Source organism: Buteo buteo, chromosome Z (assembly GCF_964188355.1).
Source record: "Buteo buteo chromosome Z, bButBut1.hap1.1, whole genome shotgun sequence".
Classification (NCBI taxonomy): domain Eukaryota; kingdom Metazoa; phylum Chordata; class Aves; order Accipitriformes; family Accipitridae; genus Buteo; species Buteo buteo.
In genome coordinates this window covers 35184265-35328443 of record NC_134204.1, presented here as the reverse complement: position 1 = coordinate 35328443, position 144179 = coordinate 35184265, and the positions used below count along the sequence as shown (strand labels likewise).

The 144179-nt window shown below is 38.9% G+C and overlaps 2 protein-coding genes across 4 annotated transcripts; both read right to left on the bottom strand.

Moving 5' to 3' along the window:
* Nucleotides 1–54588: 54588 nt before the first annotated feature.
* Nucleotides 54589–79316, bottom strand: LURAP1L (leucine rich adaptor protein 1 like). Its single transcript, XM_075019579.1, has 2 exons — nt 78670–79316; nt 54589–56569 (listed from the first exon to the last, which is right to left on the bottom strand). Exons 1-2 carry the CDS (start codon nt 78889–78891, stop codon nt 56195–56197), a joined length of 597 nt encoding a protein of 198 aa, XP_074875680.1. The 5' UTR covers nt 78892–79316; the 3' UTR covers nt 54589–56194.
* A 26013-nt stretch (nt 79317–105329) lies between these two features.
* TYRP1 (tyrosinase related protein 1) lies at nt 105330–116041 on the bottom strand. 3 transcript variants are annotated; one of them, XM_075019695.1, is made up of 8 exons: nt 115927–116041; nt 114813–115283; nt 112113–112435; nt 110543–110747; nt 109404–109571; nt 107681–107860; nt 106161–106307; nt 105330–105594 (listed from the first exon to the last, which is right to left on the bottom strand). In XM_075019695.1, exons 2-8 carry the CDS (start codon nt 115192–115194, stop codon nt 105389–105391), a joined length of 1611 nt encoding a protein of 536 aa, XP_074875796.1. In that variant the 5' UTR covers nt 115195–115283; nt 115927–116041; the 3' UTR covers nt 105330–105388. The 3 variants fall into 3 exon arrangements, with proteins under 3 accessions (XP_074875796.1, XP_074875797.1, XP_074875798.1); XM_075019696.1 differs by having other exon boundaries at nt 115768–115990; XM_075019697.1 differs by having other exon boundaries at nt 115888–115953.
* Nucleotides 116042–144179: the final 28138 nt, after the last annotated feature.

Sequence of the window (144179 nt, the reverse complement as noted above, 5' to 3'; positions counted from 1 at the left end):
TTGTAAATTTTTGGCTGCAGACCGGCATAATGGAACACAGTGAACTTTCATTGAAAATAATTGAATATTTTCCTGACATTAAAAATATATATATACATATATATTTGCCAAAAAAAAAGATAAAAAGAAGCTTTGTATGGGAGAGAAAAGGAGAATGGAGGAATGTGCTTGGATTTGCATCTCAGGTCTGCTGTCTTTATCTCAGACACAACATTCTTAGAGACATCTCTTACCAGGAATTACAAAATGATCAGGTTTTAAAATATTTTTAAGCAGAGCAAATAGCTAGTGTTCAAATTATCCCTTTTCGGAAATAGCAGATTGGGTTTGCAGAAATGATATTTTACTGTTAACAAGTTAAGAAATTACTCACTAGCCAGTGTCCCATGCGCCATGTGGGGGAGTTGTGGTGGTATTATTCTTGCTGATTTATAAAATCTCTTTTACTGCAGATCTATGGAAAATGTGAACCCCATTATGCTAGAGTCCCTGCCCTGTATGAAAGCCTGGATGATAGAAAACCAAAAAAACCTCTAGCTACTGTACTGAGCACATTGGTTTACACATAAAAATACAAACAAGTTACTGAAACTGAACACATTAATTTACATATAAAAATACAAACAAGTTACTGACATACACTGAAAGAAGAATGGGCATTTAAGTGCTAGGCTGCATACTGTAGGATCAAAGCAAAAGGAAAATTGGGTAGATGAACTAAACCAAACTAACAACTTCAAAGCTTTTTGCACAATGCAGTTAAAAACTTTGTATGTGAAATAAACACTTAAAATCAATACAAATTTCATGCTGCAAGGATGAAAGTGCTATGGGGGCATCTAATTTCTTCTGGCCTTCCCTAACAATGCTCTGCTGTGTGGGTGAAGAGCTACTAGAGAAAAGAGCATGTGCTCCAGCTGGAAGTGAGGGGGCTGCATAAAGAGCAAGGCTGTTGTACTACTGGTATTTCAGTTGCATTATTTTATGAAGTACAATGCTGCTTTGCACAGGGAGATATAGTGACAGGCTCAGAAATTACCACCACGTAAGTCTGAATCAGGTTCTCTTCTAATATGTGCATGCTGATTTCTGCAATAGACAACAGTAACCCCTTATTTTCTTTCTTTGTATATGCATGCAACTTGTATGGTGATGGAGATGATATAGCCAGGATATGTTACATCAGTTTTTAGTGTATCAGCACAGCAGTATTGAAACAGATCTGCAATTTCATATGAAAACCATACAAATAAGCAAACCATAGTCAGTAGCCTCTGGCTGTGAAAGGTTTGGCTTGTATATTAGAAGCAATTTCACTGCTGTTAAACATAGAGTACATGCCACACATTAGCTAATTTACTTTATTATTTAATTCCTATAAAAGAGCCAAGCCACTAAAAACATACTGATGGCCTTGCATATTAAAAAGAAGCAATTCAAGTGGCTAGTATCTGCTGCTGCTGCAGTACTGCTGTGGGAAGACCTCGTCTCTGTGCTTTAAGTTAATACATCTGTAATTCAAGTTTTGTTAACAGGCTAACTACGGTGTTAATGCCAATGTGTTCTGGTTAAATCTGGAGCTGTTGTTAGTTCTGTATTTCACACTTTATTGTAGCATCTATTCCACAAAAAGATAACTAGAGTAACACTGAACATTGTGTGCAGTCTTGTGACTTTATGGTAATTTTTTTACATGTTTTTGTGCAACTGTTAGGCACAATCCTTTCATGGTCAGTCTGGCTTCATGAACTACTTAAAAAACAAAGCTAGGGTTTTGACGTAGTTAACAACAGGTCTACCAAGTGGGCTGTGAAGTACAGCTGACCTGTTCCAGCAAACCTCTTGACATAGATAGAAGAGCAGCATAACCTGTGCTGAGCTTACCTCTGGGTTCAGAACATCATGAACATGCTGTAAGCACCATACCAGAACATACCCATGGGAATATCTTCCTAGCCTCCAGAGGAAAAGAGGACAAAAAGCAGCTCCAGAGTTTGGAGTGGGTTAATGCCATGCATGTTAGATAGTTGAGTGCTCTGCAAAGGGACAATGTAGGAATGCTGTGGTGAAACAGACTGAACCCATGGTGGCTGCTGCATTTCAGGTTAAAGATATTTCTTGAGGGAAAGCTTGCCAAGGTTTAGTTCCCACTGGTGAATATGGGAAATCTGTATGAAAAGGGGTGAAACTCTTCCTATGCATGAGACTAATTTCCATGCCAAATGAAGGCAGAATTGCTGGCATGTGGTTAATAGCTCTTCTCTTTATAAATGTTAATGCTGATTTACTGGGAGAAGCAGAATGGCAGAAGAGCATCTTTTCTCTTGTTTTTCCCTTCAATTTCCCCTGAGTAAAACCTGGTATTTAATAAAAATGCAATGTATTTTCCAGAATGATTAGACTGTGCAGTGAAGTAAGAACTTTTCAAATTTTTTCAATGTTATTTCTTTATAACCTTTATCTCCCTTTGTGAGGGCAGCAGGGACCTCTTTTAAAAAATAATAGAAATGAAGTTTGAAAATAATGATACTTCACAGCCATGTGGAGTAACCTTTGAATGAAGAGGCATTTGAGAAGGGTTTGGACTGGTATTCACTACAGGTTGCAGAAGGAGTAAGAAATTTCGACAGGCCCAAAGGCATGGTTTAAAGCCCCCCTGAATAGTAAAAACATAATGTAATATAAAAGTGTATCTATTTTCTGCAACTGTCAGCTGGACTTAGGAGCTAGACTTGGGATCATCCTCTTACATCTGTGAGCAGACTCTGTGTCCTGTTTTCTGTGTGATGAACTACAGAATTGGGGGTTATGAAGTACACTCAGCTTTTTGGCATAATGAAATAGGAACTTTAAGACTTCATTCTTAGTGTTTCAGATTTCCATCTTATTGTTTTGGGCTGGTAGCCAATGTAGTGACAACATTTATACATTGTGTAGCTTGTTCTGTGAAGTACTAAGTTGTACCCTCTCTCTCTTTTTTTAATATCTCACAATCTCTGAGCAAGGCACAAACTGTTCCATAACACCTCCTAAACAAAGAGGAGAAATACACAGCAATTCTCTTCAGTGACTGAAAAACATTGAGTCAAAGTGAATAATTCATTCACCACTGAGTACAAGGTAGGATAAACACCTGTACATCACACATACCAAAACCAGCTTGATAGAAACCTCCCTTCTGTGACTTGGACTCTTACCAGGATGACAGCAGCACAGACTGTGGTGAAATATACTCCGTCAATATTTTCCCTTCCCAACCTTCCTTCTACATCTAAGTCATGACAAAAGACAGCAAACACAAGGATCTTCTTTTCATCGATTGCTATTGAAGAAATAAACTTATTTTCCTGACAGTGGCTGGGCTGCCTGCTTGACCTGCCAAGATGCTGCAGAGATTCCTAATGGTAGCTGTCTCCCTGCTGATGGTGTAGGAGTCTATCAGATGAGGAAAGTTTTCAGTAAAGGTGGGAAAATTATTTTAGGCTATTGGCTGTGCTGTGCTATTACTAAACCTGTGTGATTGGTGGACCTGCAGGTGACAGCACTCATTACTGGCAGCAGCAGGAGGAGGTTGAGGAGGACTGGAGCCCTGAATTCAGCCCAGGGTATGAAATGCAGGTTCTCATCTGAGAACTGGCACATTCTTCTTGTCCTCATCCTCTTTAGCTGCTAATGCTTTCCACAGATAACAATTTGTTCAGATGCTTGCCCTCACCCAGCTATCTTGCTCCTTGGAACTTTGTTAAAGCTGCTGTTTCTTGCTCTTCTTGGATCCCTGTATGTTAATGGGGGACACAGTAACAACACAGATAATTTTAACGAGTGATTTAATGCAGTGGAACTGATTAGTGGCTCCACTTTCAGCTGTCAAAATTGGCCTATGTATATACTGAAGTTTCAAGTGCTCTGTCCTCTAACCTAGAAAGTAGTGACATTACTCAGATTCCAAGCATTACCAGATGAAGATGACCATATTTTGCTAACATATGAGAAAGCATCCACCATCTGTGAGGAATTTTAATTTTCAGTTCCTCCAGACATAAGAACATGGCTGACTTGAGTAAAGAAGGTGGTTTGTTAGCAATAGGGATATTTTTTGCTCTGTCATCAGCATTTTGTTACTATACCATTGTTTTGGAGGGATATTTCCCTTTGGGGTAGGAACAGACAAGCCATCAGAACTACTGCAAAAGGGAACGGAAAGTTGCAACTGCTAGCTGAGAAGTTGCACAGAAGTTATGCTGTGGCTGCAGTATAGATCTGCAAAGCAGAACTAGCTTTACCCAAGAAGAGCTTTATCCTGTCAGTAGTCACAAACCCATTAGTGTTACTACTTTAAACTCCATTTAAAGCTGGTTTGTGCATTTCTAAATTACACAGGAATTTTCATGGGCCATCAAAATGTGAATTTTGGTCTTGCCAGTAAGACATCACTACAAATTCTTCAAAGATGGCAAGTCAGTGTGTTCCTGGACACGGAGGGAGAAAAGCTGGGGGGAAAAGAAGAGGGATGTGGGGGCCCATGTGGCCACTTCACAAGGTGCTAAGAATTGGGAAGGGTCAGTAAGAATTTTGTGGGTTGTGGGGGGGAAGGGTTTAGGAACTCTCCTGGGATAGGAAAAAGGATGTGTGGTGGGTTAACCCTGGCTGGACATCAGGTGCCCACCAAAGCCACTCTATCACTCCCCTCCTCAGCTGAACAGGGGAGAGAAAATATGATGGAAGTCTTGTGGATTGAGATAAGGACAGGGAGATCACTCAGCAATTACTCTCATGGACAAAACAGACTTGACTTGGGGAAGTTAGTTTAATTTATTAGCAATCAAAATCAGCGTAGGATAATGAGAAATAAAAACTAGAACTTAAAACACCTTCTCCCCCACCCCTGCCTCCTTCCTGGGCTCAACTGCAATCCTGGTTCTCTCTCCCTCCTCCCCTGCAGCAGCGCAGGGGGATGGGGAATGGGGATTGGGGTCAGTTCATCACACCTTGTCTCTGGCGCTCCTTCCTCCTCAGGGGGAGGAGGACTCCGCGCTCGGCCCCTGCTCCAGTGTGGGGTCCCTCTCACAGGAGACAGTCCTCCATGAACTTCTCCAATATAAGTCCTTCCCACGGGTTACAGTTCTTCATGAACTGCTCCAGCGTGGGTCCCTTCCATGGGGTGCAGTCCTTCAGGAATGGACCGCTTCAGCGTGGGTCCCTCACAGGATCACAAGTCCTGCCAGAAAACCTGCTCAGCATGAGGTCCTCTCTCTCCATGGGTACACAGGTCCTGCCAGGAGCCTGCTCCAGCATGGGCTTCCCATGGGATCAGAGCATCCTTTGGGAGCATTCATCTGCTCCAGCGTGGGGTCCTCCCTGGACTGCAGGTGGATATCTGCTCCACCGTGGACCTCCATGGGTTGCAGGGGGACAACCTGCCTCACCATGGTCTTCACCACGGGCTGCAGGGGAATCTCTGCTCCGGCACCTGGACCATGTCCTCCCCCTCCTTCTTCACTGACCTGGGGGTCTGCAGGGTTGTTTCTCTGACATATTCTTATCCTCTCTTCCACTGCAGTTTCTGTTGTACAGGTTTTTTTCTCCCCCCCTTCTTAAATCTGTTCTCCCAGAGGCGCTACCACTGTCACTGATGGGCTTGCAATGGTCAGCAATGGGTCTGTCTTGGAGCCGGCTGGCACTGGCTCTGTCAGACATAGGGGAAGCTTCTAGCAGGTTCTCACAGAAGCCACTCCTCTAGCCCCCCTGCTACCAAAACCTTGCCCTGCAAACCTGATACAGGATGATAGCTTCCTCTTTCTTCAACCACCCCAGTAGGTCCTAGTTGGCTATCTATCTGTCACACGGGTGGGGAGGGAAAGGGGAGGCTGCTGCTGCTTACAGGGAGTCAGAAGAAGAGACCAAGCCCAGGCAGGATCGTTGAGCTGCAGAGGACCTGCACCAACCCCTAGACTTGCTGCTTCTACCAACGGTGGAGAGATGGAGACTTCTGCCAGGCGGCAGAGCCCTCTGTCTCCCACCCTGCTGCCAGTCTCCACTGCAGGCAGCCAGGCTGGGTCAGGAGGGTGAGGTCAACCATTTGGGCAGCTGGGATTTCTCAACTGGTGGCTTGCTCTCTCTGTCCCCAGTGCCTGTCTCTGGTCCAAGACAGGCAACAGCAGGGCCAATGCCAGCTCTCTTCTCTCACCAATTTGTCACCAAGATGAATTATCCAGCTTTTTAATAATCAAAGCCTTGCCTGAGCAGCCTTTGAGCTTTTTCTTGGTCTAGATGACTACTATGCAACAGTTAGGGATGTAGGGGATGTTTGACTTTAGATACAGTCCTGTGGCTGACCCTGCTGACCAAATGAGGTCAGTATGCGACGTGTTCTGGAGCACCTGCTCTGCTGATCGTGACTCCCTAAGAAGCTACTTAGGTTTGTATTTGACCTGAAATGCTGGCTCTCTATTTGGCGTATGTGGCCTTCCATAACAAGATGAAGAAACTCTGCAAGGAACCAGGACTGTTCACAAGGCTCAGGTATGAGGACTGGGTTGCAAGCCACAGGGTGAAGAGTGTCTGAAGTCAAACGCAGTGACAGCCACAACATGCTGCTCACCAGCAGCTTCTGGTACTGGTTCATTCAGAAGAGTCTCACTGAAAGAGCAGTGCTATTGACTTCGTAAGACTTCCGATGAAGAGGAAGGCTTGTGTTTGACCTCAGCTCACTCTTCCATCTTCTGGTAGTTAATTAGATTTAATTAATGACATTAGATGCACAGTTCAAATGTCTGAGTTGCCTTCAAGTGATTACCTTCAGATTACCCCTGAGCACATGACTGAGTTTGCAGTTGTCCTGAAGTGGTCCTGAGTTGGGAACTGGGGGTCTGCTTTGCAGATGATCCCTTTGCAAGGAATTATGACTTTGGTCACACTCTTTTAAATACTGTGCAGTAAACTGTGCCTGTGTATGGTGCCACAGATCTTTGGACAGCAAAGCTGGAATGAGGTTGTTGCTCAGATAACCCCCTTTGGTGAAGACTAAAAGAGCTGTAATATGTTTTTCAGAAGAGGAGGGTGCTTTCTTCCTACTACTTTTACCCTGTAACAGCTATGTCCTGCTATTCCTGACTCCAGATGAATCCTCTGAGTGCATGCCCTCCAAGTATAGGAAAAATAACAGAGTTTCACTCCACTAAACAGGAAGCTGATCATGGCTTTTACCTTATATGAACCGACTTCTGTAAATTTTGACTGTATGACTTTTCTTCACTAGTAAATAGCTACCTGCTGTTGTTTTTGAGCTCAAATCCCAGAGAGCATATTTACTTAATAATAGATGACCTATGCAGCAACATATGGGCAGGTCATTAAAAGGGGTTCCCGCTGTCTAATTAGGACTAGTTCTCTGTTTGCGTTTACGCACAGAGAATTAAGGCTTGGCTTGCAGCTCTGCTTCTCAGGTCCCCTGGAAGCTTCAGTTCAAATCTGGGCTAAAACTTTAACTGACTCAAGATGGCCCATTTCCAGCAAATTCTGCCTCTCAGCCCTCAGGCGACTGCCCCTTCCCAAGCAGCCTTGAACCTCGTTCGACTGCCTCAGGAGCACTAAGGGTCCGTTTCCCCTCTGTGGGTCCTCCAGAGCATCCTGCTGGTTGTCTATTTGACCACGAACAAACCCGCTGGCTACAGAGGCAGGGAGGGAGGGAGGGAAGGAAGGGAGGACACAGCAGGTAGCTGCTCCCAGAAGCATGAAACGCTGCCCTGTGGTGTTGATATGCACCATATCAAGCAGTACTTGCTTTCTGCAAAACGTTCTGTAAAGTGTTTCTTCCAGGTGGTCTTGGTGGCATTGTCCCAGACAAACATGCTTCAAAAACTTCTCATTGTGCTACTGCCAGACAGTGTTTTGATTTTGTTTTGCACAGATTGTCAGTCTTCCAAAGCAGGGCAAGCAGCTAGAACAGGGTGAAAATGTGGGTACCGTACAATTTTAAATGTGGACCAAAAGCAAATGAAATCTAGAATTATGCTGATAAAGGATTCAGACCTAAAATTAAAAGCTCTTTCTAACATTCATGCTTTTTTACTTGCTTTTTGAAAAGCCTGTCTTAAGCTTTTAATTTTTTATAGCCTTCAATTTATTATGCTTTGTTTGAGTACCTGTTATACAGGACGGTAGTCTTATAATTTAAAACTTGGAAATACTGGTTTTATGTCTGTATCCAAGAGAACTGAATAGGACCAAACCTACAGTAACTAAAGCCTAATCATTCAAGAGAATAAAGTTTATACTACAGGACTACTATAAGTAAAACTCCCTTTCATGCCTTAGTCATGGAAAATTTGCGTAAAGTTTTCCTTATAGTTAGACTGCAGATCTCATCTAGAAAAATGAGGAACTCAGACCTCTAAAGCTTTAAAATATTTTTCCAGAATATCCTGCTAATGTTACTTAAAGAATTAAAAAAAAAAAACAAACCAAGATTTCTTTTTTCTTTTTTTCCCAAACACCAAATTAAAATAATGTCATCTGCCTTATAAATGATGAATTGATATTCCTCCTGGTTTTTGAAGAAAATATAAAAAGCTGTATAAAATTCTTGGCAATTTCTCACAGTTAAAGCATCTATTTGCTCTCTGTTTCTCGATATGGAGGTGCTTCTTTTCAATGGTATATATAATGCCTATACTTTGTTAAATCTAAGGGTAGTCTTTTGTCTTTTTTGAACAATCAAGAAACAGATTGTTGCAAGATCCTTAGATTTATTTTCACTGCCACAAGTGAGCAGTTATTTAACTCCATAAGCACATAATAGACTCAGGCATCTCGCAGTGATGGGAAACAGCAACGTGCAGTATAGAGAACATGATCATGTGGGGTTTTGTGAACATACTTTATACATTAATTGTCAGGTATTAAATTTGGATACAGTTCTCTCCACTGTATTTAAGCAACCACAGAGAAGCAAGTCATTTGAGCTTGGTGCTTATATCCAGGGATGGTACCATGATGGTCCCCCAGGAAGAGAATTACTAGGTGGAACAATGATGAAAGCATTCCCCAAAACAGTTGGCATCTGGGTTTGGAGGCTTCAGTAGTGTGCCTTGCTCTTGTTTCTCAATGCCTTGGACACCTGATAGCTCCCAGACCTAACCTGGGCCAAAAGGTTTCTTTCAACATTCTCAGAAACAGTTGATTGGTCATCTGCGTAATTATGAGGTTTTTCAGCTCACCAGCCGCCACCATCTCTCTCTCTCATCTTACATTTAAATGAGTGTGGCATTTTTTTTTGTTTTGCTTACACTGAAGACAGCACTGCCCTTCTTTGTCCTAACTACTGAAGAGTAGCTGAAATCCATACTGGGTCTGGCTGGGATGGTGTTAACCCTCTTCATAGCAGACTGTATGTATGGTGCTATGTTTTTGATCTGTGACTAAAACGATGTTGATAATACACCAGTGTTTTGGCTGTGGCTGACCAGTGCTTGCACAACATTGGGGCTTTCTCTTTCTCCCACTCTGCCCTGTCAGCAAGTAGGCTGGGAGAGGACACAGCTGGAAGAGCTGACCCACATTGGCCAAAGGGATATCCCATACCATATGATGTCATGCTCAGCAATAGAAGCTGGTGGAAACAGAAGGAAGGGGGGACATTCATGGCTATGACATTTGTCTTCCCAAGTAACTGTCATGTGATGAAGCCCTGGTTTCCTGGAGATGGCTGAACATCTGCCTGCCACTGGGAAGTAGTGAATTAATTCCTTATTTTACTTTGCTTGCATGCATAGCTTTTTCTTCATCTATTTAATTGTCTTTATCTGGATTCACGAGTCTTCTTGCCTTCTTTCTATGAGCTGCTGTGTGTGTACTTGGCCATTGATGAGGGTCAACCCACAATAAAATCATACACTTACATTTTTCATAGATTAGTGGCAGGGGCAAAGATTTCTCTATATGACTGCTTTGTGGCTTACTGCTCCAAAGGAGGACCATGCTGCCATCAATCCTAGTGATTGGTATTGCCTAGTGATTAAACATCACTAGACAAGGAGCAAGGAAAAGACCAACATTACACTGTCCTGGTAAAGTAAAAGTTCAGTAACTTATTCTCCTACCTAAAAACAGAGTTACAAGAGAACAGCACATGTAGTTTCTGCATATAATAGTTTCTGAATAGCATGTTATGGTTCAGAACTTGCTTCCCATTGTATTTTCTTAATGCAGATGATGCGGGACAGTTCCTTTCCCTTACAGAGCACCATACTCCTATGAGGAGGTTCCTAGGCTATGACTGATACACTATCATTGTTAGTATATAGTCTAAATATGGCATACGGTTAGGTGAATCGGGGTAAAAGAGCTCAGAATATGGTATACAGATGGCAAGCTGGTTATCTTTTGGGATGGTGTCTTAATTCAGGCTGATTGATAGGCTCCAATAAACTCCTCATGTATTGCTGGCCTCTATTTTATCTCCTAAGTCATACTGAAACAATGCTGTAAAAGCACTGTCTTCAGAATTACTCTTCTAGGTTACTCTTTCAAGTCTAAGTTAAACCTGTGTTTCAGAGATGTCATTTCTAGAAAGTGATTTTTTATTTTATCTTTTTAACATGTTTCGGGGTGGATAAGCAAGAGCCTTCTCATTGACAAAACTTGTTTCCAACACATTTTCTAATAGCATCATAGTGTGCTATGGTATGTAAATACATTGTAAAAACATACCAAGGATTCATGCTTAAACTTGTTCAGTAGACGTGTGAATCCTGAAAAGTTGTTCTCCTACAGTCTGTGGACAAGTTGGTACGGCTTTACTCAAAACACATTGCAACTTGCTCATTACTGTGTCTCAGTTCCTCAAAGCAGTAGCTTCTGGAAGTTTGAACAGCACTGGCAATGAAGACTGATTCATAGAACAATCACAGACCACCTAAACAGTTCCAGGTTACCTGTGCATGCATGGACTCTTGCAGGTTTGGGCAGAATCCCTTTGGTAGTTGACCCAGCCAATTGTGAAAAGATCTGTTGTCCATCAGAGAATCTGTGACACTTTCTCCATGTCCTCTAGGGCAGAAGAAATGCTAGGCATGCTTCTAGGACTGGGCATAGCTGAGACAACCCCAGAGAATCCACAAGAAAACTCCAAAGGGCAGATGTATGAGAGTTTTGCTCTAAAGAGCCCCCTTTGGTTGCTCAGTGGCTTTGAGTTACATAAGGGAAGTGCTATGCATGTATCCTGGAGCTATTTAATTTGAATACATACATATTTCAAAAATGAAACAAATACAACCCATTGGGACACTAATATTTAGCTTGAACTGACTTGAAATAATTTTTATGTTTTTAATGCACTTTTTCCATGTCTAGAATGCTAAGATGTCAGGAGACTTATTAAACTACAAACCCAGATGTTTCTTCTGGGTTTGTGGTGGGTGGGATAATTAGACTTGGAGATCAAACAAAGAGACAGACATTTAAATATAAACTTTTCATATATTGCCTTGTACCAGTGAGTGTCTCCACTAATGGTCATATGTCTTTTTCATTCTGCACACAGCAGAATTTTTTTTTTTTAGGTTAATCAAACTAACTTTATAATTTAGGTAGAGTTAAGGTGGTATGCATATTCCTTTAGCTAGCATATGATAAAAGATGACTAACATATGCTGGAGGTAATCCAACAAGGCATTAAATATGCAAGTAGTTCTACTTGTTTCAGTGAGGTTAGTTATGTGCTGAAAAAGAGAAGCTGATGTGAATATATCACTGGCCTAGGGTTAATGTTAACACACACCTGAGACTGCAGGAAATGCATAATGTGTATTTTCAGGTTGAGAATTTTCATCTTCCAGTGTTTATGATGACATGGAACTTTTTAAATATAACTGGGATGGGATAAAGGTTAGGAGCAAAAAGAGAGCTAAGTTTGCCCGATATTTATATTTCTTCTTTTGTATCTCCATTTTCTCCATTCATTCCCAAGTGTGAGCATCTTATTGTTCACTTGCTCTGATGAGATTGAAAAATGTCTCACTGAACTACAAACAGGGACTAACACAACAAATATTGAAAATATATGGTTTGTTCAGATTTCTTCCAAATCCATTCATCATCCTACTTTATGGAATAGGGATTCTAATTCTTCCTTTTAAGCAGAGGAGATAAATGAGATTGTACTAGTCAGCATATGGGTCAATGAAGAAAGCAGTATTTTTCAAGATGTTTTACTGTATACATCTAGTCTTTGAAAAAAGGGATCAAAAAGGAATATTGTGTGAACCACTCCAGGGTGTGGAACAATATGGGGAAAACAGAGGAAAGAATAGTTTGACATTCCAAATTTTTCTGCTCCGTTACTTAAGGATTCCTGGAATGTAAAAACAGTCAGACAAATGCTGAATTTAGACTTCTGCCACAAAGTTCCCATGAAACATTATCATGACAATGTTCTGATACTGAAAACCTTTTGAAAAGAAGTATTTAATTGCTGTAAATCAAATGGTCACTTAATCATGAGTCAAAATCTTATTTCAGCTTACTTTTCTTTTACAGATATTAGTAATTGAGTTTTTACAGCAAATGTTGCTGAGAAAATCACAACAGCATGAATGAATGTAACCAAAGGCCTTAGGCATCATGTTTTTACTTATGAAAAACAGAAGTCCTCGGTTGTGAAAATTGTGAAGTAGATTTAGTTCTGTCATTGGGACTTAATAGGCCCTGTTTAAGATGAGTTTATTTTCTTCTTTGTGTGTTTAAGAATGAAACACCCAAGTTCAAAACTGATCTCTGTCTCTGGATCCTGCAAGCTAATTGTGGAAAGTAGGTTAAAGAACCATCTGTAGGAGAGGCAGTAAACTAAGTTCACAATCTATCTCTAGTAGAGAGAGCTGTACAAGGAACAACTGCGCTTCTGTTTTCCAAACTAGCCAGAGCATTCTTTAATTTTTCATTCCTGGTTCCTATAGGAAAACAGCTGAACACCAGACACCCTATGGTAAACTGTAATGAGAAAAAACACCCTGAATTTCAAATAGCTTAAGGCTGGGAAACATGGCAATTCTTTAAACTATCCAAGGTACTTCAGGTTCTTAAGTAGTAATTGATATTTAAATACTCACTAGCTTTTACAAACTTACTTCAATGACTTTAGTAGCAATAACATACCTACCACATACTTGTTAGTTTGGTATTTCTTACGTTGAAATGAAGACATTCCTTCTTAGAAAAGTATCTTGCTGTTCTTGGACACTGCCCTAAAGTAAAAAAGAAACAGAAGGAAACAAAAAGTCATAAGTGACTTGTAGGATATTTCAGCACTACGTTTATTGCCTTCTGGCAGGATTGGCTGCAGGACACCAAAGGAAGATCCAGCTCAATATGGTGGTATGTTTGGTAGGGGGAGAAGCACCGGTACAAAGGAAGATGGCACAACCATGACATAGGTTGGCAGCTTTTATGGATGCATTTTTTGTTCAAGGTACTTATACCTACTAATGTCACTACTGGTATTTGATTATATGGATTGATGGATTTAATGATGCAGTGGAGAAAATCTTGGTTTAAAACCCCCAAAGAGAGACAGAAATGCATTAAGCTGTTTTCCAAGAAACCTGGTTGCAGCTAATGCCAGTAACCTTAGCTAGGTTATTGCTGAGGAAATAATAGACTCATATTTTACACATAAATCCCTTATGTGTTCCCTTCTTGCAAAAGTAGGCGAAAAGCAGAAGGTACAGTAAGCCCTGAACTTACTGTATTTTCTTGAAATATTCTCTAGGCAGATGAATTGCTTTCCCTAGCCTTTTTTTCTGAGCTGAAATCAAATTTCTAGGTTAAAAAGGTTATTACTTCTGGAGTTGAGTTAATTTTATAGTGGCACAGAAAAGATATAATAGCTGCTTTTACATGGAAGTCACTATGATGAATTGATGTATTTGGGGAGGAATGTGTTTTGCCATTGGAAGCCAAATTTCAGGATATGAGGCTTTACTCCAAATTGGATGCAAACCCAAGTTATTGGCCAGTATAACCATTTAAGAAGTCATCTCTTCCACATGCTTTATTTATATTCTTGACAGGCTTTATATGGGACTTTGCCAGTCAGATCACACCTAGTGAAGGATTTGGGGAGACAGCCAGAATTCAGATACCAAACAAGTCTGTTCAGCCAGGTAAACTTCACCTTCAGTTATAATTGTGTGAATTTGTATTAACTGCACTAATATGGGTTTAGGTTAAATTTACATTAGTATACCCATAACAGAACTTGGGTCCAAATGCCCAACGTGAATAAACAAAGTGATTGCATTTAGTTGAGAAGGCTTTGTCCCATTTTACCATAAGAAATCAGTGAATATTATACTGCCTTATATCAGTTGCTTGTCCCTTTTTTGGGTGCTTATTGTCAGCATAGGAGTTACTTAATTATTTAAATACCTTTAACTTCCGTGGAACTTCCAGTGACTGTACCGCCTATTGCAGAAGGGACTTTGAAATCTATTGCTGGCTATGAGGACAGAGAATATCTTAAAGTTTGAGACTGTTTTGAGTTTTCATGAGACATATCTGAGGCCTAGAACAAGAAAAACTTGAGAGTTCTAATTCTGTTCCACACTAGAGGCTTAATTCATGTCATGATGACATCAGTAATGGCATAGGTCAGTCCTGTTTACACCTGTGGGGACATAAGCAGAACCAAAGGTATATATATAAAAACTTTGGACACTACTTACCCTTAGGTTTGTGAGCAGGTATCTCACTGTGGTTTACTTCTCTATAAAACAAGCATGATACATATTTCTTACAGGAAAAATCAAAATGTGTGCAAAACCTAAAAGGCTGAAATCCATTTCTTGTTAGTGGCCTTTATGATAGGGATAGGTATACTTAGGCTGCAATCTTCAACTGCTCATGACTGTGATCATCCTTTTATTTTCAGTAAGCTTAACTGAACTTTGGTTGTTTCAGACTAAATCTTCCTTTGGGCTCAGGTGATGACTTTTCTTCCCTCTTTTTAGAAAACCGCAAGGACAGAAATATTCTGTCTGTAGATAGTCAGTTGAATTCTAAATGTGAATAAATTTGTTCCATTTTTTTTACTCTAGTCTTGTCTGTGCCTTACACTACATAATTAGCTTTACAAATTATAAATGACATTTTTCCTTTCCTTTATTGAGGTGCACTAGCCTGAGCCGTGTTTGTCCAACTCCCACTTTTTACCCAAGTTTAGATTTGCAAAATGAAGTTCTCAGGAGAACAAAGCAATAGTAAACCATCTGTGTATAAGGCCAAGCAAGGCTCAAGATTTTTATTTTTTTAAACAGGATTCATATGCTACAGTAGTTGTTTGTGAACAGTTTTTGAAGATACTATAAATGCAGCGAAAGAAAAAAATCTGTCTGAAAAAAGTTGCTGTGACAGTTTCTGATCTTTCCAACAGGGGAAAATACAGTTGTCTTCCTACATTTACCCTTGGACATCCTGAGTCTGCTTTCTAAGACAACATCTACAAAATCAACTTCAGACTCCTTCTTTATGCTGTAGAGTTTGATAGCTAGGTGTTTATATTCCTGAGTGTGGCACCCTTTCCCTGCCATCACCAGTATGTTAGTGCCTTGCGTGGCACCAAAAGCAACAGTCTCGGTTCTGCTTTTACTGGATGAGAGGCTATGCTATGATGTACATAGTGAAAATCTGTCTTCCATATACACAGTGCATGAGGGAAACTGCATTTGGAGGCTTTTCATCTGACTGCTTGTATTGATCTGTGAACAGTGGACATTTGGATTCTAGGAAAGCATCAGAGGGGTAAATTTATAAAATGAAAAATTGTTTATAATGTTTAATACTTTCTTTTGTTTCTCTCTAGAAACCACTGTGTGTTTGATATTTGAAGTCCATTTTTCTCTCCCTCTTCTCTGGCCCAACTCAAGTTTTTTTAAGGGGTGATGGTAAAGAAAGGACTCTTACCTGCTCAAGCGTACTAAACAAAGAAATTCATGCTGATACAATCAGTACCTAGTTATACTAGACACAAAAAGAAAAGTATGAGTTTTACTCATTATTTATTCCACATGTGTCCTTCAGACTCATCTTTCAGAATAAGCTTTGTTTTCTATAGTTACAATGAATGTGAGTAAAAATTATGTGACGAAAAAGTTTCTGTCTAGAAAAGCACGAATTCCTCTTCTCCCTGCCCTCTCTAGCCATCCTCACCTCCTTGCCGTATGGTGTATTCAAGAAGTAAATTAATGCTGATTAATAGCCACTCATGACTAAAATAATGGAAGTAAATAGCATCATAACCCTTTTGTGCAGGAATGAACATACATGTCTTCACTCTATACATACACTTTGAAAGGTATATGTTTAACCAGTTTTCCACAGATTAGAACCCTTTCTTCCTCGCCACATTACCAAAATTTGAAGGGGGGAGGGGAGATATTTCCTCTATCACCTACTGCTCTATTATTATAAGAGGTATCCACTGTAACGATTCTGAGTGAATGACTTAGATTCATTTAGTCTTAAAACTGCTGAGGAGTAAGTTCAGCTAAAGCATCTGACCCCTACCAAACTGCACATTTGTGCTTCGAAACCAAGGCCCTAAATATGTGTTTTATGTAAACGTATTCTCTATTGATAGATAAACAACAGATAAATGGGCAGACAGACAGTCTGAGACACAGGTATGGTATCTGTCTAATGCCACAGATGCCATACACACATAAGTTTATGTGTATGTGTGTATGTAGGTATGTATCTATACAGGCATAGATAAAGAAATAGATAGATAGGTAGGTAGTGACATAAATATATAGGGCCAAATCATAAATCAGGTCAGCTAGCTCATTTTTCCTCACAAACTCTCAGAAATAGAAGATACATTTTCACTAATGTAGATTTTCACACAAACTATCAGGGAAGCAGGGAAAGTTTTATCCTTCCCATTTATCAAAATAAGCCTATGATGTCAAGGCTGATGCTGCCTTGGAAGTCCAGCATATGCTTTGCCTTTAGGTTGCTCTGTCAACTCACAAGTTATATCCTGAGAATCAGATACCATTAATGTTAGCAGTCCAGCCACAGATCAGCCTTAGATTGAGTCAGTTAACCAAGAGTGTAGCCATAATGCCTGACAAATATGGACAATGACTCATTTTAGGTTGAATGAAAATTATGTACTCTGCAATAAAGAAGTTCTTTACATAGTTTCAGATCAGAGCATCAATAAACACTGCAAAGCCTCCTGTCTTCCAAAAAGCTAACCTTTTTGAGCTATGTAGATGCGCCTTGCTGGCTTTCAAGGTCTCAAACACACAGCCCTGAAAGAAAAGGAGAGTTGTCATTAAGATTTAGTATAAATTTTACCACAGAGGTATTCAGTCACTTTGAAGTCTTAAAAAAAGGTTTTATATTTTGAAGGTCAGAGAACTATCAAGAACCATCCTCCAGTGACTTTTATATCTTTTTTTACAGTGCAATTTGAGAAATAAAATGAAGTGTCTTGTTCTCTGTTTGTTCTTGTAAGGCTTTCTGTGTGATAGCTTGTCTTTGGTGCACATTCTCCATTCTCAGTAATACAGTGCTGACACATTAAGCTTCTGAAGGGAGGGAAGGAAGTCATCAGGTGGTTCTGGAGGGAAGATATTGATTACACCCTGATAATGACACAAATGATTCAGAGGTCTGAAGTAATGAGAACCTGAGGGTTGATGCTAAGAAAGTATGTGGGGGAAACCCTCAAGTAAAGCTTGTGTTTCCTGACTTCCTCACCCACTAATAAAGTAAGCTGAATACCTCTTTTAGCCCAGTAAAGTGTCCCTCCCACTTCGTCAACCTAGAGTTTGCTGTAGCTCCAAAGAATGCCACAGAGCAGTTTTATTTTTAGGGCCAAAAAAAGGCAGATCTCAATCTAGAGACTGTTGGTAACCTCTTTCAAAAAAATGACCTTTGAAGTGACCTGGTTCTCAAGTAATATATCTCAATAAGCTACAGGGAAGAAAATCAAATAGAGCTTGACCATTACTTCTGTGGGGTATGATAATTCTGTTGCTGCAACTTGTCTTCTATCTTAGTCAATGGGTTATAGTAAGAGTTATGAGGAAGATGGTTATTGAAGAGGACCATCAATCAATTTTTCATGACCTTTGAAAAGTTACATATTAGGAATTTTCAGACCTTGATTCCTAAAAATGTTTTCTGGATTACAATATTGGAGATTAAAGAGTTACTGGAATGTCTGTCTTACAGGAGTGTCAGGATGGATCTTAGTACCTCTCCAGTGCACCCATTCATTTTGGCATTTTCATGCTTATTCTAAGCACAAAATACCTGAAGATGAAAGGAATATTATCAGATTGTCGTGAAAGATAATTCAAATTATGCAGATAGTGTTCTGGATAACAATTCATGAGTGACTGAAATTACTCCAGTAAATAAAACTATACTCATTGTAGAAAAGTGGTTAATGGGAGGGAATACTTCTTGGGTAAAAAATTTTATATTCCTCCCCCAGCCCCACTATGCAGGTTTACCTTTTGAAGTAAATCTTGGTAAAATCTAAAGAAAAACACATACACATGACAGCAGAGATTGGACCAGTTGTGACACAGGATCGTTTACAAGTGAGTTGGTAGAATGGAAGAAGGGACATTCCAGCAAGATTACAAATGCGGCTGATTATCAGACGATTCATTTTTATCTGAAATGTTCATTATTACAGTTGGCTTCTGGTATATCCTATGGTTTTTCTTTTCCAATAGCTTGGTCTGTACTACATTAGCTATCAGTATCAAAGGAAAAGTCAGCTAAGAGGGTCATTTATGTTACAGAAGTTCTTGCAAGAGGGAGTGACCTCCTGCCTGCTGATCTCATGGCCAGCATTTGTTTTCTAAAGCACTTCCAATGGCAAAAGAGCTCAACAGTAAATACCAAGAAGCAGCTTACTAAAAGTATGTATTCCTAAATAAATCGGAATATTGGGAAACACTGACATGTGGTGCCCTAGTCGTGTTAGCATTTTTGTTGTGTGTTCAAGGCTGATGCTTTTGGCTGTTTATCTCAGTGCTCAAGAAATTTCATCTGAACACACCAGCATCATGTCTTCCACCATGATTATGGCTTTCCAATATTTTTAGTGTATGGCTTTTTAAGGCAGCCATGAAAAGATACTCATGACATTCAGTAAACTGAAATACCATTTCTTAAGCACCTGTGTGCAAACTAATGTATTCAAGTCTTGATCTATGAGTAACCATTTTCCTAATTTTTTTCCATTAAGTGTTAGAAGACATTGGTGTTAGAAGACATTGACTTAAAACATTGAACCTTTCCAGGACTCAGGGAGTTTTGACAGTGATGTTTAGCTGGAATGACATAGGTCCATAGTCAACATTGTGAGAGCATAAGCCCAGATAAGCAAACCATTGTTCTTTTTACTAAGTCAAACAAAGGGCCTCATTTCTGCATATTTTATGACTAGCAGCTACTTATAATTTGTGTTTATTGCTTTGCTTCTTGTATTCCAAAGTCCATATGTAAGACTTCAATTGTTGACACGTTTTCTTTGTCTGCAGCTGAAATATCCTCAGTGTATTTGTTTATATTTTCCTTTTAATGGAACATAAACATAAACAAATATGTTTGCTAATCTAAAAATGTTTTAGCTGCCAATTGTCACTAGCCTTTTTAAATAAAATCTTATAAAAATGTAATAATTTTTTTAAAAAATTCCACTACATCATGCTGAAAGCATTTATATTCTTATGTTAATACAGCTCTTCTATATACTGACAGAAAAAGAGGATCTCCCACTCAGTCTGATCTCTGCCTGTAAATACAATTTCATAAATCAACTGGAGGTGTTCTGCCTTGTGTTGGGAATAGTATATGAAACCTTTGCCTTTCATTGGATCTTTGCCACTTTGTTTTATTTCTTGACACCAAACAATCACTCTTGTTATGGAAATGAGATCATAACTGGGCAAAACTTATTTCACACTCATCCAAAGTTCAGAGGAAAAAAATGTAAGCCCCTATGTTTAGGTGTTTTTAACTGCTGAAAAACTGGAAGTTGAATGTTACTTAATCTATCATAGGTTACTTTAAGGATAGGTGCATCAGGAGGAGAAACTGTCAGACACAGACCTTCTGATGGAGCACAGCTTCTGTGCATTGAGACCTATGTCTCAAAGCTGATCTGCAAAGGCACTGTATACCTGTGTTTGTTGCTATGCTGGAACATTTCCAGCATGACAAGAAACTCTCAGTGATACCAAACCTTGAGATCTTGTTGTTGTTTGGAGATAATCACTGAGATTAGCACTTCTTGCAACTGATTTATCTCAGGCTGGGATGACTAGGATCCTGAATAAGATGTCTGCCAATGACTAAACTGGGAATCTATCCAGGTAGTTAACTTCCTTTTACACAAGTGAAGTTGGGTGAGATCAACTCCACCCCTAGTGCAAAGTGTTGGATCTAAAAAAATCCAACCTGCTAATGTTCAGGCCCTATAAATCTGAGCCACAGGTAATTGGGATGCCACAGAGGAAAACTCAATACTAACCACTGGGGTATGAGTTGTAAATTATTAGCATGCTTAAGCCCTATATAAATATATGGTTATGTTGCCATATATCCAGTGCTAAGCTAAGGGGAAAACAATATGGTATTAATGCAGAGGAAAGACAGACTGGACAGTGAAAAGTAAGTGCTAAACCAGAAAACAGCTGGCATCCTCCTTCAACACCTCAGTGCCTGCTCTGTCATTTGTCATTGCTGTTATGGACAAACTGAATCTGGAATAGAGAGTGGCAGCAGTGAAGGTGTTGTAGCTCAACATGCAGCCTGCATTCAGCTTTGTGAAAAACACTTTGCTGCAATTTGACAGAAAACTGGGTTTAACCATCCTAAAAGATTGATCAGCATCTTACATGATTCTGAGGCTTTGTCTGTTGCCAGTCTAACTTAAAGAATTATAGGATTTGGTGCTGAATGGATGCAGGCCATGGTATTTGGGTCAACACAAGGGTTTGTTTGACTGTAGCTATGCAGATTCAAAATCTCCATTATTTTCAGTAATAAATGATGGTCTGGTGATGAGCTTATTGTGGGTATCCAAAGGAAAACTTCTTCGTTCATTCTGCTAGATAAGCATGGAGTTAAAGAACTGGTGAGATAATTGGACAGTCATTGTGTCTTAGTTGGGACTGCTTGTCATAAACCATCCAGTGACTGTGGCCTTCACAGGTACAAAATTCAAGAGCTTCTTTTTATTGCTGATAGAAGAAACATTTTTGTTCATAAAGGGTGAAGGCAGGGTGTAGCGTTGACTTCAGGGAATCTGTTTGACCCCACGTTTTTTCTTTGCAAAGGTCATCTGACTCTTGTTATGTTTACAACTGTTGACATCAATCAGCCTTTCACTTGCACAGAAAGGTCAGCCTTAACTGGACTGCATCAAGAGGCATCTCTGCGGCTGTGGCACTTGCTTGCAGGCACAGGTGTGTTGTCAGTCATGCTAGCAGGGACTGTGCTGAAAGGCTTCTGATAGCGCCTGTCCTCCTCTCTGCAGAGGGCTGAACACTTTTCCCACAGTGCAAAGAGCTGTAAGTCAGACTTAAGGGACAGCAGGGCTGCTTACTTTCACAAGCTAGTCCTAATGAAGTTTGTCATCAAAAAATATCAACCCTGGCCACTAGCTAGGTGCAGAGCTGCAAATATCAGACATACTTAAAAGGAAAACTAGTAAATGAGTTGCTTGCTTGCAAATTGTGAGCTACAAGCAACTTCCAGAGAAGCAATTAAGCATAAATTTCCCAAGGACTTTGAGGATATGTCCAAGAGACGATGTCTCAGGGGTGTATACAGCCACTGACAGCAATGCTACTCTGCCTCAGCAAGGCTGATACCTGTTAAAGTTACTATGGGTGTTCCCACACTGAACAGCACAGTTCCCTGCAGAAGTACATCAGAAAGATTCAGCAAGTTGCTTAGTTTCACCTTGCACATTTCATGCTCTAGCTTTTTTGTGTAAAAAGACCATCCCAACATAGTACTAAGTGAGAGGGGCAAGAGAAGGTAGGTAACAGCATGTTTTCAGGCTATAATATGAATTAGGGTTTCTCCTTTACAGCTTTAACTCATTATATGTCATAAATAAATACATATATGAGTATTCCATAGTGTATAGATACATATATATACACTACAGAAAAGGAAAGGGACTTCAAATAAACCTGCTGCTTCCACTGTTCTGGAGACAATACAATTCCAAACATATAAAGAAATTCTTAGTAGAGTCAATGAGACTCTTTAGAAGCATATTGATGAACTAAACATATAGATTCATTTGAACAAGCCAGATGTTGACATATTATATATATCCTACTCATCTAAGGAAAACCAATTTCATTGCAATGTAGGACACTGGCACTAGGAAAAGTCAATCACAGATAATATAACTAACTGAATCTTCTTAACTCCAGGGTTGGACACGCAAAATATGGCCAGACTCTACTCATTTCTTTGAAAGCTGAGGAATTCAGCAAGCACATTAAAGAGGAAGTAAAAGACATGTCTTTTTTTGTAGGCTATGTAAACATACAACTTTAGGCTATGCTAAACAACACTATCAAAACACTGATGACAATTATCACAGATCCAGGTAAACTGCTAGATCACACAGCCCATCCGTCCCTCCTGCCAAATCTATAACATTTTCTTATTTACATTTACAGATTTTTCACTCTTAACTAGTATTCAAGTGTCATGTTCAGCAAGTCTTCCCTTCACATTTAAACCCGGCTTCTTTATAAGATTGTTGTAATATCACAAATTAATGTGAAATTTTAAAATATCTAGTCAAGTAGTATTTTAAATGGTCCCAAGAATGATCTTCAAGGTTTCATAGATAAAGGACTCGAGAATTTTCAGCCCCAGGCTGAAATGCCGTAACTCTTCAGTAAAGAATCACTGCAGATCTGTACGGGCATACTGCAGGATTATGAGACAATTTTCCTACAAAGCTGACTTATAAAGTACTATACATCAAATATCAGGTGGAGACCACCCCAGGTTATTTCATGGGGACAGAACAAATTCAGCTGGAATGGAAAGTCCTTTAATAATAATTACTTTTAAAGACTTGCTAATCATACCTAGAAAGAGTAAATAATTCATGAGGGAGCTATTTAGGAAATATTCACCCTTGGCCATATTTTACAAAGCAGCAGATTCCCAAGAGGGTAGCAGAAAAAGGACTGAAGTTTAGACAACATCACCCTGTGGTGTCCCATCTCCCAGACTGATCAGAAATCCGACCTATGCTGAAGTCAGTCTAAGTTAGGCTTCTGGGTGAGCATGAATAGAGTAATTAAAGACTTCCTCAACTTCCATGAGCAAATTAATTTGGGTACCAGCTGCCACTTCAGCCATAATGTTGAAAGCCATAGAGATGTAAGTGGAAGGAAGAATAAAAGGAATGTAATGGAAAATACAAGTGTTCACACCTAGGGATGTGGACCACTGAACCATGAATCACTGAAAAGATACTTTAAAAGACATCTATTGCTCTAAGGGTCAAAGTTCAATTTTCAGATGAACCAACAATTCAAACCTTTAACAAATTGTCAGCATCAGTTTCTGTGTTAGATCCCTTTAAACTTCTTCCAGCACTGGCTTTGGAGCAAATTTAGCATAAGTCTTCACCTGCATACTGTTTCCTACTGTCAGCCTTTCTGAGGAATGTAGTGGGCAGCTGAGAGGAAAGGAGGCACAAGGATGCAGTCACACTGTACATGTATAAGCATATATATAATCATATGTAATTAATATGTAATATATTATGTACACCTATCTATCTATCTGTTTGTCTGTCTGTCCCTCTATCTATCTACAATGTCCTTAAGAAAAAGGCAAAGAGGAATTTGGCTGCTCCAAATAAAATCAACGCTGAAGGAAGATATAGTTCATTATCTTCTTTTTCTAAGCAGTTCGTTCTGTGCTGAGCTCCATATTTTCAAAGGAACAGAGATACTATTAATCAGGATATTCCACAACAGATCACCTTCAGATGTTAAATGAACTGTTGGGGCGGAAAAAAAAAAGAATATAAACTACTGTTGCTTAAATGTTTATTGATTGTGCACAAACTTTCCACTTTGCCTAGAAGATATCTAATAAATAGAGCTCCAAGACAGCTGAAAAACACTGATAAATGCTAACATTAGCTCTCCTGTTTCACCAAACTGAAATCTATATAAATGAGACCAAACCAGAAAGCAAGGCTGTGTCACTATTGCCAAGGGTTCTAGCATAAGTAACACTGCAGAAGACAGAAATACAGAAGCAGGAGGAATAGAGTAACTCTTCTAAACGTACCCAACTCTTAGTCCTATATGCATTTCTGCAAAAGTTGCATACTCTGGCATTGAACGTGAAAACTATAAGCTAGGTAACATTTGTGACTCTGAGGATCCTAAAACCAGAATTCCTTATAAAGAGTTAAAAGATACAACTGCAAAACTGCAGTGCAATGTAGACATCCACTGCATTTTCTTACTATACCTAGCAAACAAAACTAGCATACATTTGTGTTATGCACATTTAAAGCAGGTTAAATCAAAGGAATGGATTTCGTTTTTTCTCTTTCTCGAACATGGTCAGCACGGCTATTATGCACAGTTAAATGTGGTCATAAATATCTCAATGAACAGCAATGTTAATTTTGGTTCCAGATGCTTCATTATCAAAAAGATGCTAGCAGACCGAATGGCAACAGTGAAGAGGAACACTGGTAAAACTCATTTGAAAGCAAAGGTAGACAATTTTGTTTATATGTATCATACTGAAGTGAAGAATAAAAAGAACACAAAAGTAGTTACAGAACAAAATCTACAGCTGAGACTACTCTTTAATTGCCAGAAAATATAGAACGCTCCCGCCCCCCCCCCCCCCATGGAGCCTTTGCTCCTTCCTCTGCCCATCTTCCTGCAAAATCTGGTCCTTAGAGACAATTACATTCCATGCAGTTATGACTAAAAGGTTCAAAGAAAAGGTAAAAGATTTTAATTTATGGTATTTTCTGCCTCAAAACTACATAAAAAGTCACTTATATTCTGGAGATTTTCTCTGACCAAACTGGACTTTGCACAGCTTTGCTACTCTTCCCTTATACTCTGGCTGGTTTTGGCTGTCAAGGATAGCTATCAATGATAATTTTACATACATCCTGCTAATGCTATGCTCTGGATCTGTATAGGTGTATGTGACAGTGATAAACTGAAACCAGATGAAAGTGTGTCTCAAAATCACAACAATTGTGACCTTGCATTTGTGTGGCCAGAACAAAAACTCATTTAGTTTGCAGTGTTAATCTCTGCAGTCTTACTAGAAAGTACATCAGCCTTTCATAATAAACTGAAAAAAGAAAAGTAAGATTAAAAAGTAATGATGTTAATATGGGCAGAATTTAAAGATATGTCTTTATTCTACTTGTCCAGGATTCTAAATCAGAAATGTATCTAGGTCTTCCATGCCTTTGCATTTAAGAGGCAAAATACAAAGTTTCATGTGTGTTACCCAAAGAGTAGAGCTGCTTCAATAACAGTATAGCCAGATTCAAGCTCTTTCTGGCTTGTTTCAAGTTAACGGTTATAAGAAATGGTATTAGAAAGGGATTTTTTTTTTTTAATTTTTGAAAATAAAATGCCTCCACATTGAAAGTAACAAGATTTTCCTAGCTTTCATGTATTTGATTACTTTTTTTTTTCTTCTTGGATGTCAGAAATATTTTCAAGGTCATTATGAATTTGGCTGGAAACTCTATTAGCAGAACTTCTAAAATGTAATTAAAAACATTTTTCAGTTAAGTCAGGGCCTCAGTAAAAACAAATAGAAATAATGAAGCTGGCGATTCTGATGAATATGTGATCACAGAAGGTCTATTTCTGCAATGAGAAGGGAAGATTATTTCATTAGCCATCTTTGTTAAATGTAAACAACTGAGAAAGCAAAACAAAACTATTTTTAATAGACTCCCTGGGAAAAATTAAATTTTGGTAAGTCTAATAATGACAGCTATAAATATCAGTATAAAAAGTTAGGAACAGCAATTATTGAAGCCCTAAATCTCTTCTAATTCTAATATAAAACAGCTGGTGCTCCAGTATGTCCACCAAGATGCCCAGCTAGCTTCATCTTTCATCACATTTTTAGGGGACTGTTAATTTTCCAAATGTCTGAATGGTTTCAGCCCCAACAGATCCTCCTCTTCCCCCTCCTAACCTCAAAGACAGGACACCTATCCACAAATAAAAAGGACAGGTTGATTTTATCTTATTATGATCTTTCCAGTGTGCTGAGAACTAAAATGCTTTATGTATCAGCAGCTTGTGGGCAAGTTAATAAGGCAGTGCCTAGCTCTCAAAAGTGACTGAAATTTCTTTAAGCAGAGCAAATATTTTTCCCAGATTTGATACTGCCTGCCATCTTCCCCAGTGTCACGTAGATACCTTGGGGACTGGGGCCAACTGAGGAAAACTGCAGGCACTTCATAGCTGCACTGCAGTAAGGTATGCTGTTTTTGTGCAATATAGTGTAGTCATCTACTAAAGAAAAAAATCTCTGCATTAAAAAGGAATGGATCCTGTCAGGCTGAAAGGCTCCCCTATACCACTGCAATTTTCTGGCTAAAAGGATGGCTGTGTAATAAAACATAGTTCTGAATTCTTCACAGTGTATTGGCATAAGCTTGTCTTTTACCTGTGTAGTGCAGATACACATCTGCATGCACAGCATAAATGCAGCTCTCCTATTTAAGAAACTGAAGCAAAACATTAAGCCTGCCCAATTCTGGTGCCCCTACAGTACTTAACACAAGATACCTCCAAAAAACATTTCTTGTTTTGATTATATATTCCACTTAGCTATTTGCTCTGCTGTACATGCTTTCTGCTCTGTTTATAGCTTCAGTGATGCATACTGAACTGTAAAGCATCAACAGTCAAAATACAGAACACATAAAAGGTCAAATATATTGTAGGAGGCCATCAGTGCTTGCAGACTGGTTGTCATGGAAAACTCTGTAATGAGACAAAATGTTAAGAGGAGCTGACAAATAAAGCTCTCAATTTTTCCATTAAAAAAGAACAAGTAGTCATAAGTTTAGGCAAATACTCAAAAAAATTTTTGTGATTATGTGCAGAAATCACTGCAGTACAAAGAATTGAATATAATAGCTAGTATCCCAAGATAAATAATTAAACCAGTATCTATTATCATTTGCTAACTGGGTGGCACCTGATTTCATAAATGGTGGTTTTAGCCTGTAAATATTCTGTAAATATCTCTATATCATAATCTCTTTATGTTCATTCGTTCATTCTTAACAGTAAAATCAGAGGTATCTTAACAAGGTCATGTATTAAGACTTACGGTTTTTAGTGCTAACAACCCTTGTATTAGGCCACGACAGCCTAGGGTGCTAATATTGGGTTAGTGTGCTTGGACTTGGTGGTTCTGTGGATGAGAAAGGACTCCAGATGAATGGAAAATCTTTCACAGAATTTTTTTTTTTTGAATCACAGAAATCTCACTGGTTCACCAGGATCTACAGCCATTTATCCAACATCAATATTTCATTATACAAGAAGAATGCATAATATAAAATGGAGAGAAACATCTATGTTAAGCAGCATTAAAATTAATTGCTTCTGTGAGCAAAGAATCAAGCTTTCTACAAAGATGTTTATTGCAGAGAACTTCAGAGCTTATTCAGACCTTGCCTCTACCCAGACATTTGCTTCTATGTTTGTCCTTTCACTACTGGCTCACATGGAGGTGAAGCATTTAATCCACATCACTGCTCTTTCAGCACAGTAATTGCTGCGTCCTAGATTCTGGTTCTGCTACTTTCAATGAATGCCCCACTTTTTTTTTTTTTTTAAAGAATGTTAGAAGAAAAGCTCTTTCATAACAGATGGAAAACTTTGTCTTTTGCCTTTAGTTTTCCAGCTGTGACAGTTTAATATTCTAATCATTCCAAAGTGGAAAGAGGACTCGGGCACATCATCATTTTATCTGTTTTAAGTCACTTTTATCTTGACCTGGTGATTAGTTTTGTGCCACTGAACAGTGAATGCTATGCAGATGAATTGTATATGTAGCTATAATTTTACTTATAATAATTAAAAGTTCATTTAATGGTGTTTGTATTCCTTAAGCCCAGAATAGGCAAGTACCTAGGAAATGAGTTAGAAAAAACATTTCTGCATGTGAATATTAATAAAAGAATGTTTAGTATTGGACATTACTTGTGGAAATTAGAAAAAATCACACAAGAGGAATGTTGTATTTTCAAACTACTACATGAAGTGTGAGGTCACAAATGCATGGGACTTTATATATTTATTAGAGGATTAGATGCTTCCCACATCTTCACCTGAGTTCACCCTAAAGTCTTTCACTCACCAGCTGTCAGGCAGAAGAGCATGATTATTGTGCCTTTTGCTGCAGCATGGAGAGCCAGACCATCCGTGGCAGCTGCCTGATTTATGTTGCTAGTGCCTCTACTGCTTCATGCTCTCCAATCCTGAATAAACCATTGCACACTTTCCCACAATATCACGGTCACTTATCAGCTCTCTGAAGCCATGGCATTTCAGCTCCTTCTTTCTTGTTTCTTAAATCAAAGGGTATTTTATTGTTTCATGAGCTCCAGACAACTCTTTCAGCTCTGGTTTCAGCTCAGTGCAATAACAAAACACTCCACTGTGTGCAACCAGAGACTAAGCTAATTTTTTTAGACAGACAATGTTGAGTGACAAAAATGAATGTTTCCTTAGCTTACTCCTTTATTTCCTCTTGATGCTTTCCCCTTTCTCAGACACTGGAGACATTCCCTTCACAGATTCAGACTAGCTTCTGAGTTGTCTTGAAAGTTTGCCTCTCTGTTCCAGATTTTCAATAATTAGGGAAAGTAGAGACCTCTGGCAAATGCTACGTTATAAAAAATACTCATAAAATTCAGGCTTTTCTCAAAGTCACAGTGATGGAGAAACCAACTATGTCACATACACATCATTTTCAGACTGCAAAAACTCCTTTCTATGTGGAAAATTTCACATTTTCCTCTCATGTAAACTGAGGAATCTGAAACTTAATCTGCTCAGGAGACATAGATGTGCCAACGAACTGGAAAAGAAAAGGGGAAAAAGTGAAAAGGGAAAAGTTAGAAACCTTTCATGGTATGATTTATTTCACATACATCCCTACTGCTTTGACTGCTGTTCTGAGAAACCTGGCATCGAAATTGTTCTGTTTTCTTTCTATCTGCAAATCTCTCTGACAAACCAGGCAGACAGACACTGTAAAACTCAGGATGGATAAGCTTCTTCAGCAGTGGCATTTCTGGTATTTCAGTGTTTATACAGAGAGGAGTTTCAGTCCATGTGATTCAACAGAAAAGAGTACTGAGGCTGTGTGCTTTTCAGACTTCCAGTTTCCCGCAGTGAACTGTGAGTGTTAGATATCTAAAGGCAGAGTATGAAGAGAGAAACAACACATATATCCTAATGACACAAGTTCTTTTCCTATTACATTGACAAGCTGTGAGGCTGGTGCACCTCCAAACAGCTAAACACAGCGGTGCTTTGAAGGAGTCCTTAAAGACACATTTGGTGAATATTTACCTACGTAGCACTTGCTCAGTCCTTTTGAATATCATTTGCATTACCACATGTTTTATGGAATGGCATGTGGCTGTGGGGCTACTGACAAGGGAGAAAAAGAGAGAAGTAAATTTGCGAGAGGTGCTTGTGGGAGCTCCTTGAAGTCACTGGTTTTGGAACACTTCATGGTGCAGCGATAGGCAGCTGGGCTTCACGGGGCTGCAAAGAGAAGCTACTCAGGCATGGTGCAAAGCTATGTCTTGGAGGAGGGCTTTTTTATCTATTAATTTAAAAGTAGTTTCAAAATGAAAGGCAACTTTGGGTCCTTTACTCTTTGCCTCCAATTATTACTCAGTAACTAAAGGCCATGCCTACCTGTTGCTTAAATACTCAAAGACGTATCTAAGTGAAGAGTGACTTTTTTTTAAAGTGGGCAGCCTAGCTTCAGGAAGATGTTCAAGATTAACTTGATCTTAATGTGGTCCTTAATTTCAATGAAATCTCTCAGAAATGCATACCAAGATGCTTCTCAAACTCTGACTGGGGCCTGAAGGAATCTTCAGATGCCAAATCCATTTTAAACATAAATAAATCTACTTGTCTAAAACTTGTGTTCCTTTATTTCATATTATTAAACGTACCAACCACGTATCAATGTACTAATGTGCCAGCAGTAATCCATCTGTTTTCCCTGCATAATGACGCCAGCATCTTCTAAGAGACCTTACAAACATTAGAATCCCATATCTTTGTCACTGGCTCTTGAAATCAGCTTGGCCAACCCTGAAGAAATCCAGAGAAACATAAAATGTTGAAAAACATTAATATTAATACTAAACAATTTTCATGAAGGTTAAAGACTTAGTTTGAATCATAACATGAAAACTAAAACCTTGTATTTTTATGTACAGATCTACCTCTATAGGTATGGTAATGAGTTCTGAAAGAAATAACTGTTTTAATAGGAGCTTATACGTTTTTTCCCTGATTAAATATTTGATTCTGAAGCAAATATTTCAGTTATTCTTGTCTACAGGCTTCCTGGGTGGGCTAGTATGGGACATTAGCAGTGGCAACAGCAGGAGCCACCTGGAAGTTCACAGGTTACTGAGGAAACAAATAGAATTCTGGAGTATTTTAAAGCTAGATGTTTTGCTGGAGTTTACAGATAAAGGCTACTTTGCATTCCACAAGTATTGTATTTATTAAAAGAGACAAAACACAGTACCTATATAAGGTAATGATGCAGGACTAGAAAGCAGTAAACTGTCTAAAACACAGCTAGTGGTTTATAGCTTTAGTAGTTAGAGCAGTCATCCATTTTCAGTTGCTTTGGTCAGTTTGTTTTCTTCTAGCTCTCCTCCTACCCATTACTTTCAGAATCATGATTACACTCTTTATTCCCACCTCTAGTTCATCAGAGTAAATTTTAGAATACCTAATCCACCAGGTGAGGGCAATGTTACAAACAAGTTCAAGGTGTGCCATACTTTTAAATGAATATGCTCTTGATCAACGATTTCAAAAATTTACTTAATCTGATACTCACTAATCACTAGTGACTGTCCAGATGAGAGAAAACCTGGAAAGTGCTGTACCAAGTTCTGCTACCTCAGAGATGCAGTAACTTACATTACTTGATGTCCTGCAGAAAATGTAGCTAACTGGTAACAAGGTCTCATGGTAAAGGCAGAGACTCTCATGAAAAGCAGCAAAATCACCCTCATGCATACTATTACCCGTTTTAGAAGGAGGAAAAATGGGAGTGTTGTTTGGCAAATACCAGACTTCACTGGCTACAAAAGTGAAAATCAGATAGGAATACAACTTGCTGCTTACAAGAGAGAATTCACAAACCCTGTACAGCTGCAAAAAGAAAATAAACACCTTTTGCAGGAGAAAACAGACCAACAATGTTTCCTGGAGGCTGAAATTACATTTACAGGAAGGAACCCTGTCCTAAACCAGGATTTTTTATCACAGCTGAAATGTAGTCTGTGTTTTCTTCTTTAAACACAGACCATTTGACTCAGAAACATTGCTAAATTACAGGTCAAGGTATTCTTATTCATTCTGTAGAGGAGAACTGTGAGGCCATGTCTTCATACTACCATTGACTCATTTAATTCTGAGTCTAGTGACCCAGGACTCACTATTTAAGAAACTGCAGACAGCAGAAACTGATAAGAAAAAAGGTTATACAAAAGCTTGGTGAACAGGAAAACAATCCCGTCTTGCCTTGAGGTGGCTGAATAACTCTTACCTATTTTAAAGTCTTTCATCATGCTATTACATGATTGTCTTATGAAATGTGATGCATAGAGATATGCATAGGAAGCAGAAGACACCTGTGGCTGTTATCACCTTGAGAATCTTGTTCGTTTTGTAATTTTTTGTATTTCAGGATTTTGACTCAAGGATCTACCATGACTGGAATTTCCAATATTGTAAAATTCTTTGAATAAGTAGCAATATATTATGCTTTAGTTGTTATGCTTATACAATAGACATAACTTTGTACAGCATTAGAAACCTGTATCTGATTTGTAATTTCAGAGGGTTGGACAAATAAACACAATTTTACAGATGATGGATAGGTGACATATGGGCATTCAAATATTCAGCCTTCCAGAGGATGATCAAAATATTTTGAGTTTTAGGAATGAATTATAAAATGTAAAATATAATAAAGGTGCATTCCATGCGCTGTAAAGCCAAAGATAAGTGATAAGAGCAAACCCATTCCTGTTTAACAGTTGCACAGGAAACAACATTATTCAGGTTCAGTATCGCTCTTAGTTCACAAGGATTTTGTGTTACAGTTCATTGGTCTACTCAATCTCTTTTTAATTAAAACTACTTGCTACCCTAGGCTTAGGCTAATCCCTGAGAATTATAGACACAAACAGATATATAAACCTGAAGACAGAAAATAGTTACTGACAGCTACTCATGGAGAACAAATTTGGGCTCTTCAGGTTATCACCCCTGAGTTTCGGAAGTGAGGATTAAGACACAGGTGGGCATCCAAGATTTTGTTTCAACTTGTAATAAAGTAACCTTGAAGCATGAAGGTCTGCAGTTCCTCTCTCATCTTGATTTAAATAGCTACAGCAAATCAACACAAAGAAGTGAGGGGGGCTGAGAGGCAGTGGAGGAAGAAGGAAGAAAGACAAAAAGGAGGGAAAGGAGAGAAGGACACTCACTTAGTAGCATGTTCTGTGTTTGGTATTCTCTCCATTAAACATTCCAAAGCACTCTTCCTCAGAGTATAAACAGGCCTGTTTCTGTTCAGGGCTGCTGTAGTTTGCACTGAGGAGGGTAAATACACAGTCACCATTCTGGTGGTATGTTTCATGGATTTTTAAATGATAATGATTTCAGATTTGTTCTGCTTCTTGCAGATAAATAAAAAAAATGTCGGGTAAAACATCTATCAAGTCTAAATTGCCTTTACTACATAGATGCTGTAAACTGAAATGTGTTTAGATGTCATCTGACTCTGACATGGATCAACAGTAGTCCTTTTAACTAGAGTTATGTCAATTCACAGAGTAATGCTATCTACATTAAAAAGCCTCAAACTCAAATATTGTTTCTAAGAAAGATGCAGAACAAATTTACTTCTACTTTTCTTTATTTCCATCAGGGAAGGTTTCCATTTCCTCAGAAAATGAAGAGCTCATCTTCCAAAATTACTCTTATTTATGGCTCTGCCTTTATTGCAAAGCATTCAGGATTCTTGCAGGATCTTCCTTCCTTTTTCTTATTCTGGTTTGGGGAGGTATGAGATATGCAGCTTTTTATCAGTCTAAGGTTGACTTTAAAATCCTCACGTCACCAAGGTGTGTAGTGTAAGAACATAAGGTAAACTGAAGCACAGATATGAGTGTAATGTTGACCTCATCTAGATGTCTACAGTACTTTCATCCCCAGGGATTCTCATGGTGAGAGTTAACATGCATGAATCATTTCAATGTGGAAAGGAAGGGAAGAAATACCTACATTCATACTATTAAATAACAGGATCATTTATTAAGATGAGGCTTTGTTCTTAGTTTTGAGCTAGTATAAAATGAAACCACCACACATATTTGTAAAGGTCATCTAAAAATTATACCTGTTGCTGCCAGTAGAACATAGATCAGGGAAAAAACTCTTTATGAGAGTATGGCTGCTTCCTTTCTTCTCTTCTAAAGCTATTTTTGAAGAGAGCATTGTAGACAGATAACTGATAAATGGCACAAGATATTGAGTTGCGTTTGCTCCTTTATTACATGGTTATCAAGGAAAAGCTTTTATAGCAGTAAATAACTTTTTATTCTCCACTGAGTTAAGATGAACAGCTTCCATAAGATGTCCTCTAAAAAAATTTCTTTATCTGATCCTAAGTATGTTGATTAAACTTGGAACAAATTGGCAGCAAAATATTCGTTGTTCTTTGCCAATGCGTTGGCAGGAAACAGAAACATTTGTCATGATGGAAGCCAAAGGAGCTGCTAAAATGAAGAATTATTTCTATATTGTTTATGATCTTGCACTGCATAAAACATTTTTTTTTTTTAATACAGAGAAAGACAAAGTAAATGTGACATCAAACCAATTAAAAGAAACAGAGAGAAAAGATAAACCTTGAAACAAGAAACAGAACTGCATTTAGTACCTTTATGTCCACTCCCTGGTCTAAAGTAACCTTGCTTGAAAGCATGACTTTCATAAGGTTGAAAAACTCCTGGCTAGGACCTTGGAATGCAATGCACCTGATTTGTTTATCTCCTTCAACAGCCACTAGGATGCCAACTTTTGATAATTATACTTTATTAATTGGAGGAAAGGTCTTCCTAATGCTCCCTGATAAAGAGCTGCGATAGTAGCCTCATGAGACCACTGTTACCTGTCAGTCCTTCCTTTCTGCTCTCTATGTTCTTGTTTGTAGGTAAAGGTCTGGTCTACTGACTTGAATAATTGTGCCTTCAATTGCATGTATCATCAAAGCAATTTACAAGCAAGCATTCATTAATAACAAATGAAAATGGAATTAAGTATTATAGTTTATTATTTTTTAACATCTTTATTACTGATTTGGAATACTAAGCCAACATCAAGCACATCTAAAGCCACAGTCAAATAGAAATACAGTATTAATTGACTATATATGTTATTAATTTCCTCACTTTCCACCATATAATTAAAATTATCTGTGGATTTAAAACCAACACATTTTAACAGCAATTCAGTAATTCTCACTTGTTTGCAACATTTTACTGTCTTTTAGTCCAAATTGTTACAAAGATAAAATCTTGTATTACAAACATACAAAAAGAGGATTAGGAACACAAACTTATAGATAATAAATACTTTATAAAGGAAGAGATATAATGATTTTTTTTATATATATGCCTTGGCTATGGAATATTGTCTTTCAGAACATTTTTATTTCTCTTTCAATTGAGTAATTTAGAAAGACCATCTGGAAACAGATAAAAAAAAATCTATGTAAAATTGATTTATCAAGATTAGTTGTCTAAATGATCTGTATTTGTACAAAATGTCCATGGCAGCAGTAGCTGAAGAAAGCTATTACAGAGTAGCATCTTAGTCTTCCTTACACTCGAGACATATACTTTATGATCTCTAGGCTCTTTACTGATAAACAGAAAATCTCTAACAGGTGGTGTAGCAGCTATTCTTGTAACAGCAATGGAGGGTTGTTTAATGTCAGAAATGTCTTAACTGTGAAGGAAGGACTGATGATAAATCCTCCCAGAAACCACTCAGGAGCCTAAGGCTGTTCAAAAGGTTAAGACATAACAAGAACCTATCCATTGCTGGGGAAATGAATAGCAGTTTGGAACGGACAAAAACCCTGGGATACAATGCTGCTGCTACTACATAAATGATGTTTTTCAAAGTTTAGAGCAGCTTTTCCACAATTTCACCTCCATTGTCTCTGCTTTGGGGAATACAAGCTTGAATGACTTGAGAGCTAATTCTTAAGGTTGTCTCCAGTTCAAGAAAGCAAAGCTCATAGGATGTCTTGGTACCTATAATAATTTCATATAGCTTGACCAGTCTCTTCTTCTAAAATGAGGATATGCCTACTAGGTAACATGCAAGAAGAAAAGTACCTAGTGTCTATGTTATACCTTTAGTGTTAGCTTGTAGAGATCAGAAACAGCACTTGTGGGGCAAAACCATGTAGGACTTCTGGCCTATGGCATTCTGTCTCCTGAGTTATCTCACAGCAAAAGTAAAGAAATCTCAGCCACAGGCAGTGGAACAGGCTGAGCTCTGAAGTACAATCTGAAACTTTCCCAGTACACGTAGGAGAAATTAAGTTCTGAGTAACTGCATAACACTGGCAGTTTTGCACTAAAACCATCATTTCTGTTTGAATTATACTGTATCTTTTGAAAAGACAGGTTGTATTGATTTAATAGTTTCAGGTGGCACGGAAACCATTCCACTGTTAATACAGTGCTTTATTTTTAGTTTGCATTCACATCCACCAGCTTCCTTCTCTTGATATCTTTATGCTTTTTTCTCTGCTAAAATCCATAAATCTCTCCTATGTAGATACTTTGAAAATGAGATCAAGTCATGGGCTAACCTCCTGTTGGATTATTTGAGGGATTGATACCTTAAATCTTCCACAGTGTAAGGGTCTTAAATCTTACCCTATATAGTCCATTATTCAGACTTCAGACCATCTCAGTAGACCTTTTCCAATTTTATATACTACTTTTAAATATGTCTGTCAGACACAGTAATAACCTCACTGATGCCATAAAGGGTAAGAGCATTTTCTTCTTCCTCCTAATATTCTCTGACTGCTCTGTTGCCCTCATTTCAACTGGGACAGAATTAATTTTCTTTCTAGTAGCTGGTATAGTGTTGTTTTGGATTCAGGATGAGAAGAATGTTGGTAACACACTGATGTTTTCAGTTGTTGTTAAGTAGTGTTTATACTAAGGCAAGGATTTTTCAGCTTCTCATGCCCAGGCAGCAAGAAGGCTGGAGGGGCACAAGAAGTTGGGAGGGAACACAGCTGGGACAGCTGATCCAAACTGGCCAACAGGGTATTCCATAATATGGAATGTCATGTCCAGTATACAAACTGGGAGGAGCTGGCCTAGGGGGATTGCTGCTTGGGAACTAACTGGGCATTGGTCAGCAGGTGGTGAGCAATTGCATTGTGCATCAATTGTTTTGTATATTCCAATCCTTTCATTATTATTATTATTGTCATATTATTGTTATTACTATTTCTATTATTATTATTACTATTACTATCATCATCATCATCATCATCATTATTTTCTTCCTTTCTATCCTATTAAGCTGTCTTTATCTCAACACATGAATTTTACCTTTCTTTTTGATTCTCTTTCCCATCTCACTGGGTGGGTGGTGGTGAATGAGTGGCTGTGTGGTGCCTAGTTGCTGGCTGGAGTTAAACTGTGACATCCATTCTCAGATCATCTTTGAGACATGTTTCTCAAGCCTCTTGTTAAATCAAAGGACACCTTTTCTAAAATAAGTGGACCTTTTAACAAAAACATGCCATCCTTGGATGAAAATTTCCCATTTATCTTTTCAACTGAGTTTGTCCATTCAAGAGAGGCTATACTGACTGTATGGTATGTTTTTAATGTCAGAATATGTGAACTGAGCCAAAAATGTTCTTGGTCTGACTCCCTGTACATTGAAGATATCATCCTACTCTGCAGCACTGTTTTGAGTATTAAAAGATAAGGTCTTAAGTCTATAAAGGACCGCAGTGTTAACTCTGTAGCACTTTCCTCTCAAGAAGGCTATAAATATTTCTGCAACTCCAGACTCAGGTGAGCCACAGAAAGGAAGACGCAATAGTGTTCATATCAGAGCTTTACTGAATACATATGGGTCGCTCCCTCAAGGCAGAAATGAAAACTGTCCAACCAGGCCTCACATTGGTATTCAAACAAACAGGAAAAACAAAACACTTCTCATCAGTAAGCATACCTGGTGCAACCCTCCTCATGCTAAGAGCAACACAGGAGTTGAAAGCACAAAGCACTGGGCCTGAAATTTTATACACTGCAGTATCATAGTTGAAATGCCACAGAAAACAGTTTGCACTTCCCTTTCTTTTGAAACTGAAAACAGAACAAAACAAACCTCATCTTGCCTCATGCGTAGGAAGGGAGGGTAAAAGAATATGACAGCAGTTGTGCTTGCACTGTGATGCTGTGTGGGACTGAGTAAGAGCTTCCTTCCTCTGCCTATCAGACAAAAGCCTCTCATTAAGTCCACTAGTATGTTGCATTCTCCAAGAAGTAGTGCCTCACTGCACACCTAGAACAATGCTGAAACAAGGACAGGTGGTTTTTTGAGGCCAAGAAAAGAAAAAGCAATGAGGAAATCTGTATGAAAATATAACAAAAAGTGCTTTTTGAGTTTTACTTCATAGTGCTTTATAGATACGCACTGTTATACATGGATCACCACACTGAAGTTCTGGAGATGGAACCACTTCTCCAAGATCTGAAAAAACTTAAGGACAGAGCTGGTTACACAAGCATTAAAGCTTCAGGACCTTCCTTTAGGAGCTATCAGCAGGACTATAAATTATTCAGATTTAATTCCTTGGGAAAAAAGACCATTGCATCTAACACATTTTGACAAAAGAATCATTATACTTAGATTCTATATTAAACACTCTAAAATCTATGACATGCAGTACAGCATGCAAACCATTTCTCAAGAACAGTGAAGAACTCAGCAAAATCACATTGAGTGATACAGCTCTGGTTTAGAGAAAAATAGGCACTAATCTTTCACTGCAGATTTCCTGAACCAATGTCCACATCTCTCGAGATTTTCTATATGGTGATTGAACTTCCCTTACTCTGCCTCATTTTAGAATCAAACGCACCAGCATATGTTTTGATGTTATTTATTATTAGGTCTGGCCAAACATTTTGTCTTGAAGAATTCTGTTGGAAAACACTCATATTTTGAAACTCAAATGTTTTGGTTCTGTGAATTCTTGCTGAGCAAACAGCAGAGCTTCATTTACCTGTTTTCTGGAGTACACTACAAAGTCACCTTAACCCCAGCTACATGTCACAGTTGCAGCCCTAACCAGTGTGGTCCAGCAAAGGAGCTAAGCAAGATTCCAGGGACCTGTTGTGATGTTTCTGTGTCTCCATAAGATTTTGCAGAATTGGTGGATTTTCAAATACTCTTCTTCCAGACTGTCTTGGAAATGGAATTCCTGAAGTATCTCTTGAAAAAAGAGAACATGTGAGATGATAGGATAAAATAATATACAGCAATTTGCTGCCCCAAAAGGGACAACTCAGACTTTTCCGCTAAACGTGAAGGTGTGAAATGCCTTCAACAATGTATGTATGTAGTGTGCATGTACTAATGACACACTAACACCTGCCTGTCTATGAGTAATGTCTTTCAAGTAAAGAAGTCTTCACTTTCCTGAAGTCATTTTTGATGTATTATAGGTTTTTGGCAATATCCATGACACCTTGGATCAAATTCTATGGTAGCAGTTAAGGAAAGGTTTCAGAATCAGAGTTTTTAGAGGTACCACTTTAAGTTTCCAAGGCTTTACCTTTTTTTTTTTTTTCCTTAAAGAAAGCAAAACTAAAACCAAAACAACAAACAACAAACCCTCAAACCCCTTATCCAATAAATCTACACTTCAAAAATTTAACTTCAAAGCATCACCCTTTCTTTGTATTTCCTGATGAAAACCATATGGTATGTTCTTTAATAAGCCTCCAAATAATTAAATTAGCCTCTAAAATATTTGGGGGTACATTTCTCCATCCTATGTCTAATAGAGTGTCAAATAAAATATTATTTCCTCTTCAGATCATAGACACCTAACTCATCAGTGGTCCCCCATTAACAGGAAGGTGAAATCCAGACCTGTACTTAATAAAGCTGATGCCTTCCCACATTCCAAGTAAAGCTGTATCAACCATCTCTCATTCCTTAAGTAATAACAAGTCTTTTTACAGTTATTATTAATTTACAAAGTCTTTGCAAGTACTGTTATTAAACTCCTTTTGATGCTTGCTCAGAATAGCTCAGAGTGGTTATTTTGCATTTCCCCACCCTCCTTTTCAACAACGCAGCGATTACAGAGTAAATACTTTGAAGGAAACCTTGGAATTAACATTCCTATGGGAAAATTAAACATTTTTGTAACATTACTGTTCTGTCCACATATGAACACATAGTTTTTGCCTCATTGGGAAAAATTCTCTATAATAGTAATCGAAGCTTCTCCATTCTTCCATTTTCCAGGATATCTTTTTCAACTGTTTCATTATGTTATTTTGATTCAATAATTTTATTCATTCTCTCCAATGATTTAAATTTCTGTGAGAGTTACTTAGGACAAGTACTCCCAGTTTATTAATGTGATGTCGTAGTTAGGGTTTGAGCATGGCAAACCTACATTGCCTGTTAGTCATAGCTTCAATCTTTTGTGCCTTAGTCCTGCATTTGCATTAGGACAGTAATAATGACAAGTTAATTACATTTGAAATTCTCAGGTTCTCATATACAAAAATAATACGTACATATAAATTATCAAGGTAGAGTGCATTGGCACAGTTATGCCTCTAAGTTCCAAAGTAATTTTACTAATCTGAATTCTCATTTTACCAGCTACCACAGGAAAGAATTTGGGCAAGAATAAGATATCTGATAGCACATATTAGGCTTTGCTAGGGCTCATAGTAAAAATGTTAATTAAAAAAATGCTTCAAGTGGTAAAATAGCTGGTAACAGAGAGAGGGTGGTGGACACAGAAGAGATCCACCTTAAATTTTGTTTCATTTAATTTGCTCATTGATGAACTAAAACCAATGAGAAATGGAATGCAAATGAGATTTACATATTATAAGGTCTGGTGTGGTAAAAAAACACTTAGGCCAGAAAAGAAATGAAAAAGGTTAGAAACTTGGGCAGGAAATAAGAAAATGAAGTCAAATCTGGAAAACATGCAGGCTATTGCATCTAGGTAAAAAATAACCTGAAACAGATATTTAGTAGCAGACGGATTCAAAACACCTCAGGGTGACACCAGGTAGCAAATTACAAGGGAGCTTGCAAAGGAATGCAGCAACAAAAAATGGTAGTGTAAATTTAGGCTGTACATGTAGAGGCACAATACTGTGGACTAGGGAGAAGTTAGCTCCAGTCTGTGTAGTATAAAGGAGACCACACCACAATACTGCTTATGGTTACAAGCACCTCTGTGCCAAAAAATTTCAGTAAGCTGGAGGGAGTTCAGACAAAGCAACAGAAATAAACATGTGGTTGTAGGGGTTAATTTATGAGGAAAGCTCAAATGAAATAAATACTTTGGTTTGGCTAAATAGTTACTAGGAGGGGATATGACTACATTCTTCAAACACTTCAGGACTGTTATCATCAAGGAAGAAGATAAATAGGATGCATAGAAGATCTGGCTCTACATCTACTTTCATAATGTCCATATGCTTGAAAAAACTTTCTGTGTTGTCTTCCAGATGACCTCTTTCATCTTACTTCAAATCCCTCTCAGAAATGGATGTGTATTGAGGTCAAACTGGGAAAAAAAAGTTTTAATACAATTTAAACATTTTATCCATCTTGAAATATTATTTTAATTTTACTTCCCTTACAGCTTGGTTTAGAGAAGACATTAGGACAAACGTTAGCTGTTTCACAGAAGAATGCCCTTAGAATGAAGTGAGGAGTTATTCTGTATGAGTTCTTCAATTTCTCCTGATGATTTTGTTCCATTTTGAACAAAATACATATATATTTATTGACAGCAGAACCGAAACTCAGATGTGTCAGTTCCCAGGGGACTGGTTTAACCTATAAATCATGTCACTCAACAGGGAAATATCCAGAGGCAATGGCATTGAAATCAGGGGCAGAATGGATCTGAATAAGGATTTACACATGTGAATGGTAGGCTAAATAATGGGCATCAAGAAGAAAAAGTCTGTGGGAAGAACTTCCTTCTTATTAATTCGGGAGATGGGGTTTTGGACCCCTTTCTAAGGCTGGCTTGGAAACTTGAAACTGTATGTTCCCAAAAAGTCAAAATGAATTTTCTTGAGATCTCCAAAATAATTATTATTTCAGTTCATCCTAAACCATTAACTGAATTAGGGCTGGATTTATAAATACCTTTAATGTGGCAAAGTTGACATTTCCCAGCAAAGATGACTATAAAATAAACCAGGAAACAAAATAGATTTCTACCATAGAACTCATTTAGGCTGTAAATACTTCCTGTGCAGATCTATTTATCCAAGTCATATCCACAGCTTAACTGACATTCATAAAGTCCAAGCCAATTTTGAATTTGATGGAGTTAAATCATTAATGAAGCTGTTCAGTCATGTGCACGGTTAATTGATTAGTATGAAGTTAATGGGCATTCTGAACTTAGCTTCACCACTGGGGACTTAGGGCTGGAAAAATTAATCTTTCTTAGTGGAAAGATCTTCGATCTGAGTGTGAGTCATGCAACTGGCCAGAGTTAATTATGTAGCCGGAGTCATATCAGTAGGACTCCTAATGACCACAATTGAGACAAAATATTCAAGGTAACTGGGAAGAACAGGCATTTTGGCCCACTTTGTAGAATTCAAGGACTTCTCTGTATGCACCTCATTTGTGCACTTGCTACACATTTCCAGACACAGAGAATTTAAGGTGTTAGTACCTTTCTGCTAAGACATTGGCAATACTTTCTGCTAAGTAGAAAGTGTAACTGTGATGAGCATGTAGTTTCACATTGCTGTTCAGTGCTTTGGGAAACTGGACCACTTCCTTGACTTGCTAAATGTGGCTTTATTTGCTGAGTTTTAGACAATACAGTTTTAAGCTGTTGACCTTTATTTTAGGACAACTTATTCAAGTCAAAGGTAAACTCTCACTGAATTCAATAGAAGTAGTTAAACTGTATCTCATAATGTTGGAAAGAACTTCAATATTCATCTATTTCTATTGACAGAAGAGTCAACCAACCATACAAGAGATTTACATTGAAAAATAATTGATTGTAGCTGCATACTCTTTTGAAAGTACTAGGCCACACACATTCTGTAGAGAAAACATAATTATGAACTTCACACATAGAAATATCTCCAAAAAGCAGTACAAAAATCTCAAGAACACTGCTATGCCAGATTTTTTAAAAGAGGAGGGTATGATAGTTCTGTTTTCACTTCTTTGGCCAAGCAAATTGTGTTTTGTCTGTCTACACTGATACAGTTAATGATTGTCCTACACTTCTGTGAGATGTTGGCCAAAATATTTCTGTGTTCTTCCACAACGATCTAGAAGCCTTTCTTGTGTAATCAGGATGGAATCCCCTGGAGCCATTTTACTACACAGCTTTTCAGAGTGTAAATTGATGTTTTTGCCCTAATGTGATTACAGACATTCCAGCTCTTGTCAGACTAGATCAGGGCCTTGTAAACATTTAGACAATCCTGAAAGAATTTATGCCACCCATATTTTTTGCCACAAAGATATTATCATATTTTGACAAGAATAACTGTCGCTGTACTGCTTCTCCTTCTCAGTGAAAGCAACAATCAGGTCAGATAATAATTCAAAGGTTTTTTTTCTATTGTTGGGCTCCAGTGGCCGAACATAACAAAGCTTCAAAAGCTCTAACACTTGCATGTGCTTATATGCTTATACCCTGGGGATGCAATCTACTGTAATAATTCTTTTTTCAACAGCCATTGATTCCTTCTGCACTGGTCAATACTTATTTAATTCCACAGCCTATTATACAGGTTTCTTGGTTCTTGCATTCTATTTGGTATAATCCATTAAATGTGATCCAGCCAACCATTTGTCTGAATGTCCTTGAGTTTCACAGTGAAGCAAATGAGCATTCCCTAAACAATCTTGCATTTCCACTGAAAACAAAATAGATGCAGATTCTGGTAAGCATGAATCACCTTTTTGATTAAAATATTAATTATATTAAAGAAATGAGGAATAAATAGTGGGAACTTTCCTTGCAAGATCGTTTTCCATTAAAATAAAACAATCAATGCATAATAGAAATGGATTTGATCTGTAAGGGTTTGGGTCTCCTTTCTTTTTTGTAAGAAGACTGGCAGCTTCAAGTCTACCAACACCTTCTGGATTTACACTAACTAGGTGCTTATGCTCTCAGATTAAGGTTTGATTACCCCTACCAAGTCTATGATTTTTAGAGGTCACAACACACACACACAAGGAGAAGATAGCATAACAGGTAGAAAACAATAAATTACACTGGTCACGCTTTGTAAGACTAAGCTTTGGTATACTGTGTGCCATTTATTGTCACACACAAATCATTCTATCAAAGTCCCCAGGACTGTTTGGATAAATAAATCTGAGCAAGTGTGTAGCTATTGACAGAAAGAGAGTTAGTCCTCAAGCATTTTGAAGGAGGTAGCTCATGCTAGGTTCTTATTCACGTATTTTCCTTTTAAATGCCAGCTATTTCTATACATTTCTGCTTCCTCATCATTAAAAATACCAAGTCTACCTATTTTCTGCTTATAGGGTCTGTGAGAAAGCATGAATATGATTAGGACACATTTAACTTTTCCTCCTTATTTTCAGAGAAAAAAGGAATTTCCTTTTGTTAATCTATACCCAGCTCCAGGGAGACTGTATGAAAAGTCCAATAACATGTCTAAACTTCTTGATCACAAGAAATGTATAGTCCTCCACAGTGATACTGCTTCTCTTGTACATCCCTAACTAGAAGGATACCTTCTGCTGCATTCCTCTACCTTTGTCTGTGACTGATAGTCTCATGAATTCATAGGCTCTTTAGGTCTTTCTCCCATGGCTCCCTAGGAGACAATAAAAAAGATTTTGTTGTTTGCTTTGTGTAGATAGACATCAATGGAACTCCAGCAGTAAAAGAAGCATTAGCAAAAAAAAAAAAAAAAAAAAAAGCTTTTGTCTACAGTCTGACCTAAGTCACTATCAGTTGACAATTCATGGAATGAGGATATCAGCAAAAATATTATAGGGACCTAGTAACAGTATCCATACAGAGCAGTTAGAGAAATACAAAGAAAGAGATTTATGCTTCCTTCTCCTGCTCTCATTTTTCTGGATTTTAATGACACTTGTAATGTCTTCAGGCACAGCACTACAAAAGGTTAGCACACAATTCACAGGAGTACATGCTAGCAATGTGTAGGACTGTTCTTCGGTGAAAGAACTGAGAAGTGCAGTCTTTACTCAGTATGGTGAAACAGCGTCCCTTATGCTTTCAGAAAAAAAAAAAGAGCCTTTGATAGGTCATTTTTTCATGGGCTAATTTGAAGATATCTGGCAAGCTTACAAAGAAGTTGGAAGTTGTAAACTTCTTAAGCAGGTGCCATGACATAAAGTAGTACCAATTTAGCTATGGCTGAATGATTACCATTTTCCCCTACTCCTGGCTCAATGCATATTTTCCATTTTTTAAGAAAGACAAACTGAAAACTTGGCCTAGATTATCACACCCCTTAAAACAAGTACTGACTCTTAAAAAAGAAAACTAACTCATACTCTGACTAATAACTGCCCTACTTTTTGACTGAACCCTGGTTTGGTCACAATTTCAGTGACAGTGTTATCAGAGAATATTGCTACATGATGATCTCTCCAAAGATTAAGAATAAAACAACTGAAAGTTGAACTATCTTCCAGTAATGATTACAGAGGCATTTCAGAGGCAGTGAAAACAATGCACCACGGATACCAAATGAAGACTGTTTGGCAAAGTTTCATTTGGAAAGATTCAGTGTCTGCATAGAGTTGGCTCTGTGCAGGCTGAAAGGATAACCGGGAAGATTTAGTTCCTGATTCAGCCAGGCATTTAAGGACATGAATAGTCCCATTGAAGTCAACGAGATTACTCACTCACTTGAAGTTAACTGCATACTTAAGTATCTTTCTGAAATGGACGCCTACGCTTGCAGAACGGTAGTAGGAAACTGGTTTGCCAGAGACTGGCTACAAATCAGCTTCGCAATGTTTGCTTGGAAAGTCTGTCAGAACTTTCCCATGAAAAGGTACATTTCTCCACCCCATTGAACTGCCAGGATAGCTAGGGGCAAGTAGGTAAAATAGATAAAATAGTCCTTTGCCTTGTTCTTTAAGAATATTATGCTGGGGCATAGAGTTACCTCTTTCCACTTTGCCTTGTGTGTCAGGAGACCCAACTTTTTTCTGGACTTGATTTTCTTATATTTGAATCTTAATCAGTAAGGTTATTATTGCAGCAAATCCTCCTCCTGGGAAGCACTTCTAAAATGAAATTAAAGAACAAGTGCTGATTGAGTTGCAAGATTTGCAAAATGTTATTCATGTTGGTTGTTTTTCAAAAAGGCCAAAATATCCCAACAGCTTTATTCCAGGAGTTTGAAAGGAAGTCCCCTGTCACTGTCAATGATTAGCATTCTCAGCTGAAAAGAAGTTGAAGCTGAAAGGGAAGATGGTGCTGTTATTCTTATTTAACTTCAATTAGTTAGAGCAACAAAAGAGAGAAACTGGTGTCCATGCTTTAGCATTATGAAAACAAGATGCTCAAAAAAATAGATGAGTCATTAATTTAAAATAATTTTAAACACCAACAGGACAATGAGCCTGTGCACAGAACTAAAACCTGCTTTATTTCCAAAATGAAGCTGGCTTTCCAAGAAATGACTATGACTTGTTTATCTGAAAAAAAAGAAAAAATTAAAATATTACATACATAAAGGATAAAATACTTAGAAAACATGAAGATTTATACAGTACATCACTTTTTTCCCTTAGAGGTTGAAAGTCATAAGCCATGTTAGAAAATGAGATACCTACAGCAGTACTTTGTCAATAGGAAAAGGTAGTCCTTGATAAAGTTATGTGACTTCAGGTACTCTGGACTTTATTCCAAACCATACTTTGAACTTCTCTCATTATCAGGGAAAAGTGACAAACCTTTGTACCTTATTGCTCCATATCAAAACCAGATAGTTCCTTTAAAAAAAAAAAATATTCATGGCAAAGCCTAGTTTTTCTTACCTGCTATTGACATCTTTTGACACAATAAAGCCCTGTTTTGTATACAAGCTGCTGAAACATAAACGGAATATAGATTGTTGCTGAATTAAGGGATTACCAAACCTATAAACTTTGTCCCCTCACCATTACTTTTTGGCTAATAAAGCTCTGTTTACTGTACTGGCTAACACAAATCAGTGGCTGGCAAAGCCTGCAGTGCAATTCTGAGAAGGGAAGGTCGGTTGAGTAGTGTGGCTGGTTCTTTCTCTGCTAGGATTCCTTCTCTGAGAGTTAAAAGGTACAGGTTAAGAATTCTTCTAGGCTCTTCCCAAGGTGAAAAAGGAAATTAGTTTGGGACAAGACATAGAAAAGGCAAGCAAGCTGTAGCATTTTAAGGGGTTCATGAAATTATCCCCTATAAGTGTACAAACAGCCAGTGCAGAGGAATGAGCTTGTAATTGCCCTACAAGCATACATAGCCATGAGGTCTGCAATCATGGAAAGAAAATAGGCTGGACAAATGAGATTGCAATTCTTTTGCTGGTTCCTGTCTTCCATGACTGATAGTGCTTTGTGCTCTTGGTTCTCAATCGCCATCTGGAACCTACACAACACCAGCATCTTTTGTCATTGGCTGTTTTATAATCCTTTTCCCCCTCTCTTCAACTCCTAATCTTTCTTGCTAAACAGTTCTTTTCAATATCATATGCATTCCAACAGCCTCTGAAGATTTGTGTCAAATAAACTGGCACTGATGGAAACGTGTGTTCCTTTTCCAGGCCTGGTTGTGAGAAAATGCAGCAAAGCAAGCTGTGAGTTTATATCTGAGAACATGGCTTCTGTCCAATAACTTGTCAAGTTTGTCAAAAATGTCTGACTGAAGCCCTTTATTATCACACACTGGTGAAATGATTTGCCTGAAGGGGAAACAGAGCGTTAATAAATTGAGTGAATTGCACATTGTTCATGACAGACTGTAACGGTACAGTCTTCTGTATACTGTACATTCCAGATAGAACCCCAGGTCCTCTCTGATTAATATTCAGCTGTATAAAAGCATAAGAGTCAACTTGGGATTGGTAGCACAAATCAGCCATTCCGAGGATGCCTCACTGAAAGCATTTCCCAGGCTAGATCATATGCCACCTAGTTTTAAACCATGGCAATATATCATGATTACATTGTCAATGGCTCATCAGTTTGATGACAGGGCAAAACTGGCAATTCAGGCTTTAAATATTCCTGTCATAATATCAAGATTAACATCCATTTAGAAATGTGGAGTAAACAAAACTTGAACTTTTTATTGCCCTCATTGCCATGGTAAAAGATCTGAGGACATGGGATGTTGCCTTGTAAGTCCTGTACAACTTTTGAACTCAAGAAAAACAGTAAATTTCTCTGTCTTTCTAAATGATTCTTACATCTTTATGAAATAACAGGAGCTTAACAGACTTGCTAGAATTTTATTGGCCCAAATGACAAGGGGAAGGGGAAAAGAGCTCTATAATTTATTTTATTATGGATTTATTGCATTATGGAAAGAAAAGCTACAAAATAAGAGAATACACATTGTGCAGAAATGTAAGGAAACCTTGGTACAAGAATGACTTCTTCAGTAAATCTGCTTCAAGGTGATTTTCTACTGAGGAAATTCAAATATATACTAAATTATTTCATGTATGTTTATTTAAAGGCATGAAATGTCAGCATTTTAACAGAAATTCCAACTACAGTCATGGTGTTACAGATTAGCATTATTCAGTAAATGCCTTATTGGCTTTGATAGCCAAGCACTTGAAAATACAGACAGAAAAGGGGAAGGTATTTGATTTCCTAAACCATAGATTGGCAGGAATGTAAGGTTTTTACCTTACCACTCAGTAAGGAAAAAAAACCAACCAAAAACAACAACAAAAGAACCAAAAAAAACCCCAACCTGAACTCCAAACCCCACAGCCACCAAACCTTTACCCAGAAGGAAATCTCCATAAATACTGTATCAAATTCCCCATCTTTTGTAATGTTCATCTCTGGAAATCCGTTCAGATTTTAATTGGCTTCCAGGACCATTTCTAGTGCATACTTCACTAGGATCAGTGACCTACTCTGTTTATTCAAATTATTGTCTCCATATTCACTCACTCCCTCATCTGTGTGTCCCAGATCACCAAGAAACTGCACTCCCTGGAGAGCTTATGTTCTTTCTCAAAAAAAAAAAAAAAAAAAAAAAAGTAAATATATTGCCCTTCAGCAAATCAAAGTCTATATGCTGGATTTAAATTTATTTCAGAGGAAAAAGTATCATGAAAGTATTTTCATAACAATTTTGGTGGTATCTTTCTCTTTTACTTATGCTTCTGCATAAAGGCTCACCGATAAATCACAGTTTTCCTGTCACAATCTGAAAGTCACCCTTCAGCTTTCTTCAGTCACCAAAGGAATTTAAGCTATAGTATGACAAGTGGACCGATAAGACTGAAATCCCTAGGCTTACATGAATTTTTAAAAAAATATAATTATGATCTAAAAGCCTTTCTCAACTCTACTTTTCCTGATGATGGTGTTCTGAAGAAGCAATCTGTTCTGTGTGAAGTTTAAAACAAGTTGGTAGTGTCCCATACAGCACTATGATTCATTTTGGAAACCTCTGTGCTGATATCAGCATGCTGAATACCAGAAAGAAAGTGACCCAGCAATGACTTTGGGTAGCTTCATGGACTGAAGCAAATATTTACATTACTTCAGGCAACGGGGAGATGGGGTGGCACAATGAAAGCCATATTTGTCCTAAGGATTATGTCACTGTTCCAAACACAGCCTCTCTGTGCAAAAAGCGAGGAGCATTTTAATTATCCTTCTCCTCCCCCATCATCCAAATATTTTTAGGATTACTTGACTGTGCAAAGTGTGTGATAGCCAGTTGTCAGGAAACAAAGGGCACTGTATTCCTGATGGAAAGAGTTGGTCTTCTGAGCAATCAAAATTCTCAGAGATGCACAAAAGTTGAATAGGTTCTTCCTAATTTGATCATTTGTGATATCAACTGGGCAGTTAAAAACTTTGCCTAAAGAATTTGATTGCAAAATATATAAATATCGGGAGAGTCCTCTCATTTTCACAGGGAAGATCTGCCATTTAGAAAAAATGGTACCAACTATGAGTTAGATACAGCTCTCAAAAAATGGATAGGGGAAAAGTAAACATGAAATAGTCCTGTTAAATAGCTTTTTATATTCATGTACTACTTTAAGACAACTGTAGCACTTCGTCTTCAAACATTTGAGCAGTTCCCTGGAAATCAGTGTCTCGTAGGGCTAGAACAAGCAATCTAGGCAGCCAGACTACCAAATGCTGGCTCATAATTTTTTTTTTTTTCCCTTGGTTTAACAAACATTTTTAGGTAGAGTTCAGAAAATGGTTTGCAATGGAGAATGCAGAGGAGGCATTCAGATTTGTTTTCTGTGTGTAAAACATTTAGGTTACTTCCTGCAAGCTTGGTCATATAGTCGTATCTGTCTTTAACATATTGAGATCCACTATCATTTAGATGTACACAGGACTGTCATTGTCTCTCTTTCTTCCCTTCCTAGAGAAATGTTTTTGGTTTGGTTTTTTTTTGTTTGTTTGGTTAGTTTTTTTCCCCCTAAAAAGGCAGCACAATCACTTTCTTACAAGTACTACTTTATGTTGTATTGTTTAATTCTGATTGCCTGGTAAGTCATATGTTATTGTTTAGATGCTCATCTGGTAAGATGACGGGAACATTTCTGACAGTAAAACTTGAACAAAGAGTTAACCAAGTCATTTTCTACAAATACTCTCACATATAGCATTTGTTGTTCTTTTTCTGTAGTGTTGGTTCTTGGAATTTGACTTGGAATGCAAATAAAAAAGTACTTGAGTGTCAAAAGTGGGACTTTTTTTTCTTTAAAATGGAATTTGTAGTGATAGCCATATTGCCTGACAATAAATAGCTAGTTTACAGTTAATATTTCTAAAGCTTAAAATCTATTTTTTAACTTAGTATTTTAGTGCATTCTTTTTAAATAAGGGACTACAACTGTTTGCTTTGGCAATAACTTTGAACAGTTGTGACAAACCCTCACATAATGCCATCTGAAAAAATGTAAACTCCTTTATATTTTCAAGTGGTATAACATTGAAGAGAAACGTCTCCAACAAAAATGAAGAGAAACACAGCCTACTACAAGACAGACCTAACACAGAAGATTTTTAATTTTATTGTATACTTTGTCCTTTGAGTTCATAATTCATAGACCAAAACTTGCACTCTTCTAACAATAACATTTTCCTTGACAAAATCAAAGCAGTAGCCTTTCTAAATTAAAAAGGTTTCAGTGGTCTCACAGGTTTCCAGAAGATGATCAATACAGTGATCATATGAAAGGGTTTTAATGTATTATAATGTTATAGCTGTTAGCTGTAAAATTTTGGATGCAGCAGTGCTGACAAGTTTGCACTGAATATTAGTGTGCTCTACAGTCCACAGGTAACAGCATGATTTCAGACCTCTGGGCTCAGTCTGCTGCTTTCTCTCCATATGGATGTCAGACAAAAATGGGGTAAAAATAAAGAATTACTCAGGAACATCAACACAGTTTCTGCAGCCAGTTTGGGGGGGTGGGGGTGGGAAGTGTTACCAATATTTATTCTCCAACATTTGTATCACATGGTCCCCTAACAGTAACTAAAACAGATATATTTTCAAACATGTTTGTTTTGGGACTGAGCCAACAAAACCAAGCAAGACTATAGGGAAATGTCAGTCCTGAAGCCCAGACATGTTTGCTGGAAAGGCATGCTTTTAAAAAGACTTCATGAAGATTGTTTATCTTATTAGTTCTATGGCATAGTAAAGAAAATTCCATGGCGGGGGGGGGGGGGGGGAGAAATTGTTTTATTTTCACTCTAGATACACTTACTAGGGAAGTTTAATCTCTGACCAATGGAAAGTTCAAGTGCAGGCAGCATTAATCTCTTTTTAATTTATATAAGGGAAACGCTTCTACTTGTTTCAGGGCAGGATACTCTTATACTGTTTCTATAGCATATTCATAGCCATTCTGAGAAAGACAAACTTGCTGTAACAGAGCACATTTAAAGTGAAACAAAGCCTCCTTTGCTGTAAGGTGATGGATGCTTTCTACTGATCTCATGTTTATTGGGAATATGTTAATTCTTTATATCAAAGACACATCTTTTAGGCTTGGTTCAGAAGTGTTGGCAACATGAAAAATACTAGCACAGGTTTTTTAGACAGCTTAGTAACTGCTTAAGACTACAAAATAAAACCCCCACAGTTTCTCAGTGAATTCTATAGAGTTATATGAGATGCAACTACATGGTGTAACCAGACATTATTTCAGACTGCACTTCACCCACCTTGACTAACCAGTTCTCTTTTTCAAAGGGATATGTAGAGAAAGATTTTTCAAACTTCAAACTTTCAAGCATTTTGACAGTACTTCCAGCATTCTTCCACTCCCTTCAAAAGTCAGGGCTCATTTTAACAAGATAGACAAGATTTCTGCCTTTTTTTATCATCCTGTTTGAATTTGCAGGATAGTGGTAATGCACCTTCTAAAGGCAGAGATGCTGTTCTGTTTTCAGTGTCGTAGTACAACATCTCTGGCCTACTGATGGATTCAAGAGCTCCTGCTTGGTTCTTCAACCTCTCATAGCATTTGTGGAGACACAAAGTCACGCAACCTTGAGATCAATACTAAACCTGGCAGTGAGATTTCAAAGCATTTTAATTGCTCTTTTGAAAGTGCAACAAAACTTCACAGCTAGACTGTCTTATCACAACATTTAAAGCACCAGAGTTTTCAGATGTGAAAGTTTGAGCTTTTTTTTTTTTTCTACTTCAATAGTTTATGAACCAGAGCACATCCATTTACTAGCTGGTTCCTATTATTAGCAGGGAATAGTTATTTTAGAACAGAAAGCACACTGAATCTATCTTTTTTTGACTGTCTCTTATTGTCTCTGAATTACACAGCTTACATAATGGAATGCCTTTCAAAGACAAAATTTCAGCAGTATGGAACTAAGAATGGACTGGCTGTTGCTCGTTGTCTGTGATTTCACAGATAGTCTTGAAATTGTTTGTCATGCCTGGAAGCATGCTAAGTGACAGAAGAACCAAGATGATAGAAAATGACAGATAATTTATGAATTCTGTTTGCTATTCTTCCACTTTAAAAAAAAATAAAATTAATTGTTGCTTTTATCCATTTGAAAGAGACATAAAGTGCTTTCAGATACTCTGCCCTATACTACTGAATATTGTTTTTTAGTTCTGTAAATGAGAAAAATATTACAAGGAAACCCAAGAGGAAAAAGAACCCAGCTTTGCAGAATGCTAAAGAAGGCATCCAGATTCCTTTTTACCGGACAAAGATTTTGCAAGATCAAGGTTGACCAAGTCAAGAGGAAGCTGGAAGTAATATGTAAACTGTTTAAAAGCAAAATTAATTACCCAATGGGAATATTTTTTAAGGAGCATTGAACATTTTCCATTGTCTAAATAATGAAGTTGCAGTTCAATTGTAAGTTACTGGATTCATTTTAGTATATAATCAAATTTCATGGTCTGTTTTAAGCATGAAGTCAGAGTAAATTATTATCTTTTGGCTATGAAGTCCTACTAATGCAATTAAGGAATTTAACTCAAATCTAAATCTCTGAAGTTTTTATGCTTCAAAACTAAAACCCAAGGTGTTTGTGTTCCTGGATATGAGAAATACAACACCTGGAAATTCTTGTTTCATTCTAATAGTCTCCTGGCATCTCTATTTTGTCATTTGTACTCTTTCTCCACTTCCAGTCAAGAGACATACAGGAATAACTTCTAGTCACATATAGTTTTTATTTCACCACTTCTAGTAGTAGGCTTTTTTTTCTGCCAGCTTTGATTCCCATTTAAATGAACTTTTTAATCATAATAAGATAAATCTATCACTGATGTTATTACTCTTTATTCAGTATTACAGCTGTGAGTGGGTGGGTGACAGCTACAGACTCTATTTTCCTCAAAGTAATTTCAGCATAACTCTAGGGGATACTTAAGGAGGTATGTTAAGAATATTTTTGAATTTCCTTCATAGTAGAAAAATTTTATGTGCATCTTGGCCTACTGCCCAAGATCTCAGTTGGAGAAGAAAAGGCTGCATATATTGCACATTCATTACATTAGAGGGAGTATACATCCTGATGTTTAGCTTCCACACCAAGCAATAAAGAGAGAAAAACTTTCACGAGAGTCATAGTTTTACACCAGGGAGTTAGTTTTGTTCCCTAGATACAAATAATTTAATGTCAAGTAATAAAACCTATTTTGAATCCACAGTTGATGTTCTATTTAATGGTACACTGAGAAATAATTTTTACAAGATTTTTTTCTTCAAACTTTTTTTTTTTCAAACTATGTCTAGCAGTCATAAGCTGTGGAAGGAATTAAAAAACCTAAAAAAGTTAAGCCGGCACAGCATTGTCATTTGAGGGCTTGCTTCTGATTTCCTACAAGCTATCTGCAATACCCTGGTTGATCTCAGAAGTTGAACTGAGAAACCTCAAACTTGGTAACCACACATTCTTCACTCTCATTCTATTTGAATAAATCATGATGTCTGAAGCAAAATATACATATCTTTGTTTTAATTTTGAGGGACAGAGACATCTACTGTACTGAGATGATTACATCCATTAGGAGTTAACCACAAAGCACAAATTGCCACTTTCAATTTCTTGAGTTTTTACCTTTTCTCCACATTTGATATTGATCAAGCCTGGACAAGACAGATCCATGGAAACATGGCTTGGAAGAGCAGAATATTATTGGACTACTACTTCATCTCAAAATGAACCAAACCAACATATGTTGACTGCTGCATATACTAGCTTTATTCCTTCAGCATGTGTAAAATATATTTTAAATAGGGAGCCTGTGTTATACTTGGCAAACATTAGTTTCTTCAGTGAGGGAATTTCATGCTTTACTGGCAGTAGTAATACAGCCATGGCAAGACAGGATACTTTTAAATGATATGTAAGTATAGACATCTCTTTCATTACCTGTAAGCTGGAAATACACATTCATTAGTCTGTTAAACTGTTCAGTTCAATTCTATTTCTTTTATTCTTATTCTTTCTTTACTCTAGAAGGATAAAATCTTGTTTCTTTATGATTCTGAAGCAATTAAAACAAAAATCTGCCTCCTAATCTTCTGTATGAAAGCATGGGCCAGAGGAGTCTCAAAGCCAGAGACTTTCCAGATAGCAGTTTGTCCCTTTATTTCTTCTCAGATGCTTCCAATAGGAATGACTAGCTGTAGCTCTCAACAGTACCAGTGGGCACAAAAAGCTTAAAGCAAACTCTTATCTGTAAAACAGGAAACGAAAAGACAGAGGGGCAACTCTTCCTCTTAGTAATAAAATTCGGTAAAGACAAAGTAAACTCGTAAAAATGAGGGTCTGCATACAAAAGCAAAACAGGCCGTACCTTCTAGCATATTGTCTCCTGTAAAATATTTCACCAGTGCCCTCTAAATCCCTTGAAATTTCAAGGTAAAAATTGTCAAGACTTTAAATTACTTTTTTAAAATAACTCTGCTGAGGAATTTTGGCTTAGTATCCAAACTATTAGAATTGGATATTTTTAATGTGGGATGCTTCTTTCATTTTTTTACAGATACAGACTGTGCCTATAAAACAGCAGGTTCAATGAAAATGAAAGGTACGAAACACAAAAATGTAATATACTCTTATGCAGAGATTCCAGTATTGGAATGCATCACTGCCAGACAGCAGTGAAGCCCAGGATTTAAAATCATAATTAGACAAGAAGGATGAGAACATTCAAGAAGAAAGAAACCCCACACAGAAAAGTTCAGGATATTTTATATTCCAAGTGAAGACAGTTTAACAGAATCAAATATAATTTCTTACAAAAGGAAAAATATTTTGGAAAGGTATTTTCAAGATTCAGATTTAAGGCTTAATAAAAACAGTGTCTTTGGAAAGGCCAAACTTGGAAGTCAAGAAAATTTACCACAACGTGTATTTATCAGAAGATATTTTATTGCCAACAAATACAAAATTGTTGCTCCCGTTCCCTGATGTCTCATTTTAAAGATAAAGCTCTTAGGAAACTCTTCACCAATTTTAAAGACCTGTAAATACAGCATTGTAAAAAATTAAAACAAAAAAAGAAATATTGCAACAATAAATTAAGGAAAAGAAAATGTCAGGAGAAGGAAAGCCCAATGACCAAGGGAAAAATGTGTTAGAAGCAACAGAAATTTATGAAAAGGAATCAAAGTATCATATTATGTTTTCCTTCAAAGAGAAGTTTGGGAGTTTTGCACATGAAATAAAATAGCAGCAAAGAAAAAGAGTAAGTACAAGTGCATTTGCGTCCTACTGGAACTTGTTTTTTATTAACCAAAACAGTAGTACTCATCAGAATCAATTTTGGGATGCTTATGAAGAGGCTGCGAGTCCTCCATAATAGAAGAATCACTGAACTGGTCCACATCTGAAGGGGTCTGGTGACCAGGGACATCATCCACTAAGGTGTCCAAATAACTCCCCACTGATATTCCATCCAGTCCATCACTACAGTCTTGTAAACTGTTACAGCTGCCGTGGAGGGATGTCTCCTGACTTTCCAGCAGGCTGCACAGGCTGCCACTCAAACTGCTACCTCTGCTGGCAATGGCCTTCTCTTCAATCATCCACTTGATTGATTCAATACTTTCATTGATGATGAGTAGCTGGCGCATAAGCTTCACATCAGTGGCTCGGAGATTAACCTATGAGGCAAAAGTGATTAAAAAAATTACTCATTTTCTTCAAAATCAAATTCTAAATAGCAGGCTGGAAGCAATGAATCAGTTAAAAACACAGAAAAAATCCACCTTTCACATCTAGGACAAATGTATTTAAATAATTAGTTACAAAAAAAAAAGTAGAAGTATTGCTATACTAATACTTTCAATGAAGCTCAAGTGGGAACCTGATCAGGCTACTACATAAGCAGTTCATTAACAGGAACACTAGTCAATGACAAGATTTGTAGACACACTAATACAATGCTATTTAGATGAGAAACACAGCTGCTGTGACAACTTCTGGGGATAGCTTTTCATTATTCAGAGAAGCAAGACTGTCCTGGTTTCAGCTGGGATAGAGTTAATTGTCCTCCTAGTAGCCGGGTACAGTGCAAACCCATTTCCATTTACAATTACTGTGAGCTACTTAGCAGATCCAGGCAGCTAAGCATTCACCCCAAATTATCCTTATTATGGCTCCCTGGGTAACCTAAAATTTTCAGATATGCGTAATTTGGAAAAAGGCTTGTGTACTTTTAACTTTTATTCACACTACACCTGAGTTTATGTTGCAAGCTACTGTATAAATGTCTAAGAGTTGAAGTATTGAACTTACTGAAACTGTAAATTTCAAGTTATTTAAACCGACATTAGATGAAGGTAATGAGTTCACAGTCAACAACTTATTATAGATTAACATAAAGAGCAACAATTTGCAAAAAATATCTAAATAAATTATACACATTAAGCACAAAGTCCTACTTTCAAACTTAGTTGTGGTGGTTGATGCATACACACGGAAGTGTGTATGGTAAAGCACTGGAATATTACAGTGCTGCATTTCACAGATATATTTAGGTTAACAGACTTCATGTTTTCCACAACAAATTAACTTTTCAAGCCACTGTTTTAGTCAAATTTCCACAATGAAATAACACATAAAGGTGAGACCTAAAGGTCTTATGTGTTGATTTGTTGCTCAGTTCTTTTAATCTGAGACACCACAAGTGTTGGCCAAAAAAATCTATGTGACTGTCTATTCACCACATGAAACAAGTAAAAATACTGAAAAGGCAATCTGAAAAACTGAAGATGATTCCAGGTTTGACCATAACATCAAGTGTGGAGAGCCAAAAGCTACTTCCATTCATACTGCAAGAAGATAATGCTAGTTGTGACCTAATCAACTCTCTAGCTTTTTCCAACAGCACCTCAGCACTACCAAATATTTGACATCACAACAGACACACTTCAGTCTCATCACTTCCACAGTAAGACCTCCACCTAGGTGAACTTTTGCCATAGTGCCAACACAGGGCATGCATGCTTAAAACCACTGGAAAAAAAATGCCAGTCATTTTCAATTAACTCATAGGGATACCATGTCTAGCATGTAATTTGTGTCATATTTTATCACATGTTCTTACATCCCTTAATTGTACTAATCAAGCATACTACATGCAGATATGTCACTGCTTTAATACATGCATTTGGAAAATAATTTCCCTTGTATATAATTTGAGTGTACTTCTCTACAGAAATGTGTGTGCCGTAACGTCTGATATATACACATATACTACATGGTTTTCCTTCAGAAGGCACTAACATCTTAGCTTTCAGGTTATTAACTCAAAAAAGAATATACAGTATATTGAAAATTTGAATGTCTTCACTCAATTGAGAAATAAGGAAGAAAACAAGTAAGATCTGTTATGTAAGACAATAGACATTTTATGCTATTCTCCACGTCCACAATCATTATACAGAAATATAGCACCTGTATTGTTCACCCACAATGGACTGGAATGGAATCAGTATTCTCAGGAAGCAAAGACTGTTTGTTTTGCCAAGAGTACAGTCTGGACATGGTTCTTTCCATACTTAGATGCCAACTTCTCAACAGCCTAAATTACACTGACCCGGTACAGTTGTTCAAAAAGTTATTTTAATGTATTTTTATTCTGTTAAGATACTGCAGAAGATTGTACTGGCTCTGGTGAGGGTGCTTCACAGCAGCCAGTATGATGCTGCGTTCTATACCCGTGACTAAGACAGTGCTGAGAGCATACCAGTGTTTCAGCTGTCGCCGAACAGTGATTGGACAGCATGAAGGCCTTTTCTGTTTTTCAGTTTGCACCCTCAGCGAGTAGGCTGGGCCTGGGAAAGATGTTTGGAGAGGACAGAGCTGGGACAGTTGACCAGACCTGACCAAAGGGATATTCCCTGCCATATAATGTGTTTAGCAAAAAAACCTGTGGGTTTGGTCTTTCCAATGTAGCCATTGCTTGCGGACTAGCCGGGCATCGGTCTACTGGTGGGAGATGGTGAGTGACTGACCTTGCATCACTTGGTTTTTTTCTTTCTTTCCTTTACTTATTAAACTGTCTTTATTACAACCCATGAGTTTTTCTCACTTTTTTTCTTCCAGTTCTCTCCTCCTTCCCACTGGCGGGGGAGAGGGAAGTGAGTGAGCAGCTGGTGGGTGCTTAGTTATCCAACACAAAGATATTTCAAGCTTTGCTAGTAACAGATTGTCTATGTAACTCTCAGACGTATTCCCAGAATCCTTCCCCAGTCCCCACAATGACGTCTAAATTATCCTCAATCCAATATCACAAGATTTAACATAGCTAACCTGGTACCGTGCAAAATAGCTTTAACATTCACAGTTTTAACAATACTGCCCATTTATCATTGTTTCAGATGTGAGGTTCTGAAAGCAGATTGACCATTTCGTAGTCCTCCTGCTCAAGCCAGTTCCTCTACTCCTACCCATAAATCACTATAAACCATTTGCTCAGCAACTAGGTTGTCATGAAAGCAGTATATTACCCAACTTCTCAAATGCAACTACAAACTTCAGCAACTTGCTGAATATAAGCAAGCCTGGAGACAGCAAATTTCCCAAAAGGCTGATTAAGGAAATGTTTAACAGAGATAGCACCAATACACCTCTAATAAAACAGCCCCTTTTAGATAAAGTAGACATCTCATATATTTCAGAGTCAGTTCACAGGAAATAATTTTTTGCTCTAAATGCACCCACAGCTTCAGCATTTCCGTGGAACAGCCTTACTGGGAGTAATTCTTTGCATTCCTGCATACTTGAGTCCTCCTCCTCCAAGCTACCATATTGTCCCAAGTCTCCCGTATTAAGAGTGTGCCTTTCCTAAAGCAAAGATTAAAAAGTAGTCAACCAAGTGTCAACTTTCTTTAGTATGGTTTACTTCATCATCTGCTCGATAACACGAAAATGTCACTACGGCATTTCTTGCTTCTTATCTGCTTTAGCCTGGACACAATCACATTAGTCCGTACTCACTTATGTAACTGCAAGCCATGTAACTGTTGGAGTAAAAAAGTCGGTTCCAAGATGGTTCAACTAAAGGGACTAAACACAATAAAATCTCATCATGTTTAACAGCTCCATTTGTTATGCACAGTAACAGGTGCATAGCTAATAAACATATTTCAGAACAGGTTCTACAGCTGCTCTTTGAGTTAAAGGTAGAGCACAGCACTACCATAGGGAAGGTGTGTGTAAGTGTGTATCAGTCCTCACCACAAACTTGTGGTGTTCAGAGGAAACGAATTGTGTCAAAAGAGCAAAAAAGAAATTCTGTTTACAGGCTTTTGTATCTTTTTGCTTAGTTTGTACAATCACAATAGTGCAGACCCCCAGGAAGGATCTTAAATGTTTAACAAACAGCTAGTCATGGCAAGAGAAAACAGTGAAATTAAAGTGACAGCATCCTTCAAGTAATGCAGTCTGGTAGCATAGGTGGACAGAACAGACAAGCATTCACACACAACCAGATCTTCAGTCTGGAACCGATAACTGGGCTAAGCACCTGTCTGTGTCTCCCTTCCTCTCATACCGGTTGTTCTAACAAGATACTTCTTCCTTAAACAACTAGCCTTGCTTATGGTCTTCCATAATAACATGTGCAACATTGTCATAATTTATTCAACAGAATTTGTATATGCAAACATATGGTCATCTGTGTACATATAAGTATACACAGATATATACAAATATGCATCTTATTTTTATATATAAGTGTTTTTAAAAAATGACTTGACTAGGTTATTGGTTTTAGAATAAAACTCTTAATGACCAAGGCTGTTAACAAAGACAATTATTACTTCCTGGCAGTCACCCAAAATAGTGCATTAGCTGTCCCTAACCTGATCACCTTGCTTTTGGATCAAAGTTGCACTTGCATTCAGACTTGTGTTCTCCTGCTCCATGTTCTGCAGACATAGCTTCCAGTTGGCTCCAAACACAGTAGGTCTCCTTCCCCTCCAAAAATGACAAAGCTAAAAATTCTGTTCAATATATCATTTTAATCTGTCAAAGCTGGCTGCAACTCGAGTTCCTTTCTGCAGATTACTTTTAGATTCCTGGGGTCACATGCTGCTGCTGCTGCTTCTTTTAACTACAGGAAGTCTGCAGGGATATTATTGGTAACCATAAACCGTGGTCTGAGGAAAAGATACTCCTAAGTTTATTTAAAAGGTATTAGTTTCATTTTTTTCCTCAACACCTTTATGTTGTGTGCTGTAAAGAGCCCACTAGTAAAAGGAAAAGAAATGAGTTAGCCTGAATAACAAAGTATTTCCTTCAAGACAAATCTTTTAGCCAGAGCACAAGACACAAAATCTTAAACGTAGAAGCTAATGGATTCAGAGAGCTATTTAAGTCACTCAGCTCAGAAGCTCTGCTCTGCACAGGATCTCAAGCAGGACTCAAACACTGATCTAGGGTTGGCTACTATGCAATCTGTGTTTGTGAAGCAGTATAATTTTGGACTGATATTCCACAATAAATGGAAGCTGGACAGAAACAGTAGCAAAATACGGTACCCCACTAAAAGCTGCTCAGCGGTTCAGCATGTGAGCGGTCTTGCAGAAGAGAGTTAGTATGTGAAAAGTTTAGATGAATGAAATGAGCACTGGCGCCAATCCCATCTGTTGTTAAACACTGCCATACCCACCTCTAATGCCCATTTTACAAACAGAATTTCAAAACAGTAGAATCTTTCCATGCCAAACAGGTGTGTGTGACCACCACGGTTTAGGAGCATTAATGCTACTGCTGTTTTCATTTTTCTAGGGTGTGTCAGAGACAGCATTCCACTTTCCCATTCAATTTCTTCTATTTCCTATGTCATTCAGGATAAACAGCTTCATGGTTACCCAGCTATGCACCTCCCCTTTATTTTTTTTAAAGGCAGATTACCTCAGTTTTCCATGGAATAATGAATTCTATTAATTCATCTGAGATGTAACAAAACAAAACAAAATCTAACAATCAATGTCCAAATAATAATGTCTTGAATTCTGAGAAGTCTCTTGATTCACAAAAGCTAACCTTATTCCAATTTCTTCTGGTGTTACTTTTGCTATTACAAACATTGAGTGACAATTTTTAAAGTAACTAAGAAAATTAATTCCCACGGAGAAAAGTTAGAGTGTGAAAAATAAAATAACCATTTGCTGGCAATGTTGAATTATTGAGTCTTGTGAAGATACAAATTTAGTAAGCAGATATAAAAGGATGTAAAACTCATCAGTAAACCCTCATTAACCAATTCTGTGAGAGAATATACATAACAAGCATAAAAGACCACAAGCCACCTATTCAAAGTCCAAAATTCATAATATGTGAATGCAAGCATCATTTATTTGGAGTCAAGTTTACAACAGGGATGAGCATGGTCACACACACAGGCTTTGTTTATTAAGCAACCACCATAAAACATGAAGCATGCCACCTGAAGGTTAGCAAGCTCAGAATGGTATTGCAATAGCTTCTAAACATGACTGAGTGAAAGAAATGCTTTTTTTCCATTTAACATGTTTAAAATAAACCCACAAATGACAGATAGGGGACAAATGTCTGCTCCTTAAACACACAGGATGATTCATAGGCTGTGCATGAGCTCCATCTTACTTTAGTTAGTACATATGCATGTGCATGACTTTAAGCCTCTTGCCTACTTCAAAACTGTCCCAGTGAATCAGGATGTTTGTATTGGTTGCTTCATAGAATTAAGCCACTTTGGGCAATGGTATTTCAGCATCAAGATGAAAAGGCAGAATGCCTAGACTGACTTCTGAATTTGAAAGCAACCTCCAGCATCACCTGTCAAAAAGCCAGCAAGCTTTTATGTGACAGAGTATAAGAACCAGGTTCACTATTCTTAGCTGGAAGGGATCAACTACCCACAGCTGGAACTGTAACTGCTTGTGGGAATGCTCCACATCCACTCTGCCACAAAGTTAACTAGCTTGGATTAATTCAGGCACTACAATAATTCAAGGTAACCCAATCAACCTGATATTGTATGCGAGCTCTCTCATTTCTTTAATTTCTTCATATGCATAGACAATGGAGGTGGTGACCAAAGTCTGGCAGCGATGAGACTGTCAGTGAGTCAAGGTAGGCACGCCAGTGTTCATCATTATGTTGTGTGTGTCTGACTATGATTTACCTCACACTGATTTCGGTAAATTAAATTTCAGTCAACAGTGACATATGTAGATCAACAGCTTTTTGGGCATCTGATTTCTTTCAGCATGGACTTGTGTTATAATGTGTTGCTGCAACATCTTCCCATTTCTTTCCTCATGTTTTTTTAGGCTTGTGGTAATCTTCAGACAATGAGGGAGCACATACAAAAGCTACGTATACAAAAGCTAAATTTACATAACCCACCAGTGATTTGGAGTTGCAGTTTGCTGATCTACTTTATTTCTGCCAATTGAGCAAGTTACACTGACCGTTCTCAGCTGTACTTCCATAATGAGTCACAATAAAAACATTGTGGCAGGTTACAGAACAGTCATGATTGCTTAATTTTTGCCTTCTTTTGCAAATGAGATTATTTATACTCTTGTCTCTCTTGAAGACTCCAAAATTGTTTAAATCCCCATAGCAGATTTTCAGGCAGCATTCATTACAACCACTGAGGTCCTAGCTGTTCAGAAAGTGACCAGTCATTCAGTCTTCAGTTTCTGTCTGTGCTCTCAACCTTGCTAGTTTAAAAATAAGCTCTAGCCTAGTCATGATCTTGTTTCAACCTGCTGCAGTTTAGTGCAATCCTGCACTAAATGCTTACAATAAGTATTTCCACAGGTCCTTCTGTAAAATTTGGCAGCAACATAACATAGCTTTGTGAACAGTGGTTTTTAACTAGGAAGGAGAAAGAAAGACAGTGTGATTCGACCTCAGCCAGAAGAGGATTCTCCTTCTGCAAGCAGAGCTTTCCAAACACCCATCAGCTAAAGCAAGGAAGTGGGCACGTCAGATCTGAGCCACCACCAGCACAATCAGGAGGCAGAGCAACTTCACAAGGGAGCGAGTTAGCTCAGTAAGCAATGAGTGCAAATAATTTAATGAAGAGGTTTCAGGGACATTTCTTGCAAATATATGAACAAAATATTATGCTAGTGTTGTTATCACCTGGTATAGGAAATTACAGTATTGGGGATTTACATTTCTTTTACAACACCCTATTTTAATATGTTAATTTTATACATACAAATTGATCCCCTTTAGACTTGATGGGAAAAAACATACCACCAAGTTGTGCAATAGTTTAATTACATTAGCTCTATAATAAAAAAGTGGATCTCAAGGCCTTTTTCCACCTCCCTGAAATGTGCATGATCCTTTTCTGTGGAGTAGCTGTAGGCATTTGCTTTAATACCTAATATAAACTCAATGATTTGGATGAACCATTCACTCAGTAGACTACAATTTTTATTCCTTTTTTTAGCATTATACTATTTGAGGCATCTTGTATGCTTAAGCGTAACACAAAATTCTCAGGGGGAGAATCTTTTTTTGTTTGTTTTAGTTTTTTGGCCATCTTTTTATTTTACTGTGAAAAAGAAGAAACAATTTCAATACCTACAAAGTAGCTGTGACAATGATTATCAGAGAGAAACATGCTATACATCACAGAGCAAGTACCAGGGAAAAAAATAAAGGTTAGTTAGTTAAGTGCCTATTTCATCACCTCCTGCTCAAATAAAATAAATGCTAAATCAGCTCTTTAAATATGGAAGCACCACAGAATTCAGAGAGAAACATCCAGCCTCAGAAGGATGAATGAATATAAAAGGAAGGTCCTGATTATTTTAAAGCTTAGTTGAATGAACATGAAAGGGAGCAGTGAGGAATTGTAGGGGTTTCAGAAAAGCAAAAAGCTTCTAATGCTACAGGAAGTTTTTACTAAATATTTCCAAATATCCCATACTGCTGTCATAAAAGCAGCATCTGACCTTAGAAATGTATCTACTATGACAGAGGTGAAAATGTCCAGAAAAATCCATACTATGGACCCACATATGTTGACAGACAAGATAATACCACTGCAAACATTCAGGTCAATATGCAGCAGTAACAATCAGCTGTGGGTGTCACAAAGTGTTACAGCAGATGGATGATCACAGGATCTTTATAACATCTTCTGGACACCAGCCATAACATAGGACTCCATGTGTCTTCTGCACAAACATGAGACAGCAGTGGGGCTCAATAGAATATCTAGATTTTTTTTCCATTGTTTTTCACTCTCTGCCTTACTTATGCCTGTCTTGACCAAAACATGCTCTTAAAAATACAGTGCAAAGAACAGACAAAAATATCTGTTCATATCTGAATTATGTTTGGTTAATGAGCACTCCAGACCTGCTTATTCCTTTAAAATTAATTGGTTTTAATAGTGGCCTGTGTAAGTATGCTCGAAAGCACAGAACTAAAATTCAAGTGAAAGAAGATCATGGGTTTTGCTTACAGGTATATCCAAAGTTTGAAAATGTTGCTTTTAAGGAGACAACAGTGTTCCTCACTATTATTTTGAAAAGAAAAAAAATTAAAAATCAGGACCTCCCCCCCCCCCAACTTGTTTCATTAAGTCAGAACTGAGACACAACAATATTACTACTGCAGACAAATCTGAACTTTCTTGAAAATCAAGTCTGCTTTCACAACACCACTGCAGAGACACATAAGTTTAAAAAAAACCTCAAACCTTTGTCTGAATGTCCCCAGAATTCAAAATGGGATTCCATTAGTAATAATTCTGTGGTCCTGGAGATGGGGTAGGTCCTTTTAAAAGCATACTTTTAATCTAACAACCAAATCTTTACTAACGGCAAACTCCCATCCTATTTACTGAAGGTTTATCTGAATAAGAATAAAAAGGAACTTTCAGATAGCCTTGTAATTATAAGTGATCACATGTCCTCTTAGAACTGCTTTAATAGATTTAGAAAGTAACATGCTAATCAGTGTTTTTTTTCCCCAATGAAAAAGTTATGAACATCATGTTTCAGTACTAAATCTTTTCAAACTTATTGAATAAAAATGAGTCAACACCGTATCAAATAAGGTTTGGGTTTTTTTCCTGGAGTTCAATCTGTTCACTATTTGAAGTTGTGTGTCTTTCAGATTCAGCCTTATTTTTTCTTTTAAATGAAAAACTTCATCCAAATCTTGCCATCAGTGTAATCACCATCCTGCTCAAATACAGTTCATGTACAGGCTTTGTGCCCATCTGAATGTACTAGCAAATTTGAGACCTTTCAGATAAAATGAAACAAAGTTGCCTATTTTGAGTCTTTCAACAAAAAATACCCTTCCAAACTTCCAGATATCTACAAATAGTTAACTACTTTAGTTTTTTCTCACCCGCTAAGAAGGTATCAAACAGCTAGCAGCCAACCTACATCTGGCATCTCCAGGTTAAAAAGGTAGAAGCAAACAGGAAGCTAGAACCATTTTCAGCAAGCTGAAACACTGAATATGGCCAACACAACTAGCCAAGCAGGCTGCTGCAGGCTGTCCTAGCTGCAGCTTTTGAGCCCTTTTGGCTCAAAAAGCCAAAAGCCCCTTTGGCTCCTACAGAACACACTGCGGTGATCTGTTCTGGAAGTCACAAGGCATGATAATCCAGGTAATAAAGTGAAAGCATATATTAAATAAACAGAAATCCTATGCTTCTAGCCAAGGACATCTCCTGAGAAGGAAGCAGCAGTAATCCGTCATTATATGTAAACTTTAGGGCAAAACCAGTCACTCTAGGCACCAGTCTTTCCATATTATTTGATCCTGTGTCTGACCAATAACCATCATCCACACCATGTGGTGCCAGCCTCAGCTTCTCTTACACCACTCTAGCTGATGTCACATTGCTCTTTTTATATCTAAACCTGCTCTTAGCCAGGATTTCTACATAGCAGACTACTGAGGCAGTGTGGCTTGATCCTAGTTCAGCAAAGAATATTAATCATAACTATCAATGCAGTTACCAGAGGTATGAATAGAGCGGGAAGGAATCACAGTCATTGGTTGTATTTCCCATTTCTCCCTCTACTAAGGTAGTTGGGGAGCAGAAATAAGGTGCAAGACTTGCACCAGATGGCTAGGAAAAGACAAATACGGCTTTGCCAATAACCAAGAGTGACCTCAGAGGTGGGAGAACTAGGCAAGGAAATCTGGGACACAACAGAGTTGGAGTAGACAAGTACAGTTGTATTTGAAAAGGGCTGGTTAGGGCTCTTCTGAAGTAATTTTGTCATTTAACTTCAACAGAGTATAAATTAATAGAAATTAAGGAGAGAAATGACAAAAGCTTAAACATCATATTGTTGTTTGGGTTCCATTTCTTTTTCCTCTGAAATGGGAGGACTGCTGCTCTGCACTGGTGAATGTATAACCAGCTCTATGAATTGATGGTCACTGTGAGCTACCTCATCTGCCTACGGGGAAAAAAGCAACTGTGCCTCCATTCCATTGCTCCAGTCACAGCAACTAGTGCTAGGTGCTAATGAAGGAGTATGTAAATTCCATGGGCATTTGGAGAAAATTACTGTTGCTTTGGCATGCTAGTAGTGCTGCTCTGCTCTTGCAAAAAGGCTTTCTCCTCTACGTTTGCAGGATTTGCAGTTTTCTCCCACAAATCCTGTAATACTAGGAACCTGCCACAGGCCACCACTTGAGACTAAAATATTTCAGTGTACAGCACAATTCTTCCACAACATACGGATAGCCCATTAACGGTTACAGTGGTTGAAGTGGCCCTGTGAATCCACAATGCACTTGCAGTCACAGATCAGGAGAAGTCCTCTAAAAATTACTCCTCTGGCTTCAAGCTCACTCCTCTCATAACTGTATAGTTTTGAGAAGACTAGAACAATAGTCTAAACTCAGGGTTTACAATGACTCCTTGAATGACATCTCGAAGTTGTCATGTTTTTGCACAGATCCATTCAAATTCTGTTAGTCAGAAAACCTTCCTGCCCATGGAAAGGATTCTTCAGTACCAAACTACACAAAACCACTATATTGCTACTGTTTTACCATCATGTGCTTTGTTCTAAACACACATTGTTTGGCTTTGCCCATCAGAGAAAATGGTCTGTATTAGCAGCCAAACTTAGAGACCAAATCCAGGCTTGCGATGTGGCTGGACAGGCTTTCCCCAGGCACCCTTCCAAACTTACCTGTTAGCCTCATCCCAGGAAGGATGCTAGACACTCACTTCACTGGTTTTCTGAAGAGGTGGCAAACCAATGCAGATCCTATTTCTGCCTACACAGAAATGCTTCACAGTTTCCTCCTTGCTCTCAGGACTGTTTTTCCTAGTCATTTATAATTATTGGAAGGGTCAAGGTCAGAATCTGAAGCTTTGTAAATTAAAAAATCTTTTCAGCAAACACTCAGTATTAAGAGAGTTGTGTCCAATGTTTTCTATGTCTCAAAAGCACATATCTGAGTTATAAAAAGAAGTACAACCATTTTTAGATAGAACATTTCTTTAAACCAGTGGAAATTCTGTAGGAAGACAGAAAAAATTAACACTCAGAAAAATGCAAAGTAACAGAGCTGTTCTAACTTTGATTCTACCTTGTGGTAAAAATGTGGGAGCTTGGAAACACTCAACACATTTCTAACATTATAATTCTTGTATGTATGCTTCCTTCCGTATCTAGAGAGAGGTAGGTTTCATGGCCAAAGCAGCAATGCAGTAAAATGGCTCTCCTTCTGGAAGCATTTTAGTCATGAATGCAGCTGGTATCTAACAACAGTGAACAAAATTACAAAATAAGCCAGTAAAGTGTTTATAAAATCTGAAACTCCCAGTAGTTAAATAGCAATTTAACATTGCTTTACAGGCACTAAATGTTTTCACTTCACCTGGCACTGCACCCAGCAGGGCCATACAGTCGTGCAAGTTTATTTTACAGCATGGCAAACAAAATCTTCAGATAACTTCTCCTAGCAGCTTAGCTAGTTTGTTTCCTGTTAATTAAAAAATGTGCCATACCATTCCCTTGACAAATCTACTTATTACGAAGTGCCAGGTTGATGGGGAAGAATGAGAAGGATTAGATGGCTGAGAGCAGGGTTGGATAGCTATGCCAATATTGCTCTTCTCCATGTTCATGGAAGCTCTGGGAGAGGTTGCATATTCTGACAAAACAGAGCAGTTCACTTTAACACCTGACATACTTCCTCGTGTCCTCTCATCTCCTCTTATAGAAGGAGGGAAACCTCCTTTGGAGTAACTTTGAGGTGCAAATCCTCAGGCACATTTTATTTCACATGCTCATCTGCAGGTAGGCAGCCAGAGGGACTTGCCGCTGGAACACAACACAGGGTATTTCTGAAATAACTGACCATCTGAATATGCTTCTAGATTTAAAAAACAAATGAGCTGTGTTGTTTATACCTTTCAAAGCTGTAATGCAAGGTGGCTTACAGACCCTCTGGATGTATTCTGGTCACCCTCCAGACTAGGGTTCCTTCCAGTTGGTTATCATGAATACTTCCCTAACACAGTCAAGCATCTCTTGAAGCTCGCAAACTGCTCAGGCACGTAGCTGAACAGCTTTGCAGGAGAACACCTCAGGATGTACCTACTGGGCCCACTCACTTTGGACACAACCCAGCTCTCACTAGAGACAGACATGGAAGGACATCCATTGACACCTAAGCTGTAAATGACTGACAACAAAGAGAAAGCATGTTAAAAGCTGTGAAAAAGAAGGAAGATTACTTCAGTAAGTATAGTTAAAATCTTTCTCCAAATCACATCCTCCAATACTGGTTACTTTACAAAACAGACTAGACATGTTGCAGGCACAATCCTTAGTAATGTTTTAATTTGACAGAAGCCACTACATAGCTGTGAATTCAACAACTACTGAGTTAAGTATCCTAGCCAGACACCTATCTACTACAGGAAAACAAATAGGAATACCATGTGGATTACAAGGCAACTGTTTCAATGGACACAGACAAAAATATTGTCTCTGTCATTCTAGGTTTTACTCCTAGCACAGCTACAGCTTGCTATAGACTCAAAATAAGAGCATAGGTGGGTCTAGGGATACTAAGGCCATTTGTATACTCACATGGCTCTGTGCATCTGGTTACAGAGTAAAATCAAGTTCAGAAAGCAGCTTACCCTTGGGGCGAGGCTTACCGATTCATACTCAGCATTACTATGGTGAGTGCAGGCACAGAAGGTTTCCCAGCCAGATCTGGTTTATAGCCATTCACCTGATAAAGGAAGAGCCCCTCACAGTCATATCCTTAACTACAAAGTACAGATGTGCAGGAATGTTTTGCCTTCTACATCAAAGAAACTTCATTACTTTAATTATTATTCTCTTCCTTGGCTTTCATTGCAGCCATATATTTCACAACAAATATTTCAACCTCTTCCTCAAACTCTCTAGCAATCACTCCTATTCAGTTCTCTCTCCAATCCTACTCTGGTCCTTGAACAACTTATCCCATCTGCAACAAAAAAGTTAATGTTTTTCCTAAGTGTCTGAAAAGATCAAGATTCACAGGTTTAAAATTCTTAGTACTGTGATTCCCTTTTGGCATTAACTGAAGTTATCCAATGACAAAGATGATATTTCAAAACTGTGCTTGAAAACAACTACAGAATGTACAAGGCCACATGACAGCAAAACAGAACAGCCTAAGTGACCAAAATACATCCAGACTTTCCTAACAAGAAAACCAGATATATGGAAGTATTACAGAATTAGTTTGTTTCCCCAGCACCACCGCCCCAAGCATTCAGTAAACTAATCAGCCAAAACTGGGTAATCTTGCTCTTCAGAACTGCTGTGTTGATGGACACCCTCACACTTCAGTCCAAATTCAAGTTTCTCCCGCCTCCTTCTTTAGTTGCTTTAAACAGCTGCAATTAACAGTTTCTTCAGCATTGTAAATAATGTAATAGCTTTCTGAAAAGCCTGCAAAAAGCCATTTTTGTTGCAGTTATTTTGGAGCAGTATTTGGTCAAGCTACTTCTGAGTCATCACAGCTTATAACATCATCACTTTCCCATATATCTCCAGTACAGAAGGTTTGCATTCACAAAAACTGCTAAAGTTTCAAGCGCTGCCTCTTACCTGTGTTTCAATAAGAATTTAAAAATATCTGTACAGAAGTTCACAGACTGTATAGGGGACAGATCCTCTGATCTGGGGTGGCCTTAGCATTGCTATCCAAATAGTTACGGACTTCTCAATTAAGAAACTAAATGATACATTGATGCTATCTCAGGGTCCAGTTGCCCTCCTAGATACCAGCCCTCATTTCACACCAGTAAGGATAAGTGGGTGGCCGAAGCCAAAATTCAACACAGAGAACAGGCAGGAAGGCAAAAAGTAATCCACCACAGGTAAATGCTTATAACTAGCAGGCCCACTTAAGAGAGTGAGGGCTGGAAAACAGTCTACAAGTCTGCCTTTGTAACAAAATGTTCCCCTTTTATTATGAGATTACCCATAATTTTCTGTTCAGAGCTCTTAATCTTTACAACAGTAATCTGAGAACCATCTTTTGGAACTGCTTGCATGAAAGGTGCCCAACTTCTGTGATTGTAAATGCAGGTGAAAATCCAAGAGAGAAACTGCACCCTAATTAAATTCCAACTGTTTTTCAACAGCTCAGATTCTCTGTCTTTTTACTCCTACAACTTCATCCTCATTTGCTCCAGATTCCAGTAGCCAGCCTCTCTTCCAGAACATGGACAGAAATTAAACACGCAGGAAATAAACACGTCCACTGTGGAAACTTTACTAGGTTTTGAGCTTGAAGGCAGAGAACAAAGGAGCTTGTAACCTTTAAAAAATGAACTGAAAATGTATTCTTTTTCTTTAACTATTTACTGTTGGAAAAATAAAAGCATCAAAGAGCAGAAATGCACTTGTTGGCCATCACCTTTGCTCAATCTAAGGATTTGGTATTGTGCATTTCAAGTTTTTCCTGCTCAGAAACAAAAGGTAGTTTTTAATTGTTGTTAGCCATAAGTATCCACAAAAAAACAAAGTATCCACACAAAATTATGATGATCAAAAGGCTGGAAAACCTGCCTTACGAGGAAAGGCTGAAGGAGTTTGGTCTTTTCTCCCTGGAGAAGAGAAATCTCAGGGGGAACCTCATCACAGTATTCCAGTACTTAAAAGGCTGCTACAAAGAGGACGGAGGCTCTCCCTGCATGAGGAGCCATGTGAAGAAGACAAGAGGCAACAGATAAGTTGCACCAGGATAGGTTTCATCTTGATATAAGAAATAACTTTTTTACAGTGAGGACAATCAACCCCTGGAACAACCTCCCCACAGATGTGGCAACGTCCCCATCACTGGAGGTTTTCCAGATGTGATTGGAGAGGGTGCTCAATAATGTCATTCAGGCTCCCTTTCCCATGAAAGGTTGAACCAGATGATCTTCTGAGGTCCCTTCCATCCCAGGCTATTCTATGAAAATCATGCTGTTCTGCTGATTTCATCAGGAAGTTTGTAATGTAATTGCTAAAAGCTATTATAAGTCACTTAAACTGTAGAGCTCCATGCAGAAGGGGTTTAGTCTTCATGTCTTTTCATTACAAATTGTCAGCAATCAGACTTTAAAAAGCAACTTCTAAGCCAAAATGCTTCTTCTCCACTTGAAGCAGAGTAATCAGGAAAGAAACACCATGAAATGGTAATAAATATTCTTTGAAATAAGGGCTGGCAAAGTCTCACTGTACACAGGCAGTCTAACTGGAAGTCTTGATTGAAATATCCCTGACACTGCTGTGACAATCCATACATGAGACAGAAGCACTTGTACTGAAGAATTTCACACTGATGCTCCTAGGTAAGGTATCAGCAGTGTTTCACAGACACATATTCATCTGTACTTCCTGGGTACTTAAACCCTTCAGTGGCTGCTATAGCTGTATGAGAATGGCCATAAGCACTGACTGAGTGCAACGTGGAGATGTTCTACAATTCAGATCCATTTGCCAGGCACTGGGTGAGATTTACCAGTCAAAAGATGTGTTTAAATATGCATTAATTTAAATATCCTTGCTTACCTCATCCTTCAAAAGATGGCCTGAAAAGATGGAAAACTTGGCAAAGTTCTGGTACTATAATTAGGTTGCATTTTTTTCTCGCTAGATTTGATCATTTTCCCTAAGGATCAATCTACAAATCCCTTTTAACTCGAGTATTATGATATCACTGCCCAAACTGCATTATATGTAAAAACTACAAACTCCTCCACATCATGCAAATTGCAGGGTATAAAAGAAAGAACTCATTATCAAGAACCAAGATGACCAGCTCTTTCAGTGAATTTCAGGAGGACTTGGGGAAGTAACTTGATTTCTATTTCTGTATGCCTTCTTTCTACTTCTAAGAGCCTCACTTTAGGGATTCACTGAACAACTTCTCAGTAAGAAACCAAGGTTAATCAAACCCTCCTACACAGACTTGAGGCTTAGCCACTAGTAATTTTATATTTAAGATTTTATCTTCAATCAAGTTTTTAAGCAAAAATTCCAATTAATCTAATAGAAAACCAGCATCTGATACACAGCTTTGCACTGCTGACTAGACACACTGCACCAGATCTTGGCTTCAATTAAGTCAACTGATGTTATCATACAAAACAGAGAATGTAGCAGCCTGTAGGTACAGCATGTGTCAAAGCCATGTTTCAAGTCATAGTTGTTGACTTTTTAAAAAAAGTCCTTTAAAGAAACTAATAAAAGGCAGACCCCCCACAACTGTGGATCTAGTAAATCTAAGCAAATCTGAAGTTGTTAAAACTCTTAAGAGCTGGTAGAGTAGAGTTACAGCAGCTCACCCCTCCAACCTGCACCTTCATTTACAGGCTAAGGATATGTTAAAAAAAACCCCAAAATAGTAAGAGAAGGACTGGCATTGTAATGGTCATATTTGCCCTAATTCCAATCAGTAAAAAGTTCTTTCACTTCCACTTCATTTTGTCAGGGCTCCATGTTAATTAGCCTTTTAAAAATAGTTATACTAAAATAGAACTAGGAGAGCAAAGGGGTAGAAAACTCAACTAATGAGAGAGCATAGGAATATGCCTCTATCTCAAATAGCTTTAGCCTACATCTGACACATTCTGCTTCTTGGCAATAGGACTGTTTCCATTTCTTTATCTCTTCACCCTAAAAACTGCTGCAGTCAGACTACCCAGTTTGGCCTTCAGACTCATTAACCATATTTGATCCTCAACAGCGTTCACTGGAAGGAATTTCATCTAAAAGTACGAGCACTGCCATTTACCCCTCACTTGCAAGACACAGTTTACCTTTCCTGCCTGAAATATTTTTATGCAAAGCATGCTAATTTTTTTATTGCATGTAATGCAGACTATATTCTGTTTAACTTTTTTAGCTTTCAAAGAGGCAATAAAGAGTTGATCTGGGAAATTTTTTAATTAAAAGAAAAAAAACCCCACACTCTTTTTCTTCAGGTGTTAAGAAAATCTCCCTTTGAGTAACCTGAGAACTTATGAAGGAGAAATGAGGCTTTGAAGCAGTATCATTTCAGGCTGCAGAACGAACCTCACTGATTATTTATTGCAGTGTGTAGCTGTTGAAGTCATATGTATTGAATGGTGACCTCAGGAGCAGGACACACCAGAAACAGGGCTGCAGCTGTAAAGGGTTATTATTAATCCCCCAATGGAAGGTTCCACCTAAAAAAACACAGGAGGAAGGGTTTTAACATTAACACTGTGACAAATTTCATGCTGAATCAAGGGCCCACTGGCTACAAGGAAGTACTCATCACATCCTAGTGACCACAGCACAGCGTTTTGACCCACACTGGCAATTACGTCTTGCTTCTCCTGTTACTTCATGGCCTTATGCCTCAGAGGTTTTCAGGATCCAACACAGTCTCCAACATGGCCTCGGCAGGGAAAAATGAAGGTAAAGAACAGGAAGGAGGTCTGGCCAAGCAGGTCCATATTTCAAGAAAGATACTCCATGGTGCTTTGTGTGTGATTCCAGTGTCCACCAGTAAAACAGGGCTTGAGGGGAAAAGAACCATACACTACAAACAGCAAAAGGATCTGAAGAAGCAAGAAGCAAGCCTCCAGGCCTTTAGCCAGCAGATGTACTGTTGCCAGACACACACAGCACCCATCTGCCAGGTGCTTTTAACTTACAGTCAAACCCAGCATTTCCAAGTCAAATATTGACACGATAATATGCTTATCTCTTAACATTCCCCTGCAGTAGATGACACAGGAGAAGTAATCACTTCCACCATTTCATTCATGCTCTTCCAGCCCAAGGACATGGCAACTCGATGACAGAGACTTCTCAAAGCTTCCACCATCTCTCTCTTCCTCAGAACTATCTAGTCCATCAGATATTGCTACTTTGTTCTGAAGCAAGATAAGTACTAGCTTCTCATATATAAGATGGATGGAAGAACAGAAGATCAACTTCTTTGGAAGGACAAAGCGTGCATTGACAGGAAAGGAGATGGCCCTCCAGTATTAAATGAATGAAAACTTCCATCTGCTTCCACTCTGTACGTTTGAATTTACTCTGGTCACTGGAAGGATTATATGCCGCCTGAGCTAAGGTTTGGTGTCTATGCCCAAGCATTACAAAGAGGTTCAGGTATGCTTCCCTTGTTCTTTACCGTCAGGGGACAAACAATAGGATGCCGGGGGAACACAGAGGTATCTTATAGTAGCTATGAACTCAAAAGCAAGACGAAAATGTACTTAACAGTAAAATGCATCCTTAGCACAGTCAAGAGCTTTGGGATCAGCATGATTTAAACACAATGGTAAGTCAAAACATATGAAGGCAGCATCTATAAAATTGCTTTGTTTGTCATATTTAGTTGAAATTTGTCAGCACAGGCACAGTAATTGTGACAAACAATAGCTGTGGGAAAGGACAGAGGTTGAGCTGCATAATTGCACAATTTATATAAAGCCAAGTTTAAAAAAAAAAAAAAAAAAAAAAACAAAAAATCTGAAAATAGCTACATCTGTCCAAAATATCTTCATTTACAGAAACAAGAGTACAAGAAGATGAGGCAGTACTGCTCAGCATCAAAGATCAAGATGTCACCACAGTAACCAGTGTCAAGCTTTTTATACGTGACTAGAAAAGAAGAGCCTGAATAACCTTGTTTTGTAAATGCTTACAAAAAGTTTGTCTCAAGTCTGAAGAAAGCAAGCAAAAAAAGCACAGATGTGTCTGTCCAAAGTTCAGTGAGTGGGCTGCAGAAGCTGCCATCACAGCACAACTAGAAAAAGATAGCTTGATGGATGACACTTGGTTTTCTAAACTTTTCCATTTTTTGCATCTGTTTACTACTGCAGCAGCTATAAACTACTTTTCTACATGCTCAAGGCTTCTTAGGCCTTGCAACGAAGCCAAACAATGTTACAAAGAGGTGTGAAATAAGAAGCTAGATAGAAGTTTTGGCTTCCTTCTAGGAATGATGTGCATTAAAAAAGAGAAACAAATACAGAAACAGTGTGATTTTTACCTGTTATTGTTCTTAAATTTATCAGATCTGTAAAACATCACAAAGAAAATTGCAGAGGGGAAAGTGACAGATTAAGAACCTGAAGAAACCTTAAGGATAAAGGAAAATCCTTAAGTCACTAAAGAAAGTAGAGGAAAACCCCAGGAAGATGGTTCACTTTCATACTCTGGATTACAGAAGACAGCTGAGAGCATGAAAAAGATATAGGCAGAGTACCAATACTTCACCTTTTACAAATAGTTATATTTGTGGTTTAATGGGCATAAACAGACTAGAAGTCAAATGAGAAGAGGTACGTAACAGAACTCCCCTTACTTAGCACAAGCAATGAGTTCAGATGTGAAAGTCAGTTGGTCAGTGATTGAAGTGACAAAGAACAGGACAGGTCAAGGATGCTGGGACTAAGACATGTTCATGCTGAGGGTGGGGAAGAAAAAGAGGGAAACTGGGTGGCAGGAGGAAGGAGAGACAAACTGAAGATTGTGACATGAAACTTGCAAGTGTAAAGTAGGTGAAGAGACCAACCTGAAAGGAAAAGGTAAAGAGGGCAAGTCACTCTCCCCCTCCTACCCCCCTTAATAGGCCTAACTGTCATGACACGTCTAGACAGTCATCCCAAGAACTCTGGCTACCTTATTTGTTTCCTTTACAGTCCAGCATCACTAACAGTTTTATATTACAAGCTACCTGCAGGTCACTCTACAACCCTTGTGCAAGCTTAAAATTGAAAAATAAACATGAGATATGCTGACAGTGTGGAACTTAGTGTTAAAACTGAAATTCCCAGTGGTCATTACAATAAAATACCTTGATAGTTTGACTTGTGAGGATCTCTTAAAACACATGAAGCCATACAATAGCAAGTGTAATTTCTAAATTACCTCTCAAGATTAAGGTCATCATCTTGGCTATTAACTCTCAGAATATCCATTCCTGATTTCCATTTTCCCCTAGCAAGCTTATTCTTTACAAACTCTTAAAAACCCACCCAACTTTTGCATATATATATATGTATGTATGTATGTAAGGTTGCACGGGACTGATGGCATGGCATTATACCCGTTCACATATGATGAGATTGCTTTGTTTGCTGAGAATGGCCAAGTTCCAAGATAGTTGCATAAAGTCATCTCAACACGTTGCCAGCAAAACACTCATCCCAACAAGATCAAATTCCATACTGTTTTCAAATAAGCTTAGTGGCAAGAGCTACGGAAAGAACTGCTACCGAAAGAGTCTTTTGGGACCTCATGTAACAATTACACCCTAACAAAAATGGAAGCCAACTATGCTTACACGTCCGAAGTACTCTGCATTGTCAGAGTCATACCTGCTGAGTGTTCACTAGTTGCTTGCTCACTTGCTTGCAAAGGGCGTTTTTTTGGTTTGCCTTACAAAAGTGAAGCCAGTTTTACGGCATCATCAAAAAATAAATCTACTGAGATGGTGACATACAAAGTAGGACAAGCACCTGCATTATGACTGTAAACAAGTTAGAAGTTCTGAACTAAATACAGCACAGTCCCACCAGAGACGACTGGCAAAAAACCTCCTCTCAGCCAAATTATAAATAGTTGTTCAAGAACTACTGTGCATCTTCTGCACAGTCTGTTTGGAACTACCAAAGTCTCTGAAGACCAATGTCCAGAAATTGAGTCACCGAACACCAGGCCAATTTTCAGCCCGAAAACAACCCAGCGTCTCTTTAGGTGTTAGTCATCAGCAGGAAACAGGTGTGATGCAGAAAACGCACTTGCAACAGAGAGAGGGAGATTCGTGCGTTATTTCGTTTATTGATACACCAGCTTCCAGCGCTTTCAACGAGCTGACAGAGGAAGAGAAGCCAACGGCGAGCGGCCGCTCTGCGAGACAGAGAGCCCACACGTTACACGCCCCCCACGCCGTTCAGCGGAACGGCCGCCGCCGCCTCCTCCTCTTCCTCCTCCTCCCCGGGGCAGCCGCCGAGGCTGCAGCCTCCCTGCCGCCGCCCCGGAGGGACGCCAGGCCGCGGCGGCTCCCGGGGGCGGGCAGCACCACCTGCCTGCGGTGCGGACGGCTCGCAGGGCAGCGGGGAAAGCCGCCCCCGTCCCGCTCCGACCCTGCCGGCAGCGCTGCCCGCGGAGGGCCGGTGCCGCCGGGAGGGAGGCGGCGGTGCGGGAGGGCTGCAAACGCCCCGAGCGCTGCCGTACGGCCCCTCGGCCGGCGCCCGGCTACTCACCATCTCCTGCCTCAGGAGGTGAAGCTTCGTCTCCAGCCTGGCCAGGGGGGCGGCGCGGCGGCGGCGGGGGCCGGGGGCCGCGGCGGGGCCGCGGGCGGGCGCGCCGGCGGCGGGGCGTCCCGGCAGCTCCTCCCCGCGCAACGGCCGCGCTAGGCTCTCCGGCACTTTGCGCCCCAGCTTTTGCTCGACGTCGCGGAGGTCTGGCGGGGCGCCGGGCTCCATGGCTTGCCCCGGACGAGCCCGCGGCGGCGGCGCCGGCTCTACCCGCGGCCGTCCGGCCGCTGCAGAGGCGCGGAGGGGCGGTAGTCCGCGGCAGCGCCGGGGCCGGCGGCCCAGCCGCGCAGGTGACCCGCCGCAGACATGGGGATTTCCTGGGCGAACCAGCCCCCCCCCGCCCCCCGCCCGCGCCCTTCCCCGGCCGTCCTTTGCCACCGGGGGGAAAGACAAAAGCAGACAGGCGGGGGCGACGGAGAAAAACTCCCCCAAAGCCGAAGGGGGGCGACCCCGGCCTCGCTCCGGCGGCGGGACGGCGACGCGCAGCAGCAGCTGCCGCCCGCCCCGGGCAGCAGGACCCGAGTCATCGCGCGCCTCGGCCGGCCGCAACTTTAAAGTCCGCTGGCAGGTGGAAGAGGCGCGGCGCGGCCCTCCTACCGTAATGCCTGCAGAAGAGGCGCGGCAGGGCGGCGGCGGCGGGGCGCCCCCGCACGGCGGGGAGCGCGCCCCCCGCCCGGGAGCTGCCGGGCAGGGCTGGGCAGCCGCGTGTTCCTTCGCGGGGCGGGGCGGGGCGGGGGGGGGAGAAAAGAAAAAGTGGAAAAAAGGGAGAAGAAACACAGGCTCCAGAGCCCTGGGACCCCAGATCCCTTTCTAACAGGGGTAGAATGTTATTCCCACGCGTCAAACAGGTTTTATTGCAGGCAGGCTGATTCCTCCCCCCCCCCCCCCTTATTCTTTATTATTTTTGTACCCTCTTCCTCCTCACGCAGAGCTTGCTAGCTGAGCCAGTTGCTGTAACTCTGATAGCGAGGCCCGTGCTGGCCGCGCAGATAGCAGTGCTGGAAGTGCCCTGTTGCTCCTTGGCCCAGGGTGTTGCTGCATACACCTGTTGCAGTGCTGAAAAACCTTTTAGGCATTAGACACGGGGTATGGATGGCCCCATCCATGGCGCTGCAGCTGGCACATGTTGGGGGGGGGGGTGTGAAGGACTGAGGGCAGCCGCTCAGTTCGGGTGCCAGGTCCTTTATAGGAACGAGAATCACAAAAAATGGTGTGGTGAACGTGGGAAAATAAAATATGGTTACAGCAAACTGGATGTTCTCTGTGAAATAATTTCATCAGTGTTTTAAAATCTGAAAGCTATTGATCAGAGAACTTTGCAAGGGTTTCATACAGTCAAGCAAAAATCCCACAGACATGTGATAATCTTATAGGTGCATTGATTTTAGGCCAGGACCCTTACTGTGTCAATATAATCAGACCATCTGGAAATCCTTTGTTTGAGACATATGCAAAGACATTTATGTCTCTCATATTTGCTGAGACTGTTTAGTTCAGATGACAAAAAACCCATCAATATTCATGTCAGAAAAGAAAGCCAAAAGCAGCCACACACTCAAAATCAGAAACCTTCTTCTTACTGCCGCCACCCCCAAATGTGTCCTACAGTTCTATTTTAATCTATGGATATTTGGGGAACAGCTTCTATATAACCCCAAATTAATACTGATTTGTGCCGTTCTGTAAATTAGCAAGGATCATGCTGAAGTTCTTACTATGTGAACTATGAACATCTTGTTAAGTAAAAGTTTAAGTTATATTACTGTTGCTACAATATTGAACTGTTAAAGGAGGGTTCTTTGTTATACAAGAAGTACCTTGTAAAAAAGGTCATGATTCAACTGTAGTCAAACTTCATTTTTGAAGGGACTTTTTAAAAACAAGATCTGAAAGATTAAATTTTTTTTTTAGAGATTTTGGTTTACTTGAATTGTCAAGCTTTTTAAAATGAAAATGTAAGAAGAAATAATCCAAAGTTTCATGTTAGTTTAAAATAAGTGTTCCTATTAATAAAAAAGTTCCCTGCACACTACTGTAAATAATCTTAAAATAATGAAAATAAGTGCTTTCTGTTGTTTCAGATGAGCAACATTCAGAAAGTAAATTATGTAATGTACCATGTGCATTCATGAATTTATGCTTTACTATCTGATGGCCTGATTCTCACCTCCCACAGGCTTTTTGCATCAGTATAACAGCATGCAAGTCAATGGGTTTACTCTTGAATTACAAAGATAAAAAGATATGCCTATATTAAAGCCACCCTGTTAGATCTTCAGGCTTACCAGGTTTGGTAGACTAATCTGCATTTCATGGAAATAGGTTTCTCTTTAAGTAAGCAAAAACATACACATCAAACAGTATCTAAATTGTATTTTCATCCTGTGGGACACATCCTTATCTTCATTTTAGAATCATAGAATATCTCAAGTTGGAAGGGTTCCATAAGGATCATTGAGTGCAACTCCCTGCTCCTCACAGCACTACCTAAAACTAAACCATATAACTAAAAGCATCATACAGATGCTTCTTGAACTCTGGCAGGCTTGGTGCTGTGACCACTTCGCCGGGAAGCCTGTTCCAGTAACTGACTACCCTCTCGGTGAAGAACCTTTACCCAATGTCCAGTCTGAACTTCCCCTGATGCAGCTTCATTCCATTTCCTCATGTCCTGTCGCTGGTCACCAGAGAGAGGAGATCAGCACCTCTCCCTCCGCTGCCTTCCTTGAGGAAGCTGTAGGCTGCAATGAGGTCATCCCTCAGCCTTCTCTTCTCCAAGGTGAACAAGCCAAGTGACCTCAGCTGCTCCTTGTAAGCCTTTCCCTTGAGGCATTTCACTGTCTCGGTCACCCTCCTCTGGACACACTCTAATAGTTTGATGTCCTTCTTATGTTGAAGCGCCCAAAACTGCCCATAGTACTCAAGGTGGGGCCGCACCAGTGCAGTGGAGAGTGGGACAATCACCTCCCTCGACGGGCTAGCGATGCTGTGCTTGATGCACGCCAGGACACGGTTGGCCTTTTGGCTGCCAGGGCACACTGTTGACTCATATTGAACTTGCCATCAACCCAAACCCCCAGACCTCTTTCCTTGGCACTTCTCTCCAGCCTGTCATCCCCCAGTTTGCCCGTATAACCAGGATTACCCCATCCCAGGTGGAGAATCAGGCACTTGCTCTTGTTAAATTTCATATGTTTGGTGATTGCCTAGCTCTCTAGTCTATGCAGATCTCTCTGTAAGGTCTCTCTACTCTCAGGGGAGTCCATGGCTCCTCCCAGTTTAGCATCATTGGCAAACTTACTTAATGTTCATTTGATTCTTGTGTCCAGAAAATTTATAAAAACATTAAGAACACTAGGCCTAAAATTGAGCCCTGTGGAACCCCACTGGTGACTGGCTGCCAGCCTGATGTATCCCCATTTACTGTAACCCTTTGAGCCCGACCCATCAGCCAATTGCTCACCCAACATATTATGGACTTGTTTAGCTGTATGCTGGACATTTTGTCCAGAAGGATACAGTGAGAGACAGTATCAAAAGCTATGTTAAAATCAACCCCCCACACATCTACTGCCTTCCCTTGGTCAACTAGATGGGTGACCTTGTCATAAAAGGAAACTAAGTTAGTTAAGCAGGACTTTCCCCTCATGAGCCCATGCTGGCTATGACCAATGACTGCGTTGTCTCTCAAATGTTTTTCAATAACTCCTAGAATAACCTTCTCCATAATTTTACCAGGCACTGAAGTGAGACTGACAGGCCTGTAATTACCAGGGTCTTCCTTCTTACCCTTCTTGAAAATTGGGACATTTGCCATGCTTCCTGTTGACTGTGACCTCTCCAGACTCCCAAGACCATTGAAAAACAATGGGGAGACGTCCTGTGATGACATTGGCCAGCTCTTTCAGTACCCTGGGATGAATCCCATCGGGCCCCATAGGTTTATGTGCATCCAGCTGGAGGAGCAAGTCTCAAACAAGTTCAGAGTTGGCTGGTAGTTTACCAGTCCTCCAGTCACCGGCTTCCAACACAGGGCTCTGAGGGTCCCAGGGCCCATCACTGGTGTTAAAGACAGAGGGGAAAAAGGCATAAACCTCTCTGCTTTGTCTATGTCCCTATTTGTGAGGTGACTGACCTCATCGAGTAATGGACCAATGTTATCCCTGGTCCCTCCTTTGCTGTTAACATAATTAAAAAAGCCATTTTTGTTGTCCTTCACAGTGCTGGACATCTTGAACTCTAATCAAGCTTTGGCCACACAAATTTGCTCCCTACAGTGGTGAACAGCATCTCTGTAGTCCTCCCGTGTCTCCCTGTTCTCTTCTGCCCTTTGCTGTCCACACTTTGGGTGAGACTCACAGCTTTTTGAAGATCTTACTTTGAATCTCTAAATAAGGCCATTTCAATCAGTCTTTGCTAGCTTTTTTTTTTTTTTTTTAAATCCAGATAGACATTTTCAGTGATTTTAATGCCCTGTTAAATCCTCCTATCATCCACTTCATTCTTTCTGTAGCTGGAAGTTCTGATAGTTCAGACCAGCAAAGTCCAGCAAAGTGTGGATGCTTGTGTAGACAAGAAATGAGGCCATTGAGCCTCTTGTTGGATAGGCTTTTTGTTGTCATACCATCTCATTTGCGTCCTACTGGGTATAAGAGCCAAGGAATAAAAGTTTTTCATGTGACTCTACTGAGCACTGCCTTAGAATTGCCTTAAGTTAAACCATGATTTTACATAAGAATTTGGAGAGTGGATGTTATGCTAAACATCTTGACAGTAAACTGGTGATCCTAAAATTATTCCAATGTGTAGTTTTTCTTGACACCCTAAACCTATGAGGTCTGGAACATGGTACTGTCTTTGTCCAGAGTGTGAAAACACTGTAAGCAAAACCATAGTGCCATCATGCAACACACCTGCACTTTCCAAAGATCACATTGTCAACTTGATTTTATGAACTTCAGGCATGTAGTTTAACCAGGTAACTACTTTCTAGCCTGTAAGGTAGCATCCTTATTTTAATGGTAGTTCTTTGCAGATTTAGCTCTTGAATGATTGCTGAGGCTAATCACATGGGAGATCAGAGGACAAAAGTCATTAAACAGGACAACAATGGGCAGCTTGAGAAGGAAGAGACTTGTTTTCAGTCTATGCTTTCTTTTGCTTTACATAAAAGATGGTGCTTATCGAGGAGTGCTAGAAGTCAAAATGGAAAGGAACAGCAAAACAGAAGCAAATTTTTTCATGGGGATGTTATACTTAAGGGCTGAGACACAGCAGGTCAGATTATTTATATCATTGATTTTAATAATAATGTATCTCTTTATAATACATTTCTTTAATTTCTATTAAAAAAAGTCTTTAAGATGTCTTAGAGGTCAAAAGTAGCTGTAATATGATCCTGCACTGTAGGAATTTTCCTGAAGCCAGATCCAAAGGGGACACATATAGTCAGGCCCTCCCTCAGCTAGTGTGCAGTCCAAGATGAATTTGACTCAGTGATGTTGGATATATCAGCCCAATACAGAAACTGTTCAAATTTTCCACTTAACTAGGTGGGCAATCAGACAGATCTTGACCTTTGGCCAACATAAAATGCTTAGCCATAATAAGCCCAGTGCTCAGATATTGTCATCACTAGTTCCCCTTTATAAAAATTATGCCAGAAGAATATCTTGGAAAGTAGCCAGCAAGTACCTAGGTCCATACAAGTTTTCTATTTCCTTAATCTGTTGACAGTGTCAGAGAGATTCCTACAGTACAGCAAAAAGTTTCATTGATATTTAACCTGGAGTTATGTCATATCAGACTGTGGATGAGTAAGGGTTTAAAAAAAAAAGAATTTCCTGGAGGACAGCCAGTTTTGTGAAGGTTATTTTCATGATGTAATAAAATAGCCTTTTTTTAATGAGGAAACTATTCCCAATAATAAATTATACTTCTTCTTAAGTGTTGGACAAAGACAATAACATATATAATGAAGAGAAAATATTCTTTGCATCACTTATGCCAAGAAGCTAGGGGGTCTGATGAATAAACTGTAAGAGATGAAGTTTTAGTAATCTGGGTCCTGAAGGAATCCCACAGTCTCACTGAAGTAAATAAGCCTTACATAAATAATTGCTGTAAGTGGAGCTTCCCTTGGAAGTATGGGCTACAGAAGTGGGACCTTCATCTCGTCTTCAAAGGCTGCAGGAGCATTAAAAGAGTTCCAGGTACATGACAACACAGCGTGTAATAGACAGGAGTCCTGCCTTTCCTGCTTTCAACTAGTTACCTCACTAATGCCAATATTCTTTGTCAGAAGCTTCTAGGAAGCAATCATTATTTGTTTATTCAAACCAACACCCAGAGGAGGGTGAGGCACTTTGAACTGGGTGTTCATTGGTCATGCTTCAGTGTCACATTGCGTGACTCCTACTCAGGCAGGATAATGCTGAACTTCTTAAGTAGGTCCCTTAGGAGTAATGAAGATACTCCAGAACTGAAGAACTACTGCAGATGAGTAAGGCCAGATAGACTAACAGAAGCCATTAATAATCCTCAGCAGGGTGACTATTACTCAAATCCACTAACAAAATAAAGCCTGGTGCATGCTTACAGAGCAGGAGAAGTTTGGGTCATATTAAACAAACTCAGAACTTTCATCTGGGGCAATGCAGTGTGTAGGTAGTTCACCCCAAAACAGGCTTTCCCCAAATTAAGATCGTATCTAGCTATAAGAAAAAGAACAGTGAAAGTCTGAAATGGCTATCAAGGGCACTTTGCACTGACAAACTGTTACCTCAGCAGCAGCAGGAATACTGCTGGGATGCATTGTCCTGTGTCTAAAGGCCCATGAACAGTTGTTGTGGTTTAACCCCAGCCAGCAACCAAGCACCACGCAGCCACTCACTCACTCCCCCCCCACCCAGTGGGATGGGGGAGAAAATCAGGAAAAGAAGTAAAACTCCTGGGTTGAGATAAGAACCGTTTAATAGAACAGAAAAGAAGAAACTAATAATGATAATGATAACACTAACAAAATGACAGCAGTAGTAACAAAAGGATTGAAATGTACAAATGATGCGCAGGGCAATTGCTCACCACCCGCCGACCGACACCCAGCCCGTCCCCGAGCGGCCAAAAAAAATCCCTGCCCCCCCCTTCCTAGTTCCTAAACTAGATGGGACGTCACATGGTATGGAATACACTGTTGGCCAGTTTGGGTCAGGTGCCCTGGCTGGGCATGAGAAGCTGAAAAATCCTTGACTATAGTCTAAACACTACTGAGCAACAACTGAAAACATCAGTGTTATCAGCATTCTTCACATACTGAACTCAAAACATAGCACTGTACCAGCTACTAGGAAGACAGTTAATTCTATCCCAGCTGAAACCAGGACAACAGTCGAACATGAACATGATGGTGGGGAAAGGAGCAGGGCATTTTATTTCTGTCAGTTTTGACACTTTGTCTCAGCGATGGCTTCTAAAAGTGATTAATCTCCTTTCCTGAGCTCCTTGCCATGGGCTGGGAAAAGACAGCAGAAAAAGGAAGACAGGAACAGCATTTAGGAAAACAGGTTATTTTCTTGGCTTTGTTTAATGGGAGGAGATGAGACTGCTGCACTTGCTGTTTCACAGGCTTGTACAAGACCCAGGTGAATCAGAACTGAAGGCATACAGAGAAGGCCCAGTTTTTTAGTGTGTTCACAGCAACTTGTACTAATGCACCCTACTGACTTCAGAGGCATTAATCACTGCATGTAGAGAACATAGAAGCATAACCAAAGCATTATTATTCTTTCTCTGCTGCTTTGCCCATGTACATACATGATTTCATTAGCGATTACTGCCACTGGGCAAAGATTGTAGATACCAGTTATACAACCCAGCCGTTACTTTAAAAAAAACAGGGAACAATGAACTGCACCTAAGGGTCAAGCTTAACATAAAACCCTTAAAAGTTGTGGTAAGCATCTTTCTCAGAGTTACAGTGGTAACTATACTGATTTATATAAGCTGTAAGCAACACTGGAAACTGTGTGTAGATTTCTGGGCAGCACCCAAGAGCATGCAGCCATCTCAGCAACCTCCAAGTCCAGTGGTTTAACCATTTTTCCCAATTGCAAACTTCATAATACTTTTCTGCAGAAAGATACATCGCTGTACAGTAGCTTTAAATCTACTGACAGTAGTTTTTACAGTCTCCTTAGCAAAACAAGCCTAACAAAGAAACAGTCCACAGATGTCCCAAGGTTTGTGAGCCACTGATTGAAAAATTACTCCAATGAACTGTGTTCCCATTGCACCAACAGAAGAGTTCTTTAGCTGCTGTAGAATTCATAATGTGTATCAGTTTTACCAATAAAATAAACAAAAGAACTCTAGTCATTTCAACAGTCTAGACTGAAGCCTTTTTTCCTGGGACAAAAAAATTCTAATCATCCAGTTTCCCCTAGAGTTGTGCCAAAACCCTCACATCAGGCCTAAGCATTGGGTTACACCACATGTATAGCAAAGAGCAAACTGAACTTCTAGAAGCAGTCAGATCTGACACATAAGGAAGCAGCAGAATAAAATCCTATGAATCATGCTCATCCTTTGCTGTTTTGACACATTACAGGAGGAAGTGTGAGAGTTGCCTAGGGGAATTTCTAAATCCTTCGATTGTCTTCCCTTCTAATAGCACAAATGCATCATAACACAAAGCTTGAGTATGGGGATTGCTTTTGCTGTGAAATTGAATGTTATTATTTTATTGCAACAGCATTTCCAGATACCATCACTTTGCTGGAGCCATTTTCATTTTTACTGCTTACAGAGTTGGACATACACACAAGCACCAGTAGTTTTATTCTGTTAAAAATCCCCACTGGTGCAGTGAGTTGAAAAAACAGCATCCAGCATCTATAGTGGAAAGATCAAGTGAAAGATACCTAACACATTAGCTGGAGAACATCTGTGCAAAAAATTTTTAGTCTGTGCCATACTGGTGTAGAAATGTTACCTGAGGATTACTTCTTGTCCTGAAGAGGGGGAAAAAAACTCAGGGGAAAAAGCTGGGTGCATCAGCATAGCACAGACAGTCAAGTAATACCGAATTAGCATTCAGGAGACCTTAGTTCAGTGTTCAGTCATTCTGAGGCCTTCAGAAAAATCATTTCAGGTCTGTATATATCATGTCCCTATCTGTAGAGTGAATTGAACTTGGCCTCTCTGTTAGAAACTTTTCGAATTGCATAGTAAGACCTAAGGGCATAAATAAATCTTCCATAAGATATAAGGTTTTCAGAGGAGCCTTATTCTAATTGTGATAGTCCTTGCTCATCTAGATGCAGAATAATGAAGCGTCTTATTATTGTCAGAGGTTATCACTACTTCAGTTTCTGGTGCTTTGCTTCCAAAATATAATCTAATTTGTCTATCTCTGTCTACAGAGGTAAGGAGTTTCCATGCTACTGAAAACTCAACCACCTTTGTGAGGCCCAGAACACCAAGGTCTTTCCTCACATAATCCTCATGTATCCTCATGAGAGCGTAAAATGTATCCCACCACAATGCCAAAAAACACTTTTGTATACAGCAACAGTTTTTGATCAGTTTTATGAGTACAACTTTCAGTCCTTCTAGCAAGCTATATTGAAGCAATGAAATCCAGCAAGTTTCTCAGAAATTTCCTTAGTAACTTGCAAAGAAGAGTAACAGGTGAGTTGGCTGGCAGTATAGTAGGGTAGGCTCAGAAAGCGTACACTTTTTTGTTTACTGCTTACTCTAAAACCCCAACCGAACAAAACAGAAAAGGTATTGGAGAACTTGTCCTGAGCACTTAGGAACATGCAACCCTTCCACCTTCTCAGACTTTTTCACAACTCCTTTATTGTCAGAGTTGTGTCAGCAACATTGCATCCTCAAATGTGGCCTTACTCAGCTGAGTCTTTGCCATATGAAGTCCTGTGCTTTAACATGTTGTGAAGAACAGCTGCATTGATTTAACTTTCCTTTCTACATTATCAACTTTCACCATTATCATGGCTGACAGTGCAATTGCATCTCTTCCTACTATGTATATAAGAAATTTTCTCTGTAAAAAGACTTGGGAAGGTAGGTCATGGCATAAACATACTCTTGCAAATGATTCCTTCAAGCTTCTCTTACCGTCTCCAAAACTAACATACATGACAAAATCGTAGACCCTTGTAGCATACAACGAAAACATTGAAGCCACCTGGACTGTAACAGTGGAACTCAGTGTCTTTACAACTTCCTTCAAGTCTTCGGAGAAAATGTACATTTTCTGCTATAACAACTGCAATTAAAGGGCAGTCACTAGGCAGCATGAGTTTTCAGTTAAGATTTAGCCCTGCTACCTCTTTCCTTGTTAACAAAATTACCTTTTCCTGCAAACAGTATGTATCCACTTCAGTAATGGTCCCAGAAATTACACACTCAGAAGTACAGAAAGTGTTGCAAGAATATATGTAACTGTGCAGCTCAACTCGAACTGTCTTGCTGTATACTCTCAATATTACCTTTAATTATGTGATCACAGGCTTTATTTTCACCCACATCTTACCTCTTCCTATTCAATTGCTTCCTGACTCAACATAATTTCTCTCACCCATGTCTTTCAGTTGCTTCCTTCTTCTCAGCTTTCTCATTTCAGTCTTACCCCTCTTGCTCTGTTAGTTCTGAGTTCACTGCTGAATGTCTAATTTCCCTTCAGCCAATCAAGTCCCAGTCCACGTCCAACAACATCGCATTTCTCCTTCTTTATCCTCATCCACTTACAGCCCAGCCAGCTGTTGTACTCCCCATTATAACTACCAGCCGTTAGGAACCGTCATGTAAGACCAGAAAGCCATCCATTTCTCTTTGCTTAAACCCAGCTCCTTTCCAGATCAGTCTCCAGCGCTCATTTTCTTCAGAATCTCCTTCACATTTTATCTGATAACACTTTGCCCCCTCATCTTCCACCTGCCTGCTTCCCTTCCTCTCAGTCTCTCCCAGTCCTTAATCTACACCTGAATTCTAGGTTTGTTTTTTTTTGTTTTGGTTTGGTTTTTTTTTGTGCGTGGGTTTTTTGTGTTTTGTTTTTTTTTTTCCTTTTGCAGCATATGGTACACATTCTTTTCCCTTACTTCCTGAAGGTGGGCTCAGTGAAAATGAAGGAGAGAACAGTTTTCTGCTTTCAGATCTGGCACCTTACTCCACATTTGGAGTTGCTGAAAGGGAACATCAGGGTCTGTCCTAGCAGTCAGTGACTGACTTAATGTATGTGCCTTCTCACTGCATTTGGTTGTAAGGGGATAGAGCAAAGCCCCTCTGCTCATTCAGGGAAAATGTTACATGAGGCAGTATAAATCAGTGAGAGGTTTAAGAGTTCAGGGTGGAGAAAGCCAACTGAACATACGTAAGGTACCATTTTTAACAACAGGCAGGTCTACAAGCTTTGTGGGTATAATACATACATTTTACCTGGAAAGCAAAGAGGTGCTAGAAGAGAAGCAACACTTTCTGAGAGGAAAAATTAGTGGACGTATCCAAAAGTAAAAAAACGGACTTATCAGTTCATTAATTTTTTTTTTTTCCTACTCCTTCCCCCATTTTGTTCTGCCTGGTGAAAAGTGTTGAATTGTTTCTTATACCTCTTCTGTGAGTTTTCACATCTCTTCTACCTCTCCTCTGTTAAGGAGAAAAAAACAACCTCACAACTACCCTTATTTCAGTAGCTGCCTTGAAAATCTACTGTTTTACTAGATGTCAGGCTACATAAACTAGCCCAAGGTTGCTGCAGGTGTACTGTGCTCAGCAGGTCAAAAGGGCATGTCAGTGCCATGACTGACTCTCATTGAACGGCCCAGAAGACCCATCAGATTACCCCTTGCAGCTTGCCTCCTTTTTTATTGATGCCAATATTATTCCAGGTTTCAGCCTTGCTATTGGAAATAGCCAGATATCTGGTTAGCTCATTGTTTTAGTACTGTGAAACAGTTTAGAGTTTGCAATAGATTTATAGAAATAAAAACCATTCTGTGGCTTTAGGATTCATGGTTTGGCCATGGAAAGAATTACAAATAAAAGACTGAAGTTATGCCTCTGGGATACAGTGGATTACTGAGAAGTTGAACCAACTAGTTTTCGTAAGAACTGGCCATTTTTACCAAATCTAAGTGTTGCATATTAATTTCCAGGTATTTGTCCAAGATGGACAGAGGTGAAGAAAGGCTGTATTTTAAGAAAGGGCTATCACTACTGCTAGGCACAGAATTGGACTGCAGACAATGTGAAGCTACTCAGGGCTTCAAGAATTGCTAGAGGGAGCTCATATGCTCAGTAAACTACTCCTGGGAGCACAGCCATTCTAAAGTTGTTGAGAAATGCCAAAGGAGCTTGATAGTCTTAGGTTTAAGCAGAGGCCAGTTAGGTCCAATTTACTGGGTAAGCTATAGAAACCACACCTTACTTTCCACCTGAGAGATCTGAATGGAAGCATCTTTTCATATTATATTGAAATGAAGTCTGTTTTCATGGAAAATGGTAGCAAAATAGTTAAATCCTGCCTGAAGCAAGAGATGAAAAGAGAAAGCATGGGAAGCGAGATCACTAATGCAAAGAAGATCCACAATAATAGCACATACAGTTGTACCAATCTAACAAATAAACAGAGAGTAGTGTAAGATTCTTTTTATTAGACTGATTCATAAGGAACACATGACTTGCAAAGCCATTCAAATTTCTTTTTGTTCAGCCTGGCTGGACAGAGAAGACTTTGTGGCTTTGTAAGCCAATTGTGATGTTTTACTACTCTCTGGCACCATGAAGACATTCAGGATACTGAGACTTTTGTATCACATGAAACTGAGTAATGTGAAGGCGCATATTCTCAGTTTCAGCAAAAGCACAGGTAACAAACTACTCATTCCTATTTTTGTTGTTGCAGCGGCATAGATGTAAAGTATTCCACACATTTGTCATGCTAAGAAGCGGAAGATAGGATTGTTCTTCATTTCTAGACTACAAAATAAAAAGATTCAGGTTAGCTATATTCCTAACAGTAGAAGCTGGTCATGTATTCAAGGCAAAAATAACTCAAAGAAAAAGAATCACAGTTATAAGGGACAAAACTACATCACCAGAGCTTACACAGTCTCAACAGGAGCTAAAGCATATTATACCCAGCCTCCATCAACTCAGTCTCCAGGGAGGGTATTCTTCAATTCTTTTTATATGAACATACTATTGAGGCCCATGCAGTAAAACTCCTAGCGCAGAGAAACCACAAGAATGTAACTTGATACTGAGACACCCATTAAGACTGTCTAAATACAGTCTTAATCAGATTGTTTCCCATGATGCAAAGATCCATGTAAAGTCTTCTACATTCCATAATTTAGGTATTGTCTCCTTGCTTCTTGTTACTTCTCCCTCTACTCCAGGAAAATGCTGATCATTTGCAACACTACTTCCTTCTGCCACTCAATCCTTCCTCTGGAGTGCCTCCATGCAGTACAGTTCAATAGATCTCTACATTAGTCGTTGTTCTTCCATCCTCAGAATATTTGATTGCTCTTGCATGGCCATGGCTCCTAGATAATAGCTGAAAAGTTTGAGAGTTTGTTCTGTTCCATGTTTAATTTAACTAAAAAGAATTTGTGTATTCTTGGCCATCAGCAAGAAACTGTCTTGCAGGTCAGATTTTCAACAAAAACATTCCTGTGTCCATCCACTGTGCGTGGGCTGAGAGGTAGAGGGAGGAAGGAAGACTCAGAAGGGACAAAATGGTTTTGACAGCACCAGAATTTGTACAGCGTCTAAAGGTGTGGTTACTTTTCAGTCTGTCTCCAAAAATTTGTATTGAAAAAAAATATTTTAAATTCAAGTACAAAGGATTTTTCCCGCTTACATTAGAAATGCAAGTCAATGAAGGTGTTTTATTTTTGAGCCACTATATTGGATTCTTTTTTGGTTAAATCCTCTGCATTCTGGTATCATATAAGTTCACTTCAGGAACTAAATAGATTTGGGTTGGTAAGTAAGCTAAAATTGTTTCTTGGATATACAGGATTTCATAATGTGTATTAACTGGTGTAGCATGCTGCTAAGACAAACCTTACTTCCTAAGAAATTTCAAGATGATAGCAGAAGGGTTCTGTCGTCTGAACTAGGATAGCAGTACTCTTGTTGAGGGCATATTACTAGCTCTTCCACCAGTTCCGAGTTTTGCAAATAGAGTCTCCCAGGGAGATGATAGCAACACAAACCCAGACCTGGCACAAATCTTCTGGACCCTCCTAGCAAAGGTACCACACTCATTATTCAAAGCACAAGGCTTCTCATCCTCCCCAGGCAGATAGTGGAAGAGCACGGGAGGTCAGGAAGTGCCTGCAAAGGAGGTCATGATTGCTGTCCTACCTTTTATCTTGCTGTTGAAAGATTCACTTTTGACATTTTATTGAAGACAGCCCTTGTGCAACCTCTCCCCTTTTTTCCTTTGCACACCACTTGATGTCAGCTAGTCTTTGCTTATTAGATAAAGAGGGCAGATGTTTATTCACCACAGTAGCAGCTATGCAGACAGGCTCAAGACCTGTCACAAACACAGTAAGGTCTGTTTAACCTTGCACTGATAGAAAACATAGTGTCACAAGATAAATGTCAATGAAAGTGGTGCTGAAGGCTGATCCTATTTATTATGGGAAGTGAACAGTGTTATCAAAGCTGCCAGGTATAGAAGAGTCATTTAGTACAGACAACTTCAGCATCTTTGAAAGGAATAAAATGAAAAGAACCCATTCAATTATTGCCAGGAATGACCCCTTACCCTCCCCCAAGACAATTATTTTAAGTGCTGGAAGAAGAGGAAATAGCTTATTATTTTAAGTGGCTTGAATTGCTTTCCATGCCTCCCAGTTCTACTGGGAAAATATTTAACATGGAATAAATACAGTGGAATCAATAGTCTTCCTGTTGTCAGCTTTTAACAGTAACTTCACTAACATTTATGGCCAGGGATCAAGGGGTAAAAAAAATTCCTAGGCTGATTTATTTCCTGCATAGATAGGTCAAGCACACCAAAACTCTAGCACATTCCCAACTTGGTTACATGCAATTTTCAGCTGCAGATCTTAATTTTATACCCTTGTTAAGTATAAACAAACTAATGGCAAACACCAGTGTCTATTAACATCAACCAAAATAACCTTCTCTGTCAGTGATGGTCTTTGGTTTCATGTGAAGTGGAGATCTATTCCAACTGTAGTAAGCATGCAGCACGCCTCCAATCTCATTCCAGCCTCAGCACAGTGGCTCTGTGCCACCATTCATCCAGCAAGTTCAACCAGGGTAGTCTGTAGGTCTGTCCCAATGACCCCCAACAACATAATTTTGCCTGTTTGTCTCAACCTCAGTCCTTGACTGATCCCTAGCCCCAATAGTCAGCCCTAAAATGCTCTCAATTATTCTGTTTGCTATTTTGGATGCAGGTCTAACAGCATGATTTGCTCTGAACCCAAACACGTCCAAAGTGTAGATTTAGCCTGTAGGATGTTTTCAGCTGCTAAACCAATTTCTGCTAATCCAAATTCTGGCTGCCAAACCAGCAGATCAGTCATTGCTGGTTTGAGCCCTAATCTTATAATAAACTAGCGATTCCTGGCAGTCCCTATGGCTTTTAAAATTTGATTTATTTCTTTTAATATTGATTTTATTTAATATTTTTTCTTTAGACAGACAACCTTAATCCAGATTAGCAAACCTGTTCCAGACATTATCTATACCCTAGCACCCACTTTCCTACAAAGCATCCCTTAAAGCCATGCACTTTAACAAGTACTCAGCAATCCCAGTCAGGACCACAGTGACCTATATTTAAATGCCTCTTAATGACCATAGCTACCTACCCTTCCCTGTCACCTTCACTAACAGTTATAATACTGTACACAATTACTCAGTCTGAGCAAAGTCTCTAGTTACAGCACTGGCTGCAGATGTACAGCTCAGGCAAGTAATCCTCATTTTGTGCAGACCATTACCAGTGTCCACCCCCATACCCTGAGCAGGTGTGACCCTGCTAGACTTAGCCTATCAACAGTAATCTGGAATTACATACACATGCACTGTGATACCTCCATTGCTTTACCTTAGCTGATGGTGCTTGCATAGCCTAGACCTAGAATTAGGTAGTTAAGACAAGCCACAGTGAGCATTAAACTTATCTAAGCAGCCCCTATGAAGCCTAACTTTCTAACTCCAGCTGATCCCCTCCTACTGGCTTGAATTGGTTAATCCATAGCTTGCCTTAGTTAGGCAAATACGAAGATTAATAGCTGCTGATGACAGCAGTTATCTAGCAGGGCCTGTAGCCTAAATCACCTCTCCTGGTGTTTCCTGATCCTAATTAAACTCTGCCTGCCTCCAGAGAAGAGCCAGATTGCAGCCTGATGAGGTGACTAAGCCTAAAGATCAGGTGATCACATTTAGGTTTGATTTCAGGCTAAGGTTAATTGCATCCAGCTGATTGTTACCACCACAGACAGAAATTTTGCCAGGTGGCTTTGGATGGGTCTGTGAAGTCTTAAATATGGCCAGATATGTTAAGTCTACTTTTCTTATCTTCATGAACCCTAACTGCAGTTCTTGGAGAATCTCCTAGCACCAACCTTTCCCCTAGCTGATCTGTTCTATCTTATGCTTGTTTCTCTGATAACCTGTATCTAGCAAGGTGATGTCTGAAAACAGTGATTTTAGATGGAAGAACACCATGCCTAGCCGTAGTTGAAGAATGTGTCAGCCCAAATTCTAACCCTAGAATAGATTTAAGAATTTAAATTATCTTTCTGCTTTGTATGGATGTTACCCTCTGTGCTTCATGAAAAGAAGTCCAGAAGCATGGTCTATGCCAATTAATAGCCTGGGGTAGAGAGATGTGGAGGTTATACAGGCTGACTCTATGTGCTGTTTAGACATACAGAAAGTCTTTTGACTTAGGCAGTAATGGCATTTTCCTTACACAATGATAAATTCATTCAAAACCCAGGACCTTTAGGGAAGTATGTCTTCACTTAAAAATACATGGTGTTGTCAAGTAAATAGTTATGCAAGCATTTGGCTTTTGAGGCCACAAAGTATGATTCTGAAATTCTGTTTTATTTTTAACATACAGTCTTTGGTCTATAAACTCTTTTCACTGAAGTAAGTACAAGTCCGCAAGGAAATACAATACCGCATTGACTAGTTTTATGGCATCACAGATATCCTTTCAGACCCTCATTGCTATGGAGGAAGCAAAGCTGCAGTCAAAATGCAGTCATGATCTCGCCCTTTCCCTGGTATCTTGGTCTCATTCCCCAGGCATCAGAGTCATGTCTGCGCATATCAATAGTGTACCCATCTCTCAGGGACTATCAGCAGCGTATCTCCTAGGTAGCTTCAAGTGAAAATTCAGCGCCACCAACATCGAGTGGTAGATCACAAAAATTTCCCTCTTCTCTTCCAGATGATGCATACCTGGCACAGCAAGGCAATTTTATTTGAGGGCTGCCGGACTCCAGTTGCTTCTCTGGGGTGGAAACGCAACACAAGCCAGTTGAGACACCAGAAGCTGCACCTGAAAGTGCCTGAACACAGGACCTGAAGAGTGAATCCTCTTGTTAAAAGTGGGAAGCCGACTAGGCCTCAGAAAGGGTTGGAGGGCTGCACTGGTGCCTGCAAAGCGGAGGATGCAAGGCACCGGCAGCGCAGCCCTTCCCCGGCCGCAGCAGCCCTCGCTCGGTGATACTGATGCCTCACGGCACGGCGGGCACCGGCCGCGGCCACGGCCCCGGGCTCGGGGACCCTCGGCCCCTCTCGGCCCCTCCGCAGCCCTGACGCTGAGGGCAGCCCTGGAAACAAGAGCTGCACTGGCTGCTGCGTCCAGCTGCCGGGGGAGGCCCGTGAGCATCCACCCTGTGCTGCGCTGTTCTCCTCCTGGGATTTTAGAAGAGTCTGTTGCCCACAGAAAGGGGAGATTGGAAGAGGCTGTTTCAGTTAGGGTTTGGAGCTTTTGAGAAAGTTATTAGTGGGCACGGCACACTATTTTTTGCACAAAACACGTGGATGTCAAACAACAGGCAAGATTGTTTGCCATCCTGAAAAGAAGGCTGTGCTAGGGTGATAGAGTAAGAGCTACTGAACAGAAAGACCCATGCAGGAGGGAAACTGCAGCTGTTTAAATACAGGCAAATATTTCCATGATGGACTACTCATTACTCCTTTTTTAAGCATCTTCCCCAAACTTGATTAAAGCCAGCAAAACTCATTCATGTCTTAGCTCTCATTTCCCTCTCTTTCTTATTATTCTTTTTTTTCTTTTTTCTTCCTCTTTTTTTTTTTTCTCCTTTTCCCTTTTTCACTTGTCAGCAAAGCAATTAATTACCCTACTTTGGATGGAAGTTTTCGAGTCAAAACTTTCGATGAAAATATTTTTCCAGAAGGCAAAGTTTCCCCTCAAATAAGTGAAGTTCATCCACATGCAGAGGGCCTGCTTTCAGCAAGACATGACGCCAACCATCACACGTCCTTTGAAAACGCAGATAGTGAACTGACATGATACACAAAAGTAACTTTCCCCCTGAATGAACCAGCAATAATTACTGTCTTCCTCTGTCCCCTGTTTATGGAGTTCTCCTCTCCAGCTCTCCGATACTGGCACCACCAGTAACTCTTTGCAGGTTTCCACCCTGCAGGCTGATAACATATTTGAAAAGCAAACTCTTCCTTTTCCTGACCCATTAGCCTCCGTGCTGCTGGGCTGCATCTGAATAAGGGCTGAGAGAGGAGGCAGAACAAGAGAAGTCTTTTCACAGTAAAAGAGGGTGAACCACTGGACAACAGCCAGTCAGGCCTGGGGAGGCCCTACAGCCTCACATGACTTGAGCAAATGTGAGAGCTGAGGCTGCTGCTCCGCAGGATGTAAAATGCAACCCCTGAGGATGATATAGGACGTGACCTTGAGATGTCAAGCTTCACAGCATTCGTGGCAGATATCCAGTATTGGTTGATTACCAAGAACAATGTTTGAACTTTGCTTTCCATATTGTTATCCTTCATGGACCCTCATTTCACTTCAACTCATAGCTAAGAGAACAGACTTTATTTTTCCTGCCACTTCACTAACATCTGAATGGTAAGAGCCGTAATGAACATTTATGGCTATTTGCCTCTAGATCAGAAACAGTTTTGAGGTAATTTTGTGCAGAAACAGCACTTGCTGTCTGTGATGACGCTGAAATGTGAAGTACTCTCTTCTCTGACCCCAAATCTTCACTCCTAGAAAAGACATTTTAAAAAGTCCCTTAAAGGTAATTATAACAAGCCTCAGACTGATGACAGAACATGTAGAAACGTTACTCAAAAAGGAAACGTCATCCGTGAAATACTGTTTCAGTCTCTTTTCTGTAGTTCATGGCCTAATTTTAGCCTGTTTCCAAATTATCGTTGATTAATAATTACCATACAAGTTTTCAAGAATGGGTGAACAGGTCTCTCATTGCGGTGCAACGGCAATCTCTTTTGCTCGCCCTTACAGAGAATATCACAGGGGAAAGGCACAGTGGCAAGAGCTGCACGGTGGTCCACAGGGAACCTCGTGGAACAGATGTGCTCCAGAGCATTGGGGTTCTCTAGGTTACCGCCAGCACCTACACCCAAATCAAACTGAGGTAAAAATCCAGGGCAGTGTCTGCCCTTGAGTGAGTGGTGTCCAGCTGAAAAAATTGTATCTGGCCAGTTTTATGCCAGCTTGATCGTTATCAGTATCACTTTTCTGAATTCTTATTCACTTTGAAGAAGTGATGTTCTTTTTACAGGCCCTGCTGCTGCAGCTGCTGAGTTATGTTCCCAGACTGCCAGAAGAAAAAACATTAGCAGTGCTAAAAGGACAAATTCTGATCATAAATTGCTAATGTAAAATAGCATCAGTGTTTGGTAGGCCCTCATTTTCTTCTTGCTGGTAGATGCAGGGATAAAAAAAGACAATACGACAATCACTTCTCTGTCCCTGTTAATAATAAATAAATAAATAAATAACTTTCCCCAATGGACAGCATTCACTTGCTGTTGTGAACCAGTAATTGCGGATATGAGACAGGCATGTATTGTTTCTGTTAAGGATTTGTTTTCAAAATAATGAGCCTGCAACAATTTAAATAGCATCCCAAAGAAAAAAGAAGCTAGACTGCTCTTGCAATAGGAAACTGAGGGAGACAAATTAAAATACCTTTTTTAGAAAACTGCGTTTAGGATTTGAAATGACTTTTTAGTTAAGGCGTTTTCTATTCCACGTCAGAAAAGAAGCGGGACTGTTGGGTGAAGTGACACCTTGTGGCAAGCAGCAGACCTTGCCTGCGGCAGAAGGCCCTTTGTGCACTCCCTGCTTGGGTGTAGCACAAGGGAATTTTACTGCCAGCAATCTTGAAGTCACGGTATAAGTAAAAATATGGTTCCTAAGGAGATGTAAAATGAAAATTTCACCTAATTTTACACGTGAGACTTTTGCTTTATGCTCATATTAAAGGCAATTGCTTAGTAGGTGCTAGCAAGGGTGATTTTTTTTTTCCATATAAATCAATAAATAAGAAGTACAGATGATCCCTGTCATCCAAAGTCCAGTTGAAATCAGCATCTTCACTTTTGATTCATGCATGACATAATAATACAATCACTCAATACTATTTAATCTTATTTCATTCTTTGTCTTTAACTATGCTGCTCATACTGAGAATCATTCCTACATATTGATTTGTAGAAGGTGTTACAAAGAGACAAAATTCCACTTGCAGGCCTTAGGTGCAATGATATTGTCTGGAGCTACTTTTTTTCTGCTATAATATCTGGTAATCTAGGGAGAAATATTGTTTTTCCTACAAACTTCGAGCTTAATAGCCTGAGACCATTTCAGTTACAACACAACTTTCAGCTTCTAAACATTTTCTCCCCCTCCTCTCTTCTCCTTTGAGATATTTTCTTCAGAAAAATTTTCTTTACCACAAGGCCTTTTTTCTATATCAGTAGTTTTCTCTCAACCTTTCCAAACTGAAGGAGAATAAAACCTAATACCAGTAGTAAAGAGACAGGTTGTGTGGACAGCTTAAAATCCTCTTAGGCAGTCATCCTATCACCAGTTCAGTCTCAAATTAAGGATGTTTAATTCTGCAGCATTGCTTCTGCCTTCCTTTGCAGCTTCCTTTGCTTCAAGCAAAGGACCATGGGTCCCTGTTGTACTGAACAGGGGCACTGACTTCAGCAAGATACCAGTCCTATTCCTTGAACAGCTCTTACTAGTTATAAAATCCAAATCTGTGTTGGCTGTTTGCCAAAGGTCTTAAAGTCAGTTTCTGTGTACATGAAAACCTAACTTACTGTAAAATTACTGTTTAGATCCCCTCCTTTGCCCCCAGAATTTGAGGGGTGAAAAGGAAAACAGATGCACATAATTGGAATTGGTAGTGACTTACCTTAGATACCTCTGGGCATTAATGGTGGGATTGGCAGGATGACAGAAAACAATGCACACTGTGGTCTATATTTAAAAATCTACACAGAAATCAATCCAAGGTTTATTTTAGTTGGAATTGTGCTATTTTAATTTCCTCCAATGTGCAGCACGAGGCAAATATTGTGAACGCCATTTCCCTTTCCCTTTACCATAAACCAGCACATGAACAAAGCATCTGCTAAAGTGAGCACTTTCATTCTAAACTGGAGGTTAAATGAGATTTCAAGTTACAGTTCAGTTTTGAGACAGGAGATCCATACATTTTGCTCCAAGTTAATATTTTGAAAACAAATGTCTCAGTTTTAATCAGGCTTCCTTGACAAATTATTCTTTGGGTAGTCAAATGTTTAGATGGGAGTCATTTTTTGGACAATAAAAAATATTAAGATGACAAACTGAATACACCTCAACAATAAATCTTGTTTTAGGAGTCATTCCAATTCTATGTCAAGATAAAGCCATCATTAACCAGTGTTGCTTAGCCCTTGCACACATAAAAGAGGTGAAATTTTTGGGCTTAGAAATGCTTCTCTAAGTTACACAAATAGTTCAGCTTTGTGTTCATGCAAGTTATGATTTTACTATCCACCATTAAGAGGAAGTTAACTGAACAGCCTAATTGTCCACCACCTTCCCCTAAGTTCTCCAATCTGGCTTTGAAAATCTTTACCTTCATGTAGAAATACCAGTTTGTAAGGGAAATTTTTCCCTTGATGCTGCCTTTTTTGTAGGCAGCAAACTTACAGAGTCTTTTAAATTCCAGGATATATGGTACATTTATTGAACAAACTATGCTACATCATATAACCAACCGCCTTTGCTGTTTTCACACTAGTATTCCATTGGTGGCATAAGGTTTTCTGTTATAACCTTGTTTGCAATGCTTTTTTATTCCTTACTGGAAAATTTTGCATGTGGGAATTCATGTTATTGGAATGTAGGGGAAGAGGGTACCTATCATTAATGTGCTGCTTCACTTCATCTCACCTTTCTTCAAATCTTAAAGTTCACAAAGTATTTCTCCAGGTTATCTTTATCCCTTGAGGTTCTCTTCCAGTACTGTCCTAGGGGTGATGACTATCCACGCAGTGTGGTTTTGTGCATCAGCAACTCTCTTGAAAGAACTATATAAGGCTGATTCAGTATTCATAACTCTGCTAGTAAAGGCCTACAGGGACCATATAGCCCTGGTACTTCCTTCAATACTATAGCATCATCTTTCCTCTAGTTAAGTCTCTTCCCAGTCTGCAGATCCTATTCCAATTCCTAACTTTTCAGGCTTAAGCACATGACACTATATCAAAGGCTTCAGCATCAATATAATTCCTAAATAAAATCTTTGAATTATCTTATCATAGAAAGCTCTTAAGCTAGCTAGCATGGTCTAACTTTGATAAATCTGTGCCATATATGATTCCAATTGTATTTTCATGGTTTATTTTGGAGACTGTCATGCTATTGAGTCTAAATTAATAAGCTTGTAGTTGCACAGAACATTTTTACTTTCCCTTTCCCATAAAATATTGCTGCTTTCAATTGCAAAATACTTCAGCTGACCTGATAAAATTATTCAAACACGTTACAGATGGACTTACAGTTTTGTATGTAATTTTTAGGTTCTTGGATGGAAATTACCTACTGTCTTGATGCAGATATATTGTTCAGTTTCTGTCTTGTAAGGCAATTTCTGTCTCATTCCACAAGCCTTTAACTCTTTCTGTACAAGATTAGTGTAGTTCATCTTCCTGAAAACAGAGGTCGACTGACATAGAAAAATGTGTCTGGATCATGCTAATCTTGACTCTGCATTTGTTGCATTTGCATTTATATGGTCAAAGAACCTTTTCAATATTTCCTTCCCAAGGTCAAATGCAGCTTTGGCAGCTTTCTTTTTATTTGTAAAATTCCTGACCGTAGTTCCACTTCCTCTCTTGCATATTCTCAAAGCCTCTATTAATATTGTCTGGAGAGAACCTGAGTTACTGTTTCATTATTTAAATTCACTAGTTACTGTCTAATAATTTGCTTTTTATAAGAGAAATAAATTTCAAAAGTCAAACTCAGATGCTGTTAGAGAATTAAGGCAAATAAACATAAAAAATCATTAACAACTCTAGTTGTAGGGGATACCTAAGAGGCCTAAATATTTTTTTCTTTTTTTTTTTTGTGTGATACAGTAACTGCAATCTAAATGAAAGCAATAACAATATGACATTTCATTAGACCAATAACTATTTGTGGAAAAAGGGTCTATCACCAATTACATCCATGGATTTTTGTTCCCTTAACATCATTATCAATATTTATTCAGCATTCTCCAAATTTTACATAAATTATGCAGTTCTAATTTGTGTGAGAGTTTCTGTCTGACAACACTTAGAGATTTCTGCCCATATTCCAATCTGAGGCTCCTTTCAGTTTTTTCCTTAATGATGCCAACCCTTTGCTACCTATGCCACAGTTGCTTTTGGCATGGTCATCAGTTCAACATGAACTTAGCTCTATTTTCTCGTCATTTCCAGATACCCTTTACAGCTGCCTTATACAACCCTTGTATGAATAAAACTTCATGAGAAGAACAGGGAGGAAAAGTCACAGTGAGAAATGACATCACATGCTTCATAATTGCTGCACCTAGGACTTCTCAGTGAGCACTTTTTTTCCAGCTTTTCACTTTCTTTCTTCTCCTCGTGACTTCTGCTACCTATTCTTGCCTCCACATAACAAGTGAAAGCCTGTAGTTATTACACACTCAATTTTCTGGTGTTCATTTATTTTTCCTAATTTTCTCATATGCTGGCCATTTCAGATTTCAAACCTAAACCAGATTTTCCCCATCAAATTAGCTCAGGAACAGACACCAGGCAGTTTCAATGAATGGCAGGAACTTTTTCTCCACACCCAGACATAGTTCGGAGTACTGCAAATAGTGACCAAAGAAAGAAGGACTTGTGAGACTCTTATCAAGAATGGGTCACACAAACAATTCTCCACTTTCCCTCCCCGTCTAATTCCTATGCTTGCTGTTCCTTTTCTTTTAATTCTGCTATAAAAATCTACCTTGCTTCCTTCATTTATTTGTGACAGCTGTAACTAGCAGGCAGTTCTCCTCATTCTCTGATCCACAAGACTTATGGCCTGTTCAAAACTTGAGTGTATGCTTTTGCTTTAAGGATTTAGTGGCTTTAATGGCTAATGTTCTTTGCACAAGATCTGGTCTTGCCATGCATTTTTCCTTCTGCTATCAAGCTTCTGGATGCTACTTTTCATCCACTGAAGTAAAAACACTTAATAAAGGAAGCTCTATTATCTTAATTTTATAAATGAGTCAAATGAGTCACAGAGGTAAAAATATGCTAGCTAAGAATATTCAGCAGGTCAGTAACAGAGCTAAGAATAAAATCCAGGTCTCTTGACCCCAGTCCAAAGTACACTGGATCACCCTGCTTTAATCCACTGAAATCACTAAAGTGGATGATTTGTTAAGTTGCTACTCAGTACAAGCAAGAATGGCAGAAACAGGCATTTAAGTTGAAATCCAAGCTGCTGCTTCTGTACCTGAAATACTGATTGGCTAGGCTGTAAACCCAAAAGCGCAACCCAAAAGACCTTTGTCTAATTTACTTTTGTGCCATGGGTGCCACAGGTGAAAGTTTTCGTTGTAAATATCAGTTATGTGTGTAAATTTTTGTTGTTGTCCATGCCCCATGCTTGGTAAGATGGGTTAAGATCATAACCCATCTTCCACTCATCTAGCCAAGAGTACCTGTCCTACTATTTACATCATTCTCAATGTTTAAATTCCATACCTCCTTGCAACTGAGTAAGTGTGCTTTGAGTACACCTGGTACTCACTGGGACCACTGAAGTTAATGCAACACATAGAAGGCATGACCCTTTCTTTTGCCTAATAACTTAGTATGTAGGAGAGCTGCCTCAGACTGAAGGAGCTCAATACAAATTACTGCCATTTCTGTTGAGGCTGGGGTCAGGCAGAAAGAGACACAAGAGAGAGCCTGACTTTATAGTCTGATAATTAGAGGGTTGAGTACATGATGTGGGATTCATTAGTCTGAACCCACGAACATCTCTGTATGTCAGCTAATGACTGCTAAATTAGATTCAGTAAGCCATCATAGGAAAACAATCAGATGATTTATTGGTACCCAGTTATGATGAGAGAAAGGTGAGGCTTGAAGCCAGATTCCTTAAGCCCTGCCTCAGGCTGTAAAGGCAGGTGTCAGTTTGTTGCCCTCCTACTTGCTCATGTTGAATAAATTCAACAGCAGTTGCATATGACTATTTTTCCAAGTCTATTCTACAGCCTAATGCCTAGGGCCTTCTCTCAAAGTACAATAGATGTGGGTTTAAATTCCCACAAGAGAGAATTGAAACCAGGTCTCATTGCTGGGGAGGATGCCCTGCCACGGGTAGTGGGAGAGAGGAAGGGAGTGAGAGAGTGAAAAATAAAAATAAAAATAAAAATAAGGCTGCTGCCAGCTGTCCTTTCAAATAGATGCCCCCTTCAGGCAGCTGTGTTTGAACATACATCTGAAGCGTCCAAATGCTGGAGTGGCTTCTCGGTGGTGAATCTCTTTTCACAGATCCACCTAAAAGCAGCAATAAGATCAAAACTATGTTCTGTGAATAAAGTTGGATTTCAAACACTGTTCCCCTCAGAATTCCCTTGTAGCTCCCTGCCTGGCATGCTTCCTATTTTGAAACACATTTCTACTCGCCTAGCCAAGGTGTCTGCTTGTATTTTGTATTCTGCTTCTGTCCCATTCCAGACTTGAGCTTTTCACAAAAGTACCTCATAAAAGAATTCTGGGTATAAAGGCTAGATGAAGTCAGATGACATCGGCTGTCAGCAAATTAACTAAATTTTACCAGATTTTACAGAAATACACATGAAAGAGGCTTACAGGTGAGCCCTGAAGAATTAATGGAATGCTGTTAAAATCAACACAGAATTAATATTGCAAAGGTGACTTATTGATGCCTAGGTGTTTGAAAGAGGTGAAGCCTGAAGCAAACATATCAAGACAGCTGACAGTTTATGCTCTTTATTTTAAAGCAGATGGATGACCACCATTTATAAAATACAGCAAAATAAACAGTTTCAGTCAGATGCGAAAAAGTGCTGTCTCTTCAAACAACAGACTGGCTTGGTGTTGATATGCCATCATAATCATCTGAGTAGCGCTGATACTGGTCAGTAAGAAGAGGCTGGTGCAACTCATCCTTATTTTTCTTGACACGTACAATACATGCAGCAGCAGCAAAGATAATTGCAACAAGAACCAGTGCAGTCACTATTGCGATAGTTATCATCTCTGTGACACGGAGAGCCCGACCTATGGGAAGGAAAGCAAAAGGGAAAGTTATTAAAAGTAAATATCAAGTGTAGAGATAAAGATCAGAGGGACAGACCAAAGCTCAGTATCTGTCATATTCAATGAGTTGTGAAGTAGAACTAGTTTAAATTTTGGTTGGTAATATTTGTTCCAAAATCTGAGAAAATTTCAGTCTCTCTTGTTACACTGTAAAAACACTCCTGTACCTTTCTTCTGCTATCTGGTTTGTGAGAGATTTGCATTCTCTGCAGTGATTTAATGGAGGCATATTCTATAGGAACAATGACCTTCTGCAAGGTTTAGATCCAAATAAGAACTTCTCAAAAAATTGAAGTGGATAGTGGGAGCTTCATGCAGGAACTATCTATCATGAGTAGCTATTTAGCTGTACTAAATCCCAAACACAACTGATTTGGAAGGCCAGGCAAGAAAAGAGAAAAAGACTTTTACAAAGGCATCAAATATTGTTTGTGAAATTTGAACCAACTTTGTTATATGGCGCATAAACTTAAGGGAGAAAGACATGATGAGAAAAAAAGAGGAAGCGTCTAGGTTGGACAGTTTACCTGGCCACTCGACTTCGTAGCTGTATCCCAGGTTTTCTGGTGCAGTAACAAACATTTCATCATTGGTAACTGGAGGCCAGAAAGGCACCATGTTGTACTGGCGGTTATGTCCAATAGGGGCGTTCTCCAGTGGATATGTTGAGATATCTAAATTTGAAATTCAAATCACACTTCTGTAAATAAAACCAAAATAATTTGCACTACTACATTTTTCCCCAGCAGGGTTTTGAGCACCTCAATTTTTTTGTTCCTAACCTAAATTAATCTAGAAGGATTGGTTTTCCGGTGTGACAGATCCAGAATGTAGGGCTCTGATCTCTCCAAACCCAAGACCACTAATGATATCTCTGCTTTTTAACAGAAACCACCAGTAAATTGTAAAACTTTCTGCCTGTGTTGGGCTTTTCATTTCTTCTCACATGGAAAAGGAGAAATATGTATATATGGGGGACTTGGAAAACCTTTTTGCTACAATCTGACTTTGTCTGATTGTAATAGTGATGAGCTCTCTCATGCAGTTCAGGACGGCAGCTGATATGGACTCCAGTGGAATTATTTTGGAATGTTATGGTAAATTAGGAGAAAGTTAGCTGAAGAAAAAAAAAAAAAAGGACAAAAAAAAGAAGGCATCTGGTAAGATGATGCAAAAGCTTGTGATATGTCATAGGTCATGTAAGTACCACAAGGGATACAATTGCTCTCTGATAGTTGATGTGGGAAAAATATGTGAGGCAGGTTGTGGAAGCTGCACAAAGAAGCCTCAGTTGTGCAAGAGCAGCTGCCTTCTGTAGAAGAAGGAAGAGGTGGCTGGATTATCCTAAGAGGAATACAGTTGCTGCTTTGTGCAGACTAATGCACAGACATTAGGATTACACAGAATTCTCCCTCCTCAGTTCACTGATGCCAGTCTCCTTCCTTCTTTATTTCTTTTTTTCTTCCTTCTTTGCAGTTCCTTCCTTCTGTCCTTCCTTCCTCCTTCTCCTTCACTTTTGCCCTTATTCCTTTTCTCTCTTCTTTTTGGAGTTAAAGAAGCAAGGGCAGCAACAGTGACCATCCTTTGAAATGGTATGGAAATGGTGATGGAATGCTGGTAGTAAATCACAAAGGTGGTCAAAATGAATTGTAAGGGTGTGCATGGCATCTGATCTTGTTTGAAGAGAAAAAACATAGATATTTAGTTCACACAACAATGAAATGTCCATGAAGTATTTGAACCTTCCATGGTTACACTACCTTTGCTTTATGGAGACAATGTATTTGCACATTTTGTTTTCTTGAATTGCGCATGGTGTCTCTGGCCAAGTCCCTTGACAGACAATGATTTGAAAATGGATGTCAGTGGGGTGAGGAAGGGAACTTGCCTGTTATAACCCTGTCTTTGTTAACTATACGAGCTGTTAAAACTCCAGTCCTCTCTCCTAAGCATAGGGGCACCTTGCTGTTCCACAAGAAGCAGCTGAGCTCCTGTGACGACAGACTGACAAGCACCCATCTTGCCTCTGTCCATGAATACATCTTACCTGCAGAATACCTTCTCAGCCACTCATCAAAAACAGCATCTGTAAATGTGTGCAGGAGGACAAAAATGGGATCATTTGGTGACAAATGAGTTTGCCCTCCTGTCCCATTCAAAAATAGATGAGCCAAGTTGTGAAGACTTCGAACTGCTGGGTCGTATTTCCCTGAAGGATCACTGTACCCTGAATATGCAAAGAAGAACACAAAAAATCCCAGTGAACATTTTGTTTGGAAGCTGCAGTCCCAGATGGATACTTTTTTCTCTGAAAGGCTGTCATGTTGTGTTGACTTGTTTAACATAAATGACTAGCTAATTCAGTACCTACCGGCATTTGAGAAATTTCCCTAGCATACATAATTTTCAGATTAAAATAGCCTTTACAAAAGAATGCTGAGAATGTGGAGTGCAAGGCTGCTGGGATCTAATTAAAAAATGGCCAAAATAAACCACATCATAGCATGAAAATAAAGGTATATATTTGGGACCTACATATCTTTCAGCATAATGGAAATAGTTACGTGTGTTTTCTAACTGCTGACTTAAGTGTGTGTATTTTGACATCTATCCTAATGAGCCAGCTGTTATGTTTCCACACATCATTTCCATGCTTACTGTGAACACATCTCAGAAAGCTTCACATGCTCTTTTTTTTACAGTGAAGATACCCCATGTAACTCTGTTAGTGTCCAACACCTCATAAACTCCATGTCAGATGTCAGAATCTGAAGCATCATGAAAACTTCTGTTTTCAAGCTTTGTCCAAACTCTCCAGAGAGGGATCCATACAGCTAATTGGTTAAAGCCATGTTTAGATACCTAGATACTGATAGCCCATTTGTCAGATGTGGTAAGCACCCAAAACTTTCATATATACTTAAAAGGTTGGTGCACATTCTTGATTTTGTTCTCCAAGAGAAATAAAATGGAGCAGATCCTCCCTGTTGTAGGAGTTATGCCTCTTTGAAAGAGCCAGAGGATCTACAGGCCTGGCAGGGATCTGACCTGTCACTTGGTAATCTTTTTTCATGAATCCTAGTCTTTCCTATTAAAAACTCTGGATTATTAAAGTGCAGAAGCAGTTGGCAGGAAACTGGCTGAAAAGCATGAATCAAATCTTTAGGCTGGTTTTTGCATTTGGGAGTGTGTGTTCACATGCCAGAGACTGAAAATTTGATTTTAAATGTGTAGAGCTTAGAGAAGAACGGAGTTATATGGTCCAGAGAGAAGGACTAACGTGTTTAGCAGGAAGTCCTGTACCCAGACCTCAATTACTACTTCAATACCATTTCATTAAGTTCTACCAAGGCTTACAATTTGTTTTGCTTTCTTTTGCTTGTTTTAATTCAAACAAAAGACTAACTGCTATGAGCAATTTTTTGCTTCGTTTAAGGATGCAGCTGCATCAATCCACAGGCAAGAGCTGTCTGTTTTCAGTGGTGGCAACCTATTACTAGGTTACAAGGACTTGATTTCAGCTAGTTTCTACTTAGTATGCCAGTGACAGACTTTTGAGGATTTTATGCATTTAAAAAACTGACATAAGCTATAAAGTAATTTACCAAGAGCTTATTTCCACTTAATACTAAGCTAATAATGCTAAGAACAATATGTTCTTACTGTCCAACAGACTGTCTCCAAACTCATACTTCCAACAGGAAAAATGGCAAGCCTACTCCCTTGACTTATTTGTAGTTGTTCCAGGTCCTTTTATTTGCTGTGCTTACCTTCTACTGTGTTACGGAAACTGTCTGTTGAATTGGAATAGAAAGGAGGAGTGTCAAATACACCAACTTCCAAACACTGAGCAACATCCTCGGGCTCTGGGAGACGCTGTACCATAGGTCGTGCAACATTTCCAGCAGGATTTCTTCGGATGGGACCACCTTCAGTGCCTGGGGGTGGAGAGAAGAGAGAAAACAATACTGGTACAAAACAGTAGGCCACAGAATGCATCCTTCTAATGACTGAACCATGGGGAAAAAAAATATCCCCTGCAAATGACACATAAACTGAATGTATGGGCCAGTTCTTCATGTCAGGCAAAGAATTTGAATTTTCATGGGATCCTGTGTGCTGGGTCCTTTGCACCAGGATTTAAAAAAGCATCTAGAAACCTCTTACTGAATTTTGTGGTTCTGTAAGTGCTTTGGGAAAATTTTCTATAGTTTTTCAATGTGATTTATTGATGAGACTTAGGACAAAAGTTTTGAGGATGTCCTGGCAGAGTAGCTGGGGAAAGGACTATAGTTGATTATGTAGGTGACTAACCCGATATTATGGTTTTCCCATTTTTCCCTCCTATTTCCATGAAGATGCAGAGTTGTGGCTTGAAGGTGATGAATAAACAAGAAACTTGCTGGTTTTTTTTAGCTCTTGTAGCTGAGGTAGATGTGTTGCAATTCAATATTCTTCACACTCAAAACATGCTCCACAGTTAACATGGGGATTTGTTAGATGTTCTCCTTTTATGAGCAGAATGCCGTGAAGGAGATAAGTGGAGTAGTCAGAAGAAAACTTAAGCTTCAGTTAAGAAATGACACTGCCAGATTTAATTATTAATGGCACAGGAGATGAATAGATACTGCATAAGAAGGAAAGTCAAAGCATTTAGGTCTTGCTCTGCCACAAGCTCCTGATCAAATTTTGAAGTGCTTGGTACCTCAGTGCAAGACAGATAATCAGTATATAGTATCTCAGTATCTCTGATAAATATCTCAGAAGACTGATGAAACTTGTATCAAGAATATTCAAAAACCACTTTAAGACTTTTTGGCTGGGAAAAGCCATTGCAATGTAAAGTATTATATTTATTTATTATTAAAAGGATTTTTCTCTCCAAATATTTGCCAGCAGTCATACTTACTGTTACAGATGGTTCCCAGAGTCTCATAGTCTTCTATATTTTCACACAGCACTCGCCACTGAGAGAAGATTGAGTTCTGGCTGATAAGAGAGACATCAAAATTGCTTCTAGCTCCCATCAAGTCATCTGAGCAGATATCACAGGTGTTTTGTCCTGTTGCAAAGTTCCAGTAGGGCAGTCCAAAACTGGGGTCCTGCAGCATGTTCTAAGCCACATAAATATGGTGTTAATACATGTGTGCCCCATACAGGTATAACATTTACTGCTAGAAGGATGATAAAAAAGTTAAATACATCTTAGTAAGAGTCAGAGTACTGCCTCATGGAGGAGACAAAATCTATGGAAAATCTATGAAATCTATGTAATAGCTTTCTGTAGTTTTTCACATTGATGGCTGTGTTCAACAGAACATATAGTTGGACTATTGGATTGAGTTATTGTTCTCCCTCATTAATAAGACAGTACCTCTTCCATGAAACCATATTGTGAGTAGTAAGAAACAACACTTAATACGGATACCCCATTTCTCTAAATATTTTTAATGGCCTGTGAACAGCAGCAGTGTTTGTAGCACATGGAATAACTAAGCCAACTGTGGAGCGACTGAGAAGATGGAAAAGTAAGGAAAAGTGATACTGGCTCTTCAAATTGTCATTGTTTGGTTCCAGTGTGGGTTGGAGTTGAAAAGTTCTGGAGTGTGTCCTGGCTTCCAATATTTATATACCAGGATGTGTTGGCCAGCCAAATTAGCTTAACTAATGATCAAGTTTACTAACATAAATAGGAATATATATTAAATCACCAAAAGCTAGAACTCCTCAAGGCTTCCACATAATGAAATGCCACTGATGTCAAATGTAAGATTTTGAAGGGAGTTTGTGCCTCAGCCTGATGCAGAGCCATTGAAGCTAGTGGAAACACTTGAAATGATTTCAAAAACTATTTAATCCTGACCTTGAAAACTTAATTCTCTCTTCTTTAAGAAGGATGGTGGTCCATAAAATAATATACTCCTTTTATGGATAGGTCCACGCAAGAAAAGGGAAACAAGAGAATCACTGATTTATGGAACAGAGTATAACAAAACACTAATTTGTCTCACCAGTTACACTAATTATACAAATAAAATGTGATTCTGAATCCCCAAGCCATTTCTGTAATACTTTTATTTAGAATTTCTGCAGCTTTGATTACTCTAACTTAGTCAAGAATCAGAGCCTTGATATGAAAAATAACACTGTCAATAACTTCTGTTGGTCCAATAAAATGCCTTCTATGGATATATCTAGAATTTGTATCTATTTTTACAGGAGCTTTTTATGTAACTTTTATGCTTTCCATTACTCTGATTGAAATATTATTTTTAACATCTCTATAACAATGACAGTCTAAAACCTAAATTCACTCTATTAGGTTTGGTATACCTAATGAATTACTGAAATTGAAGCAGAGTTATTTTGATTTATAGACAGAGCTGCTATCATTTTTGCCTATTGGAATGTGGGGAGAAGTTCTTTAACTGCACAAAACATAGCATGAACACATGGCCTAACATTAACATGAACTTTACCTGCATGTCTCTTTCAAGCTGCAGTAGATGGTACCTATGCCACGTGACAAAAGCTGGTCCCTCATGAGAGAAATCAATTCCTCCAAAACTCTGCTGCCCTGCACCAAGGAAAGTCTTTCTGACAGAATAATAATGAGACCACACAAAGTAGTTATAAATTGAGATATTCTCGAATTGTGGTGTGTTGCCATCTGGTCCAAATATTTCCTCTCGTCTTCGTGTGGCAATAACAATGTCAGGATGGATTGTCACCTTAGCTTGGTGTAAGGCATTCACAAAACGCCTCCTTTCTTCTGCACTGAGATCCAAAAGATTCCTCCTGACTGTGAGGGTACAGAGAAAGCAAGTTACCAAAGTAATAGACACTCAAGCCTGATCTCACAGGACTAACTTATTTTGCTCCTAATAATTCTGGGCAAGTCCCTTTTTCTTCAAGCATTCATCCATTTTTTATTGGGGCAATTCAGAGAATATCGAGCATAAATAGCAAATGTTATTTATTACCAGAAAGGTTGAGCTGAATAGAAATAGAGCCCCAAACCTTGTGGGCTTAATGTTTTTAGAAGTATTGTTACAGATTACCCTTCCATCCTGTCAGAGAAATGACAGAGTTCTTTGTCACACAAACCTTTCAGAACTTCATCCAATATATGTAAGGTTTCCTGTGGTAATACTTTACAAGAAGAGAATACTGTATAGCAATTTATAATAAGAAGCTCTACCATTTGACAATTTAGTGAAGAAGTACATTGTTTATGGTTGAACCACTGTAGGAAAAAAGGCAGATTCACCAGGGAACTGTGAATTGTGAATTTCATGTAGTACAACACCTCTCTTTAATGTCATTACCTGCTGTTAGCAACAGCCATATACTAGTCCTTTTTAGCAGTATATCTGAAAACCATTTAAAAATATAATTTTCCACATATAGACAGTGAAACAAGTAAGAAAATTGGCTTGTTGAAATACCAGTATATCAGCAAGAGGAAAAGAGTCCACATCACCTCAGTTCCAGTCCAGCACTCTTTCACCTGGACTGAGATTTCACACTAAGTTTAGACTAACACACAGGTAGAAGTCCTTATAGCTATTCTTCAATATGCACTCATTTTCATTATAAAAAATACTGGGCTATTATTAAAGTTAAGCATGAATTTAGAAGATATGAAGGCACCAAACTGCATTTTACAGCTATTTTATGTGGATATGCCAACACTAATCCAATAATTATTTCTAAAGCCTCAGCAGCAGGGTCCAGCTCTATGGATGGACAAAAGAGGTGACCTCCATGTGGAAACTTAAAGCATAATAAGAAGCTAATTTCCACTATTTAAACTCAAGTTGTCATGCATGATAAATCTGATTCGCTTAACATTTTACTGAGTAGTAAAGGATTTAATAAATGAGAAAAGTAAAAAGTGCTTTTGTATACCCTAGAAAATCAGCTAAAGCTGCTTTTTGCTTATCTCCAGATTTGCTTTGCTAAGTTTGTGTGTGCTAATATTTATTTCTTGGTTATTTTTCAGAGTCATCATTGTTAATGAGAACAAGCCAGAGCATCAGAGGGTGCAACCTGGCTTAGCAGATTCAATTCATGAGTCATACTTTCTGCTTTCTAGTTTGCTTCTTGGAGCTCAAAGAATTAATAAAATCTTAAAGTCTTTCCCACAGCCCTCAATAAGTTGTTTTTAAGGAATCTTAGTGTTAAGATTTTGAATTGGTAATTGATCCTTTGTAAAACCTTTCTGGAACATGCACTCATGTTCATGGAGTGTTTCCTATCTGGTGAAATTAATGGCAATGCTGATTTCTATTTCTGCAAAAGGCACTGCACATTTCTGCTAGAGACCTGTTGTTTCTCATGTCAACAGAATACATCACTCATTTGGGGGATTATGACTTTTACAGAATTTCAATAACACCTTAAAACTTTCACTAATAAAGACTGAAATCTTGTTCATTCAGACGGTTTTGACTTAAGAACAAGGATCTGTCCCCAAGCCTGCTTGTCTTTTTCAGTTTACCTACAATATTCAACATCTTTCCAGTCCCACAAGGATTTTATAACCATTTAAAAAAATTCTAGATCTCTGTTTACTGGTGTTCTGGACTAAACTGAAACTGGAGGACTCTCAGAAAGACTCACCAGTCCCTGTGTTGATTCATCTGAACAGCTCATAGTCATGAGTTAAGGCTTTTAAAGACAATGACAGCAACTAGGTGAGTAAAAATTTACAAGGCCAGGTACATAGTTTAAAAACGTATTAAGGGATTTTTAACCAAAAGAGCTGCTGTCACACTTAAAGTACTCACAAGTTATTAAACATGATATCTAGATGAGTATTATTCCCATATTCTGAAACACACAGACATGTCTATATACATTGTTTCACTCTTAAATAATTCCAAAGAATACAATTTTTTTCAGCTTAGATGTTCTATTCTTTAATGGACTTGGTTCTAATCCTGCACTGACTATAGGTTTTGTTTCTTCCTGTTATTGGGTAGTAAATGTAGGTGTTTGGTACACAAGCTGAACAACTCATCTATCAGCTGCCTTAATAACCCCTACGGCAATGTAGATTTGCTAAATAAATATAAGGGGCTTTTTGTATTGTAAAGAAAAGAAATACGCTAAGTACATTTAGAAGCAGGCACTGCCAACAGGCAATTTTCATGTCATATTTCCCATGCTCTTACCTATATTGATTTGTTGGCTACAGGTAGGTCCACTCCAGCCAGGGCGACATGACCCACAGTTGTAACCAGAGAAGTTGCCATTGCACCGGCACGTTTGGTTGAAGAAGCGTATGGGCCATTGCTCACGGTCATCCCGCCCATCATGGATATACTGTGGGCCGTGGGGTCGCGAATCGACAGTCACCTGTACGCACCGGCCCCTCCCTGTAGACACACCGCACCGGTCAGTACCTGGCCCAAACACAGGGAAATAGTCTGGGCAACACATGCCGCTCCTCAGGGACTCGACAGTAGCACACTGGCGAGGAAACTGAGCTCCAGCTTGGCCAAGCATGCTAAGAAGCGGTGGCAGGGAAAAGAGCAGCAGCATGGGGAGCGGCATGATGGCAGATCCAGCAGAGCCGGCTCCTTCCGAGAGCCAGCTGTCCACACACGCTGACTTCTCTCCTGCGATGGGACACCCAGCTACCTCTAGAGAGAGAGAGAGGGAGAGAGAGAGAAAGATAGAAGAATAAAAACAAGCGATACAAACCTCCAGGCTACCCTTTCCACCCCAGAAAGTGCATCTGAACCCTGCACTTTGATACTCTAACTGGAAAAGCAAACAGCTCTGACTACAGACGCTAATGTTCCTCTCTAATTATCAGCACAAAAGATAGTAATTTCCTAGAGCTATGTTTGCACATTGACTTCTAAGTGCTTCCCGAATGTTCATTCACATTGTACACCTGCAAGCCAGATTTACTTCACTACCACAACATGCTAAAACCGGTCTAAGGCACCAATTTTTTGAACCTCTTGTTTCACCACCTCCCTACCCCCGTTTGTGCCTTTCTTTTCTGCATTGAACTAGTGTATCTTGTTCTCTGCTCAGCAGTTCCCCTCTGTGTTCCCTTGCTCTTCTCTAATGGCAGCTCCACCAGAAAGTGAAGTTACAACGCTTCATGCATTGTACCTGTTCCCTCTTTCTGATACCTCTCCTCTGCTGAGATCCTGTTCTATCTCTGTACGTCCTACAGCTGTGTCTAGCCCAAAATAAGCACTGCTAATTTCTCTCCTGGTTCAGTCTGCTTACTAATCCTTCTTCTACCAACACAGTACAGCTTGGCCTCACCCTCCTTCTTCTATTAATCCCCTTTCTACTTCAGTGCATTTCCCTGGACTTTAAGTACTTGAACAGCACATGATTTCTTTCATGCTTATCTCCTTGTGATTTTACAAGTTTTAGCAAAGGTCAGAGACAAATACTTGAATTCAAAACAGAACAACTGTGAAGGTTTTTTTTTTTTAATTACTTGCAAAGAAAGGCTCACTTGAAAACAGACAAAGAACAGTGGGGAAATTCACTTTTAACAGATTTTTTTTAAAAAATAAATTTTTTCAAATGGTATTTTCAAGATCAGTGAAGTGAGTGTCAAAGATGTGTTATTTAGAAAATTAAACACTCCAATCTAAAGTTACAGCTTTGAGTTTAACTATTTCTTTTGATAATCACATAAAATGACAATGATCATACTAGAGTATCCTGAAATGCTAAATTCTGAGCAGGTGCTATGAAGGGTAATGAAACAAAGAAATAGAGAAAAACAGTCTCTGAAATGAACAAAATACTTCTCTATTTTTTGCAAGGACAATTTCCACCGAGCAAAACTGTCCCTATTCAAGATCTTACTCTCTTTCTGATCTATCAATAAACATGGCTTTCAGTGGGGTAAGCATATTTTTTCAAGAAACATCTTAACTAGCACCAAGATAACACATTAACAAGTTTTCTGGGAAAAGGTTCAACCACAGTGTAACTGACATCAAGCAGAAAATGGATTATGTACTCCTTCTTCTGCTTCTCTATATGCAAGTCAAAGTATGAGAGTGCACCCAATTCTGGCAGGCTACAGAAATAGTTTTTTGTGTGTTTATTCTTGCCAACCTGCCACGCACCACAGCAGTGAACCTTGCCAGCTGTGGTTTGTATAACCACACATGCTATAGCTTGCTTCAGTGTAGTACCAAGGCTTTTAGTACACTTCTCCATATTTTTAACTCATTCTCCATTTGCAGACAGGAATATTTGATAATCCTTAAATGAAACTCTTTCTTTTTCTGGCTGTCTTTTTATTCTCCTTGGGACACGTGACACAAATTCAGTGTTATCACATCAGAAGGTAAACCAGGGCTAGTAAAAAAACTCTTGAGATTTTATCTGAAAGAACTCTGAGATCAAAGAAGCAGCATACAGGTTTTAGCTATGAATATTTAGAAAATACAGCAATTTCACAGTAAACTTAGATAAATCCTGTTCCTTAGACAAAGCCCCAGTAAAAAATAGCAAACAGATATACTGACTGGGGTTGGCTGGCATCTTAAAACTCCCCTTTATAATGGTGGACATGATGTAGACCTTTTGTAAGCCTTCTGCATAGCCAGCACCTATGAATTTCATTCAGCAGACTTCTAGAGCTGCACAGCTGAGCATCATTTCCCTTCTTTGCCCCCAGATGTTCCCTTGGGTTTCCTGCTGGAAATCTTGCTGAACGTTTCAGTGGTATGCAATCCCTTTTATAGTCTTTATTTTGATATTCTTGCCATTAAGAGACTCCTTCTCCCCTACTGTGCCTGGAAAGACTTGACCTTGGAGATTATCCAAATGCACATCTGTGTTTCAGAAAGGGCTTGTCTACATAAGCAAGGTAATGAGGAAAAAGTTGGTGTGTGCACCCCTAGCTCACTAATTGACTGTGTGGACTAAAAGCCCTGCAAAAAGAGTTAGTGAATATGCTAGACATTTGCATGTAGTTTGCAAAATTTTCCTTGTGTAAACATTAGTTCTTGATGCTGAGAACAAGTCTCTATGCAGCCACATGAAGTTCAGCTGTGGCCTATAGACTAACGTGCTGGAGAATGTTATGAAAATATAGCCAGTTCTATTTGTGCTTGAATGGTGATTGAAAGCTGATGTGCTGGTTCTGTCTTACCTCATGCCATTAGTTATACAGTCAATCATCAGTTCTCTGGGAGCTACCCTATGGTATTTACTGAGTGCCCAAGATTTACAAATTGTTTAAACTATGATGTACTTTGAGAGCTACCGTAGTTCACCAAGATTTTTACTCCTCAGTCTTAAGACACATAGACCCTTAGAAAAATTAGATTTTGCCAACTTTGCCTAAGTTGCACGGGAAGTAGTTTAGTGTTTATTACTGTTATTTGTGTATCACCTCTAGTGTGATGACAACACACTGCAAGTGTTTGTGAACTGAATATTGGAGTGGTCAAGTGGATGAATTTGGCAGTAGGCAAATGAACATCTGAAATGAAGGTACGACTGTGGTAACCTTCATCATCACAGTCTTAGCCTTCTGAGGGTTTGGAAACCAACAGCCTCATCTTCAGCTTGTGTAAATTCCATGATTTACATCACCTGTGTATCTTGGCTAGGTCTTATACCTTAGCTCGTTTTCATTAGTTTTTAGTGTTGGTGTTTGGTTTGTTTTTTTTTTCTTTTTTCTTGTAAGTGCCATCATTAGTCAATCTTTTCAGAAAATAAGCCAACTCCCCCGTTTACAGAGACAGCTTTGAATTGTTTTGAATTTCTTTTTCCTTCCCAGTAGAAGAAAATAATGATGCTTTTATGAAAAAAGCAGAGTTAAATAACACTTATATGATAAGCAGGGGCTTTGAAGATGAGTCAGAACTGACCTTCTGTTTCTATATCTGAACACCTCTGTACAAACACAAATGTTCAGAAAATTTGGGTTCACATATGAATCCAAATGCTGCATGGGATCTTTCTTTGTTAAAAGCAAGTTACCAGAGGACGCTTAATCCTCATCTGTGTCTAGATGTGAAAATGTGAAAATATAATTTTCCAGAATGAAACTTTATCTATTATATAATAAAATTCAAGGAAGGTGATTTTACTTCATTAGATTCTAAAAATATGAAAATTATATGAGAAGCCATTGTCATCTTTTCATTCAAACTGGGAAATAAAATTTCAGATATTTATATATAAACCTGACATTTCTATTCACTGAACATGATATACAGTGCTAGTGTTTTATAAAGAGATTGTTATTATTGTTAACACAGATGGCTCACTTTTGCTTTATAGCTACACATGAATAAAATAAGGTTTATTGAAAGCGCAGGCAACTTGTCAGGAGAAGAGTACTGAAAAAAACATACTTCTGTCGAACATTTTTAAAAGTAAACTTGCATTTTTCATGGAAAGAAATTACCTGAGATGGTGGATATGCTAGAGTTTGCCTCTGGATTGTGCAGTACTGCAAGACCTTTACCTCAGCTTGAAAATGTCAGTATTTCATGAGAAGTGTCATAACCTGTGATGTATATACTGGAAAATATGAAACAACATTTTTCTTTTTTTCTGACTAAGTGAGACTGTCACATTAAAAGTTAAAGAAACAAGGTCATTTTAACCATCCCTTCTCTTCTCCCCTCCAAAAATGAAAAAAGTTCAACTGAAGTTGCAGAGCTTCTCCTAAGGACATTAGAAGGCAAAAATGGAAGCCCAGCTCCTCCAGTAAAGCTGACAGAACCTCTGAAATGCTTGTGAAAAGTCTGAGTAGGATTCCATGTTCTGTCAGCACCCTGGGTAGATACCCCCTCATGAGGATCTCAAAAGGATGAGTTAAGGGGCTCAGTGGCATGCGTTAAGGTGCTCAGTAGGACAAGCTGAAGGTCAGCTCCATCGCTGATGAGAAGCCAGAAGTTTGGGATGCCCTTCTTTCCTGTGGAGCTGCTTCTTAGCAGGGGCTGGCCCTGCTGCCCCTGCCTGAGCCATGTTGCAGCTGCTTAGCAGCCGTGTCTGTGCCTAGGCTGGCTGGCATTCACCCTCAGCTCCTGCCTCCCTTCCCTGTTGGAACAGCCAGCCCTTGCTCCTCCCTGACACCTTCAACTTCCAGCCTTGTGTCTCCACCATTGCGAGGGTGTCACTGTGCTCTGAGCCTGATGGCACTCTGTGCTACCCAGGGGAGGAATGTGGGACTCTGCACTGTGCTTGCTCTTAAGCTGTGGTTGGGCATCCCTCAGTAACAATGTTTACCTCTTTATATATGTCATCACAGTGTAATGTTGTATGGTTAGATAACTGAAACAGATAAAGAATATGTGAGATCACACAAAACAAATTGGTTAAAGTTGTGAATGTAATGATTTGTTCTTTACCAATACCCAAACAGATGTTCATGTCTGCAGGAGAAGTATCATATTTTAAGCCATAAATTATATTAAATGTCTTGATTATGGTACCAGTTTCACAGAGAGTCCCGCAGTATCTTTTAAAGGAGATAGCATGGCCACAACCACTTTGATCATTAATTTTGATATGATTTCTGCTATGATGTTTCTTTGAAAAGCATTCTTCTGAAAAAGCAAAGAATTACATAAATTTCAGTTTTGTGAAGAAAGGAAAGAAATTTCAGAAGTGAACACATTTGAATAGATTTTACAGTTTTAACTGTAAGATCATTCAATTTTACTTCAGTAAGCTTAAGAAATATGGAATTTTATGTGAAATGAACTAGGCAAACTTTGGAATCAATTGACAATATCTCACATTTTAAAAAGTATGATTAAAATCAGGCCTTCATCACTACTTCTGTTGTCCTTTTCTGACTAAATTGTCTATTTTTCAGGTCTTTTCCTCATCTGTATTTCTTACAAAGCCTTACTTGATTTTTCTTGCTCTTCTAATATCCTGTTAGCTCTTGTACTAGTGACACCCATTTATAACAGAGACCTTACAGGTAGTCAAGAAGATGTTTCAATACATAAAATTTCACTTCCCCCCCTCCAAGTGTTGATTATAGTATTGCCAGTGATTTGAACTGGAATGTTTTTAAGAAGAATTACAAAATAAGCAGAAGAAGCTGTTTAGAACTTAGATACCAAGGTCCAAGAGAGCAAAATCACAGAATGAGAGGATTGCTCAGGCTGGAAGGGACCTGCTCTCATTAGTCTAACCTCCTGCTCCAAGCAGGGTTGACACTGAATTCAGAACAGGTTGCTTAGGTCTGTATCCAGCTGGATCTTAGAAAACCCAAAGGATGGAGATGGCATGACCTTGCTGCATTGCAATTCCACTGCTGGGCTGTCCTCAAAGTGGCTGTTTTTTCTTCCTTACTTTAGGCCAGAACCTGTCCTGTGCTTTTAGAAGCCAACATTGGCAGTCTGCTGTTGGGTGCTCTCAAAGCCATCCTTTATGCTGGCTGAAACAGCTCCAGTCCCACAGCCTCTCCTTGTGGGGCAAGGGCTCCAGCCTCACCATCTTCATGGCCACCTCTGAACTTAGTCTAATGATGAGATCTGATGAGCACTGGGCAGAGAGGACAGTCCACGGCCATCCTCCAGAGCTGCTTCCTGGCCCTGCAGGAAGGGAGGCTTGGCCTCATCCTTGCTGAATTTCATAGTGTCCTGTCAGCCCCTTCCTCCCCCTCTCCAGGTCCCACTGGACTGCAGCCTGGCTCTTGTGTCTTGCTATGCCTTCTGCAATGGGGTCTGAAAACACCTCTGGCAGAGTATGCACCCCTTTCCTGACTGGATACTACACCAGTTGTAAAAATTAAGTTTTCAAGGCAGACAAGAAATCCTTCTCCTGCTTTCAGATTTCATAAACTTTCAAACTCTCCTTTCTTGGAAGTCTCCAATCATCACTTGCTCAAGCGCAGTCCAGACATTACACTAAGTAATTTGTAACATTCTCAGCCCCTGTCCTCTACAGTTTCTTAGGTTCATAGATTTTACTGTAAAATGTAAATAGACTTCTGAAGAGTCTTCTGTTGTTTGCACTCAAATGCTGTCATCTTGGATCAGCTCAGAATCTCTTGTCATAAATGTCTGAGACCAACAAACTAGGCAGCACTGAAGGACAGCACTGAATACCACGCCTGGCCAGTTAACCTAGGTCACCTTCTCTCTGAAATAAGGCTGGATCTGGAATAGAAGATATTGCTTATATGGAATGCTCATATTTCCTACAACAGCCTACTGATAAAGGCTTTTTAAAGTACATTTTCGAAGTAGGCGGAAAGTCTGGAGCTGGAATACACACATCTTGTTTGTTTAGGGCATGAGAACACAGTATTCATTCATAAGCTCCATTCCTGAACACATGAAAAGACATATGATTGTAATGGTATTGCTTCACGTCTTTTTATTCCTGTGAAACAGTACCTTAAAGAATCATTAAAGGTCAGTGCCAGGAAACAGATCCTTATCATCCAAAGTCATTGAGAATATCTAGTGGAACAAAGTTGTCTACTTGGGTAAACCACCTCTTTGCACTTCTTCAGTTGCAGTAGCCTTGTTCAGCTCTGGACATTTGAATAAGCACATTACATTTTGAGGTTTAGGCTATTTCTTCTAATTTCAGCTGGTGTGTCCTAACAGCACAAAGCAAGGCTAATGTAAAGGAGACCAAAATTCACCTGATAATTTTTCTCCCGAAAAGCAGTGTGGGGGAAAAAAAATTAAAAAATAAAAAGAACAGCCTATCATGTTGTTGTTGTTCTAGCATACATTAAGCAATAAGCAGTCAAAACTACTGTCTCAAGGCATTGGTAGACAGCTGAAGAGATTACACCAATTATCCAGATTTCAGGAAGTGGTGCTGGAGTTTCATTAACAGAACATGTGGATGCAGGAGAGTATGAATTTATAAACAAATTATGAAGTGACAGGGCAACAAACAACACTGACATTAATTGATGTAAAGCAGATAAATTTCTGTTTATAATTGGAAGCACAACCAATGGGAAAGTTATTGCTGGAAATCTTTTACTCAGATTAGCACATGTGGTGAAACTGATACAAGGTGGTTTTACTGATGTTTATCATCCAAATTGTAAAAGTACATAATCATAAGGAGCACATAAAAGTCTCATTTCTCCTAGCTGCACAAACTTCAGGTTTTAGCAAATTACTTCCAACTAATATTGGTGAATGCAACTATAAACATTTAAACCTTAGTGGTCTGTTAAATAAGCAATTTGCTACAGTGGTAAAGACAGTGTGCCAGTCTCAGATAATACAAATTAACATAGAACTCTTGGTTTTAATAACAGGTAGAATTACAGTGACCCTGAGGGAGCTTGGCAATTTACAATGAGTCTTGGCTCATTTGTAGGTTAAGCTTTAGTAGGCTTATTTTCCTACTAGAACACCACAGAAGTAATACTTACTGTTACAAGAAACTGCAGTGATTCCTAGTTAGTCCTATTATGTATTGTCCTGGTCTATATTTTCTCCCTTTTTGTTAGAGAATTGGAAGTCAAACCAGTGGCCAACATGAAACTCCACTTAGTGCAACCTTACAGAATTGGAAATACCATTCTGAAATAATAGAAATAAAAAGACTTTTTTGCATGGTTTGGATTATACACAAGGTTTCTACATACTCCTTAAATTGTGTAGTCTTCTCCTCATGTCCTCCCTTTGTTGTGTCAGATTTTGAAAGCCCCATACTTACTAAGATACATCTCATATGTAGAGTAATATTATCAATTTCTCTAGGAAATTGTGTAGATACCATACTGTATTTTACTCTAAGATTGAAGCCTGGATTAATAATAGTTAAAATAGCATTAAAAAGTCATCTGTCTTATGGGAAATAATTTTCGCACCTTCATCCAGCAGACTGAATGATGTTTTTCTTAAACTCTTAATAACCTCTTGCCCTGCCCCCAAAAAAGACTAATTCTGTTTTCATTGGGAGAAAATTTATATTAGTTTTCTTGAAAGCCAGACCAACTATAAATTCATATATGGGAAAAATAAATAAGACAAAGGACAAGATTTTTCTCTGAAGTTTTCGATAACCTGATAACCCCCCCCCCGTTAAATCAAGTAAAATCATATTTTAGACTAATTGATATTGCTTTTCTTAAAGTACCAAATTTTCATAATCTGTCTCACTGAGGCTATAAACTGTTGAAAGCAGAGTAAGTAATTTCAGTCATATCTACTTCATAAAATGTGTTAAATGCTGTTCCATTCAACTAAATAAAGGTTTTAGCCACTGTACTTAAATACATGTCATAATAATCCTAATAATTTCTGAACATGTTCTCCATATTCTCTCATGTTTCTTATTCTGGAATGATATCAATGAGCTTAAGTATGGCTGAAAGATGAAATTGCCCTGCAGTGGCTTCTGCAAAGCAAAGTGAAGAAAATTTCATCTATGTCTGTAGTTCAAGAGTTCACCTTCAGTGGGGAAACATGTAAGTGATTGGAGTCTTTATTACTTTCAACAAACACAGCCTAGTGCCTAGAGAGAGATCTGCAGTTTCAAAATGATGCAATAGAAGTGACAAAAGACTGCCTACAGAGAAATGAGCGAGACGTGGGAGAGTGTTGCATTTACGTGTAAGATGAAAATAAGTAGCACTTGTCTAAGGGTTTAAAATAGGTCCAAAATAACACACATCATCATTGCCTTTTGAAGATGTATGTAAGATTTGAGAGCAGTATTTCAGAGAAACAGTTGACTGACAAAGGCACAAGACTGGATAGAGATTCCAGAAAGTAGAAAAAGTGTTTTGGTTTTTTTTTTTCACCTAAATTTACAGAGCAATACATACAATGAGCCTGCAGTCATGAATTTTACTTGTAAGTGACTTGATGAAATCTGACTTTTTTAGCAGCCTAGGATGAAGGAACTAAGGTATGTTATAGACCTAGGGACAAACTTGATATTAAAGCTGGCTTTGTGTTGTGAGCATATACAGTGAAGATATTGTTTTGATTGGCACACTGCAATGGCAGCTGGGCAACATAAATCTCTGAACTTTAACATAGGAAATTGTCTAACATACTTTCATATGGTCATTGAACCCAGAATGGCTGTCGATGAGGCCTGGGGGTGTCTCTACACACAGAGGTTGAGTTTACAGGAATTAAGGTGTCTGTCACCAACAGCACTATCCACGTGCCACCCTACCCCATGTACTCCTCTATCCACCTGCCAATGCAGAGTTCAGGAAATTCCTTCTCCTCTGCCCCCACTCTGAGGACCTATTTATCAAGAAAGCTAGCATTATATGCTTTGTCTTTTGGGCAAGATGCTTAGCTACTGAAGTAAATGGGAGTTTTGCTACTGATTTAAAAGTCAATGAAAAAGCCATAGTCCAAACAAACCTGAAGTAAAACAAACCCAAAACAAGCTAGCTGATTCTGTTGATTTATATCATCCTTTTCCCTGCCCTTTCAGATTGAATCATCTTCAAGGACGAAGATAGTGTTTGTCTAACACATTTTATCCATTATAAAGCACCACGAAATTGAAGGCACAAGAAGTCAGATCATTATTTGGAGTAAACTGTCATAGCTCCAACGAATTGTACTGTTCAGGATGTGGCCACTGATGTCCAAAAAGCTACAGTGATTTATATTTAGTGAGAATGAAGTCTTCTGTGCTTCAAGAAACTGAATCTGTATTTTCCTCTTTGCTGAAATGGTTTTTGTTCTTTGCTTGAAAAATAATCTTCCAATATTATGAGGTGAAAGACCTGCAGGATTATACTTACTGTCATGTGGTATTTTGTTCTGGGTCTTGAAAATGCAAAAAATACTGGCAGAAGATTCTTTTTTCTTAAATTTGTGTTATTCCATTGGTAGTCACATACCCTCTGGTCTGAAGCAAATAATTAGTGCACTGTGTAATAACAATCAATATCTTAATTTTCACAGATAAAAATACTTTGTAGAGAATTATTCTGCCAATCTAATATATTATTGCTTTGTAAATTATCTTTAAAGAGTAATTACTGACATATTTGCAAAATAGTTGGAAAACAGAAGCTTGGAGCAAGGAAAGCCACTTAGCTATTTATAGAGAAGACACAACTAACTAATAGCTACTGTCTCCACAGTCAATGTTTTTCTCAGAGCCCACTGAAATTAATAGCACTCTTTCTTTTGACTAGGTCCATCATGACTGACAGAAATTCCTAATACACAACCACAGATAGCTTGCTCTAAGAAACAGAATGTTAAATCCCCCCTGCCAAGATTTATGAGTTAGTTTAATAGCTTTCATGAAAATCACTGAACTTTTATGGGTTAAATGGATGTAGCTCTTGTGGTGTTAGGTAAACTTCATTGTATTTTTTGTCATGCCAAGACCTTTGGAAGTGTTTTCAGTTGTTGGGTTAGAAGTTGATGCTGGTGCATTGGAAATCAAGGCTAGATTTTTCTTAGAGGAAAAAAGAGGTGCTTGTTATTATTTTTAAAAACAATGTATCACCATACAAAGCATTATTTTGCATTTTTACAGCTACCTTAGATGAGGTCTCACAACTTTGTCAAAATGTGTGAGGAAAAGCAAGGGACGCTGCTGTGAGTGATAATGCTAATGACATAACAGTGGCAGTCTGTCCTTTTAAGACTGTCCTTCGCCACTGCACAGTGCTAACTTCTTATTCACTGGAAGAAATACCTGCAGATCCGTTTTGAAACTGAAGTTCATATTTCTTATTTATGAATATCAAAGTTCTAGTGACACATTTTTGAAACAAAATGACAGAGTACTTGATCAACACCAGTCTGAACAGCTCTATTATACCCATTTAATGTGTCTTAGTATTTTCAGTCAAATAGGATAGTTCATTTCAAGATACAGACTGCTTTATGGTGCTGTTACTGAGCCATTTGTTCTGAAAATGGGCCAGTGTTTCATTCCAGTTGTGACTGAAGTTGATATATGTTAAGAATTGATGTTATGGAGTACTAAGTCCCATAACTCTAACTAAAGGCCTTGGGAATTTCATTACTGAGCAGTCCTGAAAAGTCTCACTAACACTTGATAACATCAAGGTCACAGATCAGATCTAAGCCCTTGATAATCTGTAGAGGATATTCATATTATCCCCTACTGTATATTATGAACTGTCTTATTAACCTGAAAAAAACTTGTTTCTTTTATAAAAACATGTTAGCCACTGCAACATAACAGAAACTCTATACATTAAAATCTAAAAAGCTAGGAATACAGTTCTAATTCTCTACAATCTTACACAATCTCTTAGCATTGTCTAGGTGGTTTTAGGGTTCTGCTTTGGTTGTATTTCAAAAGAAAATCTCCCTGAGCAAACCAGAAAGAAATGCTGACTCACCTTCCATTCTGTGGGCAGTTAATAAAAGACAACACAATGAAATGTTTTTGATGGTGAAACTGTCACCCATTGCTCACAAACCCTTGACTCAATGAAGATTTAAAAATGAGACAGGACACTTTAAAGCTAAACCCTAGGGGCTCTCACTTCACAGAGAAAACCAACTATGAAAGCTGATTCCACTACTAATGGTCAAAACTGTATATGTTCATTTCGGTCAAGCATCACAGACTGCTTCTAAATGCCGTGAGACTAATGGTTCCAATATGCAGAAAGATTTACTGGTATGTCAAATATATCCTTTAAAGCTTCATAATATTATCTATTTACTAGAAGGCTCTGTGTTAAGTTCTGAAGAAAATGACTAAGCAAAGAGCTCAGGATGACAAAACAAGCGTGTAGGGTAAATATGTGTCTAATGAGGACAGACATATATAACTTTAGACAATGTTGAGCTATTTGTTGAATAAAATATTCCTAAGAAGGGTGATTACTGTAAATGCATTTTCAGCTTTTCAGAGTAAGTTGATCTTTTTAGGTATAATCTTTCTGTCATTGATTTTGTGTCAAACATAAATGAAAGGATATTTAGCCATAGTTTGTTGCTTATATCTATCTCCATTTTTACATGAACTTGTTGATATGCTTGTCATAGATATTTGAAGAAAAAAAATATATCCTCTTTTTAAGGTTATTATATTGATACAGACTTCCAATAATTCTATTCCACCCTCTTTTAACTAGACACTTTATTAAGTTTTCCATATTTTTTTTTTCTGTGATTGATGTGAGGTTGACCAGCCTAGTCATCCTCATTTTTTCTTTTGCATGTTATTTCACCATCAGCACAGTTTCAGCCTGCTGGAATCTCAAGCAGAAATGATCCCTCACGTTATCTTCCATTTTGTTTTTAATAGGAATACCTATTTGTCGTTGAATCTTGCAAAGTTCTTAGCACCAGCAACATTCTGTTTCAACAAACTGAGCTATTTACAGCCATTTAACACAACTTTTCAGCCTATATAAAGAACATTTCCTGTTCATCTAGGGATAGACATGAATCCTGGGAAAACAGTGACCTCATCTCTAAACAAAATATTGTCAAATGCATGAAATGTATGATGGCGTCCCCAAAAATTTAATCTAGTAAACAAAGAAGATGTTTCTGCTAGTAAAATAGAAGAAAAAAAATCCTTTCTAATGTTGCAGTTTCTTTACACTTTCTAGGGCTTTTTGAATGCACTGCAGCATTTTGGAGGTACTATGTCTTTAATTTTCCAGATGAAAGTTCCTCTCTCTGTTCACTGTTTAATCTATGCTGCTTCCTCCCTTAAGACAGCAAGTGCATTGATCATGTTTCATATTGTGTTTTTAAGGTAGGGTGTGGGTGGCACTGGGCTCATTGATAAATTGGTCAAATATTTTTTATTATTATTGCATTTAGAAGCCTTGCCTAGGAACCAATGACATCAAATAATGTAAAAAACACAAACCAAAATCAAACCTGACATAAGAGAAGAGTCTGTAGATGTACAGAAACAGAAAAAACACTGACACAAGACAATACTTGTCATGCTTGTAAGGCCTCTGACACCGTCTCTCACAGCATACTCCCTGAGAAGCTGGTGGCTCATGGTTTAGACAGGTGTACTCTTTGCTGGGTAGAAAACACCTGGCTGGATGGCCCAGCCCAGAGAGTTGTGGTAAATGGGATTAAATCCAGTTGGCAGCTGGTCGCAAGTGCTGTTCTCCAGGGCTCAGTACTGGGGCCAGTTCTGTTTAACATCTTTGTCAATGATCTGGATAAGGGGATCGAGTGCACCCTCAGCAAGTTCACAGATGACACCAAGCTGGGTGGGTGGGTTGATCTGCTCGAGAGTGGGAAGGCTCTACAGAGGGATCTGGACAGGCTGGATTAATGGGCTGAGGCCAATTGTATGAGGTTCAACAAGGCCAAGTGCTGGGTCCTGCACTTGGGTCACAGCAACCCCATGCAGCGCTACAGGCTTGGGGAAGAGTGGCTGGAAAGCTGCCTGGTAGAAAAGGACCTGGGCGTGCTGGTTGACAGCCAGCTGAATATGAGCCAGCAGTGTGCCCAGGTGGTCAAGGTGGCCAACGGCATCCTGGCCTGTATCAGAAATAGTGTGGCCAGCAGGAGCAGGGAGGTGGTTGTTCCCCTGTACTGGGCACTGGTGAGGCTGCACCTCGAGTGCTGTGTTCAGTTTTGGGCTCCTCACTACAGGAAAGACACTGAGGTGCTGGAGCGTGTCCAGAGAAGGGCAACAAAGCCGGTGAGGGGCCTGGAGCACAAATCTTATGAGGAGCAGCTGAGGGAACAGGAATTGTTTAGCCTGGAGAAAAGGAGGCTGAGGGGAGACCTTATCGCTTTCTAGAACTACCCAAAAGGAGGTTGTAGTGAGGTGGGTACTGGTCTCTTCTATCAAGTAACTAGTGATAGGATGAGAGGAAATGGCCTCAAGTTGCGGCAGGGGAGGTTTAGATTGGTTATTAGAAAAAATTTCTTCACTGAAAGGTTTGTCAGGCATTGGAACAGGCTGCCCAGGGAAGTGGTGGAGTCATCATCCCTGGAGGTATTCAAAAAACGTGTAGGCACTTCAGGACATGATTTAGTGGGCATGGTGCTGTTGGGTTGACAGTTGGATTCCATGATCTTAAAGGTCTTTTCCAACCTAAATGATTCAATGATTCTATGATTGATTCTATGATTCTATGATTCTGTGCTAAAAGGGTGCAGCTTCAGCAGAACAGCAGACTAGCTCTTACTAGTCTCTTTAGTTGATATTACAGCTAGGAAAACATGAAGAATATAAAAGAAAAAAAAATATTATATGTGCATGTAGGTCATCCTACAAAGTGTGAATGACAGCCTAGGGAAAAGCAGAATGCATTCAAAATAAGGAAAATTATGTCTGACCCTGTGGGCACATAAAAGTAGGTGACATGGTTATTCCCAGTAGTGAATGAGACATAGTCAGAAGGGAGCAAAGGCTCTTTCAAGGGAAGAAATTCAGCTTTTGTTTGATAGGGCAGAGAAATCAATGCAAAGGATGAAAAAATGATGACATGAAATTAGCAAAGCCCATGTAGTGTTTGAATATCACTCCCATCTGAAAACTTCATATGTTCATATTAAAGAGAAAAATCTCCATAACTGTCACCTGTGAAATGTTTAATTGTAAAGTAGGAGTTGCAAACAATATAGAATGTGGCTGTGTGCAATACAAGAGGCTTTGGTTCTCAGCCTGCATTATTATTCACTATTGTCCCCAGAATAAAGAGCAGTGACTAGTGAGTCAATTTAAGCAATTATATTTCATTATGCCCTACTGATAGAGAAACACAATATTTACGAGTGTACCATTGGGAATAACATTATGTCAATTAGAGAAAACATAATATTCAGTTTAAAAATACCTGAATGTTTGAGAATGTCAGATTTAGTGATGTGATTCCAGCATTTGAAAAGCTGTTTAGTAATGTAAAAGTTGAATTAGAATTTAAGCAACGCTCAGGTCTATCACTGCCCATTTACAGCAGATATGTTAAATGTATAATGAATTTGCAAGAAAGGGAAAGCTATTGAGTCTAAGGAAAGCTAGATTTTTTTCTCCTACAGAGCAAAGTGTTACTGTGATCCAATGTAAAGCCATACATGGACAATGTATTTAAACACAGTTTGTAATTTCTATAAAGAGAAATAAAACATGTCACTTAAAAATACCTAACAATTCTTGCCCCATTTCTGTGTGTACATATCCAAGAATGGCAATTCTCACCAGGAAAGATAGACTTGTCAAAGAGGCTGTAAATTAATTTTAACATCAAAATTTTAAACAAATCACTTTCTTTTAAAACTAAACATAGCACTCTTAATTTTGTATATATTTACAATTAATACTTGTTATGGCAAGATATGGCACTCAGAGAATAAAAAAGGTAAAACTTTTCAGAAACAAAAAGTGACGTGCTTTGGAGTTGTGCTCACCAGGACATTTCCAAAGGAATGAATTATGTTGGACTTCTGTAGCCACAGAGCACTCTGAATGCAGTGACGGCATTTTGGCACCAAGGGTGCTCACATGCAGGAATAATGTAATGAATTTAGATTGTTAGCTCAATAAATATTAAGATTGGATGATTGGATAGACTGGTAAGGCTTTTTCACAATATTTCACTGAACATCTGCCTTTAAAATAAAAGTGGTCAGAAAAAGTGAAACTAAATAAATGTAAGTTATGTATGTATTTTTTACTGTTACTGGAGACAGAAAAAGAGGACTGATAACCATATTTTGTATCCTCTTTCAGAAAATATGCTTCTTGAAAGAACAGGAACTTAGAGATGCTGTCAGAAACAGCTTAATCAGTGTGACACAGAATAGGGCCAGTTACCTATCTGTCCAAAAACATGCCATTGAGTATCTAGGGAGGAGGGGGGGGGAAGAGGGGAAAAAAGTCAGATGTATGGATGGCTTTCTCCTCCACTTCATGAAGACCTCTGCAGTGAGATGTCCTGGAAATAGGATTGCTGAAGTGGTACAGATTTCATTCAGAGCACCTCTACCTCATTGCCCTGATACTTTCAATTTACAATGAACTCTTGTAGCTGTATTTCAGTGTTAGTCTGGAAGCTCAGCTGGTACTAAAAGGCAACTGTAGCTGTGTATCAATGATCAGCAATTTCTGCAATAAGGCTCTGACAATTGAGAGCTACTAGAATACTTGAATTTTAGAGTCTCTGTAATATAGGTCAGAAAGAAAGGCAATTTTCCATTTGAAAGTATCCAAGTCTTTTGATTTTGCATGTTTTGCTAAGATTGTCTGTTTCTTCAGACTGTTTTTGCTTTTAAGGGTTGAATTGAAAGAGAATGATACACTATACATAAGAGAACAGAAATAACTGCTAAGGCTCAACATGATGGCCAATGCAGATCAGGCACCAGGAGTAGGGTTTGTAAAGTCTACCTGTGGATGTCAACATATGAACTAGTCACTGTAGGCTCATTTTACAGTCAACAGAAAGAAACAGGTACTTTCAGAATGCAATGCATCTCATTCTAGAATAAATTTATAAAACAGATTAAATGAATCATGTTCTAACAACACCTTTTTCCCACCATTTCCTGCAATGAGAGCCACACACAGCTAACTTGGGTGTAGAAGACTAAAGTTAGCTGACATGAGTTGAATCTTGAGCTCCTAACTAATAGTTTTGTTCAACAAATCCTACTGACATTTATTTACACTGTATGTTTGACATTCTTTTACAAGTGTAAAAATTTCTGAATTTCAGTTAGACCCTACAATGATCATACAAAGTGAATCTTTAAGACATTTAATTTTTTTTTCTTCTATTAAATGATGTCTTTAACATAAGATATAATAAGTTTCTCTACAATAAAAGCAATTATTCATGAAGATCAATTAGTATCTTACTTTTAGTGAAAACATACTACAGTTATGATATGCTTTGGGAGGGTGCAAACCTAGATGTAGTCTTAGCATTTTTGCAAAAGGTAAAATATTTCATCCCTTTATTAACAGGCAATATGTAGGCATATGTAAGATTTGCATCATAACCGCAATGTGATAGTTTGGGATATCATCGGCAAATCAATGATTAAATGAGGTTTGCTACTAAATATGACATCCCAGCTGGAAGGCAGCTTGACAGAAAAGGACCTAGGGGACCTGGTGGACCCCAAGTTTATAACAGTGAAGACTCATCCTACAAGCCTGACACCTGCCTGCTTTTTGAAAATTCTTGTACCACTTCCTTCATGAGTGTACCTTCCTTCCTTCACCCTCCAGCATTCAAGACAGAGAGTCTTTCTGGGCCCTACAACTCATAGTTTAGGCTCATCACAAATTATTACCAGTGTTTGCTATTTAGTAATTCTTGGGAAAGCTTGGAAAATCCTCTAAAATGACTAACCTAGTCTGGAATGCATAGTTGAAATATCAGTGTACTTTCTGGCTTTAGACTGTTCCCTACGTCTAAAAGAAGGCAATAAAAACTGCAGGTTTATATGTTACTTATGACCATTTTGTTCTATATATTTGATGTTTTAAAGCATGTCTTTTCAAGTTTAAATTATGGATATTATCAGTCATTAGCATAGCAATAAGTGACTTTGTAGAGAAAAAAATTAAAAGATTGGCATCTATTGCTATTATTCGTCACTGTATTCCTCAAAGAATACTTTTTCAGGACATTGTAAAGCATATTTCACAGAATCTCAGAATGACTGAGGTTGGAAGGGACCTCTGCGGTCTTCTGGTCCCAACCCTCTGCTCAAGCAGGTTCACCTGGACCCGATTTCCCAGGATCATGTCCAGGCAGCTTTTGAATATCTCCAAAGATAGAGAGTCCACAAAGTCTCTGGGCAACCTAGTCTAGTGCTCAGTGACCCTCACTGTAACAAAGTGATGTTCAGAGGGAACCTTCTGTGTTTCAGTTTGTGCCCATTGCCTCTTGTTGTGTCGCTGGGCACCACTGGAAATAGCCTGTCTCTGTCTTCTTGACACCCTCTCTTCCCTTCCCAAGCTATGTATTTATGTTGATGAGATACCCCTGAGCCTTCTCTTCTCTAGTCTGAACAACCCCAGCTCTCTCAGCCTTTCCTTATATGAGAAATCCAGTCCCTCTGGCATCTTCATGTCCCTTCATTGGACTCTCTCCGGTATGTCCATGTCTACCTTGTATTGAGAAGCGCAGAACTGGACACAGTACTCCAGGTGTGGGCTCATCAGTGCTGAAAAAAGGTGAAGGATCACTTCCCTCGACCTGCTGGCAATACTTTGTCTAATGCATCCTAGGATCCCATTAGCCTTCTTTGTGGCAAAGGCACGTTGCTGGAGGATGACAGCCACTTACTCATGGAGAAAGTGGTACAAGAGTTTTCAAACAGCAAGCAGGGGTCAGCCTTGTAGAATGAGTCTTCGGTGTTACCATTGTTTAGTTAGTACACTAGGGGCTATACTCTTCTGTGTGGGTCTCTACACAGAGGACAGAGTAAGTCTTTATCTGGGAATGGTCCAACTGCAAGAGGCTTCCTTGTTGGGGAAGAGACCCAGTTTTCTGTAATGAATTCCTGTATTGAGTTAGAAATGTTAATAAAGGTAGAGCTGCTTTGCCTAAAACGAGATAAGAAAATTTAAATACTTCTAGTCATAAAGAAATTCCTTTGAACATTTCTCAGTTTTATTCAAAGTCACATGAAACACATTTAAAATTAGGAATGTTTGAGTTAAAAGAAAAAAGAGTGACTACTTTTGTCTTTTTCCTACACTTTTTATGTAAGCAACACTTTTATCAACTTCTACTCATAATATAAAGGTAATGCCTAGGAAAAAAACAGTGTCATTCATTGGACTTACATCATTAAAGTATTCCTCAGACTGTTCTTTTCAGCATGCCTAAGTTCCTTTGGGCAGCAATAATACGACAAATTCATATTTTACACAGTTGTGAAATTCAAGGAAAGTTATTTCTGTTTTACACAAGATGAAGTGATGTTAGATTCATATGTCCCTGATCAAATTAATTACATCTTAATAAATAGTTCCAGCAAGGATTGTCTTTACCGATATAATTCATTATCATTGTGCAAAATCCACTTAATTCTCAATACTTAAGTGTCAGGAGTTATGACTATTCATCTGAAAGAAATGAAATATGTATCATTATCTGATTTTCACCAAAACCACGTTGTAATAGTGGAAAGATTAAAATGAATAAATAGAAGATAAACTCAAACAATAGGCTGAATATTTATATTCTTTAAAAATAGGGACAGTAATTGATGTGAACAATATGTGCAAATGAAAAGTTGCTGTTAGGGTAGCAAAATCTTCTAAGAACATTTAAAATAAGTGTAAAGAGTGCAGTGGTGTAATAGGTACTTTATTAAAGCATCATGATAAAGTCCACATTGAGAGGTTAATGGCAGGGCAGTCTGAGACCCCTGAGGCAAATCTGATTTGAGTGAGAGACCAAACTGGTCCTCTGCAGGTCCTAGCATGAGCAAGAAGATAGAAATATCTATTTCTGTTTAGTCCCCAATATAAAGTCCTGCTTTCTGTTTCTCAGCAAGCACGTTGCTTAAGGCCTGTGTAGCTGGAAAACAAATCTGAATAATAAATTAACACATGCAGACCCTCTTTTGCAAACAGTTCTTGATGCAAACGCTCAGGAAACTGAGCAAGCAGACAACTAAGCCATATCTATTTTCAAATCCAAGTGTAAGCAACAACTCAGGCATTTTGGCTGTTACAAGGGTCTCAGCTTAGCAGCTGTCAGCAGCATAGGCTTCCCTGCGTTCAGCTTTCCCATCCACTATGTATGTGATATCTTCTCCTAGGCACTCCCATCTACCAAAGATGACAGCTGAAAAAGAGGGAAGTTATTTAGAGAAACCACTGGAATTTATGAACATTGAAATACCCCACTATTAAACTGCAGACGATAAGAAGAAAAAGCGTAAAATAAATTGTGTTGTTATTTCCACCGAACAGGAGCAGAATAAAGTTTGGAACTAAGTTAAGACTTTTCCCTGATCTAAAGTAAGACAAGAAAAATTTTTTTTTCCCTAACATGTATAGCTTCTGTATAAATTGATTGAGATTAATGCTAAAGACCAGCAAAATCCAATGCAAGCTAAAATTACTGGTAAATGCTCATAATCTTGGTTAAAAGCTTTTAGAACATACTTGATTTGGAGAAAAGCTATTGAAGCTTTGTACAATTGTTTTAAACTCTGTTTCATTTTCCATCATGAAATATTTCAAAGAGTTTTAAAATGAAAACTGCTGATTGCCCCACTACTTTTTTTATTCCCATATTTTCTGTAAATGTCACACTAGGTCTTAAAGTCCTGAACACTGGCAGAAATTACATGTGTTCACTGCAGATATTAAACATTTAGAGTTTTTTTGGGTCATGTGATGGCTGGAGTAGGAGATTGGAATTCTTACAGGTATTAAGACAGATATGGGCAGGCATTGACACCAGTCATGAGTTTATCTCATGGAAAAGGTTTACTGAAGAAAACCAAAAAGGAAACATGTGAAATAGACTTTTTCATTAAAAAGTAAGTTAAGTAGTGCAAATTTTTTATTCTTATGAAAGGGCATTTGAAAAAAAGATCTTTGTTTTATGCCCCATGATAACATCTGACTTCTTTTCCATAAAAAAGGTCTCTCTAGTAATCATCATCAACACTGAGGTCATCTCGTGAGTGGAAAATGAGCACTGTTTTCCAAGTGATAGAACTGAGCCCAGTTAAACTATGATTATAGCTTGCTTGTTTTCTGGGTCTGCTGTAATTTCAGTCCATAAATTATACTACTCTTTTCTCTGAACAACACTGCAGGTGTGATTTTTAGAGATATTGAGCATTCAGACCTCAAACTTTTTTCAATTAGCAGCTTGGTTTTGCACTGTCATTCTAAAGCAGTATTTAAATAAATCTGTAGTGTGTAATACAACATATTATGGACAAAGCAGTTGTGTATATTTTAGGCAAGCATCGAAGTAATGGATGGAACCAACCATTAAGTAAAAACAGTCAGATTCCACTCTTACGTGAAATGAGGCTGCTTGAGGCTATTTTTACAATGTATCAGAGCTCATATGTTAGCTTTAGAAGGTGTCAAATGTATGAATGGCATGATCAGCTTTCAAACATTGTCAATACTCAAAGAAGAAAGAGAAATTAAGAGAAGAATAGTTCCATTGTTGTTTCCAGTATAATAATCATACCAGAAAATACATGGAATACTATAATAATTATAATAAAAATAATAACAAGAACAACATCAATAAGAAAAAAAATAATTCTCACTGGCGGTGTAATTAGATTACTCTTCACCAAGAAAATGGAGTACTTGCAATGGACTACATCAATGTATTATCTTCTAATCTTACCATGTGGGTTTTGTCAGTATGCCCAAGAATATTCCAAGATCATGAGTTCAATGGGGAACAGAATGATAAACTGTGTTTATTCTACTCAAGGACATCATCTCTCATAGAAGCAAGCAAATGGATTTCTTGTCAAGAATACCCAAAGGAAAAGTACATTTAATTGTTATGGGACCTGCTGTGAAATGGAAAGACAAAAGTCAGTTTGATAATGGCCTGAAACAAAAAGACATCAGAAGAGATCAAGACTGGCACATTTATGCAAATAAGGAATTTTTGCATGACAAGTAATTCCATACATTTCTTGTATCAATAAAGAATACTTCTGTGACTATGAACGTGGAGAGTCAGAACAAAAAGTTTGTCAGTTTTTTTTAAACAAATATAAACATAACTGAAATATGCTTTCCAAATCAGATGGGGGGGGGGAGTTTTCTACAATTATAATATAATTGTAGTTAAAAGTTATACTTATAGATATTCAATACTGTGTGGGCTTTATTCTCTTTCCCATAAAGACACTTATAAAATTGAAACAATGTTTTGGTATTCCTGAGCTCATGTTGAATTCATTGTAGAGGTAGGATTTTGCCAAAACAGCTTTGGTTGTGTTATCAGTGAATGTATCCTAGTTTGTACCTTTTGCAGCAACTTCCTACTCAAACCCTCCCTACATCTAAAGCTGTGCCAACCCTGTGAAGACAAAGGTACTGTCTTAGAGAGTATGGAGAATAGCATTGTGTCCAGGAGTTCAAATTCTATCTGGAATTTCTGTTTAGGTGTCAACATAAATAAATATTTACTCTTTATAAATGAAAATAATTGTCCTGTTCATGGAAAAACTAGTGACAATGACGTGGAGAAGGCTGAGTTACTCAACAATTTCTTTACCTCAGTTTTCACTGGCTATCACTTTTCTCACATTTCCAAGGCCCTGAACCTCAAGACAGGGACTCAGGGAAGGAAGTCTCATCTGTTGTAAGAGAAGATCAGGTTCAAGACTACCTGAGGAACCTAAACATACACCTGACAAAATGCAGCCCAGGGTATTAAGGGAACTGGCAGATGTAGTTGCCAAGCCCCTCTCCAACACATTTGAAAAGTTGTGGCAGTCAGGCTAAGTCCCCAGTGACTGGAGAAAAGGAAAATATCATACCCATTTTTAAAAAGGGTAAAAAGAAGGACCCTGGGAACTACTGACCAGTCAGCCTTACCTCTGTACCCAGTGAGATTATGGAACAGATCCCCCTGGAAGTTATATTGAAACATACGGAAGATGGGGAGAGGATCAGAGACAACCAACAAGGCTTTGCAAAAGGCAAATCATGCCTGACTAATCTTGTAGCCATCTAAAATGAAGTGACTATGTCAGTCAACAAGGGAAAAGCAACTGATGTCATCTACCTGGATTTCTGCAAGACCTTTGATATGGCCCCCCAAATTCTTACCTCCAAATTGGAGAGATATGGATTTGATGCATAGACTGTTACATGGATAAGGAATTGGCTTGATGGTAGCACCCAAAGAGTATAGTCAACAGGTCAAACTCCAAATGGAAACCAGGGATGAGTGGTGTCCCTCTATTTAACATCTTCATTAACGACATAGATGGTGGGATTGGGTGTACCCTCAACATTAACTTAGATATTTTTTTTTCTTTTCACTGTCTCTACTTATTTATCCCTTAAAATCATCTGCATGCACTTCCACAGTGTCTTTGGCCCAAAATATTCTTCTAACGTCCTATTTCTGTTGCAAAAAAGAAGATGGATTATTTACATCTCATACACAGCAGGCAACACAGTTAATTTCATTTAGACAAAGCTTTAAATGCACTAAAAAAAAAGAAAATCCATATCGTGATTTTGATGTGATTGCAAGGGTAATCCTTGCTGTTAAAATACCAGTTATTAAGAATGCAACACACACCATGCACACATGCAGAGCAAGAAAGGAGGCCTGCCATTTCAATACCTTATACATGATAGACTTTTCATTTGACAGTAACAATGTAAAGAAAACCTTGTTCTGCACTGAATCTCTTTTTTTTATTTCACTCTTCTAAATCCTACGTGGCTCCTAGGATATCTTGAAAACCTGAGCACATCATTCTAATTATGTAATCACTTGGCAATTTTTCAGGGTAAAGAAGTCAGCTGCCTTCACAGACTAACACATACCTTTGCGCTATTTGTTCTGGCACTGTCATGGTTTTCTGGAAGAGTAAATTGGTTTAGATCCTGTTTCATAAACATTCTGCTATATCATGCTCTCTACAGACAAGCCAGTCACTGATTATCACATCCACCACCTCTTCTCCCTTGATAGTGAACAGTAGATCCAACTGTATGGCACCCCAGATCATGATGTGATCCCCAACACCTTCCAGAAATCTTGATTGCTTGACACTCACTTCACTGCGCTGCCAGCAGATGTCAGGGAGGTTACAGTGCCCCATGAGAACTGGGATTTGTGACACAGAGGCTTCCTCCTATGGTTTGAAGGAGCTTTGTCCACTTCCTCATCCTGATTGGGTGGACACAGTCCCACCATGGTGTCACCCTTACTGGCGTGATCCTCTGACCTGGCCCTATGAGGTCTCACCCCGCCTCTTGCCTATCTCAGAAAGGACCCCCATGTATCCAAGCTGCCTCTTCACAGTAAGGTCAGCCTCCCTCCTTATTCTGTCTCTCTTGAAGATCTTGCACCTGTCCATCGCTCAATGCAGTTGTGCTAGCTGTCCTACCATATCTCAGTTTTTCAAACAACATCCCAATTCTGTGGCTCAAGCTCTAGCCACTCCTGCTTGTTTCCCAGGCTGCATACATTTGTGTACAAGTACTTGAGGTTGGTCCCTTTCCATTCTGTTTCATCTTTGCTTAGGTTGTTCTTGTTACCATTGCTCTGCACCCTTTGCTTTCTGCCCCTTTTGACTGTTTATTTCTTTACTTGACTGTGAATTGCAATCTTATTCCTCCTTTTTCCTAGTTTAAAGCTCTTCTGACCAGGTTGGCCTGCCTCCTGACAAAAGTGCTCTTGCCTCACTTTGCCAGAGCTAACACATCTCTCCCCAGCAGTCCTTGATCCTCAAAGGATCATAAAAGCCAAAGCCTGATGTTGACACCAGCTTGGTGTCAACTGGTGATGGCACCAGTTGATGACAACAATATACTGACCAGAATGACATTTTCCCTTCATCTGGGAGGGCACTGAACCTAGTAGTAGATGAGTGACAGAAAGCTTAGCGTGGAGATGCATTAGATCTAGCTGACCCCAAACCATGCAACAGCACCAAGAGGAGTGTATGTGATGGTATTGGGAGTCTTCCTCTAGTTGGGGAAAAAATTCCCTATCTGCTGTCCTGAATTGCTCTCTAGGGAGTTTTGCTGCTTGTTGAGGGCTGGGACCTGGGATGTTGCTGATTCTGTTGATGATTTGCCAAGCTGTTTTTATTCTTCTGGAAAAGTGACATTCATTTTTAATATGTCTTTTCTTCAAAAAGCAGAATCTTACAATGGGTCTGAACATGCTTGCAAATTAGAGTAAGTGCTACCAATGCAGAGTATGTATTTTGGCTTTTATTTCTGGGTTGCCTGAAGCCATTGATATTCCTGACAACTTTATCCACTTTTCTACTAGAAAATTCCCATCCCCACCCCAAACATGAACTGAAAACAAAAGTAGTTTAAATTAGTATGAGGGTACTATTGTGGATAAAAGGGAGGTGAGTCTTCTGTTCTGCTGCATCTCATGTGTCGACAAAGGCACCTCCAGCAGGAGATGCAACAGACAGAAAGTCTAGATACTCCAGATACTCCTAAAAACTGTACCTAGCTCATCTATTAAGATAAAAGATTGGAAAAAATATTTTATAACAATGCAATCTAGTAGCTTGGCAATATGTACCAAATTATGATGTAGCCTGTATGAACCATTACTGTGAAGGAAAACATCTTTATATAGAATCACAGAATCATAGAATGGTTTGGGTTGGAAGGGACCTTAAAGACCATCTTGTTCCAACCCCCCTGCCATGGGCAGGGACACCTTCCACTAGACCAGGTTGCTCAAAGCCCCATCCAGCCTGGCCTTGAACGCTTCCAGGGAAGGGCCATCCACAACTTCTCTGGGCAACCTGTTCCAGTGTCTCACCACCTTCACAGTAAATATTTTTTTCCTAATATCTAATCTAAATCTACCCTCCTTCAGTTTAAAACTGTTACCCCTTGTCCTATCACTACGCTCCCTCTTAAATAGTCCATTCCCATCTTTCCTGTAGGCCCCCATTAAGTACTGGAAGGCTGCTATAATGTCTCCCCAGAGCCTTCTCCACACCAAACAACCTCCGCTTTCTCAGCCTGTCCTCAAAGGGGAGGTGTTCCAGCCCCCTGATCGTCTTTGTGGCTCTCTTCTGGACCCACTTAAGCAGGTCCATGTCTGTCTTATGTTGAGGGCCCCCGAGCTGAACACAGTACTCCAGGTGGGGTCTCACCAGAGCAGAGTAGAGGGGCAGAATCACACATTCTTATTAAAAATGAATATCACACATTCTTATTAAAAAAATAAGAATTGTGGATGAAAGTTGAAGGTGAAATACCTGTACTTAAAACTGGCCAAATTATTAGATACATCAGCTTTTGTTCTTCATGTCCGACCTGATATCACCCTTTTTCACCAAAACATCTGGAAGAAAAATAAGTTATAACCTGACAACAGCGATGATCCAAAGATAGAGGAAATGCTATACAACAGAAGCAGATCACTGATACATGGTTGGTTATAGAAGCTAGGAACAATTGCATTTTAATGAAGTTGGCATCATCCAGATTATGTCATGGATGAAGGTGGCACTGAGGATATCTTAACTATGTAATGTTCTGGGATCAAAGCTTTGTATCAAAAAAAGCTGTTGGTGATACATGGAAGAAATAAGAAGAATTTAGGGAATGGATAATATGGGCTGAAAACACAATATTAAACAAAAAAACCTTATTGTTTTTTAACCATATTTTGCTTGGTACTATAGCCAGATTTCATGAAGAAAGGATGCAGAAAAAACTGTAAGAATGTACTCGTAAAGAATGTAATGGTAAACTAAACAACTTTTATTAGTCATTTTTTCATTGGACCATTTAACTAGATAGTGACTACAACCTAAAATTAGCTACATAGGCTCCTTAATTTAGTACATGAAGACATATCATGGCCCTATGGCCAATATTTGAAGATAAAGTTTGAAAAGGAAAAAAAAAAGATGCACAGACAGCATCAATACTAACTAACTTTTCAACAGGTCACCCCTGAGGGACTGTTCCTATGGGTGACCCATGCCAGGGCAAGACATCCCTCAAGTGCCTTTGGATGACCCATGCTGGGGGAAGGACAACCTTGAGGGATCAAAGGGGCATGACACTCTGACCAAGTGTAAAAGGAGACATCAGGTACATAGCCTCACTGCCTATGCTGTCTGTCACCTAAGATGGAGATGTAACCTGCAGTGAAAATGTGGCAGGTTTTATAAATGGGGAGGAGGTAAGTGTTTATGTAAGTGTACATGTAAATGTTTATGTTCATGTTTTGCTTTCCACAGTTCTCAAGTCAGTGATTGGAGGTTTGTGTTGGCAGACAATAAGTCAAATAAATTCTCCATCTCTAGACTGCTTTGCCTGAGACTGAAGGTGGAAGACATCCATTCAAACGTGTACTCATTCTGAGATTGTTACAAGAATGATTCTGTGAGGTACCAGAATTATTGGCTGCTTTTGAGAAGCTGAAAAGTTTAAGAGTCTGTTATCATATAAAGCCATCAGTTTCTCAGTTCAGGTGTCTCTTTCTCTCTGATAGAAACAAACTTTGGTCAGGAAAGCTTCCTGTCAAAAACCCTGTTGGAATTGACATGTTTTCATGAAATGTTTTCACCTCAACAAGACAGTAATTTTCCAACAAAAAAAAAATTGTTGTCAAAAGTATTCCAAATAGGATGTAGCCATGGGCACACGTCTCTGGAAAACAGGCCCATAGGGCTACATGGTGGAGCATGGGTTAACGACAAAAAGAAGTGATTAGTCTTAACTGGCACTTGTCAATTAAAAAATGTCCTATAGAAAGCCATGATGCTAGAGAAATATAGCTCTGCTTTATTTAAAAATTATTCTTGCCAGCTTAGACAAACTGAATCAAATTTCAGTTGTCCCAAAGATTTAAAAAAAAAAGAAAGAAAAAAGAAAGAAAGGAAAGAAAGAAAAGTAAGGGAAGGAAAGGAAAGAGAGGAAGAAAGAGAAAGAAATGAAGAAATAGAAAGAAAGAAAGGAAGAAATAAAAAGAAAGAAAGGAAGAAAGGAAGAAAGAGAGAGAAAGAAAGGAAGAAAGGAAGAAGGAAGGAAGGAAAGAAAAAGAAGGAAAGAGAAGGAAAGAGAAAGAGAAAAAGGAAGAAAAAAGAAAGAAGAAAGAAAGGAGGAAAGAAAAAAGTTCTGAAAACTGGTGATAAACAATGAAAGGAGACAGCTAATAACTTTGGCAAGAGAAGCTGGAGCTGGTGAACAGCAGTGAAAGGTCTCTGCTGATATTAGCAACCCAGTTTTGCCTAGTGACTGATCAAGTGACACAAAGTAATACAGAATCACTCTGTGAAAATATATCATGAGTTGCTATGTGAATAAAGGACACACTGTGTTTGTCTCATATCATATGGTGATCATCAGATAAAGATATTAAAGTTCTACTTTTATACAAACTGTAAGTGAATAAATGATAATGGTTTACACAATAAAGGAATTCTGCAATGGAAAATAAGAGCAATTATATAGAAATTTAAAAGGAAAACCGAATAGCCTTCATTACTTGGTCTACCATGACATCACAAAGCTTAAAATTTTATGACCATTGCTTACACATAAAATAATTTTTGACTATTTTTTTAATATAAAGAATGAATTTATATAATGAAAATAGTTTATCTTACATTGTTACTAAATGTTGACCTGGATGTATACATAATTTATTTAAATTATTTCTATTCTTAATAGAAATATTTGGGGAAAAAAAATCAGTACATTGTTAATAAATGGAAACAGGTTCTAACAGAAAAAGTCTAACTTGAAAGTATTTGGATTTTTTAGGTCAAATGTTGACAAGTAAATTAAAAAAATAAGCAAAAGCTTGGATTATATGTGTACCTTCGTGTCCTTAATTGAAAGGGCATAGGTGAAATCATTACTGATAGGTGTTGGGAAATAATGTGAAATGTTATTCCATCACTTTTTTCTGAAGCTTTGCTTCCTTTTAAAAG

Excerpts from the sequence above, each read along its gene's own strand:
- LURAP1L (XM_075019579.1), bottom strand. The coding sequence starts at position 78,891 with ATGGAGCCCGGCGCCCCGCCAGACCTCCGCGACGTCGAGCAAAAGCTG. Across the intron at positions 56,570-78,669 it reads ACCTCCTGAGGCAGGAGATG|GTTAATCTCCGAGCCACTGA; the intron begins GTGAGTAGCCGG and ends TTTGCCTCATAG.
- TYRP1 (XM_075019695.1), bottom strand. The coding sequence starts at position 115,194 with ATGCCGCTCCCCATGCTGCTGCTCTTTTCCCTGCCACCGCTTCTTAGC. Across the intron at positions 109,572-110,542 it reads TCTGGGAACCATCTGTAACA|GCACTGAAGGTGGTCCCATC; the intron begins GTAAGTATGACT and ends CTCCACCCCCAG. Across the intron at positions 106,308-107,680 it reads GCTGAGAAGGTATTCTGCAG|ATATCTCAACATATCCACTG; the intron begins GTAAGATGTATT and ends TTTCAAATTTAG.